The sequence below is a fragment of the Lepidochelys kempii genome, chromosome 9, assembly GCF_965140265.1.
Source record: "Lepidochelys kempii isolate rLepKem1 chromosome 9, rLepKem1.hap2, whole genome shotgun sequence".
NCBI classification, from domain to species: domain Eukaryota; kingdom Metazoa; phylum Chordata; order Testudines; family Cheloniidae; genus Lepidochelys; species Lepidochelys kempii.
Window position 1 is genome coordinate 2092366 of NC_133264.1, and position 129816 is coordinate 2222181.

A 129816-nucleotide genomic window follows, 5' to 3' on the forward strand; every position below is an offset into this window, starting at 1 on the left:
AAAGACCAACACAGTGTCCCAGCCCTCAGACAAGCCTGGAAACAAATGTTGCAGGAATTTGTCAGAATAGAATCATCCGCTCAGTGTCACTGCATACATTTACCTACCTCAGAGCCTATTCATGGCCTTTCATAAAGGGGAAAATCAACAGAGCTAGATTGGACACCATCTCTATGGCAACATTGCCGCAGAAAAATTATAGCTGCCAGAGGAGAGGGAATCAGTTTTTTAAAAATCACCAAGCACCCTAAGTATTTTCTCCTCCAGTTTGTGTGTTTTTCATTCCCAGAAGATGAGACAATTTCAAACAAGAACACAGGCAGCCCCTACACAAAGCTCTGTGGAGAGAGGGGAGATGGATGTCGAGCCAGGGATGTGCCGTGCTGGAGAGTTTGTACAAAGAATTAAGATGTGCATCATCGGGACACCCAAATTTGTCAACAAAGTTAACATGCTGGTGGACAGAAGCCCTCGAGCTGGAGGACGTTGCTTTGAGCATTCAGTTGGGAGAGAACAGAAAATGAAAGACAAATAAAGCAGAACAAACAGATTTCAGGGCTTGGTTACGTTCAAGAGCTGTGCTTGAACAATACGGGCAGAGCAGGCCCCGGTATCAGTAAAGCAATAAAGCACTGACTGGCAGGGTTATGGCCGTACGGGTGGACACATTTATACAGCGATGAAGGTGCGTATACTGATAGAGCGTATTCCTATTTCACTATTTCAGTAAAAAAATCACACCTCTACCCGAAATGGTTACAATCCGTACAAAACCCAGGTACAGATCAGGCCTTAGACTGGGGATGGCTGAGACTGATTGTGCTAGATACATATGGTCTGGTTCCCCCTGTCCGGCGCCTTGTGTCATCATCTACTGTGCAGATCAAGAATAAAACATTACCAGGTCAGAATGGGGGCATCTCACACCCATCTTGCACTGATCTAAGTGACAACACAAGCAGCAGAGCATTGGGAAATCAGGCCCACAGGTTTCTCTGCCCGACCCCTTTATCCAATATTATTTTAAAGCCACTTCTGCCCTTGTTAAAAACAAAAAAACCTACTCTACAATATTCTGAAAGCTCCAAAGAACTGACATACTTTGGCCATTATTGTAGAATACTGTTCCCTTGTACAGTGGGTGTATGTACATTTAACACACACACACAGACACACACAATAAGTGTAATCTACAGACTGAACTGACAATTTCAGCATCTGATCATTTCCAGTACACAGATTCTTTTCTTCTCTGATCATCACTCAGGAAACATCCCAGAAAGCTGCCATTAGACATAGAACAGAAACTGGACCAGAATCTGATCTCAGTTACACCAGTGTAAATGAGAAGTAACGCCAGTCAAGTAATGAGCATTTAATGTAAAAAAAAGATTATGCCCATTGACTCTGTCTGTGAAGATCCTTCCACAGGACTTTAAAATATTGCAAGGAAGAACTCAGAATAAACTCAGTGGAAAGCCACAGAGTAATAACTGGATACTAAATTAGTGCTTCTCATTCCTCTAGCATGCAGTAGTTTTCAAGCCTCGGTAAGTGAAATACAGAGTATTAGTGAAAGCCACACGTTCAGGCGCAAATTCCCCCTAAAGTGGCTGGATCTTGGCTGTTTGTTTCACCCGTTAGAGGAAGAGAGAGACCAGGCAAGCTGCTGCACTCGGATCTGAATCCAGATCCAAAGCTTGATAGTGTTTGGGACCATGTCTGTTATTAGTTGAGCTGAAAGAGAATATAAAAGTAAGACAAGCTGCCAACCTCAGAGATGTTTGGTCTGCACTTCAGAACTGGTTCAGAAATCTAGTCCTAAGAAATCAACAGAAGCTACAGCAGGTGGGAAGTGGATTTCCTGAATGTCAACCCCAAAGCCACCTACCACCAAGCAAGAATTTTAGATGCTGACTCTACTGGGGCTGTTCTGCCTGTCACCTTCTCTGCTATCTTGAAAAACTCCTTCCTCAGCCAATGCAACAGGATGATGCAGGCTTGAGCCTTGTGAGCTGTCATCTGACCTTACTGCAACAGCCCTGTACAAGGACGAAAGGTCCCACAAGGCTAAGAGAGACAATGGCGGGCTTTTATTTACAGCTACAGATCCCCTGCAGCCCAGCCAGGCAGCGGATGTGCATCGACCATCGTCTCTAGGATGACATGGATGCACTAGGCTCTTGTAAGAATGCAGCCATGCAACTCTTCTTTCCAGCGTGGGAACAGAACCGCAGGATGACTCACGATCATTCCCATGTCCCACAAGATACGGCTGAGCTACAAATGGAAGGCATCGGCTGGGTGAACAAGGAGATGGACAGACGGCAGAGACAGGAACAAACCTGAGGTTATAAGAACGGAAGTGATTTCTTCAACAACATTTAAAAGTCCCTAGATTCAGCCCAACTCAGGTAATTAAAATGTGCCAACAACCCCCCTTCCCCAGCCACTAGCCACAGCATCCTTCACTTCCTTGCCCAAGACCATCATCTCCCGTTGTGCTCTGCTCCTGGGGCTGTGGGAGAAACTCAGCACTTTCATTCCTTCTCCATTTTGCAGTATCACTCGGTGCCGCTTTTGGGAGTGGGAACGGACCTAGAGACAAGTCATGGTCTGCTCGAACGCCGAGCTGAGGCTGTACAGCGGGGCTGGCGAGGATGGTAAACGTGGGGATTGTTTTTTCCTACAGCCGGTCGCTGGCAACACAACCTGCTCTTTAGACACTGGCATGCTGTTCCTGATACAAACACACTCAGAGGCCTACCCGATGGGGCAGGTTTTTAGAAATCTAATAAATGAGACAACCCCCTAGAGGAAGGCGGACAGCAGAGCAGCACCCCAGGGCACGTTCACTTCAAGCCTCGTAACCATTTGCAGCATTGATCTGTGTTAACATGGCAGGCGAATGCTGGAAACAGCCTAGTAATTATATGGAGGTCAAGCCGCAAGTGACCTTCCATTAACACCTGCTCCACACGGCACGCTGAACATCAATATCGCGCCAGTGATGAAAGCCTGGGCGGGTGGATTCAGCTTAGTGTGTGCCAGAGGGCTCAGTGCTACGCTGTACATCGGGGTGGCTGCTCCCAACACTCCCAGAAAGATTCCCCAGAGGGTTTGTATTCTCAGGGAGAAGAGAGACTCTTAGGCCCTGATTCAGAAAACAGCCCCAGTCAAGAAAGCCTCCTGAGCCCGTGGCCGTAGCATGGTGGCCATGTATATTAATGACTCACTCCCATTGACGCCAAAGGCTCCAAGCTTTGGAATGTCTGTTCCCCCTGATTCTGCTCTTCTAGGTTCCATCTGGGAAACTAAGTGCATCCATGCTGATACACACTGGAAGGGTCAATGCTTATCAAGTGTTGGAAGCTCTTTGGATGGAAGGTGCTAACCCAGTGCAAATAATCAAGGGAATCATATTTCTAGCCTACATTTGACCAGTCATATTTCAGACAGACCCCTGGTGGGGAATGCACGTGGCACACAAAGTTGGAATGATTCCATAGGGTAGAAATAACATGCTACAAAAAGTCTGTTACAAGCCCACCTCTTTCCATGCCATATGACAGCAGAGGTGAGCCTGGCTGACCGCATGCCGCACATTGTGCGTTGTATGTTTACGTGAACAACAGATGTGGATCAAAACAGAGACACAGACACGTATCGAGTGAGAGGGGCAAATCATGCAAACTTTTGTCCCTGAGAAATCATCTCACCATGAATGTGCTCCAGCTACATTTGTGCTCCGTGTGCTCACAGACATTCACAAAGCGTGAATGTCAAGTCACATGTGCAAGCATTAGCAGAAGCGGAATTTTAAATTCACATGCGCATGCGTTCACACTGGTGGAAAGACTTGTGCACCCCTCTAGCCAGGAGCAGAGGCAATACCATGTAACAGAACTAAGGGGCGCCTTCTTTCTTGCTTCTGCAGCTGAGCACATTGCATACTCCAGGGACTCCTGGCATCATTCTCCATCCCGCCACAACCTCCCCATGTGCCTTCCTCCTACCCGCTCTAACGCAATGAGTGCCAGCAGCCGGTTCTTTGAAATACTGACAATTGCCGAGGTGCTTGTAGCGGGGGTACTGCCAACCAACTGCCAGGGGCTCAGTGTGTCCCTCCTTTCTCCCTGCTGGCTCAAATTTTGGAACCTGTAAGATGCAACAAACAAGAATCCCCTCATTGCATCCAGACAGGCAACCGTCCCAAGACAGACATGCCATCAGATTGGCTTTGCTCAGCCAGCTGACAGTGGCTCTCAGGTCCTTTCAGGCGACTGTCTGAAATCCAGGCGCGGGGGTAAAAATGGGTATAAAAGATGCTGCTTACTTTCAAAGGGCTGGGAGAAGGTGCTCTGTGTGTGCAGATATTCCTGGAGCGGAAAGAGCTGCTAAGCTCCCTGGATACATTATTCCTGGCAAGTTATTCACTCGGCTCCGAGGGCAGGGAAACGCTGACAAGCTCGCGTGGTGTGTGACCAACAGTGTGACCCTGGGGGACAGCAAGGCAGAGCCTTCCTCTCAAGTGCTCCTGTTTGGGCCACTGCTTTTTCTTAAGCTATGTATATCATCAAGTGGCTGTTGCAGGAGCTGCGGTGAGAGCGGTTGGGGGGTGATTGAAGATCTACGGCGTAGCAAGACAAAGCTCAGTGGAAAAATGCCTCGTGCCTTATTTCTTGGCTCTTCATTAGCAACATGAAAGGGTTTGAAATGGGAGATCCTTGGGGGTGGGGGTTGTATCGCTCAACACTGATCCTGGCTTAAAAGTCCAAATGTGGCTCCAGGCGGCCTGGAATGACACCGCACTAACCTTCCACCTTGCCGTGCTGCTCACGTTGGCGTGGTCAGCAGCTGGAGCAGATGTGGGCTGCGTCACACTGCAGTTATGCCAACAATCAAAAGGGGACAATGATATTCATTTCAAAAGGAAGCACCGCTTTCCTTCCCCAGCAAAATGAGCTACCAACGGGTGCCCAACAAACCCGAGAGCATGAGGGAGGGGGCAGGAGTGTTAGGAGATTTAACGGCTATGCGAGGAAAACCAGAAAGCATGTTTAGAGAGGCAAGGTGGATGGGGCGGGAGGAAGCAGCAAGGGCCTGGTGAAACGAAGATCTGAGGCACAGGTTCATGGCACACCGCAGAGCTGGGGTGCATGGCTATGGGGATTAGCAAGGGGCTTTTCAGCTGTTCCCATTCTGTCACAGTGCGACTCGAGCACTGATCAAACAGCTCTCACAGCCAGGAGGGGACGCAGCGTCTCATCTGTTACTAGGTGATTAAAGCAGGGACTGGCCTGGGATGCAACCACAAGCCATTGCGCACTCTGGTTGCCTCAGGCTCCCCTTCCAAGTGCACAGGGCAGAGGGGTGGGGCTGCCCCAAGAGACTCCCACACTTCTGCAGTGCTCATGGGACAAGGAGAGCTGGGGAACTGCTGCTGCTGCTGGAGATGGACCTAGGCCACCCCCCCGTGCTGAGCCCCCTGATCTTTGGACACGTTCAGAACTGGGTCTGGATGCAAACCCAAGCTCTGCATCCTAGACATTTGCACAGACAGTACTAGAGAGGGTAGATATAGCACAGGTACAGTGTCAGATGGATGCAATACTTCAGATCAAACAGGGGAGCAGTGAGTAGCGGCAGGGCCGTGCTTTTACCTCGGTGAGACCCCTACCAGAATACTGTGGCCATTTCTGAGCTCCACGTTTTAAAAAGGGTGATGAAGCACTGGAAAGGGTGCAGAAAAGAGTCACCACATGATTCCAGGGCTGGAGCAAACGCTTTCCAAGGAGAGGCTTAGGGAGCTCAATCTGTTTAGTTTATCAAAAAGAAGATTGAGAGGTGACTTCCTTACTGTGGCTAAGTATCTTCCCGGGGTGAGAATACCAGGTCCTAACAGGCCCTTTAACCTAGCAGAGAAAGGCAGAAGACGAACCTACGGCTGCAAGTGGAAGCCAGAAAAATTCAAATTAGATTTTTTTTAAACGGAGATGATAGCTCCCCATTGGAGCACACTCCCAGGGAACAGGGTGGATTCTCCATCTCTTGGTATCTTCAGATCCAGACTGGAGCCTTTGTAGAAGAGATGCTCTAGTCAGACAAGTTATTGGGCTCAATACAGAGGCACCAGGGTGATATTTAATGGCATATAATAGGCAGAAGGTCAAACTAGCTGATCTAATGGTCCCTTCTAATGTTAAACTCTAGGAATCACCGGCCCCTCAGTCTATAAGAGACTGAAACCCAAATCAGATCATCCCCAATATTGGGCTATGGCCTTGGGCTCACACTTCCCACTCCTGATTCGGTCATCATCTTGCTCACGAAAGGGACGTTGCTGGAGAGTGTCTCATCCAAACTGCTCACCAAACGAGGCAAATCCTTTCCCAGGAATGGACCAGTTCCCCAAGTCAGGCTGACCTGCACAGAAAGGAACTTGGATTCAAAATACTCAGTGGCTTTGTCAATTTTCGCCCTCCGCATGGGAAGAGAGGGTTCTGGAGGAAGCCGGTGTAAAACAAGCACCTTTCCCGCAGAAACCCTCCCAAAAGCAGCGGTCGCTGCACCCCCTCTGGTGGGGCTGCATTGCTGGCAGCGGTATGGGGTGGCCGGGTGAAGGGAAATGCTAGTACAGATGCAGCCTTAGAGAGCTAAGAGTCTGGAGCGGCCTCCCGCAGGCTGGCTGGGTAGCCCAGAGAATGAGGCTAAACGCGATTAGCGGAGGCCAAGCCAAATGTGGCGTTTCTGAGCACCGGTGATTGTGAGTTTTCATCCCTAGAGAGTGCTCCTCTGCCTTCCTTGTGCCTCGTAACAGCACTGAGCTTAGGAAGGCCCAACGCAGGGACATGCTGCGGCGTGATGGTGATTGGCTGGTACCATGGCAGACACCCATGCAGAGCTTAGGCCATTCTCCATCCCGGGCCGATGGGCAGGCCTGCGCTCTTGGCTTCTACATTGCAACAACACGACCGCCGGGGAAAAGCTAGAGGCACCTGCCCAGCCTCTTCAACGTCCCTAGAAGTCAGACGTTGGCTATGGAAGGGGTCAGTTGGTTACAGGTGGGTTTCTCTGTCTGAGGAACCCACCATTTGCTCTGTGCTTCCATTACAGATGGCGGTCATTGCTCTGGGCAGCTTCCTTTCGAACACTGGGATTCAGAAGGGTTTCCAGGTATCCCTGTCCTTTTCACAGGCTGAGGGAGTGAGGACAGCTAGCGCTGACCTACCCGCCTTATGTTGGGGCACCATTTCAGACTTGGGGGGGGGGAGGGCAACTCCCTACCGGTGAGGGGAGGAGGTAGAGGAGTGAGCGACAAGCGGAGGTGGGGGTCGCTCCCAGCCAGTTAGGGGATCTGGGTGGCATGAGTAGATACACAAAGATTCACCCAGCTTTATAAAGCCAGTATATTTTTTCTTACTGAAAGGGTGACACTCACCCCTACGCTGAGGGCCGAAAGAATCCCCCAGGAGGGATGCACAGACCCAGGCCTGCCCCTCTGCCCAGGTGGGAGTTTCACCTTCCAGGACTTCAACACACATGAGAGCGTCAGGCCAGCTGCCCTATGCCCTTGTCAAACAGGCACAGCAGGGAAACTCGCAATGCAAACTCTCCACACAGGCTCAGCCATGAGCCTCAGCCCCACCTTGGAGGGACCAAATCTCCCCAGGATGGGGAGTGAGCACCACAGTCCCCGTCCTCTTTGAACCTTTGGGTTCTCTGCTGAGAACACTCACAAAGGTGCCAGCCAGTGCCAGCTGCCATGTCCTTGTCCCGCACTGAAACCAGCTCTTTTACATGGACCATGTTAATAGCCAACCGTGTTCCAACAACTTCCCATCTCCTCTCAACACGCACCCCGGGAAGACCCACTGCTAGGCCCCAATGCCACCTCCCATTCAGAATGCTCATCGTCTTCTCCCTTTGGTGTAATCTTTGTCTCTAAAGTAGATTATAAACTTCTGGAGGCAGGAAACATGATTTATTAGTTTACAGATCTGCTGGAGCTCAGCTAATGAGGGGCCAATTCCCAAAGCCCCATTGTCTTCAGTGGAGTGAAGTTTTCAGAGGTTTCACCCACTAAGAAGTCACTAATTCAGGATGTACTTGAAGACATATTCAGTGTGCCCACGCAGCAGCATCTTTGGGAAAGAAGCGTTTGTACTACAACAAGGAGAACTGTGATGGAATCGAATATTAATTAGGAGGCAAATTGAAGGGTCTTATACCAGAAAATATAACAAAGAGTCTTTTAGTGAATAATGGTAAAGCAGCGTCATCCCCATTTCATGCAGAAACAACGGTAAATGAACTGCCATTAATGTCGTTAAGACTGGTCTGCAACGCCAACTGCACTTAAACAAAACCAAGAACCTTCTAAAAATATGATTAAAAAACTAGTGGAGGAAAAAGGGCCAGAGAAAAATAAAATAAAATACACAGGTTGATTCAACCTGTTTCAGCTGATGAACGACGTGCTATTGCTCTGTGCCAAAGTAACACTTGACCTCTATATATCTTCTTAATGAAGTCAGCGGAGAAAGACTCCCAGGGAGCCTTTGTAGCAGGGCAAGCCAGTTGCAAGCTGGGCTTCGCTAATAGAATCTGTCACTTGGTTTTTTCCAGGTCACAAACTAAGAAGAGCAATTAAATCAAATTGGAGGCTGTAGAGATTGGAGCAAGCCTCCATAGGCCAGGTAGTGAAATCATTAACGATGTAGTTCTTTTCCATGATAAATTGTCGAGGAGAGTGAAACATGCTGCTGGCCATTAATCTGGGCTAATCAGCTTGAAAACTGGGTTGTTTTATTTAGTAATTAACTGGTTATTTGAAAAAAATGATACATGGCCCAGTGCAAGTCTATAGAGCTGCCATCCAGCAGATAATAATGCAGAGCAGTGGGGAATCTCTTGAGGGCAATTCATGCCTTTTCAATTAGAGCCATTGGCAAAGTCTGAAAAATGGCCCAAAGTTTGTACTGACACCTTGTAAAGAAAAACACTCCAGTGAACAGAGCCAGCATCTTGGGGAGTACTGGTAATTGCTCTGGCCAGCCCCTTGCACAAAGTGCTCTAAGCAAAGCCAGGCATTTCAAAGGTATCCTTGTGTTTCACACCTCTCTGGTGCCATTGGGAATAAAGGAGCCGAAGACAGAAGGCATTCAAAGCTGGCAATGAAATAACTTGGGGGGCCGAGAATATAAGGATCCTCTCTAACTGGTGAGGGCCCGTATCTCCCCACTCCAGTGCACAGGGTAAATGGGGAACAGGCGTGAGCTGTCCAGCCCCCCAGGGGAATCCGTAGCCTGCTGAGTCTGAAAGGGAAGCTGAGCAGGACAAAGGAGCTGGAAGGGTTTTCCCAGGGAACCCGCTGCCAGGACCCTGGCTCAGAATCGATTGGTGCTGCCCAGACTGTTTACACACGAGCAGCCTCACAGCCTAGTGCCAGCTGAACAAGGGAGATCACAGGATGGGCCCACGAGGTGGCTTGGCCAGTCGGGGCCAGGTGCAGCACGCTCATCCCCTCAGCAGGAAGGACTTGCTATGCCAAAGGGACGACTGCAGCACGGAGACACAACAGGGGCCCGTTTGCTCCAGTCATTTCATCCAGGGCTGCCCAGGGACCTAAGGGGAGCCATGGCCCTAGGTCCTGCAGCACAATCCTTGGCCGCCCTCCTATAACTGCAGGGCGACCCCAAAGCCTCAGGAGGTTATTCCTGGCCACGGGCAGACAAGCAGCGCTCTCTTCTCATTGGTCAAGGACAACCCGGAGAGAAGCCCATTGGTCGCATGAGTGTGTTTTACACACGTCTGTGCATTTCTCTCCAGATCAGCTCCTGGCCAGCTGCCAAACTTGCGTCCCCCAAACTTGGGGACCGCTTTCAGTGACCTGCGTGTCCCAAATAATGTCCATTTTCCCGTTTTGTGAAATATAAACAGTGGAAAAGTAAAATCACTGCTGGAAGAGGCCTCTCCCTGCAGCCCTAGGGAAAAGACACATCACGGTGGGAGTTGCAGCAAAAAGCCAGTTCCCAGGGGAAGGCGCAGGTCTGCACTGGTGACGTTAAAGGGGCACGCAGAAGTGTCGTGCAGCTGGCGAAACCTGCCGCTCGGTCACACTGCTGTTTCCAACCAACTGTACTTTTAAAATATTTGCTCTTGGGGAGCCTTTGATGCAGGCTTGGAGGGGTGGGCGGGAAGGGGGAATAAAGAGAGGCCATTCAAAGGGCCAGGAAGCACTGTCTGAGACGAACATAATGCTTGTGGCAACAGGCAGCCCCGGTTTATTAAACCCAGCGGCCAGGGTCAGTCGAGCCCCAGAGCCAGTGGTCATCCCGCAGCAGGAACCGTGCAAGCCCCAGCAGGCTTAGCAAAGAGCCAGTTAATGAAAACCTCCACCAGGGAAGCAGATCACATCAAGGCCACACAGAAGCTTCAGATCCCTTAAGCTGCACTTTGAAGAGCAGCAGCAGCAGAGAGAGACAGGCAAGGTCACAGAGCACCGAGACCCCCTCCAACCTGCCACGCCGCTGAGTTAAAAAAATCATTGTTGCCATTTGACGAAACTTCACCAAATAAAAAAAGTTGAATCTCCCTGCTTAGGAGAGTTCCCTGGGTTTCCACTCTCTGCCACTGGGAGCCCTCCCTTTCTCTCGGTTGCGATGGGCATTTGGGATCAGACAATCTCAGGACTCTGGAAGGGCCTGTGGCAAGGGAACCTTCGCACCCCATAGACAGTCAAATATTTCAGTCTTTCGAAACTAGCTGTAAAGGCTGCGGTTACCCTGGCACCGACCAGCATGACTCCCATTAATTCAAGTTGTGGGAGTGTAATTTTCATTAGTAATAATAATTGTCCCCATAAAATCTGGCAGGGGGAACTTAATGGACCTACACTGTTTCCCCATGAAATTCCTGCTTTTAAAAAGTTCCCCCTGCCTGGCCTTTTTAGCTTCTACTGTAAAAAAACAACCAACACCTTGAGTGACCATTTCCAAACCAACTTTGCTGCTTTTCCTGTGCTGGCCCCAAAGGGAAAGTAAAACAACCTGAAGCATGGCCAAACCCCCAGAAAGTTAGCTTGAAAAAGGCAAAGATAAGAGGGGGAGTGCCAAGTGCCCACAGGGAACAAGAGCAGGTCTTAGGGGAAGTATTAGTCCCATGCAGGGTTTATTTAATGCACCAAAGACTTCACCAGCCATCAGGAATTCACAGTGCAATGCCCAGACCCCGAGGAGTAAACTGACCTGGCATGGTCATGATGGAAATAAAGTTATATTCAACGAGCAATGGTGATCTTGTGGTTAGGTCAGGGGGCTTGGGCTCCATTTCTGACTGATTCACTTGATGTCTCAGTTTCTTAGTTTCCGCATCAGTAAATTGGGGATCAGAGTCTCTGTAAGTGCTGATTATTCAAAAAGCAGCAAGACAAAGTGTTACGTCTAATCATCATCTAACTAGATTCCTCCCTCCTTCTCCATATGTTCCCCTAGGCTCTCACAGTCACTCACCTTTCCTTGTGCATTAGACACAAGACTAAGAAACAGCTTTAATATTGCATTGGGATGACAGTTGTCTCTTACTGTGATGTCTTGGGAGAGTGCCACGCCTGCAGATCCCGCTATTTCAGGAGCCCACCCTTGAAAGATAATCGATTGTGGAGGGCTGAGTGCATGGGAAAGCAGACAGATCTTTGCCCCTTCCCCTCACTTAGATCAGGCATCCAGAGGACAGGGAATTTTTTGGCTAGCTTCTTTTCCATGCAGCCAGGCAGTCACTCCTATAGATTGTACTCCAATCGCAGCCACGGTACTTGCTGGTATCATCACACTGCATGGCAAGATGCTGACAAAGTTCATGGCATGACGACATCGCATCGACAAGTCACAGTCTAGGTTAGCCGATGTTCACATTCAGTCACCCCTGCTCAGTCAGTCTGGTCCCCCTGGGCTGCACCTTGCGGAGGCAGGATGCATCTGCCATGAGTGATTGGACTGAGTGGCAAGGTTTGGCCCACCAGGAAGATGCAGCAAAAAGCCAACATGCTGTATGAGGATTCAGAGCTCCCCCGTTTTGCTGAGTTGCCGCGTTCAGATCATGAAGTGACGCTGTCTAGTTACACTTTCCAGCACTTTCTAGCCTTTAGAAAAGCAGGACTGAGGAGTCTTCCAATATGTTAAGGGTGGTGATCAGTTGCTCTCCATGTCACTGAAGGTGGGACAAGAAGCAATGGGCTTAATCTGCAGCCAGGGAGATGTAGGTTAGATATTAGGGAAAACTTTCTAACTCTCAATGTAGCCTCTGGAACAGGCTCCCAAGGGAGGTCGTGGAGTCACCATCATTGGAAGTGTTTAAAAACTAGTTGGACAAACCCCTGTCAGAGCTGGTCCAGGTTTACTTGGTCCTGCCTCAGTGCAGGGGGCTGGGCTTGGTGACTTCTCGAGGTCCCTTCCAGCCTGACATTTCTGTGATTCTATAGAGGTGAACATGCCAGCAATTATTTCTCTGTGAACATTTACACAAATAAAAGAGTGACTTGGCTTTAGCGGAGTCCTGACTCTTGCGTGCTCCCTTTCCATGACTACCTTAGTGAAAGCATTTACTGACAATTCACAGAAACAGCCACATTTTAAGCAAATGTCAGAGAATATTCATGAAAAGCAAATTCGGAACTTGCAAAGTCGAGGGTTCACACTGGAAACCTGATTGTATGAGAGATACCCATCCGCTGAGGGAACAGAAACAAAGACCTGTGACCTCTGCGTCCAATCAAAACTAGCCTACCGGGGGAGAAGATTTCTGATACTAGCCAGTTCTTTGATCTAGTAAACAAGGGCAGATGGTGGTGATCCCATGGCTGGATGCTGAAGCTAGACAAATTCAGACTAGACATAAGGTGACAATGTTTACCAGTGAGCGTCATTAGCCATTGGAACAACTTACCTGGCAATGGGCTGGAGATGGGGTCTCTCTTTCTAACTGATCTCCTCTAGCCAGCCAGAAGTTATGGGCTGGCTGCAGGAACCACCTGGTGATATTCTCTGGCCTGCATTATACAAAGAGGTCAGACCAGATGGTTACAATGTTCCTTTCAGACCTCAAAAAAAAAAAAAAAAAAAAAAAATCTCTGAATAACTGACACAGTAGAAATTTCACATTCTTGAAGCCAACTGCTTGCGAACAGGCTGCAAACCCATTATTCACTGAATCACTTCAAGTTGCCCAGGACAAATTGTGAAGAGAAAATAAAGGGGAAATTCATCAGATACGTTTTTGACAACAAATTTATTCAGCCTGCTCTGTCAAACGGCACTACAAGAAGCTGGGTTTGCCTTGTTTCAAGGACTCTCAAACTTCCTTTGCTTTCCATGCCCAGCGTCTGTGGGATCACTTAGCTGACTTTCAGCTGAACCTGTTATTGAGACATGCATCAAGCTGCCCTGAAAACCTGTGAGTCTCAGTGCTATCAAACCCCACAAAGGCAATTAACTCAAAACAGGGTTTGATTGAATAAGTTCTGTTGACCATATATTGCAAATACAGTCACATCTTAGCATGTTACATGGTAGAAATTAAAATCTCTCCCTGCTTGACCAGCCAGACTCCTCATGGCAGATTAATCTCATATAGACCATACTGGAGATACTTATTCATAAACTGAATCGGTTTTCTCTAAGCCGTGGGTGTTTGCTTGAGAGTGCCACCACCAGTCACCCAAAATCATTATGTACCAGCATTTAAAAAAACGTTTAACTTATCCCTTTATCAGGGACGCCGATCTCTCACCCCTGGCTCTTCATTAGAATAATTGCCAACGCTGTGGTACAGTATCAGAACGGCTACAACTGAACACCACATAACGAATGTGAACGGCACACAGGGGGAGTAAGTGACCTGATTTCTGGAGGAACCAAGGTCCGTTTATTAACTGAAAACCCAGGAGTTCTAGGAGCACATGGGTCACAGGGTGCTGCAGCTCCACTGGGTTTGCAAAGTTCATTGTGACTGTGGTACATTAGTCACATCCTGTGAACCATCTCTCAGCACTTCAATATTATACAATTTGATGGGAATCCTGTTGTCACTTTACTGTAAATGAGGCCTCAAGTCCAGAAAGCTGTTTCCAGGAACTCTCCAAAAGGAGGAATTCAGCCCCAGAGTAGCAGAGTGATTCAGGCAGTGCTATAGAAATAGGAAGGGAGGCCTCTGACTGACACCACACCACGGCATGTATTCTAAAAATCTATTCAGGAAAAAAAAACACCCCACCCTTGTTCTTCTAATCAGCCACGTGGGTTTGCACAATTAAAACTCAATAGCTTCTTCCAGGTCTTTGTCAAGGTCCCGAATACCCCTGTGTCAATGTTCAGTGTGGCATGCCAGGGCCTATTCTCTTCTCTCTGCAGGTCTGTCTCACCACAGCCGCTTCTCCACTCCATCAAAAGGCTTCCTCTCCCTGGCGCTTGCGTGGGACTCGTGGTTCTGCTTGGCTGCACGTGAACAAGAAAGTCCAGGGTCAGGCATTGGTCAACGTGGGGGCTGTTTAGCACAGGCAGTGCGGTGGGTTGGCCAGTGGAAGCCTTCGTAAACCCGAGCTGTCACATGAGTGCTACTACAGTTATAGATGTAGGATGTTGATGAAGCAGGCGTACCATAAAACGAATGCCAAAAATTGTTCTAAAACCAAAAAAACCATGTTTCATGGCAACCAAATCTCAAAGTTTTGCCGCGTTAGTTCAGATATTCACCTATTTTTGATTGTAACAGACATGCACAGTCAACAGTAATATCTATGGATATATGGTGGGATTTTACAAAAGCACCCAAGATACTTATGAGCACACGTCCCAGTGACTTTTATGGGACATGGTCCTAAAGTCAATTGTGCACATTTGGACATCCCACCGACAACATTCACAGAAAGGTGACAGTGGACCAGCCAGTAGAGGGCGATGAAACTGCTTTGAAGTTGTGGTTCGGGCTGGAGCTCGGGCTGTGGGCTTCAGAGCCTGAGCTGCAACTTGAGAACAGTGTCTACACAGCTATTTCCAGAGCCTTAGCCTGAGCCCGGCTAGCCGAGTCTGTTGACCTGGGCTGGGAGGCTTGCTCCAAAATGTGCATAGACATACCTATAGATAATGACAACTTACTAGTGTATCGGTCACTCTGTTGCATCTGATGAAGTGAGCTGTAGCTCACGAAAGCTTATGCTCAAATAAATTGGTTAGTCTCTAAGGTGCCACAAGTACTCCTTTTCTTTTTGCGAATGCAGGCTAACACAGCTGCTACTCTGAAATCTGTTAGCTCAGATATCAGAGATCTGTGCTGCGTCTCTAAGGGGTCCAACCTTGCCTGATGACCCATGTGGGTGTACATGATGGAATTTCTCTTTTTTTTTTTTCCAGTTTTCTTTTTTTTAAATGTAGGTAATGACACACACACACACAAAACTGTGCTAAAAACAATCAAGGTTGCCAAGTCAAGCGCCCAGAAGTAGAGCTGGGCCAATAACTGATTTTTCAGTTTGTGGCAGTTCTGAATTTCTGAGACTTTTTGAAAGGTTTGGCAAATCAAAAAAGTAAAAATTGTTCTGAGTTAAATTAAGCTTTTTGGTTGTGAGTATTTTAACCTTGTTCGATAAAAAGCAACGAACAAAGTGCTCCATTCACAAATCAGCAGGAGGAGGTGGTCAGCCTCCTGTTACCCAACAGCTAGGGCATTCCCCCAGGATGAGGTTGAAATCGCCGCTCTTGCTCAGGGACCTGAACCCAGGCCTCTCTGCTCCTGGCAGGTGCCCTAGCCAGTCAGCTGGCAGCTAGTCTGGGCAGGGCTCTCAACCTCTCCTGTGGAAGCTGGTTCACGGCTATAAAATACTTGCACAGTTCTTGGGCCAGGCAGCGAGAATGAGAACAACTCACTAGCCTGGTGGTTTGGGCCCTCACCTGGGCGGGTGGAGACTCGATCCAGGACCCTGATCCAAGGGTTACTTAGCGACTTCTACAGATTGACGTCTAGTTTTTGTTGACCCCAAAGTGTGTTTTTCTGTTAATGAATGACTCATCCGAAAAGAGCTCTATGCAGCCGCTGGGCAATGCCAGAATCCAAGAAAGCTTATGGTGGGGCTTTGCATCACTGGCACTTGAAGCATCTCAGACGCCTGGGCAAGCTCTTTAAACTCAACACCATCTGGGCCTTCTACGGCATTTTATTTTAAAGCCCAGGGATGACAACATTGGCTTCAGAGACCTGCTTTATAGCGTGTTCTCTCACATGAGCTCACATCCCCTGCCCTGTGCGCACCCACGGGGGATTCCCCGCTGCATTTCGGCTGCCTACAGGATCCCAGTGGGGCAGAGACAAGGATACCACGTGCTGAGCTACAGCTCAGCCAAGCGGGATTGGCACAGTCAGGAAAGCCGGGAGCTCATTTCTGGGCTGACTGCCTGGCCCTTCCAAGCCAGGAGTTACAATGCACAAGCGGAGGGAGACTGTCCCACCAAATCCTTCCGAGACACAGAGATCCTTTTCTTTCATGAATTTGAAACCTACTGATTTCCCCTGGCCACGTCCCCAACTTTTGTTCTAAGACGCTGGGAAGTGTGAAAAAAGTGAAATAAAAAAGGGAATAATTGTTTTAGGAAGACGAAAGCAACAGGGCTCCGCTCTCCCTGGTTGCTGTAAGTTGAGCACAGTAAAGGCCTTGTTCTCCCCTGAAAGCTCGAGACGTGGGTTTTGTTCCCAGGATATACAGGCTTCAGCAGCTGCTTTTGTGGCCAAAGAAACATTCCAGACAATTGGTGAATCATCCCCAAAAGTGGTAATTTGACATCAGCCACAAAGGCTGCCAGCCCCGTGATCAATGAGCATCTTGGGGTGTATTAATACAGGAAGAATTACAGTGGCCTTTCTGAGCGAGTAGCGCCCATCTCCTCTCTGCGGACAGCACAGTCATGAACCCCTTGCTCTGAGATTGCCCAAGACAACACTGCAACCTCCAGATGGCACCACATAAGCCGCGGCTCATCCCAACACCTGGCTCTGGGTGGAGGGCTGACTTCTGCCTTATTCTTCGGATTCAGACACAGGACTTCTTTACAAGCTGTGTCTATAGGATGTACAAAGAAGAGGCCGCAATTTTTCTGATGCACGGAGAAAGGGGGACAGGAAATGGAACCCTCATTAGCCAAGGTTGGCAGCCAAACCATGTAAGAACCCCTGCAAGTCCTGCCCTCTGGATGCCTAGGGGGATATCAAGAGCTGTATTTTGATTTTAGCCTGCATCCATGGAAGGGCCAGATCCCGCAAGCTGCTGACACCCTCCACTTATTGATTTGTAGGAACTCATCACCTGGAGCGACTCCATTCAAGTCAGTCACTTGATGTCCTGCAGGAAAAGATGCTATTCTCCCCGCTAATCTGACCCCATCTAGCTACAAATACTGCAGGGCACATGATCATGCAGCTCCCATTTAAATCCAGCTACAGCTGGTTATAATTGTGAATGCCCCAAAGCCACTGGGTGAAGTAGCATTTCCTGGGGTTTGGGTTAAATTTACCTTCCATTAACCTTTGTCCAAAACCTGACTGCTAACGTGACCCAGCGCTGTTCTCCCTCAGGTTACTAGCCCAGACCAAGAGTGGCTGTCCCTGAACAATGGCTCTGGCCAGGGGGCTGTTTAATGGCCTGTGTGAAATGAGCCGGGGTGGGAGGGTGTCTCACTCAGTGCCCAATGGCCATGCGTTGAGAGCAGAAAAACTGACAACCAACACCAGACAACCCTGTGCTGGCACCCTGCTGGGATGAAGAACATGAATACTGAGCTCTTTCCATCCCCAGGGCAAGGAAAATGTAAGCGAGGCAGACAAGGAGGTGGCAGGGAGCGTGGAGAGGCTCAGAGGAGGGAAGAGCTAGGACGTAGGTTTGCTCTTTTTAAATGGCCCATTGGTTTTTCCCTGAATCACTGCATGAGGGCACAACAGAACCTACAGGCCAGGTCTGCAAAGGGGGCTCAGCACAGAGACAGACAGACAGGTGCCCAGAGCATTGTCCAAAGACACCAAACCTGCCTAGGGACTTTTGGAAACTGCGCAAGGTGCCTATCTGCAACTCCTGGTGCCTCCATTCTTTGGTCAATTTGGCCCTGCATCCTTTGGAGGAATTTGCACAAGGAAGGGTGAGGGGTTAACGACCCAAGCACAAAGGGCATTGCATGCAGCGCAGCAGTGGGGAAAACACAGGCTCTGCTTGAGAAGGAGAAGTGGGCCATCACAGCGGGCGGAGTAGAGGGGATGGGGCAGTGTGATAAGACGAGGTCAGCTATGTAGGCAGAGGGGAAGTTATACTGGGATTTGGAAGTCAGGGGCATGAGGTTAAAGTCTGATGTGGTAGACAGCAGGGAGCCAAGGGACCCCTCAGAGTGGGGGAGACATGGTCAGAGTGATGGAGATCGTTTTAGCAGCTGCATTTTGGCTGGACGGGGCACGTACCAATTCAGGCTCTTCTGAGGAACCGGAGCTGCTTCCCCAGTTACAATGTGGTATTGCCCTTGTTAGGTACTACCCCAGAGCAATATCCTACCTGCCAATCACCCACGGTGAGCCCAGGGCTGACATTTCCCAGCCAAGCCCTGCAACAGAATAAGAGAGGATGATAAACAGTCCAGTAAATATCCCCTTCAACAGCAGCTTAGTGAATGCTCTCCAGTGCCTGCAAGAAGGGGGGCTTGTTTGCAGGGCAGTTTGAAGTAACCATGGCCGAGGGGTGATGCTTAGCTCCAGAGATCAGGCACTGGGTTGATATTGGCAGAGTAAACACTTGGGGCTCCAGATCACAACATCCCTGCTGTTGACAGAGGGCATTATACCAGGATCTGACGCCAAGTCGCACTTCACGGTGACAAAGAGGACAATGCCATGATCTGGCAACTGTCAACAGTGTTACAGTGCTGAAGACTTTAGTTCAATATTTGCCAAGAGGCAAAGTGAGTAGTGTCTGCTCAGTCTGTTGACTTAGATGCATCAATTATTAGAAAAACTAGATTGACCAGATGGGAATTCCCTTTCAATGGCTGGTGACCAAATTCCAGCCGCAGCATTAGATCCTGTGGCCTTACATTCAGAGTAACAGGAAAATAGTCTACCTCTAGTTGTTGCCCTGTCCTTGGGCTACAACAAACAAATGCTCGTATTGGGAAGCACCGTTACGTCACGTGCAGCCGCGCTGCCAAAGCTGGACAGTTCCCTGGGGGCAGCTTGCAATGACAAGTGGTGGTTCAAATGGCTCGTTCAAACACGCTGCAAACCCCCTTCGTGGAACGGGTGAGATGCTCCCGAGAGTTCCACGGATGGCCTTTCAGAACGGTCCGACGCCGCTTCTCCGGTGGGAATTAGGGGCTTCAGCAAACATGGATGAAGCCAGACCCGCCGACGGGCGGGAGGAGAGGGGCAAAGGGGGCAATCGCCTGGCCGGGCCGCAGGGCTCCTAGGCGCTCGCGGGCTGGTACCGGCAGCGGCGAAGGTAGCCGGGGGCACGTGGAAGCCCTGGCCGTGTCAGAAGAGTGCGCCCGGCCGCAGCTTACTGGGCACCAGCCAGCGCAGGTGCAGCACCCCCCAAATGTCAGGCGGACCCAGGGCCGTGGGGGCACGACTTGTGCGTGCGTGCACCAGCTGCCGCACGTGGGCCAGCTCCGCGCCATGTGGGGACGCGACACCGGGCCAGCGGCAGCCTGGGGCCCGGCTCCGGCAGCCTGGCAAAGCTCAGCCATCCCTTTCTAGGGGGCCTAGTGACTGCTCTGCCCTGGGGCCTGGAGGAAGCGGAAAAGCGAGCAGTTGCTAAAGCTCATTAACACTTCGTACCTCATGATACCTTGTGCCTGCAGACAGCCCCGCACTGGTGCAGCCGAGAAGCCGTGGCTGATCGTCCATTAGGCTGTGCAAGTAAAAGTCGCCCTCCTGATCCAGTTCAGCGTCAGATGAGAGAGTCTCGGCCTGTGCAGGGAGGGGCCAGCGCAGCACGAATCGCGGCTGGGGGCTCCCGGGCAGCGTGGGCTGTAGCGGCAGAGACCCCGACCCACCCCAGGAGAAGGGGAAGCACGTGCTGCTCTCTGGGCCTGGGCAGCGCATGGCCCTGCCTGAACCTCATCCCGTTGGGGGAGACGAGCAAACTTCTTACACCCAATTCATGCAAGAGCACACGAGGAGGAAAGCTTCTGGCACCCTCTCATCACATTGGAGCCCTGTGCAGGGTTAGCTGTGTAGCCTGGCCCTAAGAAATAAGGGGGAGAGGGGAGAACAGATTTAATTACCTAGTTATGTCTCTTTAAAGACCAAGGACTGGTCTATACTGCAGACCTGGGTCGACGTAAGGCAGCTTATGCAGACCTAACTCTGTAGCCGTCTGCCCCACAACGTGGCTCCCACCAAAGTAACTCGCCCGCTACGCTGACCTAATACCTCCCCCCCACGAGAGGCGGAGCAGTCGGGTCAAGACAGTGTCCATGTATTTGCCGCACTGCCGCCCCCCAGTGCCCCACACTGGCAGTTAAATCGGTGCAAAGGCTCCTAGTAAAGGCGTGGGCTGCCGAAACAAGCAGCATTGTGTGGATGTGCAAAACCGATGTCCTTTCTGCGGTGGCTGCACCTCGATGTAAGTCAGGGCCAGTCTCCACTACAAAACGAATGACCTAAGTTACATCTACGGACAGCCACTGCAGTAACTGAATCGCTTTTGCACGGCCACGCTCTGCTCCTTGGGCCCGCGTCGTCGCCCGGAGCGCTTACACCAATTGGATCGTCAGGGCAAGTCTGCGCTACAGAATTAAGTCAACCTAAGTCGTGTTGATGCACAGCCACCGCAGGAATCGAATCAGTTTTGCACATCCACACCACGCTCCGCGTGTCAGGGGTGTGTAGCCTCACGAGACGCGCTCGCACCCATTTAACTGCCAGTTTGGGGCCCTGGGGGATGGCGCTTTAAAAGCAGCAGCAGTCAACGTAAGCAAAGCAGCATCTACCCTGACGCGGCGTCAACCCAACTACATCCACCTAAGTGCTATGCCTCTGGCAGAGGTGGGGTTATTACGTCAGTGCAATGGGCGAGTAACATCAGTCGGAGCAGAATTCTAGTGTAGACGCTTATTGAGTTAGGTCAATGTGAGCTGCCTTACGTCGATCGAGCTCTGTAGCGTAGACCAGGACTCAGGTCATAGTTAAATCATTTCTACTGCCTAACTGCTGTCATCATTAGTGCACGTGAGAAAGTGGCGCTAAACTTAGCTCTGGCTTGTGCTCGGTTACAGGAGAGCTCACTCCCTCCCCCGGGCTTGCAGCTTCCGTTGCTGCATCCTCCAGGGGATTTCTTGCCTGGCAAGGGGAAAGCACCAACCACCACCGAGCTGGGTTACAATAAAAATCAAAAGTGCTCCCCTTCCTCCAGGGCCCCGACCCCGTGCAGACATATGCACATGCTGAACTGTAGGGGCTGAGAATCAGCCCAGCGCTTCTCACAGCGCAAAAAGTTCAGCACGTGAGAAACTCTGTGTAGGATCCGGCCTCCTCCGTCCCAGCCTGCGGCACCCAGCTCCCCCTGGTGCTCCTGGCACTGGGACAACTGGCAGGACTGGGAGACGTCACTCAGCAACCTGCAAAGCCTTTCCTCTCTTAGATATAAAAAATGAGAGTGAATCCAATCTGGCAGGATTGGAAGCCACAGCCAGTGTGTGTCTTGAGCAGGGCCTATCAATTGTGTAAACCCCCTTTCCTGGGCACTTTTCCTTACTGGAGCCCTTGAGAGAGGAAATCAGCCCTAGGCCGCAGTTATAATTGTATTGGCAATAAACCACTTCACATTTCACTGTGAAATGCCGGATTAGGGTCCCCCATTCAGGCCGTCCTCGCGTACATGAACCCTCTACTCATCACTCCATTCCCCTATCCAGTGTCCTGCCTCTTCTAGAGTCCCGCTGCTACTCCCAAAACGAGGAGACACTCAGATGTGCCGAGGGCCACCGCCCAGTAAATACACCAGAATATGCATGAAAACCCCTGGGATGGTTTGGAACTGAGTCACACAGGTTGGCTTTGTCCCTTGCTGTCCTAAGACAATGAACATATGTCATGGAGATTCCTCTCCAGCTTATCTAGGCTGTAAGAAAGGCTTTTCTTTGGGTAATAAAAGGGGTCTCGGATGCTAAGATACCATTCTGTTTCTCAAGTAATGTCACAAGACTCCTGGCTTGGCCACACAGTTGCTCTTTAGAAATGAAAGAGACAGTCCGTGCTTCTGCTCAGGACAAGTGGCAAAACCGTTGCAGCCCTTTTTAGAGAAGAATAAGAAAAAGAGAGAGATCAGGAACCCTGTTGCTATCCTGTCATCCTGGGAACCAGGCCTTTGGGCACTGTTTGCCAAAGGGATGAGCCGTGGGGCCTCTAGGTCTCACCTGCTGATCCTTAGGAGTCATGAATATTCTCATAATCCCCCCCCCCGCCCTCCTCAGCCCCAAAGCCCAGAAGCCTTTTCATCCCCAAGCTAGGTTTCATCCAGAGCTTGTTCTGTGCCCCAGTGTATGCCAGAGCATCCCCTCATCTCCACATGAAAGTAAGCATCTGCCACCGGCCAGGCCTCCGTGTTTCTTCTCTACTGCTCATCTACTAATAGTGTTTACTCTTCAGACTGTATTAGGCGCCCAAGTAAATTCTATTCCTGCCGTGCAGAGGACAGACAGCAAGTTGGGATCTCGGCAGCACCAGACACAAACTAAAACAGCTTTCCACTGGATACATGTGCGGGGATGGACAGATGGACACCCCCCCACCCCCAGCAAATCAGACACCAGGAGCTGCCATCAGAAGTGATGTAAATGGCAGAGTAAATGATACTTTCATCGATTTTTCAGGCCAGCTGGGACCACCCTGGTCGCCTGCATAACAGGCCAGAGGCCGTTACCTGGAGCTGGTGTAACTGACGTGCCAGGGGGGCGGGAGAGCGCTGGAGCAGGAAAAGAAAAGGCACCCAGAGTGTGTGAGGAAATGCAGCAAAGCAGGGTGCAGGGAGAATATTTCACGTCACCCTCCCACCAGCTGCATTTCCAGTCACTGGCAGTGATTCGTTGCCAGATATGCTAAATGCGGCCACCAGGGGCTTTTCGTGTGGCCACAGCCTCCTGGGCAGTGATTGGGTGGCGGGGGGAGGGAAGGGGGCATTTTCCCCAAGCAAAGTGTGGTTTCAAACATAACCCGTGGATAACCTTGTGGGCACATAATAGTCCTAAACAGGAGGCGACTGGCCAAGAAAGGTCGTGCTTCTTATTGCAACAGCATCACACGTGGGCTACCAATGTCACTGTAGTGGCAGGAGAGCAAACAGACGGAACAGTTAAAAACCCTTGCTCGGCTGTCTCGTGGTGTCTAGGAGAGGAGCTGGTTGTCTACGTCCGGTTGCCAGGTGGTCACCTTCCAAAAGCCAACAGCCCAATTAGCCCCTCTCCTGGCAGGTCTCAGCAAAGGCACCAAATACTGATGGGAGCAGAGACGGCATTGCCTTCTCGGGTCCTAAGCTAGCGGATGAGGGATGGCAGGGGCCAGCGTGGAGGGAGATTGCACTAACTGCTCACACTGAACTTACCTGTGGAAACATAGGGAATGTGTCACGCAGAGCGATGTCAAGCGAGTAGCTATCACCAGCCTTAAATCACTGTCCAAGAACCCAGCCTTTCACGAGCAGCCTCCTGGGGCTTCTTACAAATACGCCCTCTTTAGTCTGCCCTAGAACTACCATAACTGTTTCCACAAACAAGGAGCTTTTAGGCGTGGTGTGTTTGAGATTTAGGTGAGCTGGTCTTCCCCCTCAGATACAGAATAGTACCACAAAGGAAGTGAGGTGTGCGGAAGTTTATCTAAGGAGACATGCTGTGCACCTTCACGGGGTGGAAATTTGTTCTAAGGATTTCATGCTATTTGTCTTATGATTGTTGCACTTTAGAAGTGGACCCACCCCAAAGAAAATTTTCTGTGTCGAGGTTATGTCAAGATATCACCGTTGTGGTGAAGCAGCATCCCCTTTCAAAGCCCCTGAGGCAAGCCGGGACATCCACATTGCTATGTTTAGTGCACTAGGTCGAGAGTGAGTCGGTCTCCCCAGGCTCGGAGGCTCATTCCCAGCTGGAGTCTAGACACACTACCCTGGCACACTGAAAATTGAGGGTAAAACACAAGATAGCCTGAGCCGGGTCAGTAGCACCCTCTGAGATCATTCAGACTGAAAAAGCTTATACAATCAGATTTACTTTTCACTATTCATGCTTTTCTCTCATACGGACACTGAAAAGAGACTAGCCAATTTCCCGCTGGTTTACCGGCGGTTTCACTTTCTGGTTCTCCTGTGTTAACGCACTGCTGCAATGTTAGTGTTGCAAACATCGTGGAAGGAAGTTTGTGTGTCTAAAAAAATACCCTGGGCAGAGCTTCAGCAGGTGTAAATTGTCCCAGCTTCACTGCCTGCAGGGGTTAATAAAGCAGCTGAGGATCTGCTCCCAGGGCCAATTCATTCAGCCTGACAGTGCCCTCCTGCAAGGGATGTGTGTGTGTGTGTGTGTGTGTGTGTGTGTGAGAGTGTGTGTGTGTGTGTGTGTGTGTGTGTGTGTGTGTGAGAGAGAGAGAGAGTGTGAGAGTTTGTGCTTCTATGACCAGATTCCATGACTGCAGAGGTACTTCCGATTAACACCCCTGTGTGACAGGCCTCTCCTGCCTTGAGCAGATAACACTTGGGTGTTGTTACCATGTCGGAGCTTAGGCCACGAGTAAGACAACACATTTCGTTTTCCTGATCGTACAGAGGGTAAATATATAAGATCTATGGCAAAGTTAACCACATATGGCAGGATACTGCAGCTCAGTAGGTGTGGTGGCAGCCACCCCACACCCCCTGCAACAGGCCACCTTTCTCTGCCTCTCCTGTGGCATGTCTCTGAGGAGACGAATCTCTCCTGCTCGGGGAGTGAGCGCCCCGTCCTGGAAACATTCTGAGCATAGGTCCCAATGCCCTGCTCAGGAGATGGGAAATCAACTCATAGTTGGGGATTAGGTCCTGCTTTGAGCAGGGGGTTGGACTAGATGACCTCCTGAGGTCCCTTCCAACCCTTGATATTCTATGATTCTATGTATCAGGGGGTAGCCATCTTAGTCTGTATCCACAAAAACAACAAGGAATCTGGTGGCACCTTAAAGACTAACAGATTTATTTGGGCATAAGCTTTCATGGGTAAAACACCTCTTCAGATGCATGGAGTGAAAATTACAGATGCAGGCATTATATAATGACAGAAGAAGGGAAGGGAGTTACCTCACAAGTGGAGAACCAGTGCTGACAGGGCCAATGGGAGCCCGGTGGATGTGGTCCACTCCCAATAACAGAGGAGGAGGTGTCAATCCCAGGAGAGGCAAGGCTGCTTCTGTAATGAGCCAGACACTCCCAGTCCCTATTCAAGCCCAGATTAATGGTGTTAAATTTGCAAATGAATTTTAGTTCTGCTGTTTCTCTTTGAAGTCTGTTTCTGAAGCTTTTTTGTTCAAGTATAGCTACTTTTAAATCTGCTATAAAATGTACAGGAAGACTGTACTGGCTTTTGTATGTTACCATTCCTGATGTCCGATTTGTGTCCATTTATTCTTTTACGTAGGGATTGTCCGGTTTGGCCAATGTACATGGCAGAGGGGCATTGCTGGCACATGATGGCATATAACACATTGGTAAACATGCAGGTGAACAAGCCCCTGATGGTGTGGCTGATGTGGCTGGGCCCTTTGATGGTGTCGCTAGAGTAGATATGGGGACAGATTAGGCAATGAGGTTAGCTACAGGGTTTGGTTCCTGGGTTAGTGTTTCTGTGGTGTGGTATGTAGTTGCTGGTGAGTATTTGCTTCAGGTTGGGGGGCTGTCTGCAAGCGAGGACTGGCCTGTCTCCCAAGGTCTGTCAGAGTGAGGGATCTTTTTCCAAGACAGGTTGTAGATCGTTGATAATGTGCGGGAGAGGTTTTAGCTGGGGGCTGTATGTGATGGCCAGTGGTGTTCTGTTATTTTCCTTGTTGGGCCTGTAGTAGGTGACTTCTGGATACCTGTCTCGCTCTGTCAGTCTGGTTCCTCACTTCCCCAGGTGGGTACTGTAGTTTTAAGAATGCTTGATAAAGATCTTGTAGGTGTTTGTCTCTGTCTGAGGGGTTGGAGAAAATGCGGTTGTATCTTAGGGCTTGGCTGCAGACAATAGATCTTGTGATGTGTCCTGGATGGAAGCTGGAGGCATGTAGCTAAGCATAGCCATCAGTAGGTTTCCGCTATTGGGTGGTGTTTAAGTGACCATCACTTATTTGCACTGTAGTGTCCAGAAAGTGGATCTCTTATGTGAACTGGTCCTGGCTGAGGTTGATGGTGGGGTGGAAATTGTTGAAATCCAGGTGGAATTCTTCAAGGGCCTCCTTCCTGTGAGGCCATATGATGAAGATGTCATCAATGTAGCATTGTTCTACGTCAGCCATAAAAAGGAAAACACCATCCTGGCCGCCATGGATGTAGAAGCTCTTTACACCAATATTCCACATAAGGATGGACGACAAGCCATCAGGAACAGTAACCCTGATGAGGCCACGGCAAGCCTGGTGGCTGAGATTTGTGACTTTGTCCTCACCCGCAACCATTTCAGATTTGGGGACGACTTATACCTTCAAATCAGCGGCACTGCTATGGGTACCCGCATGGCCCCACAGTATGCCAACATTTTTATGGCTGACTTAGAACAACGCTTCCTCAGCTCTCGTCCCCTAATACCCCTACTCTACTTGCGCTATACTGATGACACGTTCATCATCTGGACTCACAGGAAGGAGGCCCTTGAGGCGTCTTCAGCTATAACAACAGTCTCAAACATCCCACCCCAGACAGTGGTTTATTAGCTCCCGTCTCCACTTTACTGGAGGAGGAACTCAATCGCTCAGATGTTCTGAAGATAAAACATTTGCAGGCAAGAGCATATGAGGATGTAAAGTTTCAGAGTAGCAGCCGTGTTAGTCTGTATTCGCAAAAAGAACAGGAGGACTCATGGCACCTTAGAGACTCACGAATTTATTTGAGCATAAGCTTTCGTGAGCTGTCCGATGAAGTGAGCTGTAGCTCACGAAAGCTTATGCTCAAATAAATTGGTTAGTCTCTAAGGTGCCACAAGTCCTCCTGTTCTTTTTGAGGATGTAAACACACCCATGCACGGAAAAAAGGTGTCCAGGTGTCTAATGTGCCCACATGTGAAAGGACTCCTGGGAGCAGTTTTCCCCTTTAATCTGGCCCTTCTGAAAGGGCTGAGCTTGTCCCAGCTCATACCCAGAAAGCTTTCGGCTCGGACGGCTTCAGACAAGGGCTGCATTAACTCCCCAACCTGCAGGAAAATTATTGGAAACAAAAGATTGTGAGATGTCCCTTTTCCTCCAACAAGCCTGGAAACAAATGGTACAGGAATGAGGTCAGAAAGGAATCGTCCGCCCACCATACTGCTGAATTCATTTACCTACCTCAGAGCCCATTCAGGGAAAGGGGTGGGACAGGGAACAAGGGATGCTATAAAGCAGAATGAAGCTTTGGGGTCGGTTGCTACATTACAAGATTTGACAGGCCTTTGCCAGCCTTCAGCTTCTTTGTGTCTTTCGCATAATAGAGAAACACAAACTGAGCAGCCCAAGATCTGGGGGTTGCACGATTAGGCAGAACAAACCCTTTGCAAATGCTAATAGTATTGTAGCATCCTGTCAGGCAGTTACACAAAAAAGGATGTTGATTTTCACATGAACCAGAACAGACCCATTGTAGAGAGCTGCAGTGAATGTGCCATATCTAAACACCAAGCGCTGCAGGAAATCACACTGGAGATTTGGCAAAACGCTGTTTTAAGAATTCTGAAATACCTGGAGTAGACTGTTCTTGCACAACTTTCCTCTTATTTGGAAAGATTAATGACGGAGAATGGCATTAAAATCAACTGTTAGTTATTGGGCTGGATGCAGGACTCACTGGATGAAAGTCTCTGGCCTGGGCTACGCAGAGGCCAGACTAAGTGTTCATAATAATCTCTTCCAGCCTTAAAATCTAGGAACATCTTGGCTGGGACAGTTCCTGTATGGTGGAGGCAGCAGTAGGTGCGCTAACTGTGGTTCAGGCTGGCTGGAAGGCAGAGCAGATTCTCCAAGGATTGTAGCCAAATCTTGGTCTACTCTTCCTGCCCTTCTGGAAATGCACCAGTTTTTAGACCTTGATAAATGAAGTACTGCAGCCAGTTGCTTCCTGAGAAAAAGAAAAGTATGGCCGGGGAGGCAGCATACCAGCTTGTTGGTCAGTGACAAATTAGTACCGGGATTATGAGGTTCCCTGACAGTGATCCCAAGACCCCACAGACTAGTTGGGTGAGGATGTGGGGCCAGCTGTAAACAGGACAGGTTTGATCATTCACAAAGCACATTCCTGCTGCTAAACTCCATTCTACACTTCACATTCACAAAAACAGAGGGACCATCACAACTGAGATGTTTAGTGTAACAAATTCTGTTACAGAAAAAGATTCCATAACAATCACCAAAAGGGCCTGACTCAAAGCACAATGAGGTCCGTAATTCTGAACTGATTTCAAAGGGCTTTGAATGAAGTCCAGAGGCCTGGCATTCCAGAAGTGTTTCCATTTCTCAACAAGAGACCAATGAAAACCTATTAATGAGTTTTATTATACACTTGAACATGTGAGGAATATCCTTATTTAGGCGGCGTCCCAAACTCTGAATATCTCACCCTCTAGAAATATATTACATGAACTTTATATATTTTTCAGCCATAGCTGTGTTCACCTAAAATATCAGATGAATTGCAACTAGTAATAACAAATAAAAATGCCCAGGTGATCAAATATGTAACACCGCACCTCTCGCCGGCTAAGAGATCAACTTGTTTCTTCTATTTCAAGTCTGACTACACTCTAGATCAGAATGCTTTGCTTTCAGCACATTTCTAGGTCTTTTAACTGTCCTGTATCTGAACCTCTAGATAACAATCTCTAGAAGAAAGAAGTCAGTGTACTTGAAAAATAAGCAACATTTCTGAAATGCTTTTGTTACTTTTTCATTGAAGAAATTCCCGCGAAAGCCTGGGTACATTCGTTCACCATTACATGAATGGGAAACGTCAATGCCAGGTAATATGTTTACAGGATAGCAATCGCTGTGCATTGGAAAGGAAATCACCCCTACTGTAGACAGCTGAGGGGTCAAGAATGAACCTATATCATCTCTCACAAAGCTGCACTAATGTTATGGCTTAATCGTTACTGCTTGAAGTATACAGAAATTACAGTTACATTACACAGCCTCTGAGAGGTGTCATGTTTAATGTAAAAACATTACATGCTTTTACAAGTCTAGTGCAATCATAAATATAAAGTGCTGGGAATGTAAAAGGTCACAGTTTAAGGTCGTTTCCCATCTATCTGCTAAAGACTTTGCCATACTGGTTTTACTTGTCACAAAATATACTGTTTTGGCTAGCTTGACTTTTTAAAGCACATAATGAGTTTTTGGATAATTTGCTCTTTCCCTTGTACAAATCATAATGGTAATTAAAGTAATTTTATTTTAATATAGTTTCAAGATAAATGAAGGCAGCAAATCTCTCTCATTATGCTGGTTTTAGATAATTAAAAGGAAAAATCCATTAAGCATTTTCTTTGCACTCAGACATCTTCATAAATGTCTAACTTCTGGTATTTTACCAACTGTAATCTGTCTTGTCTGGTTATGTTGCTGAATGGCTAATCTTTAATTACTGAAGAGTTAAGCACAACCTCCTCCTAAATAGCAACTCCTTCCCCAGGCAAAAACCACTAACACAATATCAGCATAAAATCAGCTCTGGTGAACAGGTAGGCTGGTTTCGGATTGGCTAAGACACAAAATACACTGGCACGACCAACCAGATAGCATCTTTTCAGTGAATTCAGATCTAGGTCATTCTCTCATTTGTTTAAAATTGCATATTAATGTAATAACTGGCACAATTCTGCCCCTTTCAAATTTCTATTGTCTTGCGTGAGAATTCCTCTGAATGACATTAATTTCCTGAAAAAAGACAAACCACCACCTTCCTTAATGCAAGAAGAACTTTAAAGAGGCAGGAACACGTAAAACCAACTGGTGAACGTGCACAGATCAGGAAGTACATGCTTCACTTCTGTTTTGCTTTCTGAACATTTCAGTATTTCAACTGGTCATTTAATTTTACAATGAGATTATTAGCAAGGTACAATCTATTTAATATAATTGACATGCCCTCTCAATTATCAGAGGGAGCTGTTAATCTGTACTGTATACTCAAGGCCCTTCATTTGCTGTTTTTATTTTGTTTAAAATTTACCAGGAATTTATAAGTGTTTATTACAAAAAATAAAAAGTGGATGAAAATTAGAGCAAAAAATGAACTTCACAGGTTTCTGGGTAAAGAAGGCCAATGGCATTTTGGGATGTATAAGTAGGGGCATTGCCAGCAGATCAAGGGACGTGATCGTTCCCCTCTATTCGACATTGGTGAGGCCTCATCTGGAGTACTGTGTCCAGTTTTGGACCCCACACTACAAGGAGGATGTGGAAAAATTGGAGAGAGTCCAGCGGAGGGCAACAAAAATGATTAGGGGACTGGAACACATGACTTATGAGGAGAGGCTGAGAGAACTGGGGATGTTTAGTCTACGGAAGAGAAGAATGAGGGGGGATTTGATAGCTGCTTTCAACTATCTGAAAGGGGGTTCCAAAGAGGATGGCTCTAGACTGTTCTCAGTGGTACCAGATGACAGAACGAGGAGTAATGGTCTCAAGTTGCAGTGGGGGAGATTTAGGTTGGATATTAGGAAAAACTTTTTCACTAGGAGGGTGGTGAAACACTGGAATGCGTTACCTAGGGAAGTGGTGGAATCTCCTTCCCTAGAGGTTTTTAAGGTCAGGCTTGACAAGCCCTGGCTGGGATGATTTAGTTGGGGATCGGTCCTGCTTTGAGCAGGGGGTTGGACTAGATGACCTCCTGAGGTCCCTTCTAACCCTGATATTCTGTGATTCTATGAAATATTGATGTTAATATTTTGGGACAGGAGGACAGAAAAAAAAGCAACAAATGGAGAAAAGTCAGAGTATTGAAAATAAAAGCAGTTTTATGCTGTGGTTTTATTTAATAAACTGTACGTTAACAGTCTGTGCACATAACACACACGTGTGTATCTTCCACTACACTGCCTTACTTTAACAGACAGCCTCACATTTACACTTAGACTAACACATCTACCTAACGTAAGGGACTGGATTTTCCCAACGTAATCAGTACTTTCATGTACTTGAGTGTGCCCGAAATTTGGGTGAAAAAAAAAATGAGTAAAAAAACCAAGTTTTTATAAAACCCAGGAATTTTTCAGTAAAAATCAGCACAAACGGACAGTGAAGGGCCTTGTATACACCACAGTGCATTAAACTACTTCAGTGAGGAGAGGTAAAAAACGGTGACCTACCTTTTCGTAACTGTTGGTCTTCAAGATGCGTTGCCCATATGCCCATTGCATTCCAGGTGTGTGCACACCCACGTGTACGGTCGTCGGAGATTTTTGCCTTAGCGGTATCCGTAGGGTCAGCTGTGGTGCCCCCTTGAGTAGCCATGCTATCAAGTTCAGGAGGCTGCCATGGTCCTGGGACAGCAGGTCCGGACAGAGAGACAGCCGCAGTGGGGCGGCTACCGAAAGGTCCAGCAGCGTGCTGAACTAGTGCTGGTGACACCACTCGGGCTACCAGGATAACTTTTGCCTTGTCCTGTTTGATTTTCAGGAGGACTCTGCGGATCAACAGCAGCGGTGTGAAGGCATATATCAGGGCCCCCGACCATGGGAGCAGGAAAGCCTCTGACAGGGAGCCCCTGTCCATTCCCCGGAACAAACAGAACACGTGGCATTTCCTGTTCACGGGACGTGAACGAGTCCACCTGGGGAGTCCCCCACTTCCGGAAGATAATACTGACTGCCTCCGGATGGAGCGACGACTTGTGGCGAGATGAAAAGGTCCTGCTGAGGTGATCTGCAAACGTTCCTGGTTCCGGGCATATGCGCGGCCACCAGATGAATGGCATGCCACACACAAAAGTCCCAAAGGCGGAAAGCTTCTTGGCAAAGGTCCGAAGACCTGGCTCTACCCTGCCTGTGGATGTAATACATCACGGCAGTATTGTCCATAAGTACCTGCACCACCTTGCCCCTCAGGTGGGGCAAGACAGCCTGGCAGACCAGGCGGACAGCTCTGAGCTCCCTGACTTTGATATGGAGGGCCAGATCGTCTCACAGCCAGCAGCCTTGTGTGCTGAGCCTGCCAGGTCTGAAGCATAACAGACCAGGGTCAGTGACGGGGCCAGGGCCACGAAGGGAACTCCCTGAAACTGGTAGTGTGATACGAGTGAGATAGATGCTGAAAGGACATTGAACACGGTGTCCACCTGCTCGGCCATCTCCTCCACCTCTAGGCCCAAGTTCTTGGCCACCCGTCAAAGCAGAGCCTGGTGTTCTTTAAAATTGTCTGGCGGGCTGGCCCTCAAGGGTCCTGCGACCACCTCGTCCAGGGACGAAGATGATGACTGTACCACCGGGGGAGGCCCCAGGGCATCATCCACCGTGGGGGAGGGAGGTTTAGGGGTGGGTGCAGTATCTTCTGAGCCAGGTGCCGTTGGTACCGTCAAATGTTGCTCTGAGGCGGCGGCATGTGCGAAGGGGGCATCGTCATGGATGCGAAGGGGGTGCGAAGGGGGCATTGTCATGACAAGCACACCCCACACACTCCAATAAGGCCACTGCGCTGGCCACTGGCCACACTGCCAAGGCAGCGCCGTTGTTGTCGACGCGGCCTCGGGTGCCCAATTGCGACGATGGGATCTGAGCAAGGGGCTGAACTGCCCTTCCATGCCAGAGGAATCCCCTTCCAGGTGGGGCTGTCGACACCTGAGTCTGCCTGCTGACCGTTACGGTAAGAAGGAACTGAGAGGGCGTAGGGCTGGCGGGGTCTGATATAGCAACACGTGAGCGTGGCACTCAAGGGGACGCCACTGCTGGATACCACTAAGGCAAAAAACTCCGACGACTGTGTGTGCGTGGACATGCGCACACTTAAAATAGAATCGACATGAGCCCATTAAATCAAAATAGTAAAAGATGTAACCTTTTATTGGTACCGGTACTCCTGTGTCTATGATTTAGGCTTTGCAAAACAGGTAAGCAACATCTTTAATATCTGTGCTACTTGTCAGGATTTTTTTTTAATTGTTTTTGTAACATTTTCCTGAATCTTCAAGGCATGGTTTAGCACTCCAGAACGCACCTGTTGATAAGCTGACTTCCATATCATCATAATTCTCAATTCCATTGTCTTACTAAACATCTGTGTGGTATAAGAGAATCTAACAAACATTAAAGCCTGGTACCCAGTGTAAAAGCCTGTGAGAATTTCACTTACACTGAGAAAAAGTTTTCAGAGTAACAGCCGTGTTAGTCTGTCTTCGCAAAAAGAAAAGGAGGACTTGTGGCACCTTGGAGACTAACCAATTTATTTGAGCATGAGCTTTCGTGAGCTATTTCTTGCATCCGATGAAGTGAGCTGTAGCTCACGAAAGCTCATGCTCAAATAAATTGGTTAGTCTCCAAGGTGCCACAAGTCCTCCTTTTCTTACTGAAGAAAAGATCTATGCACGACCAAACCATGAGAAAGCTGATAAGCTTCTCAAGCAGGGACCATGTCTGGTTTATCTGTAAAGCACTATGCCTATACATAGTGCTATATTAACACTACCAGCGAAATACTGTAGTTTATATATAAGGCCCATTGGGTTTGGTTTTTATTTTATTTACAATTTCCTGGGAATTTATCAGTCTGCGTAAAAAAATTAAAAACAGGTGAAAATCAGTAAAAAAAAAAAACTAAAAGGAGGGGCCAGAAGGCAGGAGAGGTGAAGGGATTGTTCCACTTCCTGTGGGCCTGGCTCTGCAGCTGTCAAGCATTCTTGGCTGCCAGGACACGACTCCCTGCCACTCTGCATGGGGCCATGCTGAAAGTCAGGAGTGGGCTCTGTCTGGCAGGTAGAGCAGACTGGGGTGGTCACCGGGTTCCCTGCCCATCTCTGGGGGAGCGAGACCGGCAGGGAGCTGGTGATAGGGGAGCAAGTTAGGCAGGAAGCCCCTCTCAGCTGTCGGGTCCCAGCTCCCTGCCTCTCACGCCTCCTCTGCACAGCAGCAGCCACCAAACGGCCTTTACTCTCCTCTCTGCAGCTGGGCCGCGCCATTCCGTGGGGGCTTTGAGGGGGCAGAATGTGGGTTAAAACTGGTAAAACCCGAATCCTGACTTTATCAAAACCAGGGGATTTTTCAGGAAAACCTGATAAAAAACAGAACCAAAGGGTGTTATTTATACATTAAAACAGTAGCCATATTCAGCAACTGCATAACGCTCCATGTTCCTAGATCTCAAAGCACATTACAAAGGTGGGTACCTTTATCATTGTTTTACAGATGGGGAAACAGCCACAAGGAGGTTTAGTAACTTTTCAACTGTGCATACGACATGAACATTTTGTGTTCAAAGCCTGAATTTTATTATTTTCCCTTCAATTACATCTGCATTCAATAAATACCCAGCTTTCGAGGAACACATGATGCTAAGTCTCAGATCAGCAATAAATTACAACCAAAAAGTGTACTGATATCATGCTGGAGAAAAGGTGCGTACTGACCACTGGATGTGACATTTTGCAACATTCACACTACACAGAGATTTCAAACAGTGATCTTGTCAAGTAAACGAAAAAGGGTTTTTGTACAGAGAGGGATTTCATAAAAGTACAGACTCATTCATGTGACAGACAATCTAGGGAATCTGCTTTCCTTCACAGTTGTGGAAACAACTTAAACTTCTGAAGTTACCCACAGTCTGTGCCAAAAGATCATATAAACCAATTTACCTTTTTTCTAAAATGCACTATCTTTCCCGTAATCAAGTGGTTTTAAGTAAAGAGAAGCCCCAATGCTCAATCTGTTCGATTATTTTGCCATGTTTAATTTTAAGCACCACTGCATGAAAACCTACACGTTAGTTTTTTTTACACAGTGGTGCTTAAAGTTTTATTTTTGATTATCAAATGTTAGGGGTTTCCTGTTCCAGTTGCTCTCTGTGTCTGAGAATCAAAACGATAAATGTTCTTACATACTTATTCCTTCTCATTCTCAATTACTAGTAATTCAAATTGTTTGCCTCTTTCAGAGGGAAGAATACAAGGCTATGTCAATTTCCTAACCTACATTTTGGGGTAATTGCACAATGAACTGTTTTGAACCTGTCTAACATCCTCTTCCTGGGCAGTATTCAGCACCGTCTGTCAATTCTAGCTGGATTACTACACTTGTATTAAGAGTGTCTGGAGAAAAATAAAAAGGGGCTTTAAAAAGTCATCGGACATCTGTGAAATTGTATTTAGATCATTTTCTTAAATCTGTCTCATTGACAATTTTAACAGCAATAGAAGCGAAGTTGAGATATGTAAAAAAAGACGATGTTCATTTATGTGGGGCTTATATTACACAAAATGTATAACTGGCAGACGAGATAACAGAAGAAACAAGTAAAATCAAGTGAGCAAAATTCTATGTGACACCTCAAAGAATTGGTGAATATTTGTTTAATCCACCAAGCTCTTGTATGTCACTTGCAGACTGCGTTGGGGGCAATCTGACAGACTGAAGGAATGACAACCACTGAACATTTATACCTGTCTAAACTACACAAAGCAAGTGGCTATGAAGGGATCTTGTGTATTACACGACTTTAAAGCAATTTTGGCCTTAAAGTCCCCAGTAAAAAGAAAATATATATAAAAAAATCTGGTTTTGATTTTTTTTTTCTGAAATGTTTATTTGAGAGGGTCAAACCAAGTGAGTTACACTGTTAAATTATTTTACTGTATTACCCACACACATAATTAGCTTACTTTCCAACAGGATATGGGAAAAGTTAACAGGAAACCCAGTTAGTGTCCAGGCAACCCCCAAAATGAAATGTGATTGGCTATGATTCAGCATATCATCATCTACTAGGAAAGCAGCCATAAAATGAGCAGCTGTTGACATCATTTCCTGAGCCAAACTTTTTAAGGAGTCAATGAATGACAGCCTGTACTTTTCAAAATACAGGAACTGGCAGAATTCCTTGGATAATGCTCAAGCGCAAGTGCTTAAGTAAAGTCTCTCTCTCTCAGATCTCCCTTCTCACCACAATGTATTTAAAGGTGTACCCTAGTGATTGAGGATGCTTCACATACCGTATACAGATACAAACAATATTAGTTAGAAGGGCATTCATTCATGTATGTACAAATGATAAATCTTTATTTCAAACTCCCAGGATTATTTGCAGGCAAGAAACTGACACTGGATAAAAGCAAGGTATGAATCTGCTCCAGTACAGCCACACTAGACCGCAGCCAAGAAATAAAAGCCTCTCCTTCCTCTCAGGAACAGAACTTAATTGGGCAACTTTGGCATTCCCTCCTCTCGTCATTTCAACACAACAAAAAATGGATTCTGCGGCCATGTTTGTCTTGCTTCAAAAATTCAAATGGGAGGTTTTGTTCAATACTTCTCAGTCCAATGGGAGAAATTACTTCCTTCACCCCCTTTGACATCGCAGGATGCTTCAAAAAGGTACGATAGGAAGAAGAATGGGACAGAACAGCCATTTCATTCAGTCTTCTTTGTGCAATGCATTTTGGTAAAGGCCCGCATTCTTATGGTAAAAGTGCAGCTGAAATATAAAAAGGCAATTAATGTAATTAAAAACAGGTGCAATTATACTATACAGTTCAGTCATGATGCCTTATATACTCTGAGAATTAACACAAGAATTAGGTGATGGACATGAATGAAATCTGAAAGTGACACTCAGATCTGAGTGCTGACAATAATAATTTTCCCGTGCACTATCTAGCACTTTTCATATAAGGATCTCAAAATCCTTTACAAAAACAGAGGTATCGTCACATTTTGATTACAATGAGCTATAACTGATCTCACATTTTAATGTTGATACAAACTGTGCACTCAAAGTGTATCTTAGAGCTGTTTCATGAGACCTGAATAACTAACCTAGAATTGTAGCTGCACCAGTCCCAGTATACGAGAGAGACCAGGTGGGTGAGGTCATATCTTTCATTAGACCAACTTCTATTCATGAGAGAGACAAGCTTTCAAGCCATACAGAGCTCTTCTTCAGGTCTAGGAAAGGAACTCACAGTGTCACAGCAAAAGCTCTCCGACTCCACCTACTACAAAGAACTCAAAGATGACCCCATACCACAGTTTACCCAGAAACTTAAGGATATCATCAAATCCTTCCTCAAACACCTCCAAGACAAACTCATTCCCCACATACCCACCCCTTCTACATACAAGGGCAGACCCATCATATCTGGCCATGGCACTCTTACTGGAAGAATACTGGGACTCATACAAACCAACCTCAAACCACTCACCACACAAAGGGCCAGCTTCCTCCAGGGTACAACCAACTTCCCTCACAAATGCCACAATATTAACAGGCTCCCTCAGAACACCATCCTAACCTCCATGGATGTCACTTCCCTACACATCGATATCCCTCACAATGATGGCACGACTGCCTGCCTCCAATATTGACAAGACAATGGACAAGCCTCACATATCCACTCCAAACACATCACCAAATTCATTCATTTCATCCTCATCCATAACAATTTTACATGCAAAACCAAATATTTTGTCCAAACCTTTGGGGTACTAGGATGGCTCCCAAAATGCCAACCTCTTCATGGGCCACCTTGAAGAATTTCTGGACAAATAAATGCACCATGACACCAAATGATATACCTGAGATATATCGATATTTTCATCTTCTGAACAGACAGCTTAAACTCCGTCAGAGATTTCCACCACAACTTCAGCTACCACCACACACCCATTAACCTTTCTCTGGAGCACTTCCACATGAGCATCAACTTCCTGGACACCACAGTCAGCTTCAACAATGGAACCCTAGAGACAACTATATACAAGAAACCCATGGATCAGCACACCTACCTTCATAGATCCAGTAACCACCTCAAACACACCAAGAAATAGGTTATCTACAGCCAAACACTCAGAGAACACGGAAGATGCTCAGAGGAGAAAGTCTGGGATATACTCTTAACACACTTAAAACTGTCTTCACCAAGCAAGGACATACCACAAGAGAAGTAGACTGTATCATGGAATGGGCCACCCAAATACCCCAAGAGAACCTGCTTCAATACAGAAATAAAACCTTCTCCAACCTCACACCCCTAGTTGTCACCTACCATATAAGGTGTCAACAACTACAACGGATACTCTATTATCTTGAACCTCCACTTCTGGCCTTCAAACAACCCCCCAACCTCTCCATGCTCATCATCAGAAGCAAGCTTCCCTCAGACCAGGACACACCAACTCAAAGTGACATCAGACCCTGCCAGAACAACAGATACAAGACCTGTAGTCATATCTCTACTGCTACAATGATCAACACCCCCCCCAACACAACTTTCAAGATTCATAGATCCTACACATGCCTATCAACACGTGGTGTACCTCATCCAGTGCACTCAATGTCCCAACAACAAGGATGTGGGTGAAACCAGACAATCACTATGCCCTCGAATGAACTCAAACAGGAATATGATAAAAGACAAAAACACCCTATCACCCATGGGTGAACACTTTTCACATCCGATGAAGTGAGCTGTAGCTCACGAAAGCTCATGCTCAAATAAATTGGTTAGTCTCTAAGGTGCCACAAGTACTCCTTTACTTTTCACAAAGTGATCACTCTATATCTGACCTCTCAGTCCTCATTCTCAAAGGAAACCTGCACAACACTTTGAAATGACAAGCCCAGAGGCTTAAATTAATTACTCTGCTAGACGCCAAAAATCATGGGCTGAACAGAGATACTGGATTTATGGCTTATTACAGCAATCTGTAACCCTCTAACCCTCTCTTTTTGTCCTATGACTACAGAGGTGTTTACAGGCCACTCTACCTTGAATGGTCCGTTACAATACGTGTTAACTCCTTATGCTAAACAATCTGTTCCACCTTGCATTTTGCTGTGACATTCAGAGTATGTTTCCCAGACCTGAAGAGGAGCTCTGTGTGGCTCGAAAGCTTGTCGCTCTCACCAACAGAAGTTGGTTCAGTAAAAGACATATTACCTCACCCGCCTTGTCTCTTTAACCTAAAAGCACTTATACTATATTTCACATTCTTTTGCTGTTATAAAGACTAGAATCATAGCACTGAAAATTGAAATAAAAAAGGAAAGAAGCAAGGGAAAGCTGTAAAATGAAATGGATTTTCAGGAAACAATTCCTTCAGCATTGTGTGTGATGGGTTGTTCTGCGTGCAGAGAACAGTAAGAACATTGTACCTGCTTGAACAATCTACTTCTCCTGATGGAGGGCTTCAATGAAGGCTTCAAGTTTTTCCTGGATTTCCCGAACTTTTTCTAGAAAGATTAAAAAGATTGCCATTCAAATTTCTTGCTATTTTATTGAGGATAGATAAAAAAAACCTCAACTATAAAGCAGAACAAAATCCAATTCTGTAAGCAATCATTATCCTAAATGTTTGATGCACTGAATGCCTTTGTGAACAGTGTCTGCATCAGACAAAAATACATACACTATCTTTTCAGGCTGTTTTTTTCTTTAAAGAACTTTTCCAAGTATATACCTTTTTCCATAAATGCTAATTTAATAATTCCAAAATGCAGCAAAGCAATCTGATACTGAAATAGCTATGTTTTGAAAAGCTCAGATTTCCACTGGCTCACACATGTCAAGTCAACTGTGCACCTGTTGTTATACAGTGGGAGTTGTTATCCATTAAGTAAAGTGCACTAATCCCTCTCTCTTTTAGCCCAATATCATTATTCTCCACATTAGTAGCACAAACACTATTAATCATTCAAGAAACAGTTAAAAGCTAGTGACCTAACAGGTAGAATTTCAAGCAATCAGACCTCAACGTGCAATAGACCTGGTACAAAAGACACAGTGCTTGGAGTGAAGAATCCTATCTGAGTTGAATATTCAATTACATATCTACGCTTGGTCCCCTGCATCTCAGCACTGATCAAAACGATGCAGTCAGAATTATATTCTGCAAAACCTCTAAATCTGGAATCATTTTCCCCATCAGCAAAACCACTAGCAGGACAAAACTACATGCAGTCACTGAAAACAAAATGTCAGTAGGAAATTTTAAAAAACCCAAACCCTTGATTGTTTTTTTTTTTTTACCATCACTGTGTCCTTCTCTCCCCCTCAAGATCTTGTACAACACCCTTCACTGTAGTGTCTACATGTTATATGTAAACTGCAGTGACCTACAGAACAGACTTTAAAACTTAATGGGATTGAAAAGCCTCCATGCTTTTCTCCCCCTGCTTGAAGTTCCTTCTTGTAAACCAGTGGTTCTCAAACTTTTGCACTGGTGACCCTTTCACACAGCAAGCCTCTGACTGCAACCCCCCCACATAAATTAAAAAACACTTTTTTTATATTTAACGTTATAATAAATACTGGAGGCAAAGCGGGGTTTGGGGTAGAGGCTGACAGCTCCAACTCCCTGAGGGGTCACAACCCGCAGTTTGAGAACCCTCTGTTGTAAACCTACGTAGAGCCAGTTACTCCTTTTTAGGTGTGTGAAGGAAAGGGAAGAAGTGGATCATTGCACTTAGAATAATCCGGAAATCAAGCGTTCAGCAAAAGTGTGCAAATGTTCAAATCTAGTTTTAACAAACTAAGAATATCATCTGGGATAAAGCCCCAAATTCCCTTTGTGAGGTTACAAGGGATGCTTCTGGTTATCTTCTTCCATTAGTAGTTTTCTTCATTTTCCCAGCTACTTATTACATTTTAAAAAACCAAAGTACATGACTGAACAGGGTACGTGTGCAGCTGGGAGCAAGCACCAAGTGTGATCACCCGAGGGAGTGTTTGTAGGAGGTAGCTAGGAAAAATAATAGTTTCATCTAGCAATGAAATGACCTAATCCTCATACTTTACACCAAAGTGTGTTTCAGAAACAAAAACAAATTAATCATTGTAGGATAAAAAGGACATTTCAGCGGACCAGATTTTTTAAGAGTGATGTAAAATATACTCCAATAATAAAGAAAAATTCTGCAACTGAAACAAAGCTGTTAACATTATTTGGCTAGCATTTGAAATAGATACAGTAAAACAAGGCAGTCAGCTTTATTTCATGTTAACAGCCTGGCCTGGTAAGCTCTTGCTTCGGTCTCTCTATGACCTCAACCTCAAGTTGGCTGGACCACCCCCTTGAAGACCAGACGTAGTTTAGTCTCCTAACCAACTTTGTCATGGGGCATTCTAATGAGCAAAGAAAGGATCTGTACACCAGAGTGAACTTAGTGATAGTGTGTGCTGACCTGTGTTCCTGACTACCCTACACTGGGCTAAAACTACCAAAAGGCATTTCATTAAAGACTTCAGGCGATCTTAGTCTATACTCGTCCTATACACAGTGATGAACATGGGTGTCTGAATGTTTACCAGAGCTAAAAATTAAAATAATGAGATGTATGGTTTTCAAGTGCAGCTTTCTCTCCAATCCCCTCCGCCCCCTGCCTGGGAAATGACATGTATGTTTGTTTTGTTAATCTGAGTGCATTCATATGCATCCCTCAGAAGTAGTGCTATTCAGGGCAACCAAAGTCTTGGAGCTTGAGACAGCCTTTTAGCTATCCTGGGTCCAGATAATTTCTAGTCTTGCAGATACGGACAGAGGGTAAGTTCCTGGTCCCATTAAAGTCAATAGCACAAGTCCCATTGACTCCAGTAGGATCAGGATTGTATCCCAAAGACTTAAAATATGACTGGAGATGAGCCCTCAGTAAAGCCATGTTGCTAGAGACAACATGCTACTGCTGGATTCAAAACTGCTTAAAGATTGTTTTTTTGTTTCTGCGGGCGGGGGGGGGGGGGCGCGGCGCACAACCCAGATCTCTTTCAAAGGCTAATTTTGTATTATATTTGACAAACACATCACAATTATTTTTGTAATTATGATGTATACTTCTTGCTTTGGGGAGTAATGTAATTCTGAACTACTTATTTTTAGTTTGGGTTGCTTTATTCAGTCCAACATTCTTTCCTCAAATATGATTTTTATATTTATCAAGCTATTAGTCTCACTGAAAGCAGACAGATTTAACAACATTAAATGCAAATATTTTTCCTGTTCAACCCTTGGTTAGTGAAATAGTCCAGTGCTGGAAATTCACAACATCAACAAAATCCATAATTTATGAGTTCACCCTTAAAAAAAAAAGTGTGTGTGTGTGGGGGGTTCGGTTTGTGCCAACAAGATCTACTTTAATTTTTCGATCAAGGCATGTTAAAGTACCAGGATAGCCAATGTTTATTGCACCAGAATGCAGTTCGGCAGTTGTGGTTGTTTAGAGAACAGACATACTAAAGTTGCCTCCATAGTTATCATAAGCACTTTATCAGTTTTTACACCTGGATAGAATTGAAGTGACTCCTTAACTGTAATAATTATGAGGTCTTTAAGTAACTTAACTCTTTGAAAAAAAAATTTCTTAAATAGAACAGTTAAAAAGTCTGTCAAGAAGTTATAATATATTCATACTAAGCTTTGTATTCGCGGTAGGAATACAGCTTATTGCACTGAAACAGATACTAATCAACAGGTAAAATATATTTTTTTTCTAAAACCCATAATGCAACACACAGTAATCGTGCCCTGCTATTTAGTTTGCTTTTCATTTAGCATAACGGCAGAAAGCGTATTGATACAACTGTGGTTAGTACAATGATAATTTGAAATTCTTGGAGATACTTATTTTTATGAGCAACAGAGTGCAGTGACTGAATACTTCACGGTAAGTATGTCAGTACCTCCTATCATTTACATTCAAACAACGGGACGATAACTAAAATTGACCCAAACAGAAACAATAGATATTAACTGCCTCAACGTTTGGGGATGTTTGCTTCTGGATCCAACACACTTTGCTGTGAGATAGATTAACACTTGCCTCTTCTCCCAACACACACACACACACACACACTTCCCAGGGGTTCTGCTCCAAATCTGTGTCCAAGCTTCTTGGCTTGAGCCCATCTTCAATTAAACAGCCCAATTGCAATACATTTTATATTGCAAATGAATACTTCCTCAAAATCCAATAGGTTTTTGGATTTCAAACCAGGACACTTCTTCACATGAGTCCACATTAAGGAGATGGCTATGACATATTGAGGGTATTTATGTTGCAATATTGTATTATTCTAAAAAATAACCCGCAGACTACGAGATAAACTTTTAACCTGCTAACAAGTACGCACTTCTCTAACATACTGAACTTTCTCCAGAGTTACTATCCAATGCTCCAATATCACATCAGGCTTCCAAGTGCTACAGTTCTGTTATAATTTACTTCTGAAGTTTATATTTAGATGTTTCTCATAACTCTGATAGTGTTAATACAGATGTGGAGTTATGAATGCATGATTCTTACACCACCTGTTAAACAGTGATCAAAACTTAAGTGAAACCAGCGTAGGAAAACTATAACAAACCCCTTGTTTCTAGCTTTGGAACAATGAAACACACAGGCCTACAGGCAATGAATACCCATTCTACTTTCCATTTACCCAATGTTTACCTAAAGGATGAGCTGTTCCATACATCAATTCATTACGTCTCCTGATTTGGTCATGAATATTCCCATAATCTTTTCCCAATATCCCATAAACCTCCACTGACACAGAATGAAGAAATTCTTTATTCAGGCGGCTTGAGAGACCCATTCATGCTTGTTCCCTTTTTATCTCCACATGAAATGATACCGCTGCCCACTCATTTTCTTTTCATTAATCCTCTGATACTGACTCTAAAAGGCTCAAAACCAGACTAATTGATCCGTAATTAGGATTTGAATACACAGTGAATACAGAAAGACACAGCCAAGGATAAGGTTTACTTTTGCTGTTAACATCAATTTAGGAAGGAGAACCCCCCCCCCCAAATATTCAGTCTCATAAAGACAGACTGTCTACTTACTGGTCCCAACTTTATAGCTACATTATTAACGTGCCTCACCAGTAAAAGCATTGCATAGAGTGCAATAGCAGTGCTGTTAAAATTGAAGCCAGTTACCTTCCAAGCAAAGCTGATGAGGTAGGGGTGAATAACTTAAAGCAATAAATCTGAAAGAAACTTTTCATATAATGCTGTAAGAGTAAGAAAAATAATCAGCTTTATAATCAAATGACTTTTTTTAAAAGAGGAATTTAGCTTTCCAGTGTAAGACATTTCTGTCATGACTGAAAACAAATAGTGGAAAAGTTTCCTCAGAAGCTAGAAATTTTCCACAGAGGTATCCCTGTAGACAAAGTTGTCCTGTTCACTAATTCTTCTCTTTGATGATATAAATCTATATTTTTGTTTAGTTTTTCAAAATACATACATTTGACTAAATATAGGATCACTTTTGCCTTAATTTAACATTAAAATCAACCTAGCAATACATCACTGGCAATGACATTGCCTTCTCAGAATAATAGGTGCTTAGATGCTGTGTGCCACAAACTCCTAGATGGAGAAATGCAACTTGAAGACAGATCTACGAATTATATCCAAAAAACACACGCATGCACAGGATATTACACACACACAGTTCCTCCTCTGCCTTGGTGGGTCCTGCGCTTTTTTGGTGGATTTGCTCACCCCAGAGGTTCACGGCAGCTCTCAGTTTGGCCGCTTTTGCTAGAGGCTCAAATCTGCTGTTCACTCAGCTAACCTCATCACTGGCCAGCAAGGGGGAAATGGAGAACAATCCCCGCAGTCTCTGTGTCCCACCTAGTGGGTCGGGGACAGGCCAGATCCCTTTCCAAATTAGACCTTCCCTTCTGGTGTTGCTCACAGAGCAGGTCAACTTCTGTGTCCGATCAGGAGTTGGGGAGATGGGGGCAACCCAGGCCCACCCTCTACACTGGGTTCCAGCCCAGGGTCCTATGGATAGCAGCTGTCTACAATGTCCCCTGTATCAGCTGTGTGACAGCTACAACGCCCTGGGCTACTTCCCCCATGGCCTTCCCCCAGCACCTTTTTTATCCTCACTGCAGGATCTTCCTCCTGAAGCCTGATCACGCTTGTACTCCTCAGTCCTCCAGCAGCACGCCTTCTCACTCCCTGCTCCTTGTGCGCCCCCTCACTAACTGATGGGAGGTCCTTTTTAAACCAGGTGTCCTGATTAGCCTGCCTGCCATAATTGATTCTAGTAAGTTCTTAATTGGCTCCAGCTGTCTTAATTAGCTTGCCTGTCTTAATTGGTTCTAGCAGGTTTCTGATTGCTCTAGGGCAACCCCTGCTCTGGTCACTCAGGGAACAGAAAACTATTCATTCAGTGGCCAGTATATTTGCCTTCGACCAGACTACTGTACCCCACTGGCTTGGGTCTGTCACAATACACACACACACATTATATCTTACACACACACGTATGAATGTATGTATATCAAGTAGTGCAGCAGCAAGAGGAGTTGCAGGTAACCTTTCCCCTTCAACTAACTCAAAGGATCAGTTTAAATCTTTTACTACTAGACTATCCATACGGCAGCAGTAGCATGAGTTTCTGAAGAAGGTTGTCATCCTGGCCTTGGAATAATATTTAGGACTCAAGAAACCTCCTAGAGCTTGTCTGCTTGGGGAAGTTATACTGTTCTCTGATAAAGTGTGAATTTAAACTGCTTTAGTTACAGCACTTTAGCTCCTCATGTGGACATTAAATACAACAGTGTCATAAGAACATAACATAAGAACAGCCAGGCTGGGTTAGACCAAAGGTCCATCCAGCCCAGTATCCCATCTTCCAAGAGTGGCTAATGCCAGGTGCCCCAGAGGGAATGAACAGAACAGGTAATCAAGTGATCCATCCCGTCACCCATTCTCAGCTCCTGGCTGGGAGCATGCGTGCGTGTCACTTTCACACACAGAGTCATTTTTTCTCATTTTCCAAAGCTTAGTTGCTCTGGAAGGGGTTTAAGCAAAACTGAAAAAGCCACTCTTATTCCAGAATAAGACAGTGTCCACACAACGAGTTAAAGTGACATAATTATACTGCTGTAACTCTACTAGTAAAACTCTCCTGTGTAGACAAGCCCTTACTCTTTATTGTATGCCTCTGCTCCCTGATTCTGAGATGAATATGAAGGGAAAAAACCCTCAAAAACTATTTTTCTTTTAATCTACAGATGGACAGTTACATTGTAGGAAAGGGGCCAGAGCTGTCTGTACTTAGTGAACTAAATCATAATACTTAGGACTTTACAAACATTAAGAAGGAATCTACACAAACATCTCTGTCTTGTAGGAAGCAGTTAGTATTCCCATTTTGCAGATAGGAAAACTCAGGTAGAGAGGTAAAATCATCTGCTCAGAAATCAATCACACATTTAGATCCCTGTTTAGGTAAGCATTTAAGTACATTTAAGTGCTTTCCTACGTAAAAGACTTTTCTCATTCAGGGCCTTAGAGGAACGAGCACAAGGCTGGCAGAAAACCTTTTGAGTTCTAATGTCTTCTCTGCAACTAAGATATGCTGCCTCCCAGTCTTACAAGTTAGACAATGGGAGATGGTCATTAGTCCATTCCTTGCCTATACAGGATTGCTCCCAGCTCGATGATCTCTGGTTCTTTGTTCGGGCTACTTTTAAACAACCCAAGAAACCGGGGCATCGAACACGCTATAGGAATCTATTCTGCAGACCAACACATCTCTCGGCCAAAAGTTTCTCCTGCCCTGCAGCCTGAAACTTTTGCTCAGTATCAAACCATCACCTACAAAAAAAGTTTATTCTTTAAAAAGAAGAGGAAATATTTGCACAGCCATGACATATGCATGCTTTAACTGAGTGATCACAAAAGGCAGGCCTCTGACCCTTGCGCTTCCTTGCCCTCCTCCCTCCTGTTTTTGGTGTATGTTGCATCCTCACGTGTCCGTCAGTCTATCATTCAGGGTTTGAGTCTACAGTCTGATTGGCACGGAGCCCCACCGAAGTCAATGGCGCCCATTTATAGACATCGAATTGCAGGATCGGGGTCTGAGATTATAAACTCCTTGACGACAGGGTCCTATCTTCTATTATAAACTTCGACCAAGCACCTAGTAGAATGGGGGCACTATAAAACGACACTTATAACCCCTATAAGTTCTGGCTTCTTGTACTTTGTTAAATAATTCCTCTCCTTTTTGAGTGTTTACAGCCTTCTGATATTCGTAGGTTTTGATCTGTCCTTCCTTTTATCTGGCACTTATATTTTAGTTCTTTTAAATCTTTCCCCTAAGTCAATTTTCTCCATTCTGTTCCCTGAATTCCTTCTACACAAGAAGTTAGTTTGCTACAACTCCTTTACGAAAATCTCTGATTTGCTGTTATGAACACATCATCTTTCCTTCAGTAAGCAGAAAATCCAGTCTATAGTCAGACTGATTAGCACGCCCAGCATCAAACTAACTAGCACATTATCCCAGTTACATATACAAAACCACACTGAGCAAATATAAAGGGGGCTAAGTGAAACAATCTCTTCTTGGTTCAGCCCTTTGTGCCACGTTCTTCCATATTCTATAGGACCATAGAAAACTCCAGTTCTTGCTAAAACAATGTGGGGGAAGTGTTCTAAAGATTGTCCAAAAAAAGTCAACTCCCAAAACAACCCCTACACCCACAAGTTACAAAACTTGCATCAACATGCCTTCTCCCACCTCACAAATCTCGAAAGGCTAAGAAGAGCTACTATAATTTACTGATCACTGCAGGGTCATGTCCTGCTGAATGTTAAAAAATTCTTTGACATTGGCTCATCACATTTTTTTTGCCAGTTTCCTCTTGCTCACATACCATATTTTGCTCTGGATGTGTCCGACGGGAAAGCTAAAACTAAGAAAAAAGGAAAAACCACCCAGGCAGCCCTTAAAGAGACAGAACATCGTTTATCACCTGCAAAGACAGATTTATAAGAAGAGGGCCCCCTCTGTTCCTTTAAGACTGGAAAACAGATGGGAAGTGAATGGACAGTCAGAGGGTCAAGAAAACACATGGGAGGTGCTACTTGTCTGCTGTATGTATGTTCCCAGCATAAGAAAGAGGTCAAGATTGTAACTGCATGGCTGGGTGCTGGAAAGGCCCTTTCTTCAAGCTGTTACAAAGACAAACGCTGTTCCTCATCCTGCTGTCAAACTGTTATAAATATTGGTTTGTCAAAAGCCCTTCAGTGGCTGAAGTTTTTTAAAAAAGGCAGAACAGCAGGATGAATCATGTGAATGATTCTTAAACAATTAGCTCATTAGTGTAATAAAAGCACTGCAGTACTGGAGAAGTTTAAATGGAATTTATAATAGTTCATATAGTAAATCCATGAATCATTAAAAATATACAGACTTAAAATGCAAGCTTGCAGAAAAGCTAGTGTACCACTTCGTTACTGGTAGCCAACATAGAATGAACAAAGCTGCTAACCAAGGTAACACCATAGTAAAACTAACATTTACGGTTATCAAATATGTTTCTTAAATCTACTGTACCATGCAACAGATGTGAATATATGGCAAGATTAAATAAATACTTTCTGTAAATTTTGAACTTCAAAGTATATTTATTGGGATTGGATAATCATGACACAAAAGCGTTAATCACATCTGTGTATAAGACTTGCTTTACAGAGCTAGGAAGATAAAAACAGCACTGTGATGTTTTACTAGCTGGAGCCCAGAGCTACTGGCAAAACTTAAGCACGTTTGCACTAAATCACTTTTCCAGCCCTTGAAAACAGGCAGTTCATTTTGGGTGCTGCTAGAATCCTGGTATTCTTGGTGGTATGGGGAGTGGTGCGAGGAGGTATTCTGCATGGCTGATAGCACAAATGAGATGCTATTAGAACAATGGATATTGATCTTACTTTCAATGGTTAGCATCTTCTTAGAACCCTAAAACAAAACCAAAATATTTAGCACACCCATTTTATATATCTCCAAATATAGCCAGATCTCCAGGAGTTGGTTTAACACATCCTTGTTTTATGGACATGAGCTCTTCTATGACCTCCTGATAGTGAACTGACCAAGTACTTTGTTCAACTAGACCACAACAGGAAACATCAGGGGAGCCTGCTTCCCCACCACAGAGAGAGAATCTGTTGGTCTTTCTCTCTTTTCCTTCCTGTTTCAGGGGAGGATTCAGGCAAAGGAAATTTAGAAACCCCAGCGTGTATGGTTAACATGCTATAAGCCAGAACCATGACACCAGGTCAAACACTGCAAGGAACTGATGCTAGGAACAGAGTCTGGATAGAAGATGTTAATAATCATTGCTCAAATCAATCTAGCTACCAGCGCTAACGATACTTTATCCTCAAATCATATTGGAGCAAAGTTATCAACCGCGACTTAAGAGCCCCACCTTTACTTCATGCTAGGGGATGGAGCAAAACCAGCAGTCAGAAAGCCAGCTTGTCTGAAGAGATTAAAGATACTTTCACAAGTACTTAGCATTACCATTTTATTTTAACGTTGCTAAAAATGCTCTTAGGAAAAAAAAAGACCCCCATAAAACATGAATTGTGCATTGTACTGATGAAAGTGTAGGCTACTAATTAATCAATGTCTTGACCCACACTGGCCTGAGGTCTGCACATGAGCCCGTCTCAGCTAATGAAACTGTTTCCAGCAACACATTTTCCCCTCCCCAATCAAACAGAACAGAAGCCGACTGTGTTTCTCAGAGTAGTCCCCAGGGCTCTACAGACTGGCAAACATGAAGTTATCACCCCATATCTGACAACGCAGGAGCATAGTATCAAAGCTGAGATAGCTAAGCGGAGGTGAAAATGACAACTACTGAGACTTTTGACCTGACACTAGTTACGTTTGAGAACTTGTCAGGTCCCACATCCCTGTACAAGGGAAGGTAATTAATGCCACAGCACTACCATAAACAGCGCTCAGAGCCTACCACAGGTTTCAAAATTTTCATTATGTATCGGATTTCCAATTAAAACTGTCAAAACGAGAGACAGAATGGAGCACACAATAGATGTTAGTCACATTGCTTAATGCATGCCTGGAAGGTGCCCAGATGTACAGTGATGAGGAACCAACACAGAATAGAAATGTCTTGAATCAGCTCTACAATCAGGCAAAGATTTAATTGTGGAAGGAAACCTGTCATTTTCATTCACTGTATCAGAGCAACATGCCCATTAACTGGAGGGAGTAGGTGAAAAACAAACTGAAAGCAGACCATGAACACTATGTGATGACTCATCCAAATACATAAACGGTTTAAATTCCTCCAGCTGACGCACAGACAACTTCTGTGACTAACCATATTACGAAAGAAGAAAAGGAGGACTAGTGGCACCTTAGAGACTGACCAATTCATTTGAGCATAAGCTTTCGTGAGCTACAGCTCACTTCATTGTAGCTCACGAAAGCTTATGCTCAAATAAACTGGTCAGTCTCTAAGGTGCCACTAGTCCTCCTTTTCTTTTTGCGACTACAGACTAACACGGCTGTTACTCTGAAACCTGTCATATTACGAAAGGCAATTACTTGTGTAAATCCCAGTGCAGAAACATGAATATTGATCTTTATAAAAACTAAGTGCTGGAAATTGATACATTTTGGTCCTCAAACCAAAGGAGGACTGTACTCAATAGTTACTTGGACCACAAACCAGTAAAGCCTATCTACAACAACATTTATGTTATGATTTCAGACAGACATCTTCTCTTTTAATGATGAAATTTAACAAGAGAAATGTTTAGAGATAGGACTGATACCATGATTCGTCTCTGCTTGTCAGGAATACAGACTAATTGCTCAAGTCTTCCTGCTCTGAAAGAGAAGATGTTACTTTATTCCTCATGTTTGTTTGTGTGGTCATATTAATTACTGCACTTCTTTCTTTTATTTTATATTGCCTTCCATCTTGGAAGCTAGGTGAAAAACCACCGTGACCATACTAACTAAGCTGGCAGAGAAACCCTGATGACCCTAATTTCTTAGGTCTTTTAGGGTCTGATTAATATATTTCACAGCTTGGTAGAGGTTGATTCATCTTCTTTTGATTCATCCACCTGCAATAATTTTGCATTTCTACAAACACTACTACTTCCACATGAAAATCCAATTAATGATGTATATGGTATCTGAACATATAACTGATCAGTATTTTTTAAACTAGCACCCAACATTCTGTTTCCATCCTTGTCACGTGCAGTACATTTCAGGAAGAGATTAAATTTAGTAAACATAACACCAGAACAACATGCATCAAAGGGTAGATCATTGGACTCAGGCAAGATTAATAGGCAGCAAGCATGCCTTCAGTCCTACACCGATTTATCATTATCTTTCTATGTTGACTTTAAATGATGGTTTTGGTCTGCGAAGAATGTGCTAAACTTTGTGAGGATCTGTTTTTGAACCTGGATATTAGTGCCTGGCTCTTCATCAATAACATTAAGAAACCACAGCACTCCGATCTTTGCCATCTGGGATTTTGAAGTTAAGAAAACCATCGCTCCATCAGAGGAGGTTTACAATTGATGTATGCTCTCCCTAGAGGATTACTTCCCTCTTTGAGAAGACGCGGCTCTTTAAAGCCCTTTCTGCCATGACACAAAGCAGGAGCTACCTTATCTGCACTTTGACACAAACAATCCTACACATTCCTCTAGCAACTGCTTTAATTTGTCAGTTTCACACAGCTGTCCAAAACAAAGAACTGTTAAATTCAAGTTGCCTCCACTACCACAAAGTACATTTGCTTTAGCTGGGCTCATGCACTGAATTAAAAATAAGGCAAAGGTGACTAGGTACAAATAACAGCTATTTGCTCTATAACTGAATAGAACAGAGTAGGAACACTAAACAAAAATAGCTGAATACATTTTAATCCTAATGATAACGATCATATTCAGTGTGCATGTACAAACTATACATATGCTGTCTCTCTCTCTCTCTGTCACACACACACACCCTCCCCACAATTCAGCATGCATCTGGGGAGGGTTGAGAGGAAGCAGGTCATGTTGCCTCTAACATTTCCACCTTATCAGATACAGATGGTGTAGGTGAGCATTCAGTTTCTGGCTGAGACTGGGGCATAGATGAGGGTGCACTAAATAAGGAACAAATCCAGAAAAGATAGAGGGGGAACGAGTGGAAGATAACAGCCACCGTAACTGAGGGCATATACTGACTTGCATTTGCAGGTCTTTTTAGAGTAGCAGCCGTTTTAGTTTGTATCCGCAAAAAGAAAAGGAGGACTTGTGGCACCTTAGAGACTAACAGATATATCTGAGTATAAGCTTTAGTGAGCTACAGCTCACTTCATCGGATGCTCAAATAAATTTGTTAGTCTCTAAGGTACCACAAGTATTCCCTTTCTTTTTGCAGGTCTTTTTAGTTCCTCAGCTGCTTTAGATGATCAGATAGCAGGGATAGTCAGGACTGCTGTTGGATCTGCACCTGTTCAGAAGGTTACAACGCTTTCAGATGCAGATCTCACTACTATTATCCTTGCCTTTGTCACTTCAAGATTAGACTACAGCAATGTGCTCCTTATGAGGATATCTTAGGGCCATTAGGAAACCTGTACATAATGCAGCTGACCCTTGTTAAGTGGTGTAGCTAACTGGTTGCAAAGTTACCATCCAGTCTTCATTAAAATCTCTTCTAAAAGCTCACTTCTTCCATGATAATAATTAGTTCTAAAGATCCCTGTATGTGCTTCCTTCCTCTGGATTTCCAAGTCCACGTCTTCTCCATATCCTTCTTTTAGAGTCCCTTCTGGGGACTTTGGGACCCCACAGTAAGTGCTTACGGAATTAGACCCTTTACCTCAATCTTGCAGAATCCAAACATATTGTTGGCAATAAATAAATGTTTTAAGCACCAATATAAAATGAAAATAATTGTGGCCAACTCTCTGTAATCGACATTGGTTATCTATCGGATTCCAGGTGGAATTTAAGGTGTTGGTTTTACCCTAGTGATCTGGACCCTTCCACCCTGAGAAACTACTCCTCCCCCGTGGTTGTGACCAGTAGAGCTGCTAGAGTTTTATCAGTCCTTGTTTTTAAAAGATCTGATTTAGAAGGAAAAGAATCTGGAGCAAATGGAGTCAGGAAAGCCAAGGGAGGACAGGATTTTAAGGAACATATGTGATCAACGGGTCATGAGATCTGACCAGGAAGAGGTCAATAGTAACCTTGTAGTCGTCTCAGTGGAGTGAAATACAAATATGGGATAGTCAGCTCCAAACCATAAAATTAGTTTCATGCAGCATTTTCATTCTGCAGCTCATAACAATGAAGAAAATAATGTCACCATGCAGTACTATGCTACAGCTGCCCCCAAATTACTGCTAAGGGACTCTGGCACCAAGATCCACTTAAATGCATGACATTAAAAACTGGTGTGTCTTTAACCACCCTTTGTTCTATGCAGACATTCCACAGACACCAGGAGCTCCCTTGTTTAAGTGGAATCTAACAAATGGCCACATATTACCCAGAAACTCCAAATACTGGTTCCACAACACTCTCTGTATTTCAATTACCAGTCTAATCTGGGGAGAAACTGTACACAGATGTGCAACTGAACTACGATGGCACGCTGAGGATGCCCAATATTCAACCAACATCAATCGGGCACACTAAAAGGACACTTCCAAAATAAAATGCAACAGAGGCTTAAATCCAATTCTAATGAATTCATAACACACTAAAAATACAGTGACTTCAACAGGTAACAAAACCCAGTGTTAGCCTTAGATATAAAAAGCAGAAGAGTTTTTTGGAACACCAGTTTAGTTAGTCTTGATACACTTTGTGCTTTAGAAGAAAATAATTACAGCTAATTCTGTGCACCAAGATTACATTTTAGAACTGTGACAGAATTTAAGAAAATCACCCTAAGGTAGGAATTTCTTTTTGTACACATTCAACTGCACTCCTCCATTTCAATAGGCCTTTGTGTAGAAAGAAGTCCTGACTAGTCTGACACCTGCACAGGTGTCAATGCCTTATGTGCTGACAAACTGACTTGGGGGCTGACCACTTAGTCATTTGAGAGTCAAGTTTCCCTCAGTATTCTGCTGATCCCTTGCCTCCTACTGTGCTCCCTGCCAACTACTCCCATTCCACAAATAGGATCTGCATGGGGTTTTGTTTCTGTTTTTGGGTTTGTTTATTACAATACCTGAATTATGAGGGAGCAGAATATTGGATGAATAGCACACACAGAACTGTGGGAAGAGGCTTTGCATGTTAAATAATTCTTACATGCGCATATACTGGGCAGAAACTGGATTTTGAAGAAAAGTGGTCTGAGGTTTTTTAAGCAAAATTCATAGTTAAGCTCTTTAAAAGAAAGGACACCCTGAGATCTATATTAAGTTTCTTGGAGCAGAGACCGGGCTGAAATCTTTACACTACCGAAGTCAATAGCAAGAGTCCCACTGACTTCAGTGGGGCCAGGGCTGCACTCCGTATCTTCCTGTTTGCATTGACAGCACTTTAGCCTGTTGTAGGTGCTACTACAATATACGTCCATAGTCGCTTATGGAGCTTCAGAAGTGGAAAAGACCTTATGAACTGCTCTGTGCGGTTACTTTTCAAATGATTTGCAAGATTTTTTTCCTTTCCATTTATAATAATAGTTACTTATTGAAATTGATTTGTAAAGCCAAACCTTGCAATACAGCTGTGGTTAAGAATCTAGCCATGTAGCTAAGATAGAGAAAAAGCTTCACTGTCATTTCTAAGCAGTGCAAACTGCTGAGTAAGAAAGAGTAAAAGAGTAGAAAATAAGAGGCAAGCCCAGACAAGTGCTGTATCCTCCCAAAGGAAACAAACTTAACATCCGAGAAACACATGCTCGCTGCCTGGGCAGCCAAGAAACAAATGCTAGCTGCCTGGACAATGTGCAGGCATCAAACAGTAAAGAAGAGTAAACAGAGTCTGGACGCCTGGCATGGCACGACTCCTGCTTATCGATCCTTCTCAGTGCTGCCACAAAGGCCAGATGTTGCCATCTTGTGTTAGAAAGCTGTACAGCAACTTAGCTGCATCATGAAGTTCATGTTATTCAGGAAATTTACTTTGGCCCTTTATATTTTGAATTATTTTGACTGAAATTCTAAAAGAAATCAGTCAGACAGAGTGGAACTCTCAAAACAGTTAAATATTTCTGGGGCCCACTTCATTGGGAAGCTCAACAGCAAAGAGCATCTGTGTCAGGAAGAGTTTTGTTGGAAGATGAAAGCCACCCTCACAGCATTAATCTTCTGTACAGGTTTCAGAGTGGCAGCCGTGTTAGTCTGTATCAGCAAAAAAAAATGAGGAGTCCTTGTGGCACCTTAGAGACGAACACATTTATTTGGGCATAAGCTTTCATGGTCTAAAACCCACTTCATCAGATGCATGCAGTGGAAAATACAGTAGTAAGATATACATACACACAGAGAACATGAAAAAATGGGTGTTGCCATACCAACTGTAATGAGACCAATTAATTAAGGTGGGCTATTATCAGCAAGAGAAAAAAAACCTTTTGTGGTGATAATCAGGATGGCCCATTTCAAACAGTTCACAAGAAGGTGTGAGTAACAGTAGGGGGAAAATTAGCAGGGGAAATAGTTTTTACTTTGTGTAATGACCCATCCACTCCCAGTCTTTATTCAAGCCTAATTTAATGGTGTCCAGTTTGCTGCTAAAGTAACTATAATTTATTTTGTTTTAGGAAACAAATTACAAAATCAAGGGAATTCTGCATTTCAGTGCAAGATCGAAGTCATTCATCTGCATTATTTTCTTTACCATATAGGATACAAATCTGTGGTCTGATTCTGGACAACAGCACTGCACAGAAACAAGTTCTTCTAACTAAACCAGCAGAAAAGGTCTGAAAGCCTGCACCAAGCTTTTTGATGGCAACAAGACCCAGTAACCAACAACTAACAACTCCCTGACGACAAAAATACACTAGCAGACCTACAAGTTTCAACATTTTGAGTAGTTATTTGCTCGTTTTTTAAATTTAACAACGTTCAATAAGACCAATGGAGAAACAACATACTGAAGTGTACAGCATTAACTACTTTGATGAAAGTAAAATAAGGCAGAAATGCAGTAGAAATCACTATGTACAGGTAAAACATAAAAAAAGATTATATATTCCATTCAAGGAGATTCATAGACTAGCCCTTTTCCATGCTGTAACCATACAGATAACAGTATATCAGCTCTCCTTCATTTAAACAGCAGAAACCAGGCTAGAACTTTAACAGTATGCACAAAAGTTCTCTATCCAGCTGTGGCATTAGTATGGATTTTACTTTGCTATCAGTAGATGCTACAGGACTCCTTTCGTGCCCAAAGCAGAGACTTAAAAATGAAGGCGACAATGGGAGGGACGAAGAGACTGACAAGGTGCACTTTTATGAGTGCGAAATTTACTTTATATAACATTTTTAAACATTACTGCTTTCATTCCTACTCCTCCGTACCAATGCTAGTAGATCCTGCATATAAAGTACATATATAAGGAGCTGTCAGGTGAGATTCTAAGGGTCGCTATGGAATCCGTGTTTCGTAAGTGCAACTTACTGTTGTGCCACTTGGGCTCCATCTGAACTACAAATACAAACAAGTCAGAGGACTCAATTACAAGACAGTTGCATTTTTGGTAACACACATGGGACTTCACAGTATCCTACAGATAGGCTAAAGATTTGGAACTGTTTTTAGACAAGCTACAAAACACAGGTAAGGTCCTATCTATACTACAAACTGAAATCATGTTGCTAAGGAGCTAGGGAACAAGTGAATTGACAACAGGTCCCACCAATGGCTGAATTTGTAATCCAGAAGCGTTGTAAGTGCCCAATTAGACAGGGAACAAGACAGACCTAGATGACCCCTGCACCGCCCTGTTTGCAGATGTTACACAAAATAATGAGCATGTCTAAACCTGTTCTTACAGGTAAACATCTGTGGCTTTCCGGTGGCAAATAATTTTAGTGTTTTGTTCAAGGCAATACATGTCAAACTTCTACGTTCATCTATATGCAAGGCACTTTTAAAAGACATTATATTACATCACATTTCCCCCAGTCAATTACTTTTCTCCCTCTTTGTCCCCTTCTTCCAGGTGTTTCTGGTCCTAGGACTTCACGTTATTAATTTAACACTATGTGAAGTCAAAATAATACTACGACTATTTGGCATTTCTCTGAAATGAATGCACACACACTTCCCCCCCTAAAAAGATCTTCAGTACAACCTTCAGAATCATCCATATGCTGTGTAAGGAATCAATCCATCATCCATAAGCTGTGTAAGGAATCAATTTATGAGCAGACTTTGGAGTGTCTATAAATAAAATGTGGAAAGTAACATGCAGTGAAAGTGTTAGATTCAGGGCCCGAGTGGTATTAATGAAACACACGCAGAGTTAAAAATTCCATTCCAGGATTTAGAATACATGCAATAAAAACATGCATCAAATGAGAATTTTGTGATTTATATGTAGTCTCATTGTGAGGCTGTGTCATCCAAGCTAGAATACTAAACATGCCATCAACTGGCATCTCAGGGCAAACCAAACAATAAAACACTTTCAATGCTTTGGAGTTAAAAATTTGAGGTAGCATAGCAACACTGCTTGACTTTTGTTATCAGGAGACAAGTCCTGACATGTCAAGGGTATTTAAATAATCTAGACTTCCTTTACAAGTAGAGCTTCAAACTAGGAAGCTAAATCTCAACTGGTGAATTAAAATCCAAACATTTAATGAGAGTGAACTGCTGGAGTGAGGATTTCCTTTCCTGAAGTAGTGGAGTTCTAATTGCCACTTCATGTTTACGAAGGAGATTACTTGTAGGTCCTACTGAGACTTCAATGCCTGGTGTTATCAGAAAGGATCTCTCAGGTGTATGAAAATTGTAACAAAGAAAAACATTCTCTGTACACTAAGGAGAAAGCCAAGAAATCTTCTCTCAATCATCTGCTCATTAAATTAGTACCACTTAGCAATAAAAGCATGCACAAGAGAGTGAGGAGAATGTTTCTGAATTGACTGCAGAGCCAAGCACTGATGGTTTTAAAATCTTCCCAAAGGTACAATAAAACAGAACATGTCAGCATACATCATCTTTCACCGTAACTGTGCACTGGATGAGGATTAGTTAATAAAAAAACCACCTGTGGTTAGGGTCTGTGACCTGCAAGAAACACGGGCATTTTTTGTTGCTACATTTTATTGAATATAAAATGCTAGATACCCACTGATATTCATGACTGAATTAATAATATATAAGTAAGGCCCTACCAATTTCAAGGCCGTGAAACATGTCACGAACTGTGAAATAAGCCCTGCCCCTGAAATCCCATCTCCCCATGCTGCTGGGAGTACCCGAGCTTGGGGATCCTAGCTGTTAGTCTGGGCCGGGCTAGGAGGGACAGGAGTTGCCCTTCCCCTGCTCTTGGTGGGGAGATCAGAACCACCTCCAGAGGCAGCACAGAAGTGAGGGTAGTACACCTTCATTTCTGCACTGCAACAGACCCGGAACTGGGCTCGGGGCTTCCGGCCCCCCGCGGCACCCACCAGGGCTTCTGCCCCCCTGTATCTCCAGCCAGGACTCAGGCCCCCATTTTTCCAGGGGCCCCCCAAATTGGCCAGGACCCCTGCGTTAATCCGCCACTGGCCAGGACTAGCAGCTAGGCGCCTCCAGCTGAGGCGCTCCCAGCAGCTCCGGAGGGATTGGACCCACCTCCAGGAACCTCCTCTAGCTACAGGAAGCTCAGTGGCTGCTGCCTTCAGAGCCCAGTTCTGAAGGGAGGGTAGCAATCCTGTGACCTCCCCCTCCCACAACAACTTTGCAACCCTGCCCCGAATCCTATTTTGGATCAGGACCACCATGGTTATAACCCCGTGAAATTTCAGGTGTAAACATCCGAAATCGTGAATTGGCTAATTTTAAAACCCTCTGGCCATGAAATTGACCAAAATGGACCATGAATTTGGGAGGGCCCTATACAGAAGATTGCTATGTTCACAACTCATCCTTGTCTCACTGGAAGTCTTGCTTTCTGCTACAGATATCTTGTAGCAAGAAACATCAGTCTAATAAGGCTGTGTCCTTCAGTGAATGGAACTGGAAACCAGGATGGTCTGAGATATTTTAAAGTACTAAACACTTCCATAGCTGTCTTAAGTACTAAGTTTTTAGCTTTCATAATATCTTGTTTTCACTTCTAAGCATTATGTAAGTCAGCAAAAATCCACTGATTCATCTCTGAATACTGGTGAATCAGGGCAGAATTTTCAGAAGCCTTCTCGCTAGCTTGGAGCACTCAGCAGCTGGCCTCCAGTGATCTCACACACTATCCATCAATTTCCTTGCTGGTTGTTCCCTTAGAATCATAGAATCATAGAATATCAGGGTTGGAAGGGACCCCAGAAGGTCATCTAGTCCAACCCCCTGCTCGAAGCAGGACCAATTCCCAGTTAAATCATCCCAGCCAGGGCTTTGTCAAGCCTGACCTTAAAATCCTCTAAGGAAGGAGATTCTACCACCTCCCTAAGTAACGCATTCCAGTGTTTCACCACCCTCTTAGTGAAAAAGTTTTTCCTAATATCCAACCTAAACCTCCCCCACTGCAACTTGAGACCATTACTCCATGTTCTGTCATCTGCTACCATTGAGAACAGTCTAGAGCCATCCTCTTTGGAACCCCCTTTCAGGTAGTTGAAAGCAGCTATCAAATCCCCCCTCATTCTTCTCTTCCGCAGGCTAAACAATCCCAGCTCCCTCAGCCTCTCCTCATAAGTCATGTGTTCCAGTCCCCTAATCATTTTTGTTGCCCTTCGCTGGACTCTCTCCAATTTATCCACATCCTTCTTGAAGTGTGGGGCCCAAAACTGGACACAGTACTCCAGATGAGGCCTCACCAATGTCGAATAGAGGGGAACGATCACGTCCCTCGATCTGCTCGCTATGCCCCTACTTATACATCCCAAAATGCCATTGGCCTTCTTGGCAACAAGGGCACACTGCTGACTCATATCCAGCTTCTCGTCCACTGTCACCCCTAGGTCCTTTTCCGCAGAACTGCTGCCTAGCCATTCGGTCCCTAGTCTGTAGCTGTGCATTGGGTTCTTCCGTCCTAAGTGCAGGACCCTGCACTTATCCTTATTGAACCTCATCAGATTCCTTTTGGCCCAATCTTCCAATTGGTCTAGGTCCTTCTGTATCCTATCCCTCCCCTCCAGCGTATCTACCACTCCTCCCAGTTTAGTATCATCCTTCTACGATGACCTGCCACTATTACTTCCTTGGTCACTTTCTTGAGGTTATTTCCATCTCTGCACCTCACATGGCCAAAGTACATAAGTTTGTGCCTACGGATTTCTAACAGCAGGGCCTGCTTCCCCCCCAGTAATATTTTTAACATTAACAGTCATCTTCTCTTCATTCCATGAGATACACAAGAGTCTTTGCCAGCATCACACCTTCAAGACTTCAGTTTTCTGAACTGGGAGTGGATGGGTCATTGCACAAAGTAAAACTATTCCCTCCCCCATTTCTCAAAGGTTTTTGTCAACTGCTGGAAATGGCCCACCTCAATCATCACTACAAAAGGTCCCCCGCACCCCCGCTCTCCTGCTGGTAACAGTTCACCTTAAGTGATCACTCTTGTTACAGTATGTATGGTAACACCCATTGTTTCATGTTCTCTATGTATATAAATCTCCCCACTGTATTTTCCACTGAATGCATCCGATGAAGTGAGCTGTAGCTCACGAAAGCTTATGCTCAAATAAATTGGTTAGTCTCTAAGGTGCCACAAGTACTCCTTTTCTTTTTGCGAATACAGACTAACACGGCTGTTACTCTGAAACCAGTTTTCTTCTTGTTGCAGCATTAATTTACCAAGCTACCTAAGCATTACAGTTTTATATAAATATAGTTTATTTTCTAAAAAATAATATCAGCTTTACAGCACTGAATACTGAAGGATAAATCAGTGCTAACAGAGAATCATGCAATGATCTGAAGCTTTTGCAAAGAAAAATAACGTATAGGTATTAAAGTAGCAAAATGAGTATTAAAAGGACAACATTTAACAACGGAAAATGAATAGGACTCCTCGCTAAAAAAGGAGATAATTTCTTATACTCATACTCTACTCTTTGTTTAAACACCAAATAGCTTCTAGTTTTTCTTTACACAGCTTGATGGCGAAGTGTTGAAACCTGGGCAAGCCTTGGGTAAAGCCCATTTCACTTTAAGAGTTACATTACAGTAGGACGGACAGGGGACTTCTGAAGTAATACGGATACTTTGTGCTGACAGCAAGGTGCCAACAACCTGAATGCATCTTCAGATCACTGCTATTTCACACAGATGCTAAGAAAAAGAAATAGACTAAAAAGACCTTGACTAGGCCACTTCAACATCCAATAAAAGTTCTCATTCTCTGTAATCCTAAAATACTACAGCAACACCTACAGAATCCCCCTCCCTCCCAATTACCTACACTTTTAATTTAAAGACAACACTGTAGGTTCTCAATGTAATCATACAGATTGGTGGTGTCAACAGCAGGTCCTTCTATAAGCCTACAGTTTACAATACGCATAAAGAATTTGTTTTTATATAGCATTGTCAGCTATCATAACCTTTTGCTAAAGAAAAACAACGTATATATACTAGGAAAATACAGCAGCAATTACATGCTCAGCTATCTATGAGATGACAACTGCTTGACTGGTTCTCATGGGTGACTTTAATTATTCTGATATCTGCTGGGAGAGCACTACAGCGGTGCACAGGCAATCCAGGAAGTTTTTGGAAAGGGTAGGGGACAATATCCTGGTGCAAATGCTGGAGGAACCAACTAGGGGCAGAGCTCTTCTTGACCTGCTGCTCACAAACCGGGAAGAATTAGTAGGGGAAGCAAAAGTGGATGGGAACATGGGAGGCAGTGACCATGAGATGGTCGAGTTCAGGATCCTGACACAGGGAAGAAAGAAGAGCAGCAGAATGCGGACCCTGGACTTCAGAAAAGCAGACTTTGACTCCCTCAGGGAATGGATGAGTAGGATCCCCTGGGAGAATAACATGAGGGGGAAAGGAGTCCAGGAGAGCTGGCTGTATTTTAAAGAATCCCTATTGAGGTTACAGAGACAAACCATCCCGATGTGTAGAAAGAATAGTAAATATGGCAGGCGACCAGCTTGGCTTAACAGTGACATCCTTGCGGATCTTAAACATAAAAAAGAAGCTTACAAGAAGTGGAAGGTTGAACAAATGACCAGGGAAGAGTATAAAAATGTTGCTCGGGCATGTAGGAATGAAATCAGGAGGGACAAATCGCACCTGGAGCTGCAGCTAGCAAGAGATGTTAAGAGTAACAAGAAGGGTTTCTTCAGGTATGTTGGCAACAAGAAGAAAACCAAGGAAAGTGTGGGCCCCTTACTGAATGAGGGAGGCAACCTAGTGACAGAGGATGTGGAAAAAGCTAATGTACTCAATGCTTTTTTTGCCTCTGTCTTCACAAACAAGGTCAGCTCCCAGACTGCTGCACTGGGCAGCACAGCATGGGGAGTAGGTGGCCAGCCCTCTGTGGAGAAAGAAGTGGTTAGGGACTATTTAGAAAAGCTGGACGTGCACAAGTCCATGGGGCCGGATGTGTTGCATCCGAGAGTGCTAAAGGAGTTGGCGGCTGTGATTGCAGAGCCATTGGCCATTATCTTTGAAAACTCATGGCGATCGGGGGAAGTCCCGGATGATTGGAAAAAGGCTAATGTAGTGCCCATCTTTAAAAAAGGGAAGAAGGAGGATCCTGGGAACTACAGGCCAGTCAGCCTCACCTCAGTCCCCGGAAAAATCATGCAGCAGGTCCTCAAGGAATCAATCCTGAAGCAGTTACATGAGAGGAAAGTGATCAGGAACAGTCAGCATGGATTCACCAAGGGAAGGTCATGCCTGACTAATCTAAACGCCTTCTATGATGAGATTACTGGTTCTGTGGATGAAGGGAAAGCAGTGGATGTATTGTTTCTTGACTTTAGCAAAGCTTTTGACACGGTCTCCCACAGTATTCTTGTCAGCAAGTTAAAGAAGTATGGGCTGGATGAATGCACTATAAAGTGGGTAGAAAGTTGGCTAGATTGTCAGGCTCAACGGGTAGTGATCAATGGCTCCATGTCTAGATGGCAGCCGGTATCAAGTGGAGTGCTCCAAGGGTGTGTCCTGGGGCCGGTTTTGTTCAATATCTTCATAAATGATCTGGAGGATGGTGTGGATTGCACCCTCAGCAAATTTGCGGATGATACTAAACTAGGAGGAGTGGTAGATAACGGTGGCAGGTAGGGATAGGATACAGAGGGACCTAGACAAATTGGAGGATTGGGGCGAAAGAAATCTGATGAGGTTCAACAAGGATACGTGCAGGGTCCTGCACTTAGGACGGAAGAATCCAATGCACAGCTACAGACTGGGGACCGAATGGCTAGGCAGCAGTTCTGCGGAAAAGGACTTAGGGGTGACAGTGGACGAGAAGCTGGATATGAGTCAACAGTGTGCCCTTGTTGCCAAGAAGGCCAATGGCATTTTGGGATGTATAAGTAGGGGCATAGGCAGCAGATCGAGGGATGTGATCGTTCCCCTCTATTCGACATTGGTGAGGCCTCATCTGGAGTACTGTGTCCAGTTTTGGGCCCCGCACTACAGGAAGGATGTGGAAAAATTGGAGAGTCCAGCAAAGGGCAACAAAAATGATTAGGGGACTGGAACACATGACTTATGAGGAGAGGGAACTGGGATTGTTTAGTCTGCAGAAGAGAAGAATGAGGGGGGATTTGATAGCTGCTTTCAACTACCTGAGAGGTGGTTCCAAAGAGGATGGTTCTAGACTATTCTCAGTGGTAGAAGATGACAGGACAAGGAGTAATTGTCTCAAGTTGCAGTGGGGGAGGTTTAGGTTGGATATTAGGAAAAACTTTTTCACTAGGAGGGTGGTGAAACACTGGAATGCGTTACCTAGGGAGGTGGTAGAATCTCCTTCCTTAGAAGTTTTTATGGTCAGGCTTGACAAAGCCCTGGCTGGGATGATTTAATTGGGGATTGGTCCTGCTTTGAGCAGGGGGTTGGACTAGATGACCTCCTGAGGTCCCTTCCAACCCTGATATTCTATGATTCTATGACTAAGGGAACGCTGACCAGCACGCTAGGCCACGCTTGATATCCTACACTACTTACACAAAAGCTATGTTAAAAGAAAGTTATGTAGTTGCGAAGTCCAGCATGTGAAGTTAGGAAATGCCAGAATTAACGTTTCCTGTGACCTGAATTTGGCCCCCTTGTGCATGTGCACTATGGCACAGTCTTCAATTATGTGATCAGACTTTCTTTGCACAGTACATTTTCCTCTCTTCTGGAGGTTTTGCTCTGCTTGTACGCTGCTGGGGCGAGGTACGGGGGCACGGTAAGCACAGTGCTCAAGAAATGTTGAAGGATTTTGGTCTTGTGCCAAAAAACCCAAGCTGTGCTGTGTGAAAAACAGATGGGCAACGGCAATTTTCATAGGTTTATAACTAGGCCAATTCTGAGCAGATTTTCATGAGGCCAGCAAAACACACTTCCCTGACACCAAGACCATCCCCATACCATATCTGAAAGGTCTGCTGCAATAATAGAGTGTAGAGTGCTTCAGAAAGGGTTCCAAGAATCTATTATTATCTGAAGCATTAAGCAGCCTAAAAGTAGAGGCAGCTTTTGTTCCCCAATAAGAAAAGCCAGATCTTAAAACTTCCATCCTGACAGCCCCATGGCACATGTATATGGGATCTAGGTTTACAGTTTCATCAGAAGGATGCCAACTTAAGCAACACACCAGTCCTCCAGCACTGCATGGTGTTGTCAGCACTTTGGGTGAGACCCAAACCTTCTAGCTGACAGGTAAGGATCTGTATTAACGTTTAGTATTGTCAGCAAATAGGCATCACAATTTCATGTGATAAAGGGCTCAGCTGCATGATCTATTTCCTTTTAAGTCCTATGTGAAATACTAGTAGAACAGCTACTCACTGAGATCCTCCGCCAGCTGGACCCTTTTGCCCGTTAGTAACTTAACCTTCTTGTCACTGTCCTCAGCGAAGTCTTCCAGCACTTCCTTTACATTCTTCTCCAAACGTCTGACTGTGAAAAATACATGTTAAAAGACTAGTGAATTCTTTGATAGGAAAATGTTTAAAATCAAAGGAATGTGCTTTCTTCTTTGCTAACACTACTTTTTTCATCCCCTCCAAAAAAGAAAAGAAAAATTCCTGGTTTTTTGGACTTGTGCAGTTTGTGGGGAGATATGGGCAAGCTGAGTTCACACATGACAATTTAAATAATGCATTCAGCTTCCTAAGCCGATCTTGCCAGAAGTTTCATAAAATCTACGTATTTGGTATTAAAATATTAATTGCACTTAATTTCTAGTGTATGAAACGTGATATCTAGACACAGTTACAAACCCTGGTCTTCCCTAGAAACTCACATTTGTGCATTAATAAATTAATACCATGACAACTACTAATAATGAACTTCCGGCCATGAGTCACAGGCTCCCCTCAAACAGCCTTTCAGGGAAAGCCTGAGCAAAGAAATAAACCCTGCCATTTGCCCTGAAAAATCAACAATCCCTAAACATAGGGGATTTTATCCCTAGATGGACAAATCTAGTGACTGTCATTTTCAATAGCTCAGCTGATCTCCAGTGCTGGCTTGGAGCATAAAGAGAGGGTGTTTCTAAAATACACAGGACCTAACCATAAGGGAGTCTAACTTGGATCCCCCAAGGAAGGCTGTTAGAATCCTGTGGAGCCTAAGGATATTGTGCTGAGTGTGTGAAATGCCCAGAAGAAAAAGCCTCAATCTCTTTTAACCAGTGAAGGCGGACAAAAGTACTCTTGGGTACCACTGTTATCTGGGGATCCAACAGGAGCCTAAGAACCACTGTACTGCAATTGCAAACTGTTTGAGAAATACCAAATACCATTGCAAACTGTTTGAGAAAAGTTCCTGAAGTGTAGGGGTCTGATGTTCCCTGCACCATTTCCTCAGGCTCTTTTGTTTTACATGGGCACAGTCTTAGCCGATTAGTTCTCATCTAGACCAGATGCTTGGGAAGCCGAGGGAACTTCCGGTGTAGGAAACATGAGAGCTCAAGAGTTGAGTGATATCAGCAGGATGATGGCAGTGCAGCTTTAAGAGCCTCATATATACATCACCAACATCAGAAATAATAAACACGTTAAACAAGTAGCCTTAGGCCTCTCGTTGCCCACCAAAACATGAAACCAAAGCCAGCCTTCTATTCCAACAAACTAGAAAGTAACAGAAGCTTATTAACCTTAGCACTGTGTTACAAACAGGACAGTTGCTATAAGCCTCACCTTCAGTGTTAGTAAGCTGCTGCCTCAGTGTGTTTGCTGTAATCGCTAGCATTCGCTGTATGCGCCAGAACAGAACCACATCATTGCATTCGAGCTGAAACAGGTAGAGGAAGGTGTTAGCGCTTCTTTTCCTTCCTTCCTTCCCCCGGGGGACTCAACGAACTGTGTAGTCCCTTGAACAGAAAACTGAGGTTGCTCTGACATAATTCTTGAACACACTGACTATAGCATATACACATTAACTCATGCAAAGACATATAGAAAAGATGTGCTGTGCATGATGAAGAAACATACCCACAATGCCTATGCCAAAGGCCACTCTCAGTCTTGTTAAATATTTCTCCCACTCCCCCTGCATCCAGTTGTTCACCTTTCTCCAGTGGAAAGGGCCATGAAGGGTCAGCACAGGAAAGTGACCTGCAGGCACTACATACAAACTGGTACTGGGCACATGGCGCTCTGAAGGCTGTATTATACCAGCTTGAAGGAGACAGGCAAACTCCAAACTTTGTCTTGCTGCCTGACGAAAACTTATGAAGAACACGTGGGAGCTAGGGGTTTGCACAAGGGCTTGCAGGAGATACCCAAGGCCCATGGGACGCTCCAGCTTCATAGAGGGGTTACCAAAGAGGGTATAAGACAGAGGAGGAGTTGATATATGAACTCCTGCTGGGTTGCTGCCTGTATTCCTGACTGCATGCCTGGTGCCACAGGATGGCAGCTCCCAAACTCCTCTCTGAGACCCCATCCTGTGCCACAGAGCCCTGACAACAGCAGTCCTGTAGAGAGGCTTCTGTGGTAGGGACGAGGAGGATTTCGGACTATGTTAATTGATTCTTTCCCTTTAATCATAGGGAGATTCTTTTATTTTAGCTTTTTTGGCAGTTTCTCCTTTATTTCAACACACTGATTAAAGAGCAACCCCTTCCTTTTGTGCTGCTGCAGGCAATGCTGCAATCATCAAACTTCCAACAGTTTAAAATACAAATCATACATGAAGTTACAAAAGGTGGCTCTCTAAACATCTCAGACATTTTCCTCATCTTTATCATCCCATAATTTTAAGTATAAATCTGTGATACACGTTGAGCCATTTCCATATCTCAAGGGATGACGTCCATTATCATGATCAAAAACAGATTTCCAAAACACTGTTTGCATCAGAACAAAACTGCCATTTCTCTCTAAACCTTCCATTTACAAATACTGGAGGCTCCACTGATATGCTAAAAGGTTCAGTAGAGGAGGTCTGATTGCTACCTCTGTGGTTGACTATTAAAAATGAAAATTACTTATATATGGCCCACATTTTATTGTGCCAAATATTAACCCTTATTTTTATTTCTAACACTACTGCTCCACCCTCTTCGCAGAAAAGCCACTCTCCTTAGTAACAAGGCTTTTCCTCTACTACAGCTTTGAAATCTAAAAGTCAACAAGGAAAGCAGACATTAATGGGAGAAGTGGGGGCAAATAATGGATACCAGCAAGACGCCAACAGTCCGTGAGGGCTGTCGTAACATTAAATTGTCATAACACACTGAAGAGTTAGAAGAAAAGGAGTACTTGTGGCATCTTAGAGACTAACAAATTTATTTGAGCATTTGTTAGTCTCTAAGGTGCCACAGGTACTCCTTTTCTTTCTGCGAATACAGACTAACACGGCTGCTACTCTGAAACCTGAAAAGTTAGAGTCAGGTAAAGAGATGCTTAGTTGATGACTGACATCTAGTGGACATTTTATGTAATTACCACTTAATGGAATTTTGTCCATTGAAAGCAGACATAGCCAGCTGGGATTAAAAATACCATACTGAATATTTAAAAGCATATAAAGAAACAGATTAATTTAAAAATGGTTGCTTTCTTTTTGGCTAGATCTCTATAGACATTGAGGCTGTTTGCATTCCCCAAACTGCAGTATCCATGTGTTCCTCAATTTACCTCAGAGTCTACAAAATGCCTTTGGTAGTAATAAAAGCCTCTTCGACACAGATTACAGTGGCTCAAAGCTGTCCTCAAAAAATGTCTTCTATAAACTTGGTGCCACGTGTCTTTAATCTAAAAAGAAAGTGGTTAAAATTCATGGATAAACTACATAAGCATTCTCCAGTTAATATTTTATGTATTTTAATAATCACATTTCACCTTAAGCACATGAAAAAAGTGCAGAATTGATTTGCACAATCCCTTTCCCTGTATACATTAGCCGTTATGCAGTTATCAGCTGGTGAATTAATGAAAGCTATACAACATATAATCAACATCTTAACTGAATCCAAGGAAAACATTAAAAAGGATTCTGTCAAATAGCATGTTTACGTTTCTATTCTTCAATGTTTGCAGCATCCTCTCAGAAGTTTAAATTATTGTGTGCAGACATTTGTAAATGGCATACTGTTATTCTGAGTTACATGCAAGTTACAGGTCACACTCTGCGAAGACTGTCATTTGAGCACAACAGATCATAGAATCATAGAATATCAGGGTTGGAAGGGACCCCAGAAGGTCATCTAGTCCAACCCCCTGCTCAAGCACTTTGAATGCCATACATTAGTTAACTTGCTGTTTAGACAGAAAAGGGCACAGGGAAGTATATTAGTGGATCTTAGATTTATGAAGAAACTACACGCCTTTAGAACTTTTCTTAATTAGGTTTATTTAGACCCCAATCCTGCAAACTCTTATCCATGTACTCTGCTTTCTTATCAGAGCAGCGCATTCTAGTAGATGAAGCACGGTTCTGAGACTCAGAAGAAATGGATTCTGTTCCTGACTGCCACTAGCTTGCTGAGTGACCTTGGGCAAGTCATGTCACTTCACCTCTCTGCCTCCGTTTCTCCCATCTTTAAACAGGGGATAATGCTACTACCTCCTTTTGTAAAGTGCTTTGAAATTCTCTGATGAGAAATGCTGTATAAAAGCTAATTATTAATTATTATTATTATTATTATTATGTACTTAGCTTGAGTAGTCATGGTAGTAAAGTTAAGTAGGTGCATAAGTCTTTGTAGGATTGGGGCCAAAGTTACTACAAAAACAACACAGCACTAAAGAAAATCTCCATGTACCTAACACTGACAGTATTTGAATTTTCGTATATAATTAGTTTTTTAAACTGCATGTTTAATGAAATGAAGGGCCTGGTTACTTTAAGGACCTTACACGGTTACAACTGTAAACCACTTTCCAAAAGATTTTCACCGTGGTGACACAGTCCCCTGAAGAAAGATGCTCCCTTTCGATAGAGTTAACTTCAACCTCTTTGGCTGATTCATCTCACGGATATAAATAGATGAACTTCAGTCAAAGTCAACTACACATACAACTAAATACAATTCACAACGTCTTCGTAAATACCAGAGGATAGGTTTAATCATTCCTCTGCCCCCTGTGGAAGATTTGCCTCCACTACACACTCTATGGATACTACCGCTTTGGGGTAGACATAATGCAATATGGGCCTCTATCACAGGCAATGTATCTGGTTAGCAGATTCTGATTCCACTGTCAAATCCAAAAGTGCTGTACTACAGTTGTCTGACAGCCGACAAATAAGGCCCTACAAAAATATGTGCATTGCATGCAAGTATTCATTTAATAATTTATTCTGAAACATCTGGATTATAAATTCAGTTTAGATAGTTGTTTTTATGATCGCTAGAAAGAGCATACAAACGCTTCCATATGTTCTGCTACAAAGTTACATCTTACCAAACATGGGTCCACTGCTACCCCTTTTGCTTCAAGATTCTTTCGGACAGTTGTCACCTCATCATTTGCAAGGTAAGCTGCGTGGTCTTCGTTGCATTTGATCATCTTCTCAAGTTCATTTTTTGTTTCATTGCGAATATTCTCAAATAAAAAAGAGGTTCAAATTCAAACACAGACAGTCCCACATTATTTAGAGTCAGTAGTTTCCCAGCACCACCATTCGTGTGAAGAGCCACGAAGGTAAGAATCCCAGCTTGATGTCACTCAACTTGCATAGCATACCATATCATGTCTATGCCATCAGCCCAGATTACAAAAACCCTTGTAGTAGTACAGGTAGTAATAATAAATATATCACATACTCAGTATGGACAAAAAGGCTGAAGTGTAGACTGCTTGACAATAGCGGTTTTAATTAAGGTCTGCATTTAAAACTCCACGTAGCTGACACAATCACTTGACCAGCACTTCTACATGGCTGCCACCCAACTCAACAAGTCCCTCAACTTTTTCTCTGTTCACCCTTGGCTGTCTAATCTCAAATCAACTCTTAGCTGCATTGTAACTTTATAGCCTGGTATCTCCTTCTTAGACAAAGTACCATGTCTCTCTTTATTCAGCCTTAAATTTTTTCACAGAACCAGCTATCTTTGAATCATGCTGGATCTTGAATGCCAGACAAAGAAAGAAATGGAAAGAAAATGCATCAATTAACTCTGTTACCCCTTTTGGGAAATCTTCAGAATTCAATCTTTATCTCGATTTTGCTGCTGTTAAATATTATGCATGATTCAGTCTCCTACCTGTACTATGTTATAGCATGGTCCTTCCTCCTAGGTCTTTCTATAGTAGAACCTCCGAGTTACGAACGCTCCAGGGAATGGAGGCTATTCACAACAGTGAAATGCTCATAACGTTGAACAAAACATTATGGTTGTTCTTTCAAAAGTTTACAACTGAACATTGACTTACTACAGCTTTGAAACTTTACTATGCAGAAGAAAAATGATGCTTTCCCTTTATTTTTTTGGTAGTTTACATTTAACACAGTACTGTATTTTTTTTTTTTTTTTTGGGTCTCTGTTGCTGCCTGATTGCGTACTTCCAGCTCTAAACGAGGTGTGTGGTTCACCAGTCAGAACTCTGGTGTTCGTAACTTTGAGGTTCAACTGTATACAGATATTCTAAAAATAACTCCCTTTTGGGCAGAGACCCAACAGACACATTAAATTCATTGGGAGAAACTTTCTCACTTGCTCATAACTTGGAAGACTGGGCTAGAATAGAAATGCTCAGGTGACATTAACTAAAGCTATCCATAACATGCCAGCTATAATACTGTAGTTCACTACTGAAACGACGCCATTTAGCCATGGTGGGATACTGCACTGTGTGATTCAAAAGGCTAAATTAATTAACATCCTGCTTACATATTGGTTTATCTACCAAGAGAAGAACTTTCCTCATTACTACAAACATTCAGTTTAACGACTGAACAGTAAAAGACATCATTCCAATGAAGTAGAAAGGAAACAAGTTTACAATCTCTTATATTATGCACCTGCCAGGTCTCCAAAAGAAATAATTTCCTTTGGGCTAACAGTTACAAAGCTTAGAAATGATCCCTGGGAAACTGCAAGCGTTATACACAATTACCCGCTTGGCATGTGCAATAGCAATAGAGTGCACAGGTCCATAATTTTAAAATCTAGTCATTAATAATCACCATGCTCACCACAAGACTATGCAGCTGCAAGACATCCAATATTTCTGTTTGCTTTTACCTGTTCTTTAGTGCGGCCTAGCCAGTACAGCCATCTTTTTTTCCAGTCTGGGCCTACCATGTCTTCAATAACCGATTCAGCTAGAAAAGGAAACAAGATATTAGATATAACTCAGTAAAATACATGCTACTAGGAAAGACATCTATTGAACCAAAACCTTAAGTATGATCAAAGAGTAGACTTCTAACTCCTCTTTTATGGAACCCTCAAAACAATTTAATAATAAGGAAGTTTTCACATTCACTTTTTAAATTATTGAAATTTTCAAAGCAGTCAAGGGGATTTAGACATACCTTTCATCAAACTTTTTAACTAACTGGGCTAGGACTATAGCAGCAGTGAGGAGTCTGAAATGTACTACACACAGAATGTAATTGAGATTACATACACATACATCACTGCACAGAAAACTTTTTCCTATCATAGAATATGAAGTGTGAGCACTCACTGTCCTTGAGGCGACTCTGGAGAGTATCCTCCATGAAGTGAATAGCTGCATCCCATTGCTGTTTATCAGATATTGACCGATCTTCTAAAGTATTGTGCTGTATCACTCGCTGGCAACGCAGAAAACAAATCTTAGATTTTATACAGGCCAACTTTTTAGTCGCCAAATGAATTAATGATTTAGAACCTACCTTTAGGACAGAAAATAGCAAACAAAAAAAGTCAAACTTAGAACACTGTTTCGTATAATGAAAATATGCCCCACTCAAAGTGATTTTTTGAAAATAGCTCAGTTTTAGCAGTATATGCTATTTAGACTCTCTCTATGGACACAGCACTTACTCTGTGTGTTACTCCAGTAAGGGAAACTTTCTGCACATCACCTAATAATGTTTTGCCATGAAATTCAGCCCTTTATGTTGCTGTGTCTTGCTGACAGGAGGCAAATATGTGGAATATCAAGTAGTAGAAAGACAAGATGGGTGAGGATCAACTTCTGTTGGAGAGAGAGACAAGCTTTCACGCCACACAGAGCTCTCCTTCAGGTCTGAAAAACATACTCGGAGCGTCACAGGTAAACACTGGAATGCATTATCTAGGGAGGTGGTAGAATCTCCTTCCTTACATATTTTTAAGGTCAGGCTTGACAAAGCCCTGGCTGGGATGATTTACTTGGGGATTGGTCCTGCTTTGAGCAGGGGGTTGGACTAGATGACCTCCTGAGGTCCCTTCCAACCCTGATATTCTATGATTCTAAGAAATACAAAGTGGAACAGATTGTTTCGCATAAGTCGTTAAGACCTATTTCAAGGGACCATTTAAGGTGAAGTGGACTGTTAACACCCGCCCAGTCATGGGGGGAAAGGAACTGGGTGAGGAGGGGTTATAAATATAAATTGTTGTAATAGGCCATAACTCCAGTGCCTCTATTCAGTCCATGATTTCTGGCATCTAGCAAAGTAATTAATTTAAGCTTCCAGGCTTGTCTTTTGAAAACGTTGTGCAGGTTTCCCTTGAGGATGAGGATTGATAGAGTGATCGCTTTGTGAAAAGTGTTCACCCATGGGTGATGGGGCATTTTTGTATTTTATCATTTTTCTGTGTGAGTTCATTCAAGAACACAGTGATTGTCTGATTTTGCCCATAGAGTTTATTGGGGCATTGAGTGCACTGGATGAGGTACCCCACATGCTGTAATAGGCATGTGTAGGATCCATGGATCTTGAAAGGTGTGTTGAGGGGGGTGTTGATCATTGTAGCAGTGGAAACATGTCTGTAGGTTTTGCATCTGTTGTTCTGGCAGGGTTTGCTGCCACTTTGAATTGGTGTGTCCTAGTCTGTGGGGAGCTTGCTTCTGATGATGAGCTTGGAGAGGCCGGGGAGTTGTTTGAAGGCCAGAAGAGGAGGTTCAAGAAAGATTTCTTTCAGGATGGGATCCCAATCGAGTATGGGTTGTAGTTGTTTGATGATACCCTGTATGGGTTCCAGTGAGGGGTGGTTGGGGACAACTACAGGTGTGAGGTTAGAGGGTGTTTTATTTCTGTATTGAAGCAGGTTCTCTCAGGGTATTTGAGTGGACCATTCCATGATGTGATCTACTTCTCTGGTGAAGTGTCCTTGTTTGGTGAAGGTAGTTTTGAGTGAGTTAAGGTGTATATGCCAGACTTTCTCCTCTGAGCATCTTCTGTGATATCTGGGTGCCTGGCTATAGATAACCAATTTCTTGCTGTGTTTGAAGTGGTTACTGTATCTATGAAAGTAGGTGTCAGGTTTCAGAGTGGTAGCCGTGATAGTCTGTATCAGCAAAAACAATGAGGAGTCCTTGTGGCACCATAGGGACTAACAAATTTATATGGGCATAAGCTTCCGTGGGCTAAAACCCACTTCATCAGATGCCTGGAGTGAAAAATACAGTAAGCAGTATACATATACACAGCACATGAAAAGATGGGAGTTGCCTTACCAAGGGGGGGTGGGGTCAGTGCTAATAAGGCCAATTCAATTAAGGTGAAAGTGGCCTATTTTCAACAGTTGACAAGAAGGGGTGAATATCAAGAGAGGGAAAATTACTTTTGTAGTGCTAACAAGGCCAATGCAATCAAGGTGGTATCTGATGAAGTGGGTTTTAGCCCACAAAAGCTTATGCCCATATAAATTTGTTAGTCCCTGTGGTGGTGCCACAAGGACTGCTTGTTGTTTTTTGTGAAGGTAGGTGTGGAGATCTGTGGGTTTCTTATTAGTTGTCTGTAGGGTTGCATTATTGAGGCTGATCAGACAACTATATACAAGAAACCCACGGATCAGCTTGTCTCTCTCACCATCAGAAGTTGGTCCAATAAAAGATATTACCTGATCCACCTTGTCTCTCTAGTATCCTGGGACCAACATGGCTACAACACTGCATACAATGTCAAGAATGTCAACAAGGAATCCCACTGGAGCATGGAACCAGCCTACCAGAGGCACAGGTAAATGCTATGACTTTACTACATTTCTAGGCTTTATATTATCAATTCATTTTATTTGTGGATGTGATTTTCAGGCTGTGGTCCATGGGCAAAGAAAAAACCTCTGAGAACCAAACAGTGAGATTATTGGGTACTGGGAAGGTAAGCTGGTCCACGAAAGGTAATAAAGAATAAAATAAAATAAAATTAAATAAAATAATAAACCAAAGAACCACTGATTCAGATCATGACATTCAAAAGCAGAGATTGATACATTTCCTAGGACTTCTTCTAACACTATTAGGGATTTAACAAAAAAAATGCAAGCAAAATGAACATTCATCTTAAATCAAATGATTTCAAAGGCAACTTGTTTGGCAGCCGCAAGAACAAATACCACTCTGTACCAGGCTGTCTTCTGCTCTCTCATTCCACTTGTGTCGTTTAATACTTTCTTCTTTGACAGCTTGTTTCAGTTTATCAAAGATGTCATCATGCTCTTTTCCTTTCTTTTCTGTCATGAAGTGAGAAAATTCTTCCTGCAGAGTCTCCCATGCTACCTAGAAAATTAACAAGAGAAAGGTTTCAGAGTAACAGCCGTGTTAGTCTGTATTCGCAAAAAGAAAGTGAGTGAAAGTGAGCTGTAGCTCACGAAAGCTTATGCTCAAATAAATTGGTTAGTCTCTAAGGTGCCATAAGTACTCCTTTTCTTTTAACAAGAGAAAGTTACCTTCTGAAGCAGTCCATTACTTTGAACAGCTGTATGTATTACAGTCACTAACATAATCTTACAAATATGCAGACAGCAATACTCACTCACCAAGAAACGGAAGATATTAGAATTCAGTGATTTGCTTTTGTGGCTCACATATAAAAGAAATTAACACTAAACTTTGCTCACTGAGCAGCAACAACAGATGAACACAAAGGGGAATTCTTCTGCTGGGAGGAGGGGAAATATGGATATAGTTAGCTTCTAGCTTTTTGCCACTTAAGAGCGATTTTTATTGGAAAACATTTAGTGAGACAGCCAAATAACACTGCCAGTGGTTTTTGTGGCGCACACCCCTGGAAGACAATAGCTCGCCAATCTCCGGTGACTGGCTGCAATGGTCAGGAGCATGGACATCCGGAATCGGAAGAACTGCTCCTCTACTGTCATTTACTTATAACACCTAACCTTCTTTTTAACAGGCTTCCAACAGAAAAATAAAGAGCTGTAAATATGAAAGCAAGGAGATATTTTTATTTATAAAACTAAAATGCATTCAGCTAATTAAGTTCTAACCTCTACTGCTTTATTAGGCAGTTGTTTGTCAGTCCACTGCTTCAGCTTGATGTCCACAGTGGTGTTAAATGTCCCTGAATTCGTAGCTTGTGCTGCTGGCAGGTAGATGTTCTCAATCACATGAGTAGATACTCTTTCCCACAATGTTTTCTGAAGAATCTCCTCCCTAAATTGAAAGGTATAACATGTGATAACTTCCAGTCCGTAGAGTTCTAATCCATATGGCCAGTACTTTAACAGACTGACAAAACAGATGCCTTCTTGTACTTTCATTATTCCTAACACCAACCCCCAAACCATGAACTTCTCCCTACTTTCATTCTGCTGAATGAACAAAGATGGTATCTGGAATTTTTACGCATAATTCATAGGCTTGTTGACTGATGAAACTAGCTGAGAATTCCAACCTACAAGTCCATCTCATCATGAGTATATGTCAAAGTTCACCTGTCAAATTAGCTTCTCATGTCGCTATGGAGCTAACAACCATTTCTCCTATTTGTGTTGCAGTACAGACGTTAATATACAATCAAATAAAATATAGGCTTTATTAGTGATGATTCAACCCCCAAATTAATTTTTTTAAAATATGGTTTTAAAACATTTCAGAGAGACACGGTGGGTGAGGTAATATGTTTTATTGGATCAACTTCTGCTGATGAGAAGGACAAACTTTCAAGTGTACTCAGAGCTCATATTCAGCTCCTCACTGACCTTTTCTCTCTAATATCTTCGAACCAACACAGCTACAATGATACCGTATTAAAATGTTTTGGAAGATTTAACATTATATGAGCTAAAGAGGGCAGAGTTGTCATTAAAATATTCAGGACACAGCAGTCTCATGGCCAGCTGACATGCCGACTCAGGAGGAATGACTGAGGAACTTCTCAGAAGTGTCACTTCAGCTCCTTCCATCTCACTAGCATAATGACAAGTCAAATCTTTGCTTCACTGTTATTAAATATCCCTATTCTCCCCAAGCTGTGGTAACTTCAAAACTGTCTGCCTGCCAAGTCAATATAGACGGGGCTGAAGTCACTCAATTCTTTAAAGCTGGAAAAGGCTTTTAAATAGGTTTTCAAAGCTTATAAAACTATTCATAGGAACCTAAAAAGAACAAGTATTTAAGAACCAGGAAAGAATTCTGGAAAATTTACCATCAGTAAATAAAAATTATTATTGCCTCTGGCAAAAATGTTGGTTTCCTTAAAAGCTTTTGTTCAAAACAAGGTAATTGCTTCATCATTCACACAACCTCATTTATTTGAGCAACACCACTACCACTACTGAGAGTGATGATATTGCATGATACTTTTGCTTAGGCCCGTGCTGGAACCACCAGGTCTGGCGTTTGTTCCTTAAGATAAGCCACAGAGTGGGGCAGGATCTTGTGACTATGAGCGAATGCAATCTCAAGATCTTCCTTATTGTCATGCCAGTTTCATCAGATCAACAAATCAACCCTACCCAGGACATAATGGAAATTTTTAATGTATGACAGAAAAACGTGGAGTCCTCAGCAACTTGTCACTATCACGTCAGATGCACTGATCGCTTGATGCATATCATTCTGAACTCAATGGCTCACACAAGGATATTTTTATGGCCCAGGTTTCAAGTTTCCCTATCATCTATAGCGCACACACACGTGATACACTGGGTCAAACAGAGGAGCTAAGTGATGGGTTAGATTACCCAAGGAATGCACTGAACTCTGAAACCGCAGGCCAGAATATGAACTCAGAAAAATCTTTTGCACAGAAAACATTCATGGGCCTAGATGTGTTTTAAGGGAATTCTTTTCTTTAATGAACTGGAATCTTAGCATTGGCCCAGATTCTAAACTGTGACCAAGCTGCAGTTCAAGAGGTAAAAGGTGCAAAAGTGGCTGAAGCTAGAATGTACGAATGTTTGGGATATGCTCTTTTTCACCTGGCTACACCAGTCTTACTGGGACAGGACATGGATAGAATGTAGCACAGTGACTCTATGCTAGCCAAGGAGTCCTCTGTGTAGAAGGAATCCTCAAAGGGACTGTGAACAGAGTGCTAGGTATGAAACCCTGAGTCAGCACTCTGTTCGCAGCAGCTCCAATCTGCTATGCCTGATTGGAGCTGCTGTGAACGGAGTGCTGACTCAGGGTTTCATACCTAGCACTCTGTCACAGGGACCATTAAGCCAACTTTAGGGCCTAGAAGTATCTCGTCTTTCAACGCTCAAATCTCTGATTCTCAAAGAAGATACAGAACTTAATATTGTCAAGGTTGCGCATATGCGCACACACACACGTGTTATCTCAGCATATATGGTGGTAACCCAAACCAGGAAGATTAAGGGATTACAAAAATTCATCTTTAATGAGAACATGACCAATTGTTGAGTCATTATCAAAGTTTAAAAGCATCCTTGCTTTGCATGTTCATGTTCACTCCTGGAACTGTCGAGTGTGTGTTATATCAATTCTTCCTGAGGTGGCAGGAAAATGTACTATATTGACCAGGGACTACAAGCAAGTTTAGTGATCTAGAATAAGAAACATGTTATGGTGGAAAGGTGGACAAAGGAAATCACTCAATACCCAATTAGGCAATAATTACCCAATTAGGCAATAATAATCCTTTTTTATTTTAAATCTAAACAAAAATCTGTAAGATAAACAAAAAAAACCCTCATCTGTTTTTGGAAGAGGAACATGTAGCATAAATTTGAAACTAAATAGTTACTGTACCAGTGCTTTGGTGTGACCTGGCTCAAACTTATAACCTCATCAAGGATTTCATTCTTCGCTTTTTCGAACAGTTCATTCTATGCAAAAGATAAGCATGAAAGTCAGTGAAGACTCTGTGATGACGACTTTATCTTGAATATGCCTGGACTGTAACTTTCTATGCAAGGCAAGGGAATACTTTTTCATGGCTTGTAAACCTAAAACGAAACCTTCCAGTTGTGTTCTGGCCAGCGTTTATGCTCGTACCATGCTATCCTAGTGTATCATGCTATGCTCTTCTGCACAGCTGCTCCATTCCTGTGAGCAAGCTGGGTATTAAAATATCCAAGAACTTTTACAAAGAACTCAAAGAAAAAGATCATTATATCAATATCCTGTCTTCCTACAAGGACAGGGAAGACAGGAAGAGTTGACAGAACAATAATCTACATGATTACAAAGCAACATCGTTCCTTGTTATTTTGACGAGTAGAGCAACTCTGTATCGATTATAGGATTTTAACAGCACTGCAGCTATTTGAAAACTGAGACTTATGTTTTGTGAAACTCAAATGACTGAATTTTTGAAGTGACTGATTTCATATCACATAAGGCCTGATTCTTATTTACACAGTTCTGGTAGCTGAAAGAGGCCTTAAAAGTGATGTAAATGTCAATTATGCCATCTTTAAGGTCCCTTTACAATGCCAGAGTGCAGCAAAGGAGCCACAGTACAAATGAGAATAAGACTCATAATTTCTAACCCATAATCTTAATAAACATTTTCTAACATATCAAGTAAACGTGTAATGGAATTTACCCGGTCAAGCTCTCGCAACCGGGGGTAGTTGTTCTTCCACTCAGTCTCAAGATTAAAACGTGTTGCTATAGAACGAAAAAGAAGAATCAGAGACATACATTTATTAAGACTCCTTTATAATCTGTTCAGAATGCCTGGCTATTCTAAGGACTCACCTGTTCTTTAAATTCCCATGAAGCTTACTTGTGAGAAATCAATCTTGCATTTGACATTTCAAGTAAACCAAGTGACTGAGAAAAATCATATATTTTATTCTTCAGGCAAATTTGAAAGGCCATAACAGAAAGGGAATAAATTTTGGCATTTTTGACCATAAAGCTCTTTAGTGACCAATGGTTACATGATGACAACTCACAATTCCATCATCCAAAGCTGTGCTAAGATTTGTCCTTCACTTCCATGCTTTAATGTTAAGCAAACGCATTTCTCTGAAACTTTACATTTAGCAAATGATTTCTCTGTGGCTTTAACTATCATTTCATAATTACTCAATCCATTTAAAAAAAGTTACTAATTGCAACAGTTATGGAACATGAAAAAAAGGAAAAAGCACAAGATCAAAACGTAAGTTTCACAATAACGTACAGTTTCATAATTTTTCTTTCTGCCCATCATTTATGATTCAGATTATCTAAAGAAGCTTATTAACATTTCAAAATGTATGTTGTAAGATCTTATTTTCAACAGGAGCTATTAAACAGTACTGTTTTTAACTCTCAGCTGTTGGTACTGCTTTCTTATCTTCTATTCTATTCCCTAGCTAAAGAGTCAATCGAACTCTCATTAAAGTCCAGGAAAAGTCTCCCACCAACTTCAATGGCAATAGGATCAGATCCTAACACGGGGTGAAATTCACTCCAACAGAGGGCAAGCACAAGACCCTAAACCCCACCAAAGTGCTTAACGAAGGTTTTCCAGTCTAGTCATTCCCCCCTTTTCACCCCTGCCCCAACTAGGCAAGCATTGGACTTTCAACAGAACTAAAATGAACATCACAGTAGCAGCTGTTTGTGCATTGGCTACTTATGGTAGCCCAGCTTTGGGAAGAGAGTTTTACAGTGAACTGCTGGCACAGAGTCAGCACAATATTGCCCAGAACTACTAACAGGCATTGTTGGTTTGAATCTACCAGTGTTTGAGGGGACTATTCTATAAATGCCTAAATATTTATCATTGGGGCAGACTGCCAGACAGGAACAATTTGAAGGTAGGTAAAATATAAGGCTTAAACTATCTAGTGTCTGTCTAACCAAAGACATTCAAAGTTCCTCAGCCAATCCACTGTCTGCTCCGACTCACTGCAGAAAAATATTTCCTTTAAAATGTACCCCACTTACTGCTATCACAGAAGGAAATTAACCAACACTTAACACTCAGTTACAGCTTGATTTAATATCTTCTAAACAAATGTCACCCGTTTCAAAAATGGAATTGTAACATGTAGCCAATTCGTTCACGTTATCATCCATTTACTTGAGTGCCACCTACTATCATTTTGTCAGATTCAGCTTGGGTGTGTAACTCACTCACAGAATTTTTACCAGTATGGGATGCTTATGCAGTTACATCCTCAGACCTGGCTCCACTCAAATATGCTTCACTTTTGCAGTTTACTGGCAAATTAGCTATACAAGTGTCCACTCCAGAAAAGCGATCAATGGTCCAGAAAGTTCTGCAAGCCCATAGCAAACTTTAACCATATGCTCAGGAAAACCATCATGCCGAGTTCTTGGCTAACAAAGGAGCTTGAAGTGGGATTCTATGGGAAGAACTCAAGAAAACAGATCCCATAGCAAGCCCAGATCTGGTCCCAGTAGGCACAGCAAAGGAACAACTTAGCACAGAAGAATAGCATAGACGTTCCAGATTTCAAAGCTTTGCAGAGAAAGGATCAAGAAATAGTGAAGGTAATTAGGCAGCTGTCTAAGTCAGATGACAAACAAGGAACCTGGACTTCATTGACACAGAGTTCCCCATATAAAAGGCATGAATTAGAATTGTACATAGATGGACTGTTGATGTACCTTGAAGAGCATTTCCCAGTGTGGGCTGTACCATTTCAGCTGCACAGGGAAACAATCTACCTGGTGCAAGACACACAATCAAGAGGAAACCCAGGGGTATACAAAAGCATGCAGCAACTTACCTCCATAGGTTGGTGGTCAGGCATGAGGATGGATATGCAACAGTACTGTGAGAAATGTTTGGTTTGTGCACAGAAATAATCCTACCCTCACAAAAAGAAATGTTCCCTTAAGATCTCAAAATGTATGAGAGTCCTTGGCAAGCTTTGCAAATTGATTTTGTGGGACCCTTATCAAAAACTCAAAGAGAAAACCAATATTTTCTTGTTATTATTGTCCAGTTCTCTAAATGAGTGGAAGAATTTCCTTTAAAAGCAAATACTGCTTTAACTCTGGGCAAAAATCTTGGTAGAACACGTCTTCTCTCGTTGGGGACTCCCCACTCAGATAGAGTCAGACAGTGGAAAACATTTTACTGGGCAGGTGTTCTAAAGATGTTGACAAAAATTGCACATGCCATACAGGCCCCAATCATCAGGGATGGCAGTGCAAACAAACTACACCATCAAACTAATGCTGCGGAAGCTGGTAGATGCTTATGGATGCAATTGGGATACCCTGATTCCACTCATTTTACTGGCACTCAGGGCAACTCCAGCTGCCTCCACAGATCATACACCCTTTGAGGTGGTGAGTGGGGGAACTACGTGAATGCCTGAGGAATGTTGTGGAATACCAGTAGCACACAGTTAGAAGAGGTTAAACGGGAAACCTATATGCAAGCATTACAGAATCATCTTAATCAGATTCACTTGCAGGTAGCTATTAAATTGGGAAAGTATAAACGGAAGGCAAAAGCCTATTTTGATAAAGAACAAAGAGAGAACGCTTGGGAAATTGGAGATCAGGTTATGCTCCTACCGTGTGCTGTACTGAAACACAATATATGTAACTGATGGACTGGGCCACCCTATATCGTGGATAGACTCAGTTCCTCTGTATACAGAATTAGGTTCAAACAGGAAAAAAGAAAAGTAGATAAATTCTATCATGTCAGTCAATTAAAGTTGTACCTGAAAAGAGAGATTTCTCCATAGGCAGAGGAACCAGAGATGCTGAGCACAAAAGAGGAAGTGCAGGACCAGAGAGAGCCATCCCAGTAACAGGGAAAAGAAATTGTATGTCGTAACACTGATTCTGTGTTCATGCCTTTACACTGCACTGCTGACAGAGCAACAGACCATTCCAGCACAGCAAGAAATAAGAATAGTTGAGGCAAATCAGGCTCTATAGGCAAGACTCAGACTTGCCTATAGAGGCTCCGGATGCAATGATAACAGTGACCTGGACACGACAATGAATAAGCCAATATCAAGGATTGAAGGGAAGAACACCACGTATTTCAAATAAAGTTTTCTTTGAATGGGATTGTCAACCAGCATAGCAACAATTTATAACTAAGTCTTGGAATAAAACACTATTTACTGCATGGACTAACAGCACAACTTTGAAAACACATAAGATACAGATTCATGTCAGGTCTGCACAGATTAGGGTTACGGCTAGGATTAAAGGATAAGTGAAAGTTCGTATTGTGGGAAGATTTTCCATTTGAGGTCTAAAAACTTGGAAGGTACGTGCATTATTTTCCAAAAAACATAGTCAAACACTTCTTCCAACCACTCAAACAAGTTTTATTGAAAAGTTAAAGGAGCAATAGGTGAGAGACTTTTTCTTGCACATAACATAGAAAAAAATGAGCAAATGCCTTTTGTAGATTGGAAAATAATCTCTCCCTTAATTAGGTAATAAGGAGCGGAGGAAGAAGATGTAAAACATATGTTACAACTGGAGGTAAATCTTCAACAATAAGTGATAGAATCCCATATGGATTATGGAAAAACAAATGTCAAAGCTCAGTAAAAGATGGATCATTGACCATATATAACCTAGATTATGAAAATGAAGGGGAATATGAAGCTGTATCCAAATTAAGTAGAAATACAGGCAATAGTAGTGGAAAAGGATTATAATTTGCAGGACCATGGAGAAAGTCCCGTTTTACATGAAGGCCCTGCTAGTGGTCTCATTGCTATGCCTCTACCATGGGTATTAATCAATCAAGTACAATTTATGCATATCCCTTTTGTGTTACATTTATCAAATTGGCAACTGAGTGAATTCAGTCATTTTAAGGACACACAGGTTGCATCTTTCTTTTCAGCTCTCCTTGCGGCTAAAGTTGCTACTTATCAAATTGTCCACTGTAGAGGTTGTCCAAACCTGAGAGATGCCAGTTCTTTTAAATAAAAAGGAACACAAGACCTGACCGTTATAACTGTATAGGAGGAAAATTTGGACTGTTCAGAAAAAGAAAAAGAATCAACTTCTAATTTGGAACATTCAGAATCGAACAGTAAGGCCTCTCCAAAAGCCATGGTAACAAATGTAAAAACCCTAGATGGCACTGCGAAGATGACAGGGCCAAGAAAAAGGGAGATCCAGCTGTAGCACATGCAGCATGTTTAGAAACGCCAGTAAAACTGTTTCAGTTAGAGGATGAGGTTTAGTTAGGATTTTACAGTTAACTGTGGGTGGAGCTTTGTGGAACACATGACCACCAGAATTTCGAGAAGGGGAAAGATCATTCAAAGGCACTGTACATCTGTTAGAGTGATGACATTTGTTTCAAAACAAACATTTAGACTCCTAGCTAACACAGTATGAATTTGGCTCAGCCATTACCCCTTTAGATTTCCACCTTCCTCAGATTCCTAGGGCAGTGGAGACTGAGCTGGGTTTCCTGAAGCTTTCTTGTGTGGAGGCCAGGGGTTTCTCACCACACCTGACTTATCACAGCCCAGCGTGGTGTCAGGCTGTGCCAAAGGTTGCTCCTCTGGCTCTAAGGAGCCCTCTTAGGGTATGTGTACACTGCAGCTGACAGTGAGACTCCCAAGCTTGAGCAGACGGGTTTGCGCTAGAGAGGCTCAAGCGAGCATGCTAAAAAAGCAGTATGGATGTTGTGACTTGGGCTGAAGTTCAGCCTCTTAAGCTGAGGGAGTTGGGTGAGCTTGAGATACACAGCTCCAGGCCAAGTTGCAATGACCTCACTGCTATTTTTAGCAGGCTAGCTCAAGTCTGTCTACCTGGGTTGGGAGGCTCGCTGCCAGCTGCAATGCAGACAGACCACTATTGGCCGGGAAGGACAGAGATCCTGTTCTTAGCTGAGCTGGGCCATTTAATCTCTCCTCCTACTGCGCCAAGGTTTTCCCTCCTATCCCTCCATTAACAAGGGCAGGGCATATATTCTTCTCGGGTAAATTGTTTTGGCATTTCATTGCTGAAGGTATGATGTCGAGATGTTAACACTCCATTGTGCTCTCTTTTCTGTTCAGGTCAAGCCGGAACTGTGGTCAGGTTTCCACCGGTTCCACTACCTCATGTCACGTCTTTGAAGCAGATGCAAGGTTTGGAGGCAGATACGTTTTTTTGGCCATTTGGCCTGGGACAGTCAATGTAGAAATAGGATGTCTCCCAGCACTGTGAGATTCATCAAAAGGCTCACCGGCAGAGAACACTTGGACTCTGTCCCACGTAGCAGCGTGGCTTGGTGCAAGACACATGTCCAGTCGTGGGTGGGTTTGATAGGGTCTTTTGCCAGGAAGCTATTTTAAGCTTTAGATCTGCCAATCAGAATGAGGGGAGGCTCATGTTCTGGCCAAGCAGCTATGTTCATTTCTCTCCTTCACATATTTACATTCTTGTTGTTTATTTAATAAAGTTGGGACCTTTGTGCCACGAACTATCCTTCACTTGAGATCCCCCAGGCAACATGACATGGCAATTTCTTATTAATGATTACATACAAGGAGTTATGGAGAGATGTGCTGGCCAGAGGATGACAAACCCTAGAATTACAGATCATTCACAGAGCCGTGCAATGGAAACTTGCAAAGTTCCTGGACACATTATGGCTAACTAGCCAATACTATGAGGCTTTGCCTTCAAGGGTATTAAATTAAACAATATTACCTTTAAAAGCATCTGCTTGCTGCTCCACCGACTCTCTCACCATCTTCCAAAAGCAATCTGACACAGCAAGACTCAGGTTCCTCGTTGTCACCTGGTGTGCCTTCAGCATACATGTCCTGTAAAGAAAGGGATACATATGTACATAGCAGTCTTTTTAAATGGTCTTTTCAGGGCTGTTATTCCCAGAATAAATCTTTGCTTTCTATGCTGAAGAACAATTTAACATGACAACATGCAGCATCCTAAAACATTGACTCTCTCCACAAAATATCCAGTGCACAGAATTGTATTTGGAGTTCTCCTTGAATTATGAGGAAAAAAACATGTACCCTGTAACCCCGGAGGGAAAGTTTGGGATTTCAATGTCTAAGCAACATGAATCATATTTCTTTTCTCAGATAAAGTGTAAGTTTGCTAAGTTAGCAGAATCTCTTCACTTCACTGAAAGTGGGCCGCCCAAAGCTTTGAGGATTAGCAGACATTGCAACGTATACACAGTGCTTTCACACTAAAAGTCTGTAAACAACGTTAAGCTCTGGGAATGTATGCTAGCATTTATTGATGAGATTCACTTTAATATAAAGTATAAATAGCAACATACTTCAACAGTTTTGAATTTTGAAAAAATTCCTCTTCATACTCTTTAATAGATTCGATACTTTCACTGCTGTTTCCTAGAGAAAGGAGAGAGTGCCACAACAATTCCATTTAGACATTGATTCTGTATCAACAAACAAAAAAGAACCAGACATAGAACTCTGATTACCTTTTCCTGTAACGACTGCAAAGTAACCCAAAGCCTTCATTGGGAAGAGTTTACCTTCAATGATTTGTTGTATCTATGCAAATAAGTACAAAAAATATGTTGATCTTGTATCCATTCTCTCATTTCATTAATGCAATATTAAAATGTCTCAAACAACATATAAAGATAGATTATGCAGGACTAACTCTTTCTTAGGAGATTACACAGAGGTTTTACTGCACTCTGAAAATTGTAGTTAAAGGAAAGACACAAATACAGGAAAAACTTAATACCAAAATGCACAGTACATAGCTAGAAGATGGAAAGCCACTTGAAATTTAATGTTGACTGGACTGCAGGTTTTTACAACAATTAGACTTACATAAACCTATTACTAATAAATGTTTTGACTATCTTGGATATTACTTAAAATAATAATAATTATAACTGCAAGTTAGTTAGCATTTTACTCCCATATATCAAAAAGCACTTTACAAAGGAAGGTAAATATCATTATAGCTATTTTACAGATGGGGAAAATAAGGCACAGAGTTGAAATTACTTAACCAATGTCATATAGCAGAAATCAGTAAAAGCAAAAACCTGCACAGATTAAAAATAATAAAACCCTCATCCTGGATGCCCTAACAGACATCTTTTCCTTCTTTTCTTTTCAAAACCTTCCCAAAAAGTTAGATGCACTTTCATGTTTGTATTTGCACCACAATTTTCTGCACAACTGTCCCTCTACATGCTGTGGCCTTAGAACAGAAGGCTTATATAGTCACCCTGTTTGGGCTGGACACGTTTTTCTCAGCAAGGTCCACCTTAGTCAAAACAAAGATTGTCCTTTTCCCGTGAGGATCCATTTGGCTGACTAAATCAGTGACAATGCTGCGTTCTGCATCCACCGACCCATCTGAAAAGATTTTTAAAGATGCCATTTCAAGACCTTTGGTAGGATAGACAGCACTCGAACTCTGACTATTCAGTGGGCACTACAGTTAATTTTTAGCAAATTGTTTAAGTTAAAAATATTAATGATAGCATGCCCCTCAGTATTTAGCTTTCGGCACAAGCAGTGCGAATTTGCGTATGTTCTTTGCATCAGAAAATTATTGTCCCCTGGTGACTAACGATAGAAATAAGTTTCCACTAAAACTAAAATACACCTAGACGTTAAACTATTCACCAAAATTTTGTTTGAAAAAAGTACATGACACAATTCTCAGTATAAAGATCTCTCTACCGTGGTCTCTTAGCTTAGGAACACTGTTTTGGGGAAATCTTGCCTTTAAATAGTACTACCACGGTCTTGGTTATATTTTAAAAGTAATAAAATTGTAAGCTTTTTTTGTATTAGTGGCAAAAGGGCCAAACAATGCCATGAATTTAAGAAAAAAAGAAAGACATCACAGAGTGTACTGTGGGGCCCACAGTGCAAATTCCCACAATATTTCAGATGACCTACCTAGAGAACATTTCCTAAAACTGCACCAAGAAATTAAGAACTGACTTCTGTTCAGGGTCATTTTTCTAGAAATCTAGACGAAAGATCTAAAGAATACACTGCAAGGTTTTAATTAGCACAAGCAAATGCCATTTTGATTATTGTCTAGCGTCCTAATTTACCTTGAATACAAAGGATGATGGCATTCGGGTTCTGCATATAGGCCTTGCTGATGCTAAAGATAGTATCCTTAGTATCTGGAGCCATACCTGACGTCACAGTCTTTAAAAAAAATAGAATATATTTAAAAAAAGAGAGATGGAATGAAAGATTGTTTCCTTTGGTAAGAGTGTATTAACTGACTGCTCTGTACTTACACTAATGACACCAGGCAAATCTACCAACACCATTCTCTGCAGACCAGGACCTTTCACATTTAAGGAGATGGTCTGTAAAACAAAGCTGGAATGAAACTTTTCACCATGGGGTATGACTTTTTTTTTTTAAAAAAGAGGTCAGATGACCAAGATGCCTGACAGCAGAACCATTTTTATGGTATAAATACATTTCTTTATACAGTACAAGATCTTGAAATAGCTACAAACTGATTGGACATAGCCTCATAATTGATGGGACAAGTACAAATGAGACTCTGCATGAAATGAATGGGGAGCCTTACCTCAGCACTGACAGTGCATCCTTCTTTCACACTCTTCCTCATTCGGATCTCTATCTCATTTCTCAAGGCTGCAAGCTGTTTTGACACAAAGATATCAGATGATATTAATCATTTGGCTCTAGACTGTTCTCAATGGTAGCAGATGACAGAACGAGGAGTAATGGTCTTAAGTTGCAGGGGGGGAGGTTTAGATTGGATATTAGGAAAAACTTTTTCACTATGAGGGTGGTGAAACACTGGAATGCGTTACCTAGGGAGGTGGTAGAATCTCCTTCCTTAGAGGTTTTTAAGGTCAGGCTTGACAAAGCCCTGGCTGGGATGATTTAACTGGGAATTGGTCCTGCTTCGAGCAGGGGGTTGGACTAGATGACCTTCTGGGGTCCCTTCCAACCCTCATATTCTATGATTCTATGGGCAAATATTACTTGAATACTCAATAACAGACACCAACATTGGCAAACAAGATGACTTAGCAGCTAGGTAACACCTTTTATCCAAAGGTCATTGTTACAATCATTGACTAGGCCTCAATACACACAGGAGAAGCAGATAAGAGAATATCAATTTTATAATTTGGTTAACTGAAGCACAGAAAGGTTTACTGATTTGCCCAAGGACTCTCAAAACTCAGTAGCGTACCCGGGAGCAGGAGTTGTTACACTCAGTCTCCTGCTCTAACTATTATGCCCACTTCATTGCCATTCAGCTCTAGGTAGCAAGGACACTGAAACATAGTGTAACATTTAACAAAGTTCCAGAGTAGCAGCCATGTTAGTCTGTATTCACAAAAAGAAAAGGAGTACTTGTGGCACCTTAGAGACTAACCAATTTATTTGAGCACAAGCTTTCGTTATGGTCAAATAAATTGGTTAGTCTCTAAGGTGCCACAAGTACTCCTTTTCATTTTACAAAGTACCCCTCTTTGCTCAACAGTCTTCTAATCCCTATACTCAGTGGGCAACAGCCAGTATAGACATCTATTTTTTCAAACAAAAATGTGATCAAGATTACATTCATCTCAAGACATTTCTTGTACTTACATCCTCTTCCTTGGTCAGATCAAACTCCCGAGAGCTGTCTTTGAACAAAGCCACATGGTGGGGACCTTCACTAAGTGTTACCTAATATTTAGGATGAGGAGATGTGTAACTAATAAAATCTTAATAGCCAAGATTTACAAGAAAGAAACCCTTCCCCAAAACAAACAAAATAAGGGTTTTAAACATTTACCATCATTATTCAAAGGAATGTACTACCTAAGAAAGGTGCTTGGTTGACAGCTCTCTAAATGGAAATCCTTTAGACATTCTTCGAATTTGCTAAAGCTATGATTTTGGCACGGAGTTCATGGCAATCATGAATCTGAATAAAGTCCGTGACAAGCCCATCCCACGGCGGCAGCTCCTGTCTTGTGGGGCTGGGCCTGGTATAAGCACCAGCAATGGGGGAACCAAAGGGCTATCCTCTTCCCTGACTTTTTAAAACGTGGCTGGGAGGGAGCATGCCATGGTCCAGCCCTACAGGCTGGTGCCCACTCTGCTTTATGTCATGTGCAATGTGCCAACTGGGACGCACTCTGCATCGTGCCGCATGATGGTGGCCAAGTCTTTACCTGCCAAAACCAAGGCGGCAGCAACTCTGGGCACAGGGGACCAGTCGGGTCCACGAAGCTGGACAAATCCATCATCCAAGGGCCTCGGGCTAGCCAGCAGGGATGGTAAGGTAAAGAGAGTGGGGGAGAGAGGGATGGTGAGGGGGAAGGGGAATCAGGAGCTTCAGGAAGGTTGGACCTGTGTGAGGGGGTACAGCAGGCGCTGGGGGCAGAGCGTCAGGCTGGTGGGGTCATTCTGGAGCCCCCAGATGGAGATGGAGGGGCGCTGTGACTGTGTATGTCAGCTCACAATGCCTGGACCGGGGAGATGGGCCCAGCCCTGTGGGACAGGAACTGCAGCTGCAGGGTCAGTGAGGGGTGAGTTCTCTCTCCAACCTCCCTGCCTCTCCCAGGCCTCATCTTTCAGCACCCCCACTATATAATCCACAGTCATTTCCACCCACCCTAAACAGTACACGTTTTTGGTGTCAGTTCTTTTCTTTTGTAACCAACCATACTACCAACAACAAAAGTTACTGTTTAAATTATTTTTGGAGAGGAGGAAAGCATTAATGTAATATTTCTTAGTAGCAACAAGGATTAAAACATCATTTTTGATAAATCTGATTCAGTTTGTTTGAAAAAGGGGAAAAATTATTGCTTTTCCTTGTTAAAGGCAGCAGGTAAAAATACATTATTTGGTGACCTTTCTGTGCCTTTTAGTTTTCTTCCTGCATCTCTACTGCGCCATTCACTAAAAATTTCTGTGCCAAAATTGTAGGCTTGGGAATGGACAATGAGTGTACAAGCTTTCAGTTCTGTGTCTCAGCCATGATTGCACTGACTACCTCTAGGACTAAGAGGCTAGTTCAGTCTCTGTGCTCATTCAACCAGCAGGTGTCTCTGGTGTGAGTGCTGATAAGTGTTAACACCCGTCTGTTGGTCTCCGAGCCAGTTCCTAACAGTCAGATGGGAGTTATTTTCATATTAGTGGCATTTCACCCAAAAGCAGATAGTTAAAAGTATTATTTATTTATTTTTTCCATCTGCACAATCAGTTTCTAATAACTTTTTATCTTCAGCAAGTTTGGTAAGAAGATAGCTATGCATTTAAAATATTCCATAAGCAAAAAAGGACCTTGCCTACCTAAAATGCACAGGCACACAACTGATTTTCACCTTCACTGATGTCATAGGAGCTCTCTGCACAATAATAATACAACTAATAACAACACTTAGCTCTGATATAGCACTTTTCATCAGTATATCGCAAAGCGCTTCACAATCTTTTCAATGCATTTCTCCTCACAACACCCCGCGAGTTAGGGAAATATTATTAATCAAAATGGAGGATGAGGCAGAATTAATGTGAACAGACATAAGCAGCACATATTTATGTATTATTCCTCATTTAAAAATTGAAGCCCCCATTCTTCAAATACGTCTAGGCATAGTGTTTACTTAGTGTGAGTAACCCCAATCGAAATCCATGGGACCATTCACATTAGTAACTGCTACACCCTGATAGTAAGTACTGGTAGGATTTAGCCCATTAGTAGAAACAATGCAACAGCACATTTATGCTTTTAAATGCTTTTAAAATAATCAGATATTCAAACAAAGATAACTTAGCTTAGATTAAGTGAATGTATAGTACTTGGATACTTTACAATATTTTGAATACCGTTAGGATACTGTTTCTTACCTTAACAGGAGAACGTGTCATCATTTCCCCAGACCCTCGAGGAAATATCCGGGCTTGTGCAATCATTTCCAGCACACTGGTTTTTCCTGCACTCTGATCTCCAACCACTACAACCTTAAATGAAAGTATTATGTATTAAATGAAAGTCACTGGCTTTTCATAATTAAGGCAGTTTCTTCAGTAGGACAGCTTAGTTAAACAATACACTGTAGCAACCAATTGAGAACATATATTAGAACTGGTTACTTTGATTAGTTTTGACAACAAATAATGAATTCCTTAATAGATAAACAACTGATTTTATTCATGCAAAAGTTTTTCCACTTGGGCCATTTAAAACTAGAGATAGGGCAAAGTAACAGTGTCTGGATCTGGATCAGGCTTTGTCTATGGTTCAAGGCCAGTTCGGGGTATAGTTCAACGGTGATGAAGCCACATGATCTGTTCTCACAAGATTTTGGTCACATATGAATTGGAAAGTTAGCCTTTTTCAATCTGGATCTGAATTAGTACCAAACTGCAGTGGGATGTATGGATGCAGAAATTCAAAACCAAAAACTCAAAACCAAAACCAGCACCCAGCATTCAAAAGGGTTCATATTCAAGGCTGCAGGTTGACAAATCATTTAAAAGTGAAATGGACAAAACATTCAGAACTACACTATAGGGAAAAGTCCTGCATTATCAGGCAAATGGACTAACTCTAATTTTTATCATTCTGGGATATATGAAGGTCTTTAGATTAAATATCTAGGCTGTTTTTTCTGCGTGTAAGATTAAAATCACCCCTAACTCTTAATCTGGGGTCTGCAAACCAAAACACGTACAACTTTTTCATGCATGGTATACTATATTACTCACTCCAGGAAGTAACATTTTCACTTAAAGTTACATAACCCTTTAAGACTTCACTGACTTACCCGAGGTAGATGATCTTGGGTATTATAGCTGGCATCATAGTCAGACAGAATGTCTAGAACTTCAGAGTACATATCAATCAAAGATTTCTAAAAAGAATTGAAATACAGGAGTGAAAACTAAACTGGTTAAAAGAGCTAAGACCAAGTGCCAACAGTTTTCATCTTGAGGTCCTATAAGAGAAGATTATTGTGTGCTTACATTCTCATCAAGGTTTGAGCCTTAAACCTTCAGTGCCGCAGCACAGACCACTTCCATTTTAGCTAAAGTATTAACTACAATAACTGGCAGCAGAAGTAGTCTGTTATCCTGTGCAGAAGGATTTCTAGCTTATTGAAACAATGGGGTGCATATACACGTCATGCCCAATTTTACAGACAGCACAGCCGAGTACTTAGGTTTGGCAGATTCTGAAACAGTGTAGTAAAGTGGCTGAATGATGGATTTCCCATATAAGAGATCTAGGTTCAATTTCTAGCTTGTAGAGAGGATTTGCTCGATCACCAGAGTTGCAAATCCAATAACTAATAACCTCAGTCAGTACAAGTGTGACAAACTCATTATCTCCTGGTTCCAAGGAGGAAGATCCGTTTTGTCTGTGCCTCATTTGGAAGTACTCTACATGAGGGAGACTGAAAAGAGGTGGTGCACGCACAGTTTTGATAGAATGCTCAGAGCTTGAGACAGCAAGTGAAGAACAAACTATACTTTGCAAAACACTTGAAAATAGTGATTTTTTTTTTCAACAACTCTTTATTTTGTTAAATCTGCATGGATTTATATGGGGCCATCAAACTACCTCTCTGCCAAGTTTCAAAGTCCCGTTTCAAACCATGGAGGTGCTAGAGAACTGTATACAAACAGCTAGAAGAATATTTTTATAATTAAATTACAATAATGTAGATTTTAGTTACATAATGCTGCACAAACCACAAATCCAACTTTTTAATTTATGTAATCTTCAAGATAGACTTAGTAACTTCAGATCTTGTTATACACATGTAATTACATACAGTTAAAGCACAGTTAGAAATGAGGTTCATTGAAATTGCTTACCCAGTATCCTTAAGTGTAAAGTCCACTCATCAATAGCTAAAAACATTAAGATGCATTTATGATGCTAAAAGACCAATTGCTAAATAAGTATTAATGAAGCACTGTAGCGCTCATGAACTAATTCTGGTCTCACACTTCTGAGGGACTACCATGTAACTATATGATACAGTACCTTTAGATTCCTTTGATGAATGCCCTTGTCATCTTTCTGCAACACCAGCTTTCTTAGTTCTTTGTTTTCCTTCTCTAAGCGCTCAAGAATTCGTTGATATTTCAGCTACAAAACAGTAGCACAAATAGAAAACAGTGTGCACAGATTAGTAAACTTTTCCCTATCTAAGAATTTTATTATATGGAAAAAAACCTCACTCTCCGAACAAGTCCTTCTAAACCACAGAAAATATTTAACCACTGAAAGCTTGTTAAAATCCTACATAACCAAGTGAAAACTATTCAAAAATGACAGATTGAAGAACCAACTTGACTATACCTTTATCGTGAATGAAATGAAAATTTTTAAACAACCAGAAAAACACCTGAAATACATCAAAAGTCAGAGATAGGAGAGAACAAAGAGAGACCTTATTAAAAATGTCCTTTCATTTGATATTCCATTCTTAGTTAATCTAGATATAGAGGATGTAGTAAGAGCCTAAACCAGAAGTTATCAAACTATGGTCCATGAAGGATTTCATGGTGAGGGAAGTAGGGACAGGAATATCATTCACTGATATTTCTTCTACAAATTGTGTACACTTTACAAAAATGCTTTAGACCAGTGGTTTTCAACCTTTTTTCATTTGCAGACCCCTAAAAAATTTCAAATAGAGGTGCAGACCCCTTTGCAAATATCAGACACAGTCTGCAGATCCCTAGGGTCCGTGGACCACAGGTTGAAAACCACCGTTCTATGGTAACGACAACCTTTAACAGACCCCTTAGACACAGTCCATGGACCACTGCATCTGCAGACCACAGGTTGAAAACCACTGCTTTGGACAGTATATTTTTCAGCTATCACAAGCAAAAGGTACCTCCAGCATCAGACTATTTTAGAACTATGGGACTAAGCCAAAATGTTCAAACTTGGAACATCTAAATTCATATTTAAACACCTAAAATGAGCAACCTGAATTTCATAGGTGCTGGGCACCCACAATTCCCATAGATGTCACTAATATATCAGTGGAAGCTGTGGGTGCTCACCATTACCAAGAAAAAGATCCTTATATTCAGTGTCTACATGTGGATTTAGAAGCCTGCTTTAGGTCCATAATTGAACATTGTGGCCCCACTGCCCATCACAGTTTCTAGAACAACTGTTCCAATTCACTCCAGGCTGACATGAAAGGCAGACTATTTTAAATTGGTACAGCTCAAGGGGGAAAAAGTTTTAGAAGTTGTAAAGTGTCAGGTGTTTGAGCTTTTTTCAAGCCTTTATAGTTTAAAAAAAAAATTTAAAAGGGCTGGTCATCTGAAAAAGGTGGAAAATTGAAGCGCTCTGCCAGTAGTTGTCAGCATGGCTCAAGGTTGTAAGATAGTTTCCTGAGCACTTCTATTGGCTTCAGATTGCTAAAGTCTATCGATAAATGGACAAAAATATCCCAAGGAAAACATTCTGTAACTTTGCCATTAGCAGCTGTTCACACTGCAAAGATATCACAACACCTCTTATAAAAATGGCTTTAAATGGGAGGGAAATGGTTACTGATTGGTGTAAACCTGTCTGGTAAGAGAACCACATATTCTAATTGTGCCTATGCCAACAATGCAACTCTTCTTCTGGAAGAAATGGAAACACCGGTTCTTGTGAATTCTACTGTGACTATAAACAGACTAGCATACCACCTTCTGTGGTTTTTAATATTACAGAACTTTCTCTTGTTCCACACTCAGATCCCTGGTGCTTGACTCTCTAATGCATTTTAAGAGCTTTGTGTCTCTCCTAGAAATGTGATTTCATGGATTAAGAGATTAAAATGTCATCTTTTTATGTATAATCCCATTTCCTTTCTATAACAAAAGTATGCCAGCTAAGCAAACACTAAAAAATCAAGACAAATCAACAAAGCTCTAAAATAAAAGAAGGTAAATCTAACACATTGTCCAATTCAGGATAGAGTATCAATTGTAGTGTAGAAGCATCTGATCCAGGCATAATCTTTAAAAAATTCCTTCAATTTCTGCAAGATGTCATATTTGAGGTGCATTTTTGTTCAGTCAATTTGAGTTTTGCACATATGGTCCTCTGAATTTTGGTTCCTTGTTACCTGGACTACGTACCTGAGTGTGCAGAAGTTCTTCTTGAAGCTGATCAATCTTCTCTTTGTCAGAGACCTACAACATTAAGAAACATAATCATGGTCATTGCTTGGTTATACAACACATATGTTTAGTTTATCCTCAGTGTGCAACTGAATCCCAAACCAGAAGCTTTATTAAACATAAAATAACTGATTAAGCATGCATTTCCAGTCAAATCGAGTTCTTAAATCAAATCATCATTTGGCATTTAAAGTGGCTAAAGGTTCCGCCAAAAGCAGAAACATTCTATAAAATGAAGTCTAAATCTTTGTGCAAGCCAGTAGAAAAATTAACACCTTCAGGACCAGATACTGAGAAATCAGGCTTAATGATCAATAAAATTCAGTAGCTTCCTCAGAGAATTTCTCCCCCACCAAGGGATTGATAAAGTCAGGTGGCCGAATTGTCTGGGCCTAAATATTTATTTGTTTAATTAGTACGCCACTTTGAAGATGCAAACACAAACTTGTATCGATTTGGTTCAACACCACTCCCCGCTAGGTATGCCAATACATAAAATCTTTCTAAACTATCAGCATCCTCTAGATTGTGCAGTGCATTCTTGCCAGGTGTTTATATTTAAGATTTATAAATGCCAGAGGTTAGGGATCACATTCTTTGTGTCTTGTACACAACTGAGCCAAATTATGTAGCCAAATTCTAAAAGGAACACTGTACTCTGCAAAAATATTAAGTATATTTTACTATTCCATTATTTTAATTTGTCAGTATGCAATCTTGATGGGATGCTTTACATTAGCATACACAGTCGCTCAGACAGTATTAAAATGTGGGAAACAATGTAGAAGAGTGATCATAATGTAAAATTTTTCAGTGACCGGTGAATTCAAGTGTGATCTCACTATAGTTGTGCAAACATGAAGGGACTTTTAGTCAAATCCTTTCAAAAATGAATTTGTAAAATAAAGTAGATCTAAAAAAGAAAGTGAAAACAGATGGAACTTTCAATCTGTTTCTTCAGAAATGTAATTAAGGTCACAAGTTCAATAATGAAATACCAAACATAGGAATCATGCAAGTATTTGAAAACTAAGATGAAGCGTAAAGGACAATTAAGAAGGAACGATTAATGAAAAGATGAAGTAATAATATCAATATAAAGAAATTCAACTCAACTTTAAAATGAAGTCACTCTAAATATTTGCAATTCAAACAAATTAGCTTGAAGTGAAAGGAGAATATCAACTTAATGCATGGATAACATGTCATTTATAGGACACAAACCAATGCAGTCACTCTTTAATTTCATAGTAACTGTTGGCAGCTTGACAGTTCCCAGTTCTTCATGGCAATTGGCTTATTGGAGCTTCTTAATCTATAAGATACACATGCCCATGTATTTACTTTGCAATAGGCAATGCCAAATTACAATCCTCTCTATATCCAATTATTTTCTTATTCATTAGCTGATCCTTGAAGATAAAGTGCTGGAAGCAGGCCACCTTCTGTTTCCACCAGTGGACCAACAGCACAGAAACATGAAGGCAACAGACACTAAGAAGAGTTCAGCACAGAGAAGGTGGCTTGATGCCTTTAGCAATATACAGTATGTCTAAACAAACAGAGATATATCTACCCACCCACACACCCAAATAGAAAGTACAGCAGGCATATAATGGGAGAGACCAGGATAAGAAGGACAGAAAACAGTGAAGGAAGAAAAGAGGAAAACACAAAAAAAGGAATACAGAAAATGTTTCTGGGCAATGCAGCCATCCAAAAAACAGCTATGTCCCTCCTCTCAAAAGCATTTAAGAAAGCTTTTTCTGGAGGTTTGATAAATTTTTAATGAAATAGTGAAGGGGATTATACTAGTCATTGTTATGGCCGCCTTTCATTTTGTTCACTATAAATATACCGCTGATATCTAGACAAATATTCAATATTCTCCCCCCAAAATGGTTACTGAAAATGCCCGAGGAATTTTAGGAAAAACAAACAATGCTTTTTTGGAATCCTAAGAATGCTCTCAGAGTGGGTCACAACTCTCCTTTCTCCACCTAAGCCATTTTACACTTCAGGAGTAGATGGGCAGATAATGCACTAATCTCTCTTCTCAGTAGTCACGGGTTGATATTTGCTGTCAGTCACAAAGGAGTGAATTGTGATAACCTTATTCTAGTTCCTAGAAAGCAGCCCTCTAACGATGTGCCACAATATACGGCAGGGAAATACGCAGCATTGAGACACTTCTAGCAGTAACGTACAGACTATGTCAGAACTAAGGACATGTGTACACTACAGCCCTAAATCAACCCACATTAGGTCGACTTACAGCCACCACAGTAATTACTGCAGGGGCGGATGTCCACACTACGCTCCTTCTGTCAGTGGTGCGTGTCCTCACAAGGAGTGAGTCCAACCAACTGAAAAGGGGCAGTGGGGGAGGCTGAGAGTCAAGGCTCTCAGCTCCCAGCTGGGCACACAGCTGCTCCTCTCTGCCCCGCCCCGGGCTTCTCACCTCCCTGCAGCCAGGCTCTAGCTACCTGGCTTTCTTGACAAGGCAGTCAACAGCTGATGTAAGTAACACAGCATCTACACAAACACTGCATCACCCTAACCACACCGACATAAGCTCTGTGCGTCTTGTGGAGGTGGAGTCATGATGTTGGTGTAGCAGGACACTTACACTGATGGGACAAGGCTGTAGTGTGTACATTGATATAATTAGGTCAACATAAGCTGCCTTAGGTGGACCTAACTGTGTAGTATAGACAAAGCCTAATGTGCACCAGCAGAACACTATAGTGAAATCTGCAGTCCCATTGATTTCCCACTGAATCTGTGTGTCCTATTCATTTCAATGGAACTATTCATGTGCTTTAAGCTAAGTGTTTCATTTATTTTGCGTTTTTATGCCTGGCTGTAGTTAGCACCTTCATATTTTTCACTTAGAATATTTCATTCACAACAATATTCCCAAGCATTTCTACATTGGTCATAATTAAGGCTGTGAGTTTGTCATGGAGGTAACAGATTCCTTGACTTTCTGTGACCTCCATGACTTGCAGTGGCCAATGCGCCTGGCAAAGGGGCAACTCAGGCAGCCCTTGCGGCAGTCTCGGGCCCCCGCGCCCCCTCAACCTCCCAGTAGCAAGAGTTTCAGTGTCTGAGGGGGCAGAGAATTGGGGCATGGGATAGGGTGAGATGGGCTCTGGGTGGCGCTATCTCAGAGGCTCCCCAGAAGCAGCGACATCCCCCTCGCTCAGCTCCTAGGTGGAGGCGTGGCCAGGAAGCTCTGTCTGTTGCCTCTGCCCAGAGCGCTGTCTTTGCAGCTCCCACTGGCTGGGAGGCAGCCAATGGAAGGTACAGGGGCAGTGCCAGCAGGCAGAGACAGCATGCAGAGCTGTCTGGCCACGCCTCCGCCTAGCAGCTGAGTGAGGGGGATGTCGCCACTTCTGGGGAGCTCCCCAGGTAGGCGTCGCCCAGAGCCCACCTCACCCCAGCCCATGCCCTAATCCCCTGCCCCCTCCCACACCCAAACTCTGCTGCTGGGGCTCGGGGGGGGGAGGGAGCCAGGTAGGGAGCCTGTCAGCTCTGCCAACATGCCCCCTTCTACCCCCCCGCAGCAGGGCCGCCAGGCAGCTCCCCCCACCCCCACGTTTTAGTCACCGGTATTTTTAGTAAAAGTCACAGACAGATCACAGGCCATGAATTTATTTTATTTTTTTTTTTTACTGCCCATGACCTATCTGTGACTTTTACTAAAAATACCCATGACTAAAATGTAGCCTTAGTCATAACTGCAGTATTTTCCAGCAAATTACAGAGTAATAACATGGTCACCCATGCCTGATAATAATTGACATGATGAAAGAAACTGTCAACTTTTTAACAAAACATACAAATCCATTTATTACTTGTTTTAGTTCTTATTTCAAATGCTGTGCGGATACATTTTTTTGTCAATCCAATTCATCCAAAAACCCATAAATGACAAAAAAAAAAAGAAAAAGAAAAACAACATAGGCCAGATAGGGACCAAGTCCTGGCACTTCTGAAAATCCCAGGAGGCACCTATTGGCATCTTTAGGTACCTACATACCTTAAAAATCTGTGTGATTGTCACAAGTTTGACATGATATCACAAAACTGTCCCAAACCACGAACATCTCATAGTTAAACATTAAGAGCTATAACAATTCCCAGTGGCATCACTGAAAACGTCAATGCACAGAGAGATGCAGCCATATGAGTTCTTGCTATGCAACAAACCCTTCAGCTAAATATAATACAGTATTTGCCAAGTGGGCAATAAAAGTCTACAGGGAAAGAATTACAAGTGTATAAGGGCATTAAAAAAATGAGTTATCAGGTGCCCTTTTAGTAATATTTTCATAAATTTCCATCTAAAATAGACAATCTATATTATACAAACATTTTAGACTGTAGATTAAATCCCAAATTAAGATGAAAATCTGGGAAATTTAGATTCTGCAGTTTAATTATTTTTATGACTGAGGAGAATCTGTATCACATGGTGCATGCAAGTCCCTCTGCTGCTTGGTTTGTTCATTACACATTCTGACAACGTCAATGAGATACTAAAGGAAAGGAACAGGAATACTCAGGCTTAGAGGAATGGAAATGAAAATCATATTTTCAAGTAGACAGGTAACACATCAGCTTGCAAAAGAAAAGTGAGGTAAATTTAGCCATGGCATAAGTGGCAGCAACTTGGCTGACTTCAACGGGAGTTGCACCTGTTTCTGCCAAGACAGAGCTTGGCCCAATGACTGAATCTTTACATTACATCCTCATTTTAAGGTGTGTACAGCAAGTGTTCTGTTTACCTGGCCATTCAATTTGTTTCACAACAAATGGGTTCGTTGCAGCAAAATAAAACTCATCATCATTCCTCACCACTGGCATGCATCAAAGCACACAAAACTGCACATCTAAATGTTACAATCGGCTTTGATATTTCTACAAGGAACGTGATGCTCAAGCATTCTGGACATAAATTTAGGACTTTCCCTTACAGGATTGTAAGTTATTTACTGAGATAGACATCAAATCTTTTCTGCAATTCCAAGGCCATGGAATTAGTTGCAAAAGAGCAATAATGATGGGGAATTCTCTGTAGAAATAGATTAATCCTGAAAAAATAAACTCTTTGCTAGTTACTCAAAAAATGAAGCCGAAGTTTAAATACCAAGTACTGTATCCCCTTTCCAGCAACGGTTTTAAGTTTTCATATATCCAACACTACACAAATAGGCACTCTTCTTAAAAAGGCTTTAGAAAAAAGTGGGGATTACTCCGTAATGTTCTTGCTTTCTATTTCAGAATGTAGACCCTTCAGCACAGTCAAATTAACACCCTGCGCTCAAGACAAAAAAACTACCTAGCTCTGCCTTAAACACAGACTTTGCATGCTACCTGACAAAGGAATTGAAGGAGTCACTCTTATTATGCAAAGGAATCAGTAAACAAACAGGCAGATTTAGTCAGCTAAAGGTATCCCTAGTCTTTTACCAGCAACATTGCTCTGGTTGGGAAGTGGGAAGGACTGTGTAACCTACTATTGGACAAATTCTTCTCGGAGTAGTCAGACTCCAGTGCATTACACTTCCAGCATCTTTATTATGTATCATGTTGTTTTGTTGAAGGCAGGACTTGTCAGTTTTCTCTAAACCCCCAAGGTATACTACCTAAATGAGCTAAAAAATGAAACATGAAGAAACGTACCTCTCCCCCTCACTACTCATCTTTCCCATAGTTGTACGAGGAGGAGGAGGAAGGGTAGTTCTTGAGCTGCAACGTGGCAAGGAATGTTCGCTTAACATTTAACAGTAGCTTGACAAAGGATGCTGGAGACAGACTGGAGTACTTACATTTAAAATGCAACCTCTTAAGATTTTCAACGCCTTCAAGCCCTTTGGTGAAAACCAACACATGGCTACATACAACATTATGTACAGAACTTTATTTCAAGTCTTCTCCATCTCTCTCTCTCATACAACCTCAGATGCAGAGAGTGTCAAAGGTATGTATCCAGCGGTTAATTCCAAAGCTATGGAATTGTGAAAAGTCAGAATGAACTGTAGGTTCTGTGTACATGGGAACTACAGATAACTGTGTTTTCACAGTCACAGAAGTGGTACAGAATTATACTGGCTACAAAAATTAGCCCTGAAGTACCCTAGACTACTAAAATTATCCCAATCTAGAAAGCAATATGTCAGCAACGTGCTAATGCTAAAAATTCAACTCTAAATTCAATGCTAAAAATTCACCAAATCAGCTTGGACTGTGATTTACGATGGAAGCTCAGCAAGAGAAAGCTACTGAGATACATTTACTAGGTTTCATAGAATCATAGAACTAGAAGGGACTTCGAGAGGTCCTCTAGTCCAGTCCTCTGCACTCATAGCAGGACTGTATTATCTCGACCATTCCTGACAGGTGTTTGTCTATATATTGTTTATATTTACGAATATCAGATTTTGCCCGGGCATTAGCCATCAGACACTGGTAACCCGCTAATGCTCACTATTGTGTTATTACTAATTTTGTCATGGGCTATCTTTATCATTGCAATTATATCGGGGAGTTTAATGTTTATGGTTTTATCCTAATACGATGTTACAGGTTGTTTTAGATAGAATTATCACCCCACTGAGAATAAACTGAACTAGGATATGTCTGAGACATACTTTATAAATACTGCATCTGATGTCAGAATTGGGAAGCTAAATCAGCATCTACTCAGTTTAAGGCTGACTAGGATTCTTTGTCCTCCCTAAATCCAATTTCTAGAAATACTGTATATTAATCTGAAATACAGGTCAATTTAGAAGTAAACAAAGGTTTCAGAAACTGAAGTTAAATTACTTATAAGACTGTCCCCAGCATATTCAGTCATTTAATGGCCCCCAGTTAGAGTGACAGGAAGCAGAACCAGTTTAACACCAAGTGCTCTTGCAAAAAGATTTTTGTAATAATTATTTGGGCCTGTGATCAGATTAAAATTAGCTTCTTCTACATCAAATGAAGGAGGCTGAAGTGTTTGGTTAATATGAATATAGTACATAGTGCCCTTTGAACCATCACCTTTCGCTTCTGCTGGGAAGAGCCCGTGTTATATTGGCCAGCAGCTCTGCGTGCTTCCTCTTCATGCTGTTGGATTTGCTGTTGTAATAGAATGAGTTCACCAAGCAGGCCCTGCCACGAGTTTACAACAAGGAGAAGGAAGGGAAAAATTGGGGGTGGGAGGAAAACAATGTTAAACCAAAGAGTGTTACATAAAAACAGATGAAAGACAGGAATGAATGGGTCAGTTCAAACAAAAAAGGAAACCTATTTGCAACAGCTATTACTAGCCAACTGGAAACAACTGGCCAGCCTGTAGGTCATACAGAACAACAAATAGCTACATTTTAGAATTAAAGTCAATTGAAAAAAAAAAAAAGTGTCCAAACACTAAGAAGGTTTAAACTAGCCTTGTTTGAAGAGACTTTGTGGAGATTTTTGGCACCACATCCTCAATTATTCACTTCAGAAGTATTTTCAGATATCAGCATTTTTTTTTTAAACAAGAAGTAAAGGAAGTGCAATAAGAGAGACCTGATGCTTGGATGCTCTTCACAAAGTTGTTACACATACAGCTGTATCTACAAGATAACATGTTCAACTTTGCTGAGAATAAACAAGTTTTTTTTGTTCTTAAATACCTCAGCTGCTTGGACAGTTTGTCAAAAGAGGATTTGCTCTGCTGCTCAACCTCCAGACTTGAAGGAATGAAAGACTTTTGGATGGGTATATAGGGAGACAGAGAGAGATCTCCCTCTACAGCACCTTGGCAGTGTCTAGTTAAACTGCATAGTTCCTCTCACCTATCCAGAATTGTCATGCTTAATACCTTCACCTTATTTCCAAGTTTCTCCATGAACAAAGTGCCTAATTTTCTTTTGCCCAATTGTTCTATTAATAGCTATGTGTCTTAAAAATTCACATTTGTTCAGAAATAGTGTGTGAATTAAGTTCCACTGGAATTTCTCATACAACTAGTTTTAAAAGTTGGAGATTTAATATTAAATGTATTAACCTATTTAAAAAAACACTAAAAAGTCTTTGAACAATATTCTGCTCAAATGTAACATTACATTTTCATTAAAGAAAACATTTAATAGAATTACCAGTTTCAAAATAGACAGTACTTTGTTTAAAAACAAGCCTCAAATGTCAAAAGTTTGAATTTTTTTTTAAGAAAAACAAATTAGTTCTTCAGAGCTCATGTATCAAACTATACATATACCACACAAAAAACCCACATACATAAGCATGTACACATAAGTACAGACACACACTATATGGATGGATACAAAAAAATAAACAGACACTGTCAAATAGGATAAAGCCCAAATTAGAGGGTTTGGGAAAAAAAAAAAAAAAAGCTTTATCCATCTTTGTAGGAAGAGAAACAGCTTCATATTTATATTTTGTGTTTGTTTTTTTAAATCTCTGCACTGCTGGAAAACCAAACACAAATGCATCATGCTAATGCATAAGAACCAGAAACGAAACCGATCCATCGAGTTTCACTGCCCAACAAGAACAAAAAAGCTAACGAGCGAAAAATAATGTACGTTTTTAGAATTCTGATGAGTAAAGTTGTTATTGCTACCAAGTAAAGAATTTCTCAAAATGACTTGACAGTGTCCCTTTAAAAATTATGTTAAGGGTCAGAACCTACAAAAAGAGGAACATATGGAGATAAAGCTGCTCTGGAAACCTTAGCTTGCCCTTTAGTTTTTAAATAGGCATTGCACAGTGTGTAATGCTGTTCCATGTTATAAAACACAGTTTTTGTTTAATTTGTGATTACTTGCGACAATACCTGTTCTCTGGGCCTGCTGTTCCCCGGAGATCTAAGGAAAAAAGCTTCTGAGGCTAAGTTATTGTCTTCAGTACAATATCAAACCAGAAACGGTGGTAGTGTAAGGAATGAGTCTGTTTTAAATATAACTTCCTTTCCTTCGTTTATAATTGGACCCATAGCATTATTTTATATACATTTCCTCTGGCTTTCTCTTGTCTTTAACGATTGCATTACAATTGAAAGAAAAATCTTTGAATATCATAATGCACACATAACAAACAACTATGTTGGCATAGGCAACAAAAGGAAAGAATGGTTACTTACCCCACAGGAACGGAGGTTCTTCGAGATGCTGTTGTCTGTGAGAGTCCCACTGTAAGGGTGCATGCTCTTCATGAGCGCAAGTTCGGAGTCTTCTGAACAGCAGTATCCGTCGGAGCCACACACACACCCTCCCTTGTGAGGGCATAAACGGGGGAGCAGTAACAACCCTCCCTCAGGCTCCCTAAGAATCCAAAACCCATGTCTGCTGAAAACTCCGGAAGTGGGGACAGATGGCAGCTGTGGGATCCACACTCATGACAACATTTCAAAGAAACAGTTATTGTAGGATAAGTAACCGCTCTTTCTGCTTCAAATGTGTGTCAGTGTAAATCCCACTGTAGTTGGGTGGCAACTACCTCTGGATGGTGAAAATTAGGAGTTTCGGCTACATCAGTCGAACAGTGATTGCAGAGTGCTCTCCCAACCTTGGCATCTGACCTGTCAGCTAACTCCACACACAGTGTTTAACAGAGGTCAGTGGGTAACCCACGTCTCTGCCTTACAGATTTAGGATATTGGCACTGAGCTGTGGTGGAGTCTTAACACTCGGGGGAGAGATACACAAGCCATCTGGTAACATGTTGAGATACACTGTGTTATCTGCTTGGATAGTCTCTGAGATTGAATTCTCTGACCGTCTGACAGGCTGTCTATGACTACAAATAAATGAGGAGATAGTCTAAAGTAGCAGCCGGGTTCTGCCAGTGTAATAAAGTAAGGCTCTGAAGACATCCAGAGCATGTAGCATTTCTTCTGCCAGTGCACAGTGGGGCTTTGGGACAAAGACAAGTCAGCTAATTGATTGATTCAGGTGGAACTCTGAGATCGACTGAGGGATGAAGTTAAGATGATCTTAGGGTGCAAAGAGCATTCTAAAAGAGGCTCAAAGGTGGAGGTGGGGGCTTCCTGAGATTTAGAAGGAGAATACTGAGGACCATGTCGGACTGGGGTCTCTGACCAGTGGGTAAGCATGTAACAAGACTTTAAGAAAACTCAACACCATTGGGCAAGAGAAGATCAAGTATGACTAACCAGGAGAACAGACAAAGACTGCCGCAATCTTCCTTACAAGCCTGTGGGAGTTGTGTCAGGAAAAGGGCCTCTCTCTCCCATGTAAAAAAACTGTATTTTGTGACTAGGGCCTGATAGTTCATGATACAGAGCTGCAATGAGATGGAGGAACACGCCTTTGCCCGAAAAGGTTCTATTTCTTAGAGTTCTCCTCTTTAGAGGTGCCCTTTTCAGACTTGGATTTTTTTCTGTACCTTGAATTAGGATGGGTACAGAAATGTTCAGGGCCTTTTTATGGTACCTGGTGCCTCTTTTTGATTCTCTGATCAGAGAAAGAGTGGCTCGAGGATATGCTTACTGATGGGGAGGGCAAGCCTGGCTGGAGTTGAAGAGCCTGTAGGGTACTGGAACACCTTGAAGTTATCAGATGCTAGCCCGAAGGAAGCTCTTTTGGTGGAGAAGGAGGTCGCTGGAATTCCTTTGATATCACCTCTTCATGGAGAGCTACGAATGGTTCAGGCATGGGAGACCTGGTTAATGGTGACACTGGAGAGCAAGATCTCCTCCTCTTCTGTGCATTGTGGGAGAGAGCTCTGCTACAGGACATGTGAGGATAGCCCCCACTATGGCCTGTAGGGCCAAGGTGGCATTTTACAATGAGGATTGAGAACCACTAGCCCACTGCCGCTGGAACTGAACTGGAAGCTTCTAGTGCTTTCAGTCGGATCCCCTCTGACTGTATGGGAGACAGATCCTGGCTTAATATCAGCAAAAGCATCCTCTCAAATGGCAGCACAGTTAGGTGAGAGTGGCCTCAGTGCTGGCAGTGCTGGTGCTGGCAGTGGTATTGGTGTGAAGGATGTCCACAGTGGAGATATGGAATCCTCAATCAGTATGTGTCTCAGGACCGCGATGGGCCTCAGCACCAACGTTGGCACTGGTGGCAAGGCTGGTACTGGGCCACTCTTTCTTTGTGCTGTGCAGGTGGTTGAGCTCACAGCTTCAGCCCTTGACACTGTAGGGGATTTGTTTCTGGAAGACTGGTGTTTAGGTCCTTCCTTGTGAGATGGCCTGGTATAGTGCCTGGAGCTATACTTATGCTCTGTCTGGCCTGCTTTTTGGTGCCGGGCTTTGATGTTGGGACAGCTGGTACCAGCGTCTCTCTCTGCTCCTTGCTGTTGAATCCTGGCATGGGGTGTCTGCTAGAAAGGGCACTAGCTCAGGATGACTTTTTTGGCTCCAGTTTGGGGTGGGGGGGTAAGTCAGAACTGACCCTTAAACCCTGCTATACAGGGGGGATGTCCTTTTTCTTTTTTGTTTGGGGGAAGTCCAAGTACAGCTAATTTGACTAGAAGAATGAGCTCTTCAATGAAATGTATTTTTAAATAAGATACAGAGAGCACCAACACAGGAACGGGTCAGACAGTGCTGGGTTTCATCTCGGTAGTCGGAGGGAATGGAGGGAGGGTCATGGCTGTTCCACCCTTTATGTCCTCACACAGGAGCATGCACAAGGCACATGCGTGACACATACAGACACTGCTAGTTAAAAGACTAATACTATGTGCACACCTACAGGAGCATCTACACTGACACATGCTCAAAGAACCACCTCTCCCTTCCATTGAACTTGCCACTGTTTTCTCCTAACAAAGTTAACCATCACGAAAATCTATTCATGGGATCTTGCATGAGAAAAACTCTGAATTAATCATTAAAATGCTACTTCTGTTATAAAGATCAAGACAATTTTACACATTTGCTGACACAGTGGGTGGTACAAACTGCACAGAGGGAATGAGGATGCACAAACACATGGAATGATGAAGAACCATGGCATAGGTTCCAACTTTTACAAATGATGTTTTTTTTTTCCCCCTTCATAACACAAAAGTAAGTAGTTTACATTAACAGAAAAATTTCTCAACTTTATCTATCAGGCTTTAGTTATATAGGGCCAAATTTTCAAAAGAATCATAATGGCTTAGGAGCCTTGGCTCCATTTCATAAGCATCTACGGCCTCCATCCTGCATAAATGTACACATGCTTAACTTTGCTCCCCTGAGTACAACAGAACCTAAGAGTTACAAACTGACCAGTCAACCACACACCTCATTAGAAACTGGAAGTACACAATCAGGCAGCAGCAGAGATCAACACCCCCCACCCCACAAAAAACAAATACAGTACTGTGTTAAACATAAACTACTAAAAAAACCAAGGGAAAGTTTAAAAAGGTGTAAGGGAACTGTTTCTGTGTTTGTTTCATTTAAACTGAAATGGTTAAAAGCAACCATTTTCTTCTGCATAGTAAAGTTTCAAAGCTGTATTAAGTCAATGTTCAGTTGTAAACTTTTGAAAGAACAACCATAACATTTTGTTTAGAGTTACAAACATTTCAGAAAAACGGACAACCTCCATTTCCAAGGTGTTCGTAACTCCTGAGATTCTACAGTAGATCCATTATTTCAATGGGGCTATTCACAATGGTGAAGTTAAGCACATGTATACATCTTTGCAGGATCAGGGCCTAAGTTCCAATGACAGTTAAGTGACAAAGGAGCCAGAATCGCATTAAGTACCTTTGAAAATCGTACCCACAGTGCCTAATGAGAGAAGACCAATACATTAAGTTGAGATCTCTGACCAAAAAAAAAGGTTTTGTGCAAAAATACTCAGAATTGTTTCATGAAGACAAGTAAATCAGAAGTCACTGGACTTATTAAAATAATTAATACAAAAATAAAATCAAAATCACCTAAAGACTGACAACCTGTCAGACCTATACAATTTGAAAATTTTAAACCCTTGAAAACAGAAATTTATAGAGACCTCAGCAACAATCATTTCAGATCTGTGCTCTCCAGGCAGGCGGACTTATGAGAACAAAAACATGTAAATGTAGAATCAGGGAAGTAACCAAGGTCAGGGACTTCTGTATTAAGGTAAGCATACTACCTCTTAATCTTTAACAGAGCCTAATATTGACTAGAAATGGAATGCAACCTAATGCTGATCAGAAATGGAATGCACAGTATGAAGAAAGGTCATCTAACCCATTGTCTAGAAAACATTTTGGTTGTCAGTAAACCAAGTGGCTATGCTATCTTCATTATCCATCAGCGAACTTCTTATTTCAATCACAACCATAACAACAGTATACAGTTCTGAATAGCCATGATACCTTTTAACCCTCAGTTTTGAGGAGTCATTCCCCCGCAGTAAGAAAGCTATTCCATTAGCAGAGCTGCTGGATACAATTAGTATAACAAAACCAAGATTAACTTTCGGAGGACCATAGATTTAATCAGGGCCCATGTTTTCTGCAGCACAACCATAAGTTTTGTGGCAAACTGAAAGCTCTGTGGTCACAAGTAAATGCAAAGGCATTAAAAATTAGAGTGTTTTCCCTCTCTCTTCTGATATTCCAAACCTTCAAAGTAGCTACTCACTGTGTTATGGATTATTGCCCCTGCACTACAGCTGATTGCCTATCAGCACGCTCCTCCTGCTCTGCCTGACGGCATAAACAGATCTCATGTTCCTGAACAAAACAGAGGTACTATTTTATACCAGGTCCAGTACAGCGTTCTCCCATTTCCACAAGCATATGAACAGGGCCCCAATTTTAATGTTCACCAGAGCCAGCACCTCTTCCTCACAGCCAATTTAGTCCTCAGAAGCAGAATGAGACAGGAGAGCAGAGACACACAGGAGGAATGTGCCCAGGAAAGCAGGACAAGGTGAACAAGAAAACAGAATGAGAATTATTCCACTGCTCACAGGGTACAAATAAAAGGAAAGAGCAAGTGGAAACAATTAGGAAAAAAAATTAAAACATTCAAAACAAATCATTGCTAACTCACTAAGGAGGGTCAGTAGCACAGTAACACAGCCTTTTACTGGAGACCTGAATTCAAATTCTAATGCCTTTCATAAAACCTCCACTGAACTCAATAAAAAGATCCCCATTGACTTCTGTGGCAGTTGAACCAGGCCCATAAGCAGCAAATTCAAGTTTAAAAATGCTTTCTTGTGACCTTAACATTGTTTACCACCCAAATACTATGGCAATGAATGCCACAGAAAAGTCAATAAATAATAATAAACATTTGTAGACTCTTCTTCCTCTGTTCTCAAGTCCCCAGCAATATAGCATTGAGCTTAGCCAGTCACAGGCACGGGTAAAGAAACTCTGCATATGAAGAGAGGATCCTTGCATGAATTATCACTGGGAATTCAGATGAGTAGCCATAGCATTTCGTCTGATTGGGGGGGCAGTTAATCAATTGTTTCATTCATATCTAAGTGGGTTTTCCACCAAAAGGTATGAAAGAAACAAGTTCTTCTTAAGACTGATTTATTATAAAACCACTTATTGCCTTGTTTTGTTTTATGACTTGATATTTGCATTTAGAAACCAAGCTTAATGAGCATTCATTATATGTGTGGTACTCAACAAAATATATATAAAAGCAAGTAATTTGGCATTGCTCCATAAATGATTTGTTAAGACAATAGGTAAGAAGACCTTTACTTCAAAAGTTGAAGTGTTTTACTCTTGGATTGTGAAGAGTGAACACCTGTCTTAAGCAACCTTTCAAGGCAGACAAAAATCTGTTGCTAAACAAAGGTAGGCTTCTAATAAAGGGGAAACAGAACAGTATTCATTTCAAATGTGGAGACTTTGAGGTGGTCCAGGACAGGAGGTTGCCTAATAAAAGGTGATCTCTTGTACCGGTTTCACTGTAGGCATGTGCAGTAAGTGTGCACATGCAATAAAATGCAGCACACATGCATACATGCCTGCATGCACAGATATGTGTTTAAAATAAGAGCGTTAATTACAGTTTTGCTAAGACTGGGATGATAAACGTTCCCAGTTGTGAGGTATTCACAGTATTGATGGATAGATTCACACATGAGACAACTATTTTTAAAGAAGTTCTCAGTATGTATTAGATTTCATTCTGATTTGCTCAGAAATTTTCAAAATGTACAATAGCAAAAATGAAAACTACTATAAAATGAGATTAAACAATCACATATGCTATTTGGTGGTTAACAGCACTAATAAAAATAAGAAGTGTGCAATACTAAACTTTACTTTCCTCACTTGCAAGGCAAAAGTTGAACATGCATGCTAATAAACTTAATTAACCAGCGGATATAACATTTCACACAGCAAAGACATCTTCTAGGATCAAAGCAAAAAACCTCCTTTTCTAGAAAATGAGCAGGCCACAAAAACAGTTGCTGCACTAAGTTTTGAGCAGAAAAAAAATTAAAGCCAAAACTTGATACATATCTAAATAGAAAGGGATCATAAGATGCAATACTTTAAGACGTATAACTGAAGCTAGTGCATGATGCAGCACTTTGGGTTTTATATTAAGGCCTGAACCAGCCAACACTGTCACAGTTACAAGCAGTAAGTGTTGGCAGGATCAGTCCCTCAGGCTGCATACAAATTTAAAATGAATACAGAATGACTAAAGTAACATTGCCATTACAACCTAAAGTCTTTAAAGAAAATCATTTTAACAGAAGGTTCAATGACTTTACATTACTCCCTTCTTCCCCACAAAACATTTTAACTTTTAGTCTAGCTGTTATAAATTGCAATATACTAAACCATTTCAGCTCTCTCAAGCTTCTTTAAATCTACATCTACTGTTCATTTTTTAAGCTTTGTGATTGAATGACTAAATATGTTCTGTAAATATACCTTTTTGTATTGTTTGTCATTTTCATATCCCTGGTCTGTAGCTCTGAATGCTGTTTCTCCTTGGGAACCTAGGAAATAATTACAGAAACTTACCAAAATGCCTTAGTACCCTGTTCAAAACCCCAAACTATGTCTAATAGGAGGTCCAATTTTTAGTACAACTCAGTACCCAGTATACAAATAACCTCTCTAAAGTTGCAATCATTCTACAGATTATTGTAAATAACCACAGAAACAGCTTAAAACTGATATGTGAACAACTGTACCAATCTAGCATCCAACTCAAACTGAATGGGCTAATATAAAAGGTAACAGGAAACTTCAACTAGACCATTTAAGTTCTAAAGACATTTTTGCTGATGAAATGACTGCATGTGTTAGACATCAGATGATCGGACATAAATTAAATCATCATTTGTGTTGAGAAACACAAAATATTCCTGCATATTGTAAATAATTTTTTTCTGAGCAAACTTCTGAAAAATGCCTGAATTATAGGCATCTGTTTAGTGTTTTGACAGTGAGCCACTGGCTTTTCATTAGCACTGGGGAATTGAGTTTTCTTGAAGTAGTTATAAAATGTTTCCAGTTCAAGATTAACTTGCTGCAATAAATTGCATTTGCATTGTTATTCACTCCCTTTTTTAGTGTATCACTGTTTAATTAATTAATTTTAAAGAGGCATGTTAAGGGCAGTAAAAATGGCTTTTTACACACCTAACAAGAGAAGCAGATCAGAAGCTCCTATGACTTCACTAACCAAATTGTAACCTGTGAAAAACCAGCAAAAAAGGGGAAATAAAAATTATAAATACAAACAAATGGCAAAACAAAGATGTGAGGGATTTCAGTCTCAGAGTTCAGGGACAGAGCAGTCATAACCAATCTTGGTATGCTAACAAATGCAGCTAAAATGGATAACAAGTCACCCGTACCAAAGTCAAAATTACATTCTAATTAAGAAAACCCCAACACATAGGAGGTCTCATCTACTTGTCTCTGGTTTCTGATATTGCCCTTCTCATTACCCTCACACTTGAATCCCATTTAGATTCTGCTCTCTGTACATTTGTTTTTTATATATATTATGCTTTCTAATAATATTAAAAGTTGTGTCAGACAATGCAAGTAAGCCTGTTATGAATATGCAAATAGAACTAGAACAGTTACAATATTTTCAAGCACACTTAAATGAAAAAAATGTGATTGCTAAGAAGCTTTATATGTACATCCACATTTTTACATCTCTGTCTAAATTTACAATATACTATATTTAAATCAAGATTAGATGTGTTTCTAAAAGATAACCTTGAGTTCAGCCACAAAAGTTTAGGGGGCCTGATAATGTTTCACTTGTGCAGTAGGGAAGGGGACTTCCCTCCACTGCAGGAATGGCTGGGTGAATGTCCATGGCATGTGCTAGGCAGTAAATTAGACTAGATTCACAGATTCTAAAGACCAGAAGGAATTACTATCGATGACCACTGTGATCCTTTCTGGACTTAAAATCTATTCATTTCCACTGCCAGAATACATTTTTAGAATTTGTTAAAATGAGAAAATGGTTAAAGATTAAATTCAGTAGGGTATGGACAATCAATCGAGTGTGCAAATTTGACAATACGGTCATCCATTTGCCAGCTAGCATCTGGATTTTAGAGCTCATTCATCATCCTTTGTTCCATTCAGCCTGTCTTGTAGTCCTTTCCACATCCAAAACTCCCACTAACTTCAAATCAGAGTTTTGCTCAAGTAGAAAGTTGCCAGCTGAGCCCCTGAGAGACTACTAGGTTAGTCACAAATCTTCTGCATCTACTTGATGCTACACCCAACACAAACGGAGATATTTTGGTAGTTTTTAAAAAAAATAATCACCCATTGCCTGAAGCACATTTCTTTAACAAAATAATTCTTTTCTCCTACCATGAGCACAGTGATATATTGTTAAAGAGTACTGGCTGGACCTCTCCTCTCACCTTCACTGGCAACGTAGGTCCAGCATCTACACCTCACTGAAACATTAACATTTTAAATCTATTTGTTTTTAGTTTGACTGGGAGTCTAGAATTCACTGTTCAGTTTCACATCTCTCAGTTCTCATTGAGTATTTGTTACCACAATTTATTTCTAAACAAAAAATTGACATACCCGAACAGCACACAATTTCCACAAACCTTTTTCTTGTTGTTCTTTAAAGATGTGTTTGTGATCTCACTTTGTAACAATACACATTCTCATAAGTAAAAGAAAGCTGAAAAATAGTTCTCACCAGGCGAGAAAAAGCCCTTCAGGGAACTGAGGCTCTCTCCAATCTTGTCAAAGTCAGGTAGAAGTTTAGCAAGGTCTTCTGCATCAGGAAGGGCTTTGCTAAATTTTTCTGGGGAAAAAGTATAAAAAGGTGAGTTTTTTTTATAAGTGAGAATAATTTACACTGTAAAATCTAGCAACTACCTAAAAATTAAAACACACATTCACATGCTCATTCCGTTTTTCTTTGTCAGGAATCAAAATGCTTCTCTTCTATATTTTAATGTTTGTTTGTTTAGGTTTCTGTGTATGCGAGAGAGCATTTGTACAACACAATTACTGTAATAAACATTTCAAAGACAATATTTTCCTATTTTTCAATTTGTTTATTTGGTGCATTCAACAGCATTTTGTGGCTAGGCTGTTTCACAGTTCCTTCTGCATACTTAGTCAGATATCCCTTTTATTTGTATGGGTCTTTCACATAGCAACCAGAAAGAGAAATATTCACAAAAACAAGAATTTGAATATAACAAAAACAAGCCAAGTATAGCACCTGCTGCTACTTTTAATTCTTTCCTTTAAAAACACAAAAACAAAAAGATTTCAGGCTGACAGCCTACTTTAAATACCATCACTGAGAGTGTATGATTGAATTATGGAATAATTAGATTTTTTTTTGTCTAGTCTCAAGCAATGCACCCATGTGAGGGATAGATGCTGGAATAACCACTACCAAATGTTATGTGGTCTTTTCCTCTTAGAATGCATATATAAGATGTGTGCCTTCCCAAGACACACCCCTGAGCACTTATCTTATTAAAATCATGTTGTAAGAACATTTATATAGAAGCAACCAACTTCTGAACACCTATGTTCTTAAATCTAAGAGTTGCATACGCTGATCTTTAGCAATCAAAGCATATTTTAGCTTTTGTGATACCAAAGTCAATGTGTTCATCAAGCTCCCAAATGAAGTCAGGAACAATCCACTTATAGTCACTGAGATCAGGCAGCATCTCCTTCCATTGATCATATGTCTAATACACAAATAGAAAAAAAGTCATAAGACAAGCATATAAAATGTTCTACTTGAAAGAATTTACCTACTAATCTATTGCGCTAGCTTGCAATCTTACACACTGGCTTTTTCACTTAGTCACAAAACATCTACAAAACAGTCATCAAAACCCAATCCCATTTCTGTCCAATACAATCTATTCTAGTAATTTAAATAACTTGTCCCTCTCTACCCTCATATTCTCCATTGTCTTTATTTGATCAAATGATGGCACTCCCCATTTTACTGACTGCAGCAATAACTACTACTCAGAAATGCCTGGCAGACAATATGAAACATATAAAATGGCCTCTGCAAATAAATACCTTTTTTGCTGTATAACCACCACCTACTGCAGATCCTAGTACAAGATAGCGAAGTTTTAGAAGCCTTGAAGCCAGTCTAGCTACCCAGAAATTTCTATGGGGCAGGTATCCATATTTTACAAATAAAAGTTTAGTTTTCCGTAAGGGAAGACGATTAAGAGAGGAGAACTGCTGAATTGATGTCCTTAATGGAGGTCTCTGAAACTTTGAACTTGTATAATGAGGATGATGAATACTTCGGGAAACAAGGCGCAATTTTTGCAGTGGTGATTTTCCTTTTACTCCATAGCTGCTATTTGCTAAGCTTTGGCAGACAACACTGGAAGAAAAAATAAAAATAAAGAAACAAATTAAGATTCTGTGACAGCTCTACTCAAAACACTTTTAGTCCAACTAGTCTTGTATCCTACCTCCAGCACACAAAGTATATGAGAGAGAGAGAGACTGATTTACAGAGGATGAAAAATAAAGTAGAGTATCATTCCAAAGGTTCAGTGCTTTACTATACAGGAAATTCCTTCCCTGCTACTAGCCAACATAGATCCTGTGGGCTCTCATAGCCTTTTGAATAGAATAACATTTGCAATTATTTCAAAAAATGTGCAATGACTATCTAATCCATTCTTAAATATTCCATAATGTTTTCATTTAATAGATATATAGTAATGTTTTGTTCCTATAAACACTACATTGGCTAACCCCCCATATATTAGCTTGACATATTAAAATAACATATCATCTTCATCAATATTTGTATCCTAATCATAGAAAATGTTGAATTGGATAAAATACTTTGGTTTAAAGGATACTTACTGGATAAGCAACCTCTCACTTGTTAACAAGGATTTGAAGGACAGAAATAAGTATCAATGCTTGGGTTAGGACATCTGCTGTCTTATAAACTTAACTTCTGCAGCTGAAATTGGTGAATAAGTGCATAAGAACACAAGAACTTGGTTTTGTGAACGTTCAACCGGAGTGGAAAGTCTATACAGGAACATGGCTACAATGTTCCACTCCCATCTTAGGGAGGGAAGAAAAATCTTTTCACGAGAAGACATATATAATAGACAGTTTACTTAACTACCTTACCCAGAACTGCATGCAAAACCCCTACATTAAAAGATCATTATTAAGGTCACAAAGTCCTTAGGAACATTAGGAAATGCCAGTCTGTGCATCCCTAATTCGGCCCCCTTGTGAATAAGCATTATGATAGTTTTAATTACACAGTCGCATACTGTTTCACGTGCTACAGCTTTTCAACAAAATAGAGACTAACAAATTTATTTGAGCATAAGCTTTCGTGAGCTACAGCTCACAAGTATCCTAATCATAGAAAATGATTTCTATGATTTCTGTAGCTCACGAAAGCTTATGCTCAAATAAATTTGTTAGTCTCTTAGGTGCCACAAGTACTCCTTTCCTTTTTATGGATACAGACTAACACGGCTGCTACTCTGAAACAATATCCTGCAATTATTTCTATTTTGATAAATTATGAAGCTGTGCCTCAATAATTAAGTTAATCATCTAGCAACCAGCAAGGGACATGATCAATAGGAATCCCATAATCCTTTCCTTCCCAACTATCACCACCTTGAAATGAAAACACAACAGGGTTAAAACTCATCACTTAGGACTTTAATAGAAACTTTGGCTTCGGAATAGTTGATGTGAAAGTGCTTCTAGCATGGAAGATGACCACGGAACCAGAAATATTTTAATTCCTTCTGCTTTAGGAGCCAATGACTGAGACTGAATATGGTCAATCCAAAAGGAAGCTTATGGCTGCACTTAGCTCTTTCATTTTCTGGGCCTACACTCAGTGTACAGAAATATTTAATCTTTCCAGCAGAGATGAAAAGATAGTAAATAGTGATCTGATGGCCAACTCTAGTTGTTCGTTTGAACCCAGCTTAAAGGGATATATGATAAAATCATATTTTTGAAAAAAAAAACACCTGGATTTGAAATAAAAATCAGACAATGAAATTTTTTAACCCTGCACATTTATTTTTTGCCCAAGTTGCATTCCCTTAGATATCACAGCAGCTAGAACTTAGTTAACAATCATATTGTCATTTGAATAATACCAAAAATATCAACTCCCTTCTGCTTTAAAGTAAAGATTTCATGCCACTTCTCATAAAAGTAAGGGTATATTCCAGTGCCATGCCAAGATCTTTATTATCCTCTTAGCTGTCACATACTCTTGGTTAGAACTGGTCAAAATGTTCTCAACAGTAAAAGTCCATAAAAAAAACGCAGTTTTCTCAAAACCAAGATGTTTTGTGAGAACCTGTTGATTGACACAGGTTTTTAACGGAAAGAAGCCGAAATGTTTAGTTTCAATAATGCTGTTTTGTTTAATTTTATTTCAATATTTATATTATTACAACATTAATTTTAACAGTGTTATATTTATAGATTATATTTCAAGATATATAGTGTATCTTATATCTATTATAAAATATACAAGTTATATAGAAACTAAACATTTCAATGGCCCTGATTCAAGTTTTCTTCTGAATATTCATTTCATGAGAAATTTTGGCTTTCCAGTTCCACTGCTGGTGTCTGCCTGGTTGCCACTTCAGTAACTGCTGTATTGCAGTTGTGTTGTATAGATATCTGTAAAGCACTTTTTCTGATCTTATAGAGTACCCCGTGCTCTCATATCTAAGCACCTGGGATGAAAGTCAATATAACTGTAAACCATCCGTCATTAACATACTGTTTTCAGCTATGAGCAAGGTTTGAAAAATAATATACCCAGCCTCTAGGGTCAGGACATGACCAATCAATTTCAAATTTTGAAAATACCTGCCAAGCAGCAGTTGAAGTGAAAGAGAACTCCTAGGCAAAGCACAAAGAAAACACAATGGTGGAAAGTAAGCTCAGTGGTTTGAGCATTGGCCTGCTAAACCCAGGGTTGTGAGTTCAATCCTTGAGGGGCCCATTTAGGGATCTGGGGCAAAATTGGGGATTGGTCCTGCTTTGAGCAGGGGGTTGGACTAGATGACCTCCTGAGGTCCCTTCCAACCCTGATATTCTAGGATTCTGTTTCTATGATATGTGAAAATAAGCTGGGTAGGAGAGACTGGCTGCCATTTGCATCCGTCTCTGTGTCATCTTTGTGCCTAAGTGAGATTGTGTCTAACTGGGCAATGGAACCAGAGAATCAGTTGACATTTATTTAGACTTCCCCAGGGCCCGTGAAAAGGTCCTTCAGAAGCGACTGCCAAAGAACCTAAGTCACTACAGGGTGAGAGACAAAGCATGGTCCTGGATCAGAACCCAGTTAAAAGACAGGAGACCAGGAGTAGGAATAACTGGTCAGTTTTCATCACGGCCCACAGCAGGGTGGCTCGAGGCTCCGCACGACGCCTGGTGGGGCTCAAGGTTACTCATCTGGAAAAGGGGGGTGAACAGGGCCGGGGCCAGACGTGACGATCACGCGGTTCTCTCCGTCAGCCAAGCCCGGAAAAGCCCGGGGGGGCGGCGGCGGCGGGGGGGGGGGGCGGCGGCGGCGGGGGGGGGGGGGCGCCGGGGGGGCGCCTCAGGGGCGGGGAACGGGCGACCCCGGCGCATCGCAGAGCCCCCGCGCGAGCCCCCCGGGACGCCCCCGCGGTCGGCGCGAGCCGCTGCCCCGGGACGCAGCAGGGCCACGGAGCGAACTCCGGCCGGCGGGCAGGGCGAGGCTCACGCCGCCAGAGAGCTCCGCGGTCTGGCCCCGGCGCGACCCTCTGCGCCGCGCGGGCCCCGTCCCGCCTCAGCGACGCGACGCCCCGTCCCGCCCCAGGCCTGCGCGCGGGCTGGTCTCCCAGGGCCCCAGCCCGGGCCCCGGGCGCGCCCCGCACTCACCACACGGCCGCGGCCCGCCACATCCTGGGGCCGGCTCCGGTGCGCCCGGGCCCCGCCTCAGCCCCTCGCCGCCCGGGGGAGTCGCGGCCTCGCGCAGGGTGAGCCCGGAGCCCGCGCGACCGGAGCCGTCGGGCAGCGCAGCCGCTTCCGGGGGGGAGGGGGCGGTCCGTCCCCAAGCCCGGCCCGGCCGGAAACGCGGCCCCGCGGGAACGGTTCCCGGCCGGAAACGCGGGCCCGCGAGAACGGTTCCGGGCCGGAAAGGCGGCGCGGCGCCCTGTGGCTCCCTCAGCCGCTCCTGGCCCAGCCAGCGAAAGCAGCGGCCCGTGCCCCCAGGTCCTGCGCCTTGCACCCGCGAGCTGGGCGTCCTGCCCTAGTCAGCGGCCTGCTCAGGGCACGTTCATTGCCCGCCCCCAGTGCAGAGGGGCCCCAGCCCAGCCCGGCCACCAAAGCACAGGGGCTGGGGTCGGATAGAAAAGGGGGCTACTAGCGACCGAGGGAGATCGCCAGGGAGGCTAAGTGGGGGGCACAAAAGGTCGGGGGCTGGGTGCCAAAGAAAATAAAAGGCCAAGCGCCCAGTCCAGCGCTTAAACCTCACGAGGGGCGGCAGGATTTGGACCGAGCGCTGTTCGCGCCCCACTGCCGGGTCTCAGTTCGAATAGTCGAATTAAGACCATGTTGACGTCGCCGGTGTCGCAAGTGTTCATCAAAAGAGATTAAACTGATAGGAACAGATTTAATCATTTTATTCAGATAAGGTGGCAGTAAAAAGAAAACGGTTCAGACTTTAAGCATAGAAGTTTCTGGTTATCGGGGAATAAGGGACAGATTATCAAGGGGTGCGAAATTCGGTTTAGGAGCGGGTGGCGTAAGGAATACATAATCTGCAGTCTCCCCGACGCGGGGTAAAAGTTTAACGGGTCAAAGTACAGACATTGAGCTATGGGGGTATTCTGTCCATACAATGGCTATGTTCAGGTGTGGAGTATAATGAGCGGATACGATGATGGGGATGGATCTACCCTCATTTGGTGGGATTTAATGTTCAGGAGGACTTGTGGCACCTTAGAGACTAACCAATTTATTTGAGCATGAGCTTTCGTGCATACAATGAAGTGAGCTGTAGCTCACGAAAGCTCATGCTCAAATAAATTGGTTAGTCTCTAAGGTGCCACAAGTCCTCCTTTTCTTTTTGCGAATACAGACTAACACGGCTGCTGCTCTGAAACCATTTAATGTTCAGTGAGTTTATGGTTCCAGTTCATACGGTCCAATGGAAAAAGTCTCTCAGTCCCTTTCCCACAGTGGATGCACGATGTCGTACCGGCTCACACCTCCTGGTACTGTCGATGGCCCGTGATGTGTTCGATGTACATGTCCCTGGACCATCAGATGGTGTCCGAGACCATGAGGTGCCGCATGAGCCGTGTGTAGCGTCGACCGATCCCACAGGTCCGCAGCACACGCTCGTTGCAGGGGTCCCAAGCGCCCAGGGCTCCGACGATCAGGGCGTCCAGCTGCACCTCGTAGCACTTCGCTCTCAGGGTGTCTGCCAGGGGAGCGTATTTTTCCAGCTTACAAGCTCGGGCTTCGCGGAAGGCCGGGGTCCTGTTCTCGAAGGAGACCGTGATGTCGACGGGGATGATCTTTTTCTGGGCCAAGTCGGTGATTACCATGTTGGGTCGCAACTGGCTGTCAGTACCGGGGATGGCACAGTTCACGGCGACCTCCCTCAGGCGCGGTGCGATGGCTTTCACCAGACGGTTCTGGATGGTGTTGTGGCGCAGCTGCCAGGCTCTGGAGTGGGGCCTGCAGCTGCACAGGACGTGGGGCAGGGTCTCGTTGGAGTAGCCGCACTTCCTGCAACGCTTGTCTCGGTTCCCGTGGTGGACGGCTCCGTTGAGCGGGACGCAGTTGAGCTGGGCACGGTGGATGAACCACCAGTTGGCGAAACGGGTGAAGCCGCCCCCGGCGAGGAAGTGGTTGCTGGCGTCCCATTTGCTGGTAAGTTCGAAGGCTTTACCCTGGTCCGGTTTACGCTTCAGGGTTTCAATGTACAGCGAGCGGATGGCCGCCTTCAGGGTGCTCTCCAGCAGGCCCCTGGTGCTCGGGGTGACGACGGTGTTGTCCTCAGACCTGATCTGTGGCACCAGGACTCCCAGATCCTGGCGCTCCTCGCACCACTCCCAGTGGCAGCCGATGTGCTTCCCCAGGCGACTCGTGGCATTGCGAGCGCGGGACCACAGTGAAACGATGTTACCCCCGTCTCGGCCAAATTCGCCATCCAGGGAACCGCTCAGGAAGCTGGCGGTGTCTTGGTTGGAGGGGGCTCTACTGATCCGCTTTTGTGTTGCGTCATGGAGGGCTTTTGCTGCGATGCTCCTTACCATGGTGTCGGGACACATCAGCAGGCGGAAGGCGTGGGTGATCACCGCGATGTCACAGAGGTCACCTATGCGGGGGACATTGGCACCGCCATGTCTGTGGGTGATATAGACTAGCTCGTTGCTGGCTCTCTGGGGAAGGAATAACCACTTCTTCACCAGCTGCCGGATGATCTTGTCTGCCTTGTTGAGGGGTACCTTTGTCACGGCGGATCCCCTTAGGACGAACGAGATGCGGGGGATCAGGAAGGTGTTCAGGGCATTTATCTTTTGCCACGGTGCTAGTAGTGAGGTGTCGGTCTTGGCGGCATCCTGTAAGATCTCTTGGATGGTGTCCTCAGGTGTCTGTCGGACACGGAAACCCGTTGGTGTGCCGAGGTGTCGGTAGGCCTGCCCCTCTGCCAGGGGAATGACGGGCTCGCCCTGGATCTGGAATTCTGTCGCCTGCACCGAGTCCCTTTTGCTGCCATCTATGTGGAGGGATGCACACTTCTTTGCATTGAAGCGGAGCCCCATCCAATCGGCCGCTCGACTGGTGGCATCTAGCATACGCTGGAGATTCTCTGGGTCGTCTGCGGTCAGGACCAGGTCATCCGCGTAAGTCAGGACGCTCACCCTCTCACTGTGGAGGTTGAAGCCATCTGCGCCATTGGAGATCGCTCGCAGCAACAGCTCCATGGCGAGGTTAAAGATGATGGGGCTGAGGGGACAGCCCTGCTTAACTCTGCTCTGGATCGGGATCTCGGTGGTCTCCCCTTCAGCCGAGCGAATGGTGGTGCTGCATCCCTCGTACACCTCTCGGATCACACGGAGGAAGTTCTCTGGCATCCCAAACTCCTGGAGCGTGGCAAAGATGTGGTGGTGGGGCATGGACCCAAAGGTATTAGCCAGGTCGAGCCATGCTACCGTGCACTGCCTCCGTGCCTTTCTGGCCGTTTTGATGGTGGTTTGGAGGACAAAGTTGTGTTCATAGCAGCCCTCGCAGGACATGAAGCCTTTCTGGGTGGAGCTGATCGCTCGCCGACCACACCGTGATCCTCGACACCAGGCAGCTGGCATAGAGCTTGTACATCGTGGAGCAGAGGGAGATGGGCCTCCAGTTGGGGTCATCCCGCTCACCCTTCTTGTACACCAGTACCGTCATGGCCTTCTTCCAAGAGCTGGGAGTCCGGCACAATCACTTGCACTGGTTGAAGAACGTGGCGAGGACCAGGCAGCCGGGATCTCACTTTTTCAGGAGGCTGTAGGGGATGCCATCTTTCCCAGGAGCTGTGTTTTTTGTTTTTGAGAGTCTGGCCATCACTTCCTTGGGCGTAAAGCCAGTTTCCAGGACACCTGCTTCATTGACACAGGGCAGGGGGCGGAGGCACTCTGGGCGCTGCATGTCATTCTGGGCTGTGCGGTCGAATACATCCTTGAAGTAGCTGTAGAGACCCTCAGATGGGATCATGCAGTAGGGCGAGGGCCTATCGTGGATCTCCCTCATGGCTTTGGAGCGGTTTGCCCGGTACAGCTTTTGGATCCTTGAAGCCGCTGCTGGATCATAGCGGCGGCTGGCGTCTCTACTTCTGGCTCCCCTGGTGGTGGTGCTGTGGTTTGGAGCAGGCATTCTGTGGGCAGGCGGGGCGTTCTCCTGGTTGGACCTTCTCCTGGGAGCGGTTTCTGCAGACAGTTCTTGGGTGAGCCTGTCTACGAGGAGGTCGAAGTCGTCAAAGAAAGCTGTCGCTTGTAGCTCCTCGGTCCAGTCTGCCACAGAGTGGCAGCCCTCACCATCAGCTGCTGGCCCTCATGGTCCTCGACCTCGTCCGGTGCAGGCTCAAAGCCTGTATGGTCGGCCTGCCGTCTATCTCGTGGGTCAGGATTCCCTTCGGTTGGGTGCTGGGGCGGGATCTCTGGTGGGATGCTGGTGTTGCTAGTGGTCAGAGAGACGCGGTCCGGCTCAGGGGTTGCTGGGACACCACCGGTCCTTCTAGGAGTGGCTGCTGCCTGGGCGGTTGCTGCTGGAGGGTGAGATCTCCCATAGGCAGCGTCCCACAGAATGGACTCGGGGGCCGTGCTGGGCCATCTGGCGATGAGGGCCCGGTGCTTTGCTGTGGCTGCGGGGTTGGGTTCCTCCAGTAACGTCTGGAGCTCGCAGGGCGGTCTGAGGCTTGGCACTTGCTCCTCTGGCTGCTGGAGCTCGCAGGGCGGTCTGAGGAGCGGCTCTGGTTCCTCCGGCGGTTGGAATTCGCAGGGCGGTCTGAGGGGCGGCGCTGGCTCTTCCGGCAACAGGATCTCGAGCAGCTCTGCGCGGCGGGGCGCTGATCCTTCTGGGGATGGGGACATGCTGGGCAGGTGGCAAGGTAGTACCGAGTCGTCTCAGTCTGGAGATTTGGACGAGAAGCTGGATATGAGTCAGCAGTGTGCCCTTGTTGCCAAGAAGGCCAATGGCATTTTGGGATGTATAAGTAGGGGCATTGCCAGCAGATCGAGGGACGTGATCGTTCCCCTCTATTTGACATTGGTGAGGCCTCATCTGGAGTACTGTGTCCAGTTTTGGGCCCCACACTACAAGAAGGATGTGGATAAATTGGAGAGAGTCCAACGAAGGGCAACAAAAATGATTAGGGGTCTGGAACACATGACTTATGAGGAGAGGCTGAGGGAACTGGGATTGTTTAGTCTGCGAAAGAGAAGAATGAGGGGGGATTTGATAGCTGCTTTCAACTACCTGAAAGGGCGTTCCAAAGAGGATGGATCTAGACTGTTCTCAGTGGTAGCAGATGACAGAACAAGGAGTAATGGTCTCAAGTTGCAGTGGGGGGAGGTTTAGGTTGGATATTAGGAAAAACTTTTTCACTAGGAGGGTGGTGAAGCACTGGAATGCGTTACCGAGGGAGGTGGTGGAATCTCCTTCCTTAGAAGTTTTTAAGGTCCGGCTTGACAAAGCCCTGGCTGGGACAATTTAGCTGGGGATTGGTCCTGCTTTGAGCAGGGGGTTGGACTAGATGACCTCCTGAGGTCCCTTCCAACCCTGATATTCTATGATTCTATGATTCTATGATTTGCTTGGCGACATGAGAGGGTGAGACAGGCCTCCTGCTGGCGAGGACCTGGGAGATGTTCCCCGAGGCAGCAAGTACGTTCTTGATCGCAGCACCCCGTTGCGCTGGTCTGGCGATGGGGACAGGCTTTTTGGCGGCAGCTTCCACGATCGCTTTTCTTTGTTGAGGCTCAGGAGCAGCGGGTCGGCGCGCAGCAGGAGGGCTGGGAGCTGGGGCAGGAGACTGTGTTGTTCCCTTCAGGCGTTTTCTGCAGGTGACTCGGTGCGTCTTGCATTGCTTCTGCATCTCGAAGGGCAGGCTGCAGAGGGCACAGCTGAAGGCAACCCGCTTGCTGTGGCATCTCTTCAGGTGCCTGGCAATGCCGCCGAGGAGGTGGAAGCTTCAGGGCGGAGAGCAGATGGGGCAGATGAGCACGTCCACAGCGAGGGGGTACTGCAGGTAGATGGTGTCCTCATTACCTTGCAGCGGGGGGGGGGGCAGATTCCAGCAGCATCAGCGGCATCGCTGGCTGGTTCATCCTGGTGTGGGCGGGTGGGGTCGAGAGGTCCGGCTGGGCGGGCATCCGGCAGGGACCTGGGGTCTCTCTGGGTGGTTTCAGAGGCTGGGCAGGCATCCGGCGAGGCGCAGGTGACCCTCTGGGTGGCCTCTGGAGAGATGCTGGTCCCGTCTATGGAGATTCCTCTCTTGATGGTATGTAGAGCAGCGAGAGCACCACCAGCGTCAGGGACCTGCGCAGCTGTGGGGGTGGGAGGTGGTCGCCTGAGAGCATCTTGCAGCTGCAGAGTGGGGGGGGGGGCTCTCCAATGGCGGCTGGTGTTGCTGGAGAGCGGGGGGGCTCTCGGTCGGCAGCTGCTGTAAGGCGGGGGGGCTTACCCTCGGCGGCTGGTGCTGCTGGGGAGCGGGGGGGATGTTCCTTCTGGTTGTGATGTCCCGACAGGCTGGCCTCAGGATGCAGGATCTTACTGGAACAGCATCTCGGAGGGGGTCCTTCGAGCAGCCACTGATCTTCCCCTTCGTGCTGCTGGTCTGTAATGTCCTGGAGGCACCTAGGACCTTCTTTGTAGTCATTGTCCGAGAGACCTTCTGTGGAGCAGCGGCGGCGGTGGTGTGTTCGATGTAGATGTCCCTGGACCATCGGATGGTGGTGGTACATGGTGCAGCTGGGGATGTCTCAGGAGCAGAGAGAGGATTTCCTGCCAAGGTAGCAGCGGCAGAATACACCTTCAAAGCAGCATTGATTTTTTCAAAAATAGCAGCCGGAGAATCCATCTTCAGCGCAGGTGTTGCAAGTGTTCATAAAAAGAGATTAAACTGATAAGAACAGATTTAATAATTTTATTAAGATAATGTTGAAATAAAAAACGGTACAGAGTTCAAGCATAGAAGTTTCTGGTTGTCAGGGGATAAGGTACAGATTATCAAGGGGTGCGAAATTCGATTTAGGAGCTGGTGGAGTAAGGATTACATAATAATCTGCAATCTCCCCGACTGGGGGTAAAAGTTTAACCGGTCAGAGTACAGACATTGAGATATGGGGGTAAGTTATCCACATAACGGCTATGTTCAGGTGCAGAATATAGTGAGTGGATACGATGGTGGGGATGGGTCTACCCTCATTTGGTGGGATTTAATGTTCAGTGCGTTTGATCTTAGCCAAAAGGCCTTTCCCTTTGAGCCTGGGTCTGATCTGCTCACTTCACCTCCTTGGCTTCCCAGAGTGCTTGTTATTTGCAGCATAGGTAAGGGGAGGAGAAAGGCCCAGGGAGGATGCCACTGTCCCCTATTTTATACCCTCAGTCCATGTGTCTGGAAAATACGAGGTCAGACATGGCCTGGTGGGCTTTGCTGCGTCACAGGGTTGAGCGATCCCCCTGCTGTGTATGTCACTAGTAAATTTACAGCATATTTCAGAAACAATCATACAGGAAAATGTCAAAACTTGATACACACTATTGATACACATATTTTGACAGAACAATGGGTTTCATCAGATCATGACCTTTCATATGCTATCTTACATGGCATGCTTTGTATGAAATATATCATAATTACGGGACATTGGCAAATATGGGGGTTCCAAGGTGCTGCTTTGAGGTACAGAGTGCCACAGGTGGCTCTCGCTGTGTAAAGAGGGGGCCATTTTCAGCCCTGTGGGGGAGGAGAAAAGCAGGACAGTGGGTCTCTCGCGCACTCTGACGTCTCACAATAAACAAACAGCAAATAAAAAGAGCTCCTGATTTTGAAGCCAGGCTCGTAAATGCCTGATTCTTGAACACTTGGGTTGGGTAGTTTTTGCATCATGCTGCGGTGACATGATGCTGGGCTGAGGCCATTGGGTTGTGACAGGCTGATGCAACAGGCTTGCTCCGCGGCAATGCACAGCAGCTGCATTATCACGTGCCAACATTCCACAGGCCCCTAAGCAGGTTTTGGAACCCATCAGCCTCCTGACGGGGCGACGGGGGAAGCTGGCTTGTCTGGCCCACAAACGTGAAGTGAAGTGGCAGCCCTCACACTGAGATGCCAAGTGCCAAAGCCTATCAGTCAGTGAGTTTAGTCACACCATGCGTCAAAAGCTTGTGCACAACTTTTCAGTGGATCAGGGCTTAGGACAAGAAGTGAAGCTGAAAATTGCATGGTTACTGCATCTGCTGGAGAATGGAAGGCCGAACAATGTAATTACCTAATGAAGAATTTTGCAAGCAGTGTACGTGTAGCCAGGTCAGTCCCAGGGTATTAGCGAGACAAAGTGGGTGATGCAATAGCTTTTATTGGACTAACTTCACCAACAGAAACTGATCCAGTAAAAGATGTTACCCCATCTACGTTGTCTGCAGAATTGAGAATGTGTCTATAACACCACTTAGCTTGGTTGTGATTTTTAGAGGCTTTTTGCAAAACAAATGGTTTTCATTTTTTCCTGTTTTTGTCAAAAAACAGGGGGGGAAATCATTTAATGAAAAAAAATTTCATTTTGAAAAATTACATTTTGAATGTGGGATTTTTTTTTCCAATTCCCTCACATTTTTTACTTTCCCCTCCTTTTTTCTACTGGAAGTGTGGAATAGGGGGCAGGGAATTTTTTTAAAAAAAGTGGGGAAAAGTAAAGCTCTCTCTCGTTTTTGAAACTATTTTCACACTTTTTCAGGAGGAAAAAGTTTAAAAGTATAAGATTATATTCCCCCCCTTTTTTTCCTTCTTTCTTACTTTTCCTTTGGAAAATATTAAATAAGAGAAAAGATGTGTTTTCCTTCTGTTCCCTAACTTTCTTTTCTCCTGTGTTTTCAGTGTTAAAAAGTAAAGTAAAGAAATGAGAGAAAGTGGGGAAAATACATTTTCATTTGGAAATAGTGGTTATGTAAATTTTAGACCTATCTGGGGGGGTTAAATATTTTGTTTCAAACTTTTTCAGATAAGTTTTGCTGAAAAAAAAACCCCTTTTTTCCAGTTAAGTCCCATTTTTTCACAAAAATCAACTTTTCTTTGAAAGTTTTCAACCAGTACTATGCCATACCTTGCAAAAAGTCCTCTGGAATCTTTAATGACCATACTGAATTATGCACATGCTTAATTGAAACACATTTAAAGCCCCAAAAAGTTTAGGTAGAGGAAAGGAGGACTAGATACAAGCAAAGACCAACAAGATTATAAAGCTTTGCAGTATTGACACACATTAACTCTACACACTATGAGACACGCTATTGAAGTCAGTGGGATGACACACAGTGTATAAAGTTGAATAGATGTGTAAAATCTTTGAAGGATCAGAGCTTAAGTTACCAGAGTGATTAGAAGAACACATGACAAAATCTTGGACAAACCTTATTGAATTAAGTTTATGTATCACTGTAGGCCAGGGATTGTATGTAATTCCATGGAAGAGGGAAACCACTGAACTAAGAACAATGGGGAGCAGGTGGGCAAATTCACACAGGCTGTAACACCTCCAGAGAGTTACCATCAGCTGGAGGGAGGCTCACATATAGTGGTTCAAACTGGATTCTCCAGGGACCAACAGACAAAGAAAGGACTTGATAGAAAAAAGACTGCATTAAAATGAATTCAGGGCAGTCTTTCTGGTCCAGCAAATGGACAGGATCACTGCTTCATGGAGGGTCCCAACAACGCTTAGAAGAGAAGAGCTGGAAGTACTGGAGTCCATCGGATTGTGTGCTAGTTCTGAGCTGAAGGTGTTATGAACTTGTCACCAGAGCAAAAGTCCCTGCGTGGTGTTTGAAGGATTAATCACCAACCAGAGCCCTTGGGGGTTGGGGGATGATCTCTGGTAAGCTTACTAGCATGCATGTAGGTTCTTTTATTGGTTTTAATACGTTTTCTCTGTACTGCTTTATACCTTACTGTGGACTAACACTGTGTAGGCCGGGAACTGTTCAGCCTGGAAATACCCTGGTCAGAAGAGAGAGACACACATGACTCCACCCAAAAGAACTCAGGCCTGAAATGTCTAGAGTGCGTGCCCTTGCTGGACCACGGAGGAGAAATACAAGTGCTTTAGTCCTGAACTGTGACAGAGCGTAATGGTTCCTTTTTTATTTCACCCT

General features: G+C 43.4%; 1 protein-coding gene across 7 annotated transcripts; it reads right to left on the reverse strand.

Annotated features, from left to right (window-relative positions):
- Nucleotides 1-34654: 34654 nt before the first annotated feature.
- Nucleotides 34655-119994, reverse strand: OPA1 (OPA1 mitochondrial dynamin like GTPase). 7 transcript variants are annotated; one of them, XM_073359008.1, is made up of 31 exons: nucleotides 119830-119994; nucleotides 115963-116281; nucleotides 115520-115616; nucleotides 114599-114706; nucleotides 113047-113100; nucleotides 112330-112397; nucleotides 103498-103608; nucleotides 96400-96453; nucleotides 94289-94393; nucleotides 93063-93149; nucleotides 92143-92256; nucleotides 89887-89967; nucleotides 88847-88921; nucleotides 88545-88616; nucleotides 88350-88449; nucleotides 87506-87636; nucleotides 86739-86811; nucleotides 86574-86646; nucleotides 85973-86088; nucleotides 79917-79981; nucleotides 79118-79194; nucleotides 76387-76552; nucleotides 75506-75658; nucleotides 72653-72761; nucleotides 72205-72284; nucleotides 70421-70561; nucleotides 68651-68767; nucleotides 66707-66800; nucleotides 65352-65462; nucleotides 39559-39636; nucleotides 34655-36879 (listed from the first exon to the last, which is right to left on the reverse strand). In XM_073359008.1, exons 1-30 carry the CDS (start codon nucleotides 119850-119852, stop codon nucleotides 39572-39574), a joined length of 3039 nt encoding a protein of 1012 aa, XP_073215109.1. In that variant the 5' UTR covers nucleotides 119853-119994; the 3' UTR covers nucleotides 34655-36879; nucleotides 39559-39571. The 7 variants fall into 7 exon arrangements, with proteins under 7 accessions (XP_073215109.1, XP_073215110.1, XP_073215111.1 ...); XM_073359009.1 differs by lacking the exon at nucleotides 113047-113100 and having other exon boundaries at nucleotides 119830-119993; XM_073359010.1 differs by lacking the exon at nucleotides 103498-103608 and having other exon boundaries at nucleotides 119830-119993.
- Between the last annotated feature and the right edge of the window lie 9822 nt (nucleotides 119995-129816).

Coding starts and splice junctions, on each gene's coding strand:
- OPA1 (XM_073359008.1), bottom strand. CDS start 119,852: ATGTGGCGGGCCGCGGCCGTGTG. Junction 88,922..89,886: donor ATCTGACCAAGGAAGAGGAT/GTAAGTACAAGA, acceptor GTGTCAAAACAG/CTTGCAGCCTTGAGAAATGA. Junction 87,637..88,349: donor CATCATCCTTTGTATTCAAG/GTAAATTAGGAC, acceptor AAATCTTTTCAG/ATGGGTCGGTGGATGCAGAA.